Raw genomic sequence first — 139,504 nt, 5'->3', positions numbered from 1 at the left:
GTTTATATTGAGAATGACAAATTCCTATTTTTCTAAATAGTCCCATTCAAATGAACAAAATTTTATTACAGTCTAGTCTTTCACATAATGAAAAATGTTTCAAATAAAATTGTGAAGTCCACTAATTTTACATGGAATACAATTTCAATAAAAATGTGGGGTCATTACTTGTTTAATTCGCGTTATTTTATTCGTTAAAGACCAACTAATTCGGCCGTCGGTCCGGCCCGTGACAAAATTCTTCCTCTGTTGACTTGCTGCTAGAGGAATTATTACATTGTAGTAAACTTTAATACTGCTAAGAAGAATGGTATGATAGAAATCACCTCACAATGGGCTTAGCATAAAATTTTGGAGGGTCAAAATTCGAAACTTCCGAGTCCCAACTCGTGCCTGCGTCAATCTAGTGGACTTCTTACTACAATGTAATAATTTTACATTGTAATCCAATGTAATAATTCTACATAGAATTAGTAATTCAATCTTGTGTTATTCCACGAATCAAACGGACCTGTAATGGATTAGTTTTGCTTAACTTACAACGGAATTAGACATTTATTACATTGCAAATGCCTGTTCTCGATATCATTTTCCAAATTTTTAGGTCATTGTGGGAATGCTAATGACATCACGGAGCAAAGGCTATTTGTTCTCTATTTCAAGGGAATATTTAAATGGTTGATATTTGGACTATTGTCACATTTAGCATCATTCCCATTTTATCAAGCATCTCTTCTTACCGTTTTATCATTGGTTGGAACTTTGATACCTTTCCTGCCTGATTTAGGTAATTTTGCCTTCGCTGTAATCCTGAATTGACTTCAATCTGTTGAAAAAATTTTAAATTCCTGACATGGCCTTGTCTCTTAAGAATACGGCAAGACACCATGTTGTTTAAAGGTTAAATTGAATTTATCCGTATTTGATAGAGGGAGTTACATTAGTCAGCTACTCCTAATGGTGGATTAAACTGTCATGAGAAAAGTCTTGCCCTCTCTGTCTTGAGTCAATTGCTAGGCATTAAAGATATATACCTACTAGTTGGTAGACCAAAACCAAAGCTTTGTCGCTTGTTCTCGTCATTTTGAAATGAACTAGGTGGCATAAAACGCGCTACACGCGTTGGGATAAACAGAAAATATGCCCACTTAGACATATGGATTCATGGAACAAAAATGTTTGTCAGTTAATAATTTGTGTACACAGCTAAATATAAATATACATGAATAAGTAGGAGTGGAAAATAGGAATTGGTGAATTCTTCTTTTATCGTACTCTATTGCTTGTTTAGAATGAGAATAAAGTTCAGCATTTTTCATGAAGCGTGTAAGCATATGATGTGGTGATTAGAATATATTATACTTCATAAGACAAAAGAAGAAGTAATGCTGAGGTATAGAACTACTTTAGCTGGAACTTGCGTAATTCTTCTTTTATCTCACTCCATTCTTCTTTTATCTTACTGTGTTGCTTGTTTAGACTGAGAATAAAGTTCAACATTTTTCATGAAGTGGAGAAACATATTATGTGATGATCAGAATATATAATGTACTTCATAGGACAAAAAAAGAAGTAATGTTGAGTTATAGAGCTGCTTTAGCTGGAAGTTGAGTAATTCTTCTTTTATCTCACTCCATTACTTGTTTAGCATGAGAATCAAGTTTGCTATTTTCCATTTTAGTGTAGAAGCATAGAGTGTGACCATATGTATATATTATGCTTCATATGACAAAAAAGGAAAATACTAAACTAAATAAGGAGGCATCTTCATTATACACGGCAATATTGATCCAATTGTGATTATAGTAACTTGAAAAAAAAATGATTAGGTTCTCATGTTTAGTTGACTATGAGTTAACCGAGCTCAGCAGTCAAATTAAAATGCTATGGATACAGTCTTTGCATTCCTTTTCGATTGAACAAAATAATAATACAAGAGTTCTCAGATTGTGAAATAAAAAGGAATATCTCGATGATGCGAAGAGTGTGGTCAACAACCATGCTGTATCAATTTTAATGGAAAATCCTACCCACTCGTAAGAATTATTGCCAGGCTCTTCTCATTAATTCTTGACAAGCTGGCCTGCTCATGCATGTTGTCTACAGATATTAAAAGAAGGCATAAACATTAGTGATTGATTATCAGTATGGTGACCAAGGAAGGCATGTTCCCAAGTGGCAGCTATTATCTTGAGACTTGAGCAACCAGTTTAGTTCTTGATAGCATAGTCAAAGAGAGCATCCATGTCATCAAAATATTTGACTGTGGAGTGCAGAAAGGCATAGAAGCATAGCTCAAATTTCCATTTGCTCGGAAGAAAAGCGTGTTATTCGCACTGCAAGAATAAAAGGGGGGAAAAGCAAAGCTCAACAACGCTGCTCATGGCAAAATATCCAAAAACTTATTCCTACTTTTTAACATCTCTTATGACTAATCCAAAAGAAAATCAAACAAAACACCAGAAAAGACAAAACATCAAAAAGCAGCAAACAATCACAGCCAGATATTTAGCATCAAGAAAAGAACAAAGCATACAAGGAAAAAAGATGAAAAAAATTAGCATTAACACCATTGGATAGCTCAAAAGCATTAGTAAAGCAAGGATCCAAGAAACACATAATGGAGTAGGAGGGAAAGGCAATTCTCTAAGATTCCAACTCCGTAAAAAATTACCAACCATCGAACAAGCGAAAAATGTAGGTAAAGCAAAGCAGCAAACAACTGCAACCTTGAATTTTGGGCGATGGTACAATTTAAGAATTCAAGAGGGCTAACAAGAGTCAGTCAAGCCAATTTAGCCTACATACCGCTTTAGAACGCTGATGGCTTCTATTCTACCCAACATGCCAACTACCCCATCATATTTCCCAGAATATGGTATTGCATCAGTATGAGAACCTGTTGAAACTAAAACTGGAGCAAGCTCAGTTTTGGAACCAGTCCTACAAAAAACCAACTGATGATTTGGGTTAAGTACATGTATAACAAGCAGAAGAGAATGAACAATGGATTATTACAAATGAATTTTTCAATCAGATTAAATTTTTCCTACATTAACATCCAACGTCATTCTGCGAAATTGAGAATAATTCTTCTTAAACCACCACTTCACCCTATAAATATGAAGTTTGGAGTTGATGATGCTTAAAGTTCAAAATTTGGAACTTAACATCAACAATGTAATTTCAATTATACAACTTTTGAAGGGATTTCATCTTTTATTGCTTGAAATATTCTCAGTGCCAATTATTCGTTATTATGGACCATAATTCACCAAATATCTCTCAGATAATCTTTTTAAATAGTTCAAAAGTATTCAATCACTTTTCAAATTTTCAGTACCTTCTCTTTAAAAAAAATTGCACAAAGAAAACAAATGTTTATTTCAATGTTAAAAATGGCAAAACTATGCATCACTTCCAGAGAATTAGACCTCTTAAATATCCTCAAGGCCATTTATAACCTGGCAATAGATAGAGAATGTAAAGCCAAATTGCTATGCACCATGAACCAATTTTTTTTTTTGAATCGGTGAACCAAATTTTTAAGGCAGTCAGCTGCATATATGACCTTATCAGCAATTACAACTTCGTCTGAAATTTCTAATTTGATTCCAAGTTTTGCAGTTATTGTCACTTTCCCCTTAATACAAGGGAAAAAAAAGAGAAAAGAAGAAATTAGTGCATATGCCATATGGACACTAAATAAGAAATAACAAACCACTGTACAACCACAAATTGCCACGTCTCAAGAAAATCTACAAGGAACAGATACATCCATAAAGCTTCAGAAACAGAGTAACAGGGAAACAAAGTAATAGGGAGACAAGTAGTTAGTTTGTATTACCTTCAGGGTGATGCCAGATCCAAACCACCATCACCCCTCATCTTCAGGCTATCTAGTTCAACAATACTGGGAATAGACTTGATACGACTTAAGAAGTTGCCTACCTAAAAAAGTGAAAAAACAATTAGCAATATAAACAATTCAACCTGTGGAGAAAGATAGGGAAGGCTTAAAATCTCAACCTTCTTAAATTCAGGTCCTAATTCAATAGTTGGGTTAGTTGGATTTTTCCTAGCCTCGTTGCAGACCACATAGCCGTCATCAGACAAAGTGTACAGGTCGAATTGTAAAGGTTAAATGCATGAATAAATAGCAATTCATATAGTATTCAAAACAGAATTCAATAGCATGATCAAAGAACTGATTGAGGGGTGGGGGTGAAAGTAAATAATTTTACTTCTTACCTTTGGTTGTTGGTAGAGAGGAGACTGAATGTGAAATGCCATATTGATAAACCTAAATGGAAAGAAATGGAAAATAAAGATGTTTAAAATGAATATCAAGAGATAAGGTTAATGTACCCTTATTGTAGCGCCAGCAGCAGTTTCAAGTTGAAGAACTTTCACCCCATCTAACCTTTGGATTTGGAATAATCTCCATCTTCAATGCACTTTCTTGTACAAGTCTTTCGATTGCTTTCAAGTTCACCCATCTGTATGATAGCAGAAATATATCATTCCATTGCATTTTCCATGAAGGAAGCATTGCCCACAGTGCTTGAAGCAAATAATATTTCAGCTTCAAATGAGAAGCATAACACTTACAAGTTGTTGGGATTGAAAATTTTGAACTTCTCTATCGACTTGAATTCATTCACCTATAAAAAAAGAGGAGCAGCATAATCCTTTAATATCAAAATGATGCCTATGAAATTGTGTAACCCAAGAAAAAGATGTTACATCAAGAATGGGCTAATTCTAGATACCCTTGTTTAGTTGCCTAAATAGATCGATGGATCTAACTCCACATTAAGTAAACAACCATACTGATTAACCTAACTGGTTGTATGTAACATGCTTATACCCCTACATACATCAATCCTGGGACCTTCTTATGTAGAAATAGTTATTTAAAGAGACAATGTTTAAATTGTACAAGATTGCATGCAGTATGCCAATAGTTAAAAGCATTTCGCTAAAAGGTAAAGAAACCAGAAGAAATTGAATCTCACATGTTCATCAAGAACTTGAGCTATTTCTAGGAGCTGCAACAGAAGATAGAAAATGAATTAATAGCAACTATTAAGCATGAAAATAGAAAACATTCCAGTGCATCATTGAATATATCCATCTATCTCATGGCATGGTTTAAACCATTTAGCAAAATACAGGTAAGAAAAATGCCATGTAAACAATATAGTATGTTTATCAATCTTGTCAAAATTTTACAAATATACCAAGTTTGAGTAGCTATTCCAATTTTCTCATAAGTACAATTTTTAAATGTTCAAGTATGTATTAACCTACAAAAGAATGAATATGGCAGGTAATTGTCCCTTTTTATCTTTTGTATATTATACCTACCGATTTTAGTTTGGAGTGGCCAAGAACTTTCATCAAATCCCTGAGAAAGCACTTTCTGCAGCCGAACCCTAATAGATTAACAATAATAGGAAAAAAATAATAAATCATCTAAAAGTATAGAACAAAATGCAAATACTCAAACTAATACAATGAATAGAATACAGGGAAAACAAAAAGCAGAAAGTTAAAGAATACATTATTACTTTCAATTGCCAATAAAATCATCATAGGTAATGGTATTGCTGTTCCAAATAGCAACAGTGACCTTCCTTAGCCCTTCAATCAAGGAGAAGACAAATTTCTCTTCAAAAGTAGGGTTTTTCCACTGTCTACATGAGTAATTAAGTAGCAGTAGAATAGAATAGTTAGGCAACAAAATGGAGAGTTTTCTTACAAGCTCGAATATTAGTAGTAATTGAAAAAACAATCAAACAGAGATAAAAAGAGGAAATAATAAGAATTACATACCTGTGTGGGTACGGGTACGGAATTTAGTGCTGAAACTCCAGAAAAATGTAAGGATCTTGTCTTGAAATCCACTCCGTATCCTTCAATTTGCTGTAGTCTACAACGGCAAAGGTTCATTCCAGATTCCCGAAAGAATTCGTCAGAAATACCAACAATGTTCAAAAGAGAACAGGAACTGGTAAACAAAAAAGGAGAAGAATGATTACTAGTGATCTCCAGGGGTTGACCTTGAATTCCAGAAATCGACATGGACACTATTATGGAAGAGTACCAATTTCATCAGAATAAAGAAGGTAGTACCTTAAAAAGGGAAAAAAACAGAGCAAACAGCGGAAGATGCTTCTGCGCTTCCAACTCTATCTTAGACGGAGAATAAGAGTCCAGAAATTAAAAATCAATCCAGTCGCAACCTAAAAAAAGTGAAAAAAAATTCAATGCAATGAAGGTTTTAACACAAAACCAAGAGAAAGAGAAAAAAAATGAGAGATCGAATGTTTTGGAGAAGAGAAAACAAAGTAGAAGAGACGGAGCTTCTGAGAATAAAGGTAAGGCGAAGAGAGAAGGGGAGAAGAGAAAGCGGCGGCAGCGGAGGAAATTTAAGAAAACCTTAGAGAGGAAGTATATGCAGACGTCTGGCGCATCGCGTGGAAAAAAAAAAGGCTGGTGACTCACAAGTGCGGCACGTGAGAGGACAACGAAAACCATCCAAGTCGTAAGAGCTCTTCGGCTCTTATACTATATATGTTGATAACAATTTTTTCTTGGCAAACCATTATGATTATGAGTAAACAAGTATGCACTTCATCGCTGATGGAATTTCATTTTGTGCATAAATGAAGGATTGCATGCTTTCTAACAAGTGGAATTTAATTCCACCGAGCTATTTAGGGCATTTAGGGAGGAAGAGCATGCCAAGAAGGAGATGTGTGTCACTGTTGAATGGGTTCCTGAACATCTGTTGGCAACCTACGGATTCGAAAAGTTTGCTACTAAGTAGCGAGGGAGATCTGCTCCCTTTGTTGCCACTAGTGACACAGGTTGTGTTGCTGCTTCTCCGTCTTCTTCGCCAGCTGTTGTGCCAAAGTACAACAAGGAGGGAAAGAAGAAAAAGAAAGGGAAGAAAAAAAAAGACTGTTGTTGTTAATGAAGGAGAGGCAACCGTTATTGATGGAGAGCCCCTTTCTGGAGAGAAACCTTCTCCTTCTCCCCCCGCAATGCCAAAGAACAAGGGAAAAGCGAAGAAGAAAAAGCAAAAAGACCTCTATGCTGTTGATGATGCCCATTTTCCTGGAGCTTCACCTCATTCCTTTGCTACTCCTGGTGGCGAATCCGAGACTGTGGCATAGAAAACAAGGAAGATGAGAAAGCCAAAGGGTGATGTCTGGAAGGTGACGAGGGTAAGGAAAGGGCATCTAACAAGTGAAAAAGCAATCTACGCACATGGGAAAGAAGAGAGGATCCTGTGGTGAAAAAAGTGTGATTGTGTCAAGACCCCAAGTTTAGAGAAAGGAATTTATATACACTCTTACTAACTCAACTAACTAACTCTTACAACTTACAATTGTTTCTGCAACTTTCTAACAAATTTTTTAACTAATTTTTTAAAAATTTGATCACACCCCTAGACCTGAGCAACTTTGATTTTATTTCAACTTTGGTTTTACCTGCGCAAATGGCACATAAGGATTTCATGTAAACTTGACCTCAATAAATATAGTGAAACTATAGTAAAAATGATCTTAACAAAGTCTCGAGTATACTCACTAACCGTGTTATTCCACATTAGCAAAGTTCTACTTAATCTCTCTCATTTATTATTTTCTTCTAGACCCATTAATATCCCTCATTTATTCCTTCCAAAACCCACTATTACAAATACTCTTGTCGTATACCAAAATTTTGTTAAATTAGAAATCAATAATTCTTGTGACATGAAATAAAAAAAATGCATCTAAAGTAAATTGTGCTTACATATTTGACCATTTGTAATTTGCATATTTTTTTATCACAGGGAATAATTTACTATCTAACACACATCACCGGGCAACTTGAGGTTAGGCCTAAAAAAAAAAAAAGTCACTTCAACATTGTCATTAGTGCATTCAAATGCCATAAAAAAAATTGATCTAGGCCAAAACTTTTTTCCTCTACTCTATCTTCTTTACTTCCCTCTTTTTTCCTCTCTCTTCCCTGACTTCCTTCATCATCTATCCTACTTTCTTCTTCTCCTTAAGTGCTCCATAAGATATAAAAAATTTTTACTGTCACAACCAGGCTACCATCTTAACCACCACAAACACCCATCACACCTATAAAAAATTAGTTAACTATGCTGGATTAAGTTTTAACAACTTTTACTTAACCTTTATGAAATTGAAGAATTTTGGTATAAAATCCTTAATCCTTTTATTGCCCTCCCCTTTCCCTCCCTTTCTCTCCCTCTTTTTAAAATCTTTGATTCAATACTATATATTGCCCCCCTTCCTTCACTATTGCCTTATAAAAAAAATTCAATATCTACTCTTATGAAGACTCATAAAGTATTTATATTTAACACTGATGAGTCGTGCCCCATTCATATATTCTTGGCTCTACACCAAAGGTAAAATTCTCTGTTTGAATTCATTAATTTTTCAAATATTATAAAATTTTTTAAAAAGTACTCTGCCAATCTCACCAAAGCCGAAGATCGTGTGACTAGATTAACACAACGTGTCTATAGTTAAGACTCTCTACCCCTTTTGAGACCCTATCAATTTCACTAGTTAGATGCAGATGATTCCTATATTAACTTCAATAGTCCAACATAAAGACGAAGTATTTTCATTTTAAAGTTCAAATCTCTGTCTTAAATCAAATTTTGGTTAAAATTTTCAGTCATGTAGTATAATGAAAGACAAAAGATATACATGTCCAATGAGTAATACATGTTAAAAGATTATCATCTCTTACACTTCGCTGCGATCTTTGCCTACGAATGTATGAAGTCAGGCAAAGGAAAGTATATAATGTCATTTGGGCTAAATCATTTTGGTCACGATCATTTTTACTAGTCGCTGTCAGTTGAACATTTTTTGATTTAGAGTTTTGTTGCAAATTAGGGTTCGTGCTGTTGTGGATGTATGAAGTCAAGCAAAGGAAAGTATTTAATGTCATTTGGGTTAAATCATTTTGGTCGCTATCATTTTTACTAGTCGCTGTCAGTTGAACATTTTTTGATTTCAAGTTTTGTTGCAAATTAGGGTTTGTGCTGTGAGTGTGACCAAATGTTTGCATTATTGCACCTGCGGTACAACCTATCACTAGAAAAAATAGAGACGGCCAGGAGAAAATTGGAAGACATTGAATAAAAAACAAGAAAGTTGTTGATGTCTGTGCCTAACTACAGGTGTTATTGCCTAATGAATGATGAGGGGCAACGTTCTGCTGTTGTACTACCTAGCCAAGTGGCTAGGTAGGTCTTGCATCTGCTCACTTGGATCCACTGTTCGAAGTCCGTTAACAAAACTTGTCCGAGATGCATTCAAGGAGCGTTTCGGAAGGAGGTTAAGCACTTCGGGTTTGTACTCAACATGGCGTAATAGAAATAGTCAAGTTACTGCTCATACTATTAAGCGAATCTCTTGGCCTATTGCTACTTACTATCCATGTGAGGGGAAGGTAAACTCCTCTTATGAGGTTTTATTTTTATTTGCTTTTTTGGTGGTTTGAAAGAGTTTTGATGCAGTGTGTTTTTTGTGTTTTAGGTGGATACAGACAGTGAATCAGAAGAGGTGGATGCAGAGGAGAATCAGATCGAGTTATGGCCATAGGATGAGTAAACCTACAAGTGCATGCTTGGATTGACGAACAAGTGTGTTGCTGTTTTGATAGGTTGCATTTTTGTCATTAATTCTATAATTATTTTCCTCTTCTATTATTCTAAATATTGTATTAATTGATAGATTCTACTTATATTTGGTATTTGGTACTAATTTTAGGAAGGTGGAGTAAAAAGAGATAAAAAATGTGATTTTTCAAGAGTTTCCCAATTCAAAAGGAGTCTACGTGAATTATTGGCGGAATATTAGGAGGAAGTCTATCTGGTTTCAAAAAGCTAAAAATTAGGAAAATGATAGGATGGCCAGCCCGGGCATCAGCTTTTCTTTATGCTTTTTCTAGCCGAAAATAGAGGAGGAAATTCCTTCAATTTTGGAGTGGAATCAACGTGAAAAAGGAATTGCACTTTCCTAAGTCTTTGATTTTTGTTTTGGTTTCTAAAAGACAATTAGGGAGAAACCAACAAGGCTAGCCGCTGATGTTGACTATTGGCTTTTGGCTTTTTACTTTTGAAAAACACAATTGGAGAGAAAAACGAGGCTCTCTCGTATGTCACGGATTGGAGACAATTGTAAGTTTCGAATAGCTTGTTCTCCATCAATGGAGAACTAGCTTCTTAATTCTAGTCAAGGGGGCAACTGATGAATTGGTTCGGCAATTACTGTGAGATCTAAACCGCTTTTAATTATTTCTTTTATTTATTGGTATTTATATATTTTCTACTTTTAACCGTTATAGCTCGTGTGTATGATTGATTAGTGCGCAATAATTAATTATTTATATAGGCTATTTTGCTAGTTAGGGGTAATTGAATCTGTAATTGTTCGAATATCCCTATCTCAGTAGCAACTGGTGTATTTGGGTTTATGTCAGGGAAACGTATGATCTAACTTAAACAAACCCTCGAAGCGTGTTTATTAGTTAGGATTGAGCCTTTCTAATTATTAATGCAATCTAGAAATTAAATCCTACGGTCGTACTTGGGGTTGTTTTTGGGTTAGAAAAATAGTTAACGGTCGTACCTTAACTATCGAGAAATTAAGGGTTGGTTGTTTATCGCATGTATGACAACTATAACCAATCTATTAATAATTGTTGGAATTATTTGGGAATCAATGATCAGGACCTAAACCATTTCTGAAGTGTACCCTTAGCTAGAGCTCTCTTAATTATTTCTTTTAATTAATTATTTTCTGTAGTTAAATTATTTAGTTAGCTTTTAATTCTAAAACCCCCTATTTGTTTTGACCTGAAAGGAAATAAATTTCTCACCAGTCCCTGAGGAGACGACCCTGCTTACCACTTTCTGCTAGTTAGTGAATTTAGTCAGATAATTAATTCGGGTATATCGGATTAAACAAACTCTTCGGGAACAGGGTGAATCAAGTAACCCATTGCACACCTAAGGTCCCTGCTCCAGTACTAGAATTGATTATTGACTGCTTTGAGTGGTAGTTAGGTTTTATTTATTATTATTGCACAGGTTCGGTACCTGTCATGTTTTTTCTGTTTTACATCCTTACAATGCATGTATTGCAGTAGTAGAATAAGCAAACGTATTGCAGTTTTTTCTGTTGACTCGTAGGCATCTGTGCAGCTATCTTGGAGCACCTACATGTGTTTTTCTTTTATTTTTGTTGTTTGAAACAGGGTTGAAACACAACAGAGTTTGATGCTTTTAGTGCCTTTGTTCTGAGTGGTATACTTGATATCATCCCTATTTGTTTTGTTGGGGATTTGTTTTTTGGGAGATGAATAAGGTACTCTTCAAACGGGATTTTTGGTAGATTGTGCGGTACTTTATTAGGACTTCTTGGTTTCTTTTGGTCCAAACTTTGCAGGGATAAATCATACTTATGGTACACTTTTTTCAAAGAAATTTTCATTCGTCCATGTCTCACCATGCAACTCCATTGTCTAGATTCAAGGCTAATTTAGCTAGCTACTAAGCTAGGGTATTCCCAGTTCTACCACTTGAAATATCTTCTACTATGTCTTCTTTACTTCCTTCTTTTTTCCCCCCTCTTCTCTCACTTCCTTCGTCATCTATCCTACTTTCTTCTTCCCCTTAAGTGCTCTATAAGATATAAAAAAATTTTACTGACACAACCAGGTTACCATCTTAACCACCACAAACACCCATCACACCTATACAAAAAATTAGTTAACTATGTTGGATTAAGTTTTTACAACTTCTACTTAACCTCTATGAAATTGAAGAATTTTGGTATAAAATTCTTAATCCTTTTATTGCCCTCCCTCTCTCTCCCTCTTTTTAAAATATTTGATTCAATACTATATATTGCCCCCCTTCCTTCACTATTGTCTTATAAAAAAAAATTCAAAGTCTACTCTTTTGAAGACTCATAAAGTATTCATATTTAACACTGATGAGTCATGCCCCATCCATAGATTCTTGGCTTTACACCAAAGGTAAAATTCTCTGTTTGGATTCATTAGTTTTTCAAATATTATAAACATTTTTAAAAAGTACTCTAAAAAGTAGTCTAAAATTTTGTTTTAATGTTTAAAAAATATTTCAAAATATATTCTAAAAACTCTTCTACTCTTAAATATCCCAAAATATTTTCTTAAAAAAACCCAAAATATACTCTAAAAATTTTGTTACAGTAAAATTTTTCAAAACACTCCCAAAAAACAACTAATCCAAACGGAGCCCATTTGCATGAGATAAAAGAAGGAAAAGAACTTTTGGTTTTGTGATGGATTTTTAGTTGATTTTTTGTAGAATCAAATGACTGGGATCGAGGGTCTTAAAAGTGCACAGGGATAGGTAGCAAACGAAATTAGGGGTTTTCATGATTGGAAGAGAAATTTGATTCGATCCGCTTGATGCCACTATTCACATTCCATTTGACCCACATTTGATCCTGAGGATTCAGTATCTGGCAAAATTGGATCAGATTTCTCTGGGCTTTCGGATCTTCAATTGTTTTTGGCACACCCCTATCTTCAGCATGTGTTTTCTGTGATTAATTCTCCCATTGCAGATTTGCGTGAGAGATGGGACTGGTTGAATTTACATGATTTTCGTTACCGGGAGGATGGAGGATATGGATTCATAGAGTTGCTTTTCCGTTTTTCTTTTATTTTATTTGGTCTTTTATAGCACAAAAAATAAGTATGAGATTTGATACTACTTAGCTGACATCAAGCACTTCTTTTTGAAATTAAAAAGAAAATACTATGGCACTGGGAGGGAAAGGAAAGAACCCTCCATTGTTTTGGTCAACTTTGTGCCAATCTCACCGAAGCCGAAGATCGTGTGACTAGATTAACACAATGTGTCTATAGTTAAGACTCTCTACCCCTTTTGAGACCCAATCGATTTTACTAGTTAGATGCAGATGGTTCCTGTATTAACGTCAATAGTCCAGCATAAAGACGAAGTATTTTCATTTTAAAGTTCAAGTCTCTATCCTAAATCGAATTTTGGTCAAAATTTTTAGTCATGTAGTATAATGAAAGACAGAAGGTATACATGTCCAATGAGTAATGCATGTTAAAAGATTATCATATCGAGTGAGACAACATTCACTAACTATTCTATTTAGAATTTCTAAATAAAGATAGGCAAGGTGACATACATGAAGGCTTTTAGTAGTATTATGAATATTGAACTCAAGACATATTTATCTGTTCTGTGCAAGGTTTAAAACCCAGAGAGTGAGACCGTTCATTGAATCGGAAAAGTCACTAGGCCACGGATCACTAGTTCAACCATTGGACTGATCGTTTTTGACCCTTGACGTCATAAATAAATAAAAAATAAATTATATATTGCTAATTTTATCATATCTGCAATTTGCACATCCCATTATAAAGGTTTAGACACATTATCATAAGTATAGTCCTTTTGCTAATAAGTTTATAATAAAATAAACTAAAAGAAAAGCGAAGATACAAAGCAAAATAAAAGAAAAACAAAGAAAAAAAGAACTATAATTATACCAATATGACAAGTTTGACACCAAGAAAATAAGAATCTTACTTAAGAAAATTAGTAAACTACAAAGTAAAACAAAAAAAAAAATCATAGATTAGAAAATCAAACCTACACATATTGTTTAGGCACAAAATTGAACTTTATTGAAGGAATTTGAGAGATTAATGATGAGATGATGAAGAGAGGGATGATTAGGAAGAGAAGAAATTGAAGAAAATTAGGTGAAAAATCAAAAATAAAAGAAATGAAGAAAATTGGAGTCTTGATCTTGACTTGAGTCGACTATAGGTTGCAACTATCCAATTATCAATAAAGATATGTGTATCATAAAACATTGGATGGTAAAGATATGTGCATCAATAAAACTTTTGACTTGAGTCGACTATAGGTTGCAGCTATCTAATTAATACTACGTATCACAAAACATTGGACGGTAAAGATATGCGTGTCAATAAACTTTTTTTAAATTTTTTTGTGTATCAATAAAACATTGGATGGTGCTAGTTACAAAAGAGGACAGCCGTGTTAATATCTACCTGTGTACTCTCATCTAGCCACAGGGGAAAGCTTGAATTCCATCTAACGTGAGAAATTAGTTGCAGAGTCATTAGAGCAAGATTATGAGCTTATCTATTCCCTGTCCTATATACAAAAGAGAAGGTACAGTGAACAAATATCTCACTCAACATTAATATCCTCTAGAAGAGTCGCTATGGTGGGGACTTCCTAATTCGTTACTTATACTTTGTCTATGATATTTTTGTAGTGTGATTAAATCTCAATCTGTTGCCATCCTGCCTCCTTAGCCATGATTAGGGCCATCCTTATAGCGTCAGCTTCCTCTACTATTGCATAACCTTTCTTTTGTTTTTGTATCTCCCAAGCTCTGTGACCACTCTTCTAGTCTAATTCCTTGCTACAATGCTCAATCCTGTTCTGATCATATTTGGTGAGATAGCTGCATTTGTATTGATCTGATTGTCCCTTCAAGTGGAGGAGTCCACCGTCGTCATGGCGAATTTGCTTTATCCGGTATCAAGCGGGAGCTACGAGCAAAACCACTCACTTTGAGCCTTTTCTATGACTGATCTATATAGTCCGTTGCCATTAAACTGATACTCATTTCTTGACTTCCGGATTTGCCATGGTATGCTGGCTGTTAAGGTAATATGATCTTGTCCTTGCTGTCTGGCATTTCACCGAAAATCATCCCTCTCACCATCTCCAATAGTTACCTCTTAACTCCCCCAGTCTATCCTACATTGAAATTGAGATTGAAAACTGTTCGGACATATGACGTGTAAATTGGAATTGTGAAAAAACTAAACATTGGCAATTAATCATGATTCACCCGGGAGTAAATTGAAAAATTAAAGAATAACTAGTGAGTGATGTTGAATTCGTCATTTGGGACACTGCTGGACACAATATGAAAATACATCGACTTCTTTACGGGTCGAAAGCAATGGTCAATAAAAATTTATCAAAGTTTCCACTCTCATCATTTCACGTAATGGCACTCCTGTACTTGAATACTACTACCATATCAATCCGGTCAGCTCCTGAAGAGAGTGATTGATTGTCTGCTCCAGCTTAATGTGCACTAGAATAATGGTGAAGACCACGGGCAAGGCTTGATGATTTTGACCCCCCCCCCCCCCAATTATATTATATTATATTATTCGTAACGTTAACGGAATAGGTAGCAAAAAGTAGACAAATCATACCTTAGACTTGAAGGCCATCCCGCATCCGGGACGGGACCTCCGCAGAAACAAAAGAAGGAATATGACTTACTTGACCGCTGAGGCAGGCAGATTACATTTAACTAGCTGTTTAAAACGTACTATCACTTAATCAAAGTCTATTATTATTAACTGTCTGGTCAAAGTCAAACAGAAAAAACCAGGAATAAAAGTTCAAAAAGAGTCTTCAAGAACCACGTAGACACAAACTAATCCCAATTAAAACATAGTTAATTAGTACCATACAGACGGGCCAATTGGATTACAAGGCTATGGTCTGCGGGTCTCCAGTCTCGGGTTGATAATAAATTCCCATAGAATAATACGAAACCATGAATCAGGATATTTGATGATGCTGCTACAACTATAGCTATACTGTGGATCTGATCATTTGTCCCTGTCCTTCTAGAAGAATTTGTAGCCCAGATTTGGTAGTGCCCCTGTCCTTCTAGAGATTTGGTAGTGTCCCTGTCCTTCCTTTTTCCCTTGGCAGAATCACACGCCACTTTCTCTTGTCTATAAAGAGTAGCAATACCCCACTTCTACAAACAACAACGTTGTGACGGTCCAGTTCCCTGCATAATCATTCATCATCCATCCTCCTCAACATCTCTCCACCTTCTAGAAAGGCTTCAACTTTATTCTGCCTTTCACTTTTCCTTTTTTTCTTTTTTTTCTTTCAATCTGCGTCAAAAAAAATTAACAAACTCCACTTTCCACCATTTATAAAAGCCGTTCTCTGCTTTCCAAATCCTACAACAACCATATTATCATCAAGCAAAACAAAAAATATGGAGCTTCTTCCGGGTCTTCCAGATGATGTCGGACTCGAATGTCTTGTACGTGTCCCCTACAATCATTTCTCCTCTGTTGCATCCGTGTGTAAGAGTTGGAAGCTTCAGATTCAGCAGCCTGAGTTTATGCGCCGAAGGAAAGCCGCGGGCTTTACAAGCACAGTCATTGTCATGGCCCAAGCGCATTTCGACCCGACCCCAAAATCCGGATCCGTGAAGCTGCCCGCCACCCCGGTTTACAGGCTCACCCTTTGTGAACCCGAAAACGGTTACTGGACTGAGCTTCCACCGGTGCCCGGATACACCGAGGGGTTGCCTATGTTTTGCCAGCTTGTCGGGGTGGGGTTGAACTTGGTGGTCATGGGCGGGTGGAACCCAGATACATGGGAGGTTTCTAACGCTGTTTTTGTCTATAGTTTTTCTACTGCTTCGTGGCGGCGGGGGGCTGACATGCCAGGTTGCCGGAGATCATTCTTTGCATGTGCGTCGGATCTTAAGCGGACGGTGTTTGTCGCCGGCGGGCACGACGATGAAAAGAATGCATTGAGCTCAGCTCTAGCGTATGACGTGGCAAAGGATAAGTGGGTACAATTGCCTGACATGGCAATGGAACGTGATGAGTCAAAGGGAGCTTTCCAAGGTGGCAAGTTCCATGTCATTGGTGGCTACCATACAAACATGCAAGGTAGATTCACAACAAGTGCAGAATCGTTTGATCTTTCTACTTGGCAATGGGATCCAGTCCAAAATGACTTCTTGGATATTGCCACGTGTCCCCGGACCTGTGTTGGTGGCGCCGGAGATGGGAGATTGCTTATGTGTCGAGATGCTGACGTGGCAATTCTTCAGAATTCCAAATGGCAAGCTGTGACTCAGCTTCCGGCTGACATAAGGAACGTATCGTATGTGACAGCGTGGCAGGGGAATCTACTTTTGATAGGCTCTCCTAGATTCAGTGAGCCCCACAAGATTTACATGTTGGACTTGAAGAGTTACAAGTGGACAAAGGTTGAGACACGAGACGGTTTCTCTGGCCATGTCCAGTCAGGCTGCTGTCTACAAATGTGAGGGATTTGGGGCAGGGACGGTCATCAGTATGACCGTCCCTGCACGGTTCATGGTCCAGATTGGACCTCAAAAAAATGTGCGGCTCAGATAACAAGTGATAACTCGATTTCCGCGCCAAGTGTGGAGCCCACCACTATCTGTTGTGAAAATACAACCTGTGGAAAAAAAGTTACACGGTGAACAAAAGAAGTTACGCGCTGTTGATGAAGAGGAAATTTGTCGAGTCCGAATGTGAGCATTTGCTAGTGATGATTAGTGTTGCTTGCAGAAGAGATGACTGTATATATGCTATAAAGAGATTTTTGTTTCTACTAGCACCCAAGTTTTGTTTAGTACAGCACCTTAAGTCTTCCCTAAGAACAAAAAGTTGTGCATATTTGATGGTTCTCTCCAAGATCAGGCATTAATCGTATTCTCTAGATGTTTGAACTTTGAAGCCTCAGATAAGCTGAATAGGCAGCCCCGAGCAGCGGGTAGCCAAATTGCATCATGTAGCCGCTAAGATACCTGCTGCAAACCTTCCTCTAATCCTCTGGAGATGATGCAAATTTTCCTTTGGATCATTTGAAACCAAAATCTACTGAAAAGACACCTCAAATGAGAGATAAAAATGGAAAGTGAGTAAATACACTTCGATGGTTTTTCCATGTGCCATTTGGAGGTAAAGATTTATCTCATGGCATTAACCATATAACATCACTTGAATGGCTTGATTTACTCGTCAATCCGTTTTTGAATTGATCCCAAAAGCACCTCGCAGGAATGGATGATAATACAATCATTACAATAAATCGTTTGTGGGGCTACAGATTTCCTGTGTAAGATTCTATATGCCTAATGGTCAAAAAAATGAAGATAAACTCTAGCGTGTGCTATTTTATCCTCATGCAGCTGTAGAGGACCTCTCCAAATTTCTTGAACAGGTGTTTCTTCAAGTACATTTTTTCCACTTTCTTTCTTCCTTCTGTTCCCATTTGCTTTCTTGCCGATGGATTCTCAAGCAAGTACTGAATATCTTTGGCGAGAACTTGAGCCCCTGGACGCCCCAAAGGATGGAGAAGACCAGTTACGTTGTGTTCAACAAGCTCCTTTGTGCCTCCAGAATCAGTGCCCAGCACCTGTAACACAAGATGAAGTCAGTACTTGAAAGTAATTGTCAAATTCATTTTCACCGGCATGAACATTTTCTTGATTCTTTCTTTAATTCTCCTAGTCACTTTCAAAGGATGCCCAGCGATTTGTTCCTGATAAAAGGTTTCTTATACTTAACTATCACCCCCTTGATCCCCAAGGAAGCAGGGATAGAAAGGTTACTTGCTTTAAAGCCAATAAATAAGTCACAGCCATGCAAATGGTCTTTCTATGTGCTAAATATTTTTAATTGCTTATGTTCATATCTACTTGCCAACGCATTTGACATTACCATATAACATGTTTCAATCGAAATCCCAACCTGAGAAAACTCACACATATTCCATTGGCAGGTAAGATTTGATTGCATAAGTAAGAAACTAGAAGCATGTATAATCGATCATCATTTCGTTCCATTTCTATAATTGTGCGCTTGACTGCAGTGTTTCAAACATCCAAGTACTCGAAGAGTGAAAATAGCAATTCAATGGAGGCACGGAAAGAAAAATTCTGTGTTCATACCGGAAGACCAAATGCCATTGCTTCAACAGTTACTCTTCCAAAAGTTTCTCCAAGTCCCTGCATACATTTACACAAGGTCAAATTTTAAGATAAACATGAGACCACCTTCAAGTTAAAACTGTGAACAGACTAAATTATAATTGCATCTCTTTCACAAGGACAATTTCACTAGGAGGACGCATGCAGAAAAGAGACATTCACATTATTGTTACTACAAGGACTGTAACAATTATCTGAATGTTATTCACTCAGAAAAATTAAGGAAAGACAAAACTAGGCAATTGAAACCTTTAAGGGAAATGGAGGAGTAGAAGAATATCTATCATGCTAATTAAAGCAGCATAGTAATACCATAAGTGCTTTCTAGACCAGATTTATTCCCAAAAAAACACAACATCTTCAAATTTTTAAAGGTGATAATGGCCCAATAAAAACATTTTTGGAAACTTCAGCTGAATTTTATCTAGGTATGAGAAACATTTCAAAAATAAATAAGGGGTAGACAGTTGTACAAAGAAATGGTTGAGGCCCATAAACCGGTCCAAACATGGACATAATCGTATACGGATTCCAGATGGGCAGTGAATCTAAGTTCACTTAAGAATTTTGGAGTAGAAAACAAATCAATCAATCACCATAATGGAAGAAACTTGGATTAAATTACTTGACTATACACAGAAACTTCAGTTGGGTTTGCATGCAAACTGGACTAAAGTGATCTATGAAGATGATTACCTGGGCATTCATCACATATACATCTGCTGCAGCATAGAGAGATGCCACACGCGTGGTTGCTGGAGTCCATAGTATTGATTTAGATAAGTTCGTGTGATGAGATAGAAATTCGAGAAGTGTTTTAACATAAGTCACTTTATTGCTCTTGGATCCTACTGAACCAATAAGAATCTTGAGCCTCTGTTTCTGCTTTGTTTCACCATTAGCCAACAGTTTCCTCAGACTGTAATCACCATAAAGTGTTGTGGCATAATGTGAAGGATGAGTGTTCTCTCTTGATCTAAACTTTGCCGAGTATCCCTCAGAATGGAATAACTCAGATGAGGATTCTCCAATTTTGAGCCCCTCTTGAAGAAGAGCCCTTGCATGATAATTTCGACCTCTCTTAACTGAACCTTTGATTGTGGAACTGTTCACAGCCATGCCTTGTTCAACCACCTTGTGTGCTGATTCAAGAAGCAAGAATTGACCTTTTCCAGGGTTAATACTACTTAAAGACACCACAAGCATGTCATCATCTGTCAATCCCATCTCCTTTCTTACTGAACTTCTCAATAGCTGCCTCTTTTCCAGCATCTTCTCAGTGCTAAATGCTGGAGTATTGAGTGAGCAAGAAATGCCAGCCACAAAAGCCAGTTCATCATTAACAGAAAGGGGGATGAGTTCAGGCGGAGACTTTAACTTGATCTTTTCTTCCTCACACCAGGCTAGCCACTGTTTAGACTGCAACTCTGACAGGAAAATAAGCCTTTTCACATGGTTGAGGGCAAGCTTTGCACGATCAAAGTACTCCCGCCTGTTTTCCATGATCCACCAAGCAATTTGACTGGCACCAAGGACAGTATGTTCTCTGTATTTTTCTGCAATTACGGTAACAATCATCAATTGTAATCTGCACCAGAAAAAGAAACAAGAGAACGTGTACTTCTGGGAAGGGGGAAAAATAAGATACATTTTCAGCTTTTTAGACGGTTAGAAAAGGTAAAGAAAGGACATAACTTTGTTCAGAAATAAAATACAGGAAGGAAGATGAAAAGGGAAAGAGACATCGCATTAGTTTTGCTTTCCCTCCAATTTTTCTCCTTGCATTTCCTTTGAGATCCCATGAGCTAAACCGCCTAAGAGTTGCATCAGTATTAGACAGTTAGGAAAAAAAATCTTATGCTAAATCATACTGAAAGGTGATACTGCCCATTTCTAGCAAGTTAAATTTATTTAAGTTTACTTCCAAGTGTTTTGCTATTAAGAATCCACTTGGTAGTTATGCAAATTGCAAGTAAAAATGATAAACACAGAGAAAACCATAGAGATGCAAAACATATCTAAATGAAGCAGAAAGGTTATTAAACAAGTTGTACAAGAACAAACAAGTGGACTTAAGAAGTATGGACTCGTAGCATTCATATATAACCAACATAGCAGGAATAGTGCTCACCGATCCATGATGCAGAAACTGCCGACCCTGCAATGATGAGATCAGCTTTCATGGCAGTTTTGAAGCTAAGATCCAATTTGTCCTCGAGCACTTTGATCTTCCTTCTAGCAAGCTCTGGCATCAATCCACCCCTCTTGCTAAGAACAACCACAGAAACTGTGGCCCCACAGCTCAAAAGCTCTGTTGCCAACTCCATCATTGCAAGTGGAGCTCCAGTCATCGAAAGCTCATGGAATATCAAAACAAACTTTCTAGACCAAACTAGACGTGCAAACTGACCCTTTCTGTTGCAGGTTCCTAACCGCTTTTCGGGAGTCCATTCCAGGATACCGTCTTCTATTGAGCCAAATGGACCCACTATCAGGCCATAAGTAGAATTTAGCATAGGAATTTCCACTTCCTGCACATCAACTTCAGATTCTTGGACCTCTACAACTTCTTTCTGCTTAACTCGGGACTTGTTACGTGAACCACGTCTTGATCTCTTTCTGCTCTTCTTCAAAGATACACTCTTACGACTTGGATTAGCATTCCCACTTTTGGCCATAATTGCATCTGAAATTCTCGAAAGGGACTGGTTTTTAGATAGCACAGCCTTAGAATCAAGATAATCATCAGTTTCAATCAGATCTCGGCGATCCTTTGGCTTGACCTCAGTCTTTTCATTCTGTGGTTTGAGTTCATTTATTTCATCGGTCCCATTGCCACCAAACATCCCTTCCTTGTTGTCCCCATGAGCCCACCTAGACTGAATATAAAATCCACCGTAGGTCCAAAGGGTGATCAAAAGCAGCCAAAGCACTATCCTGTTGTTTCTGAAATATAGACTACTAATTCCACCTCTACGTGGAGTACGCCCAGAGCCAACTCTCCTAAATGAAGGGGAACCTCTTGGAGTTGATTTTCCAGATAACGTAGATTTCAAGCCACCTGGTCTCAACGACCACAATCTACCATTGCTTTCCTCCATCACTCAAATTGTAGTCCACAAGCAACCCCAGTCCTTGTTAAACATCACTTCTACAGAATCAATCCATCAAATCCGACAAATTATACAGTAAGCAAATCCAGGATCAGCAGTCATCCCTTCAACCACTTAGCTTCTTAAATCTACCATAGAAAGTGACGCAGAGTCTTTTAGTTCCAGTCTATAAACTCAAACTACGCATCATAGATTACCTTCCTTCGTATCTCATACTGAAGTAGAAATATAAAACATTTAAAACTTCAAGTCCACGAATTATAAGAGTTTATTCCCACTGCATCCAATGGGAAGTTACCGAAATTGTCAAATCCTAAATTAGGACGGTTGCAAGGGCAGCACTGACAAGGAAAAGTCAAGCAGTAGAATTGTTCGACTTTCTACTTGAATAAATGGTAAAAAAAAAACAGGGGTAAAGAAAGTGAAATAACTGAATTCAAGCCCTAGGAATTACCGTAATTCAAATTATATAAGAATTGAAGCGAGAAACGCTAGCTGGAAGTTGAGATTCAAATCCCCAACTTCTAAGTCAAAAGCAAGCGAGCGAGCGAGCGAGCGAGCTAGGAAGTGATCTACTTCACTTGGAACCTGAAAATGCGGAATTTGTATCAACAGCATGCCATTCTTCCCTCTCGGTAACTAGAAATATAATTGTGCAGCTTCAATCTTAAAAAAAATTAAATAAGTTCCAGTAATTAACAAAAAGCAAATTCGAGATCTTACTTAGAATTTTCACAGAGGAACTGAAAGAATGCGGAGTTCGAAACAGGTACCGACATACATTGCTCATCGGTCACGAAGCTTTCCAGAAAGAGAGAATGAACCGAGATAGGAATGAATTAGGGAAACCAAAAAAAAAAATTTTATCAGTAAATGCTGTGAGTTGAGTAGTGACAAGAAGTAAGCTAAGACATGAGGAGAAGTTTGAGGGCGGAGAGAGAAGCTTGGGGGAAGGAGAAAGATGGCACGTGATCTGCTAATTATAGCAGTGCTTAACCGGTTAATTGTACTTTTATCAAGTTTTAGCTTCCCATTGAACTTTCATTTCAATTACTACTAACTTAAATTGGGATTGGGTTAAACTAACGAATGATGCAACTCTAGAAAAAAGAAATATTGGGGATTTTCATGTATTTTTATGTTGTGAATTCATTTTGTCTCTCCAAGAAATTTACATAAAAAAAATATACAACCAAAAAATAAATAACTAAAATTAAGGTTTCGAAAATTAGAAATTCTGAATTTTAATTTTTCATTTTTACTCTCTTCTTGCTTCTTAAATTCCATCTATCCACCACCTCCTGTTGGTATTTAAAAAAAAAAAAAAAAAAAGATAGCTTCTTGATTGAAGCATTGACTATTTTGATAAAAAAAAAAAAAAGGAGGAAGAAGAATTGCGTGTTAGTCCCATTAACTTACGAAGCTTTGCTTATCATCGGTTTTAATTTATTTCGTGATAAGTGACAGTACTACATTGCTCATGGGAAAGGCTAAACCTTATCAGCTGAAATATAAAAATGATTTCTCCCATGTCAATATGAGAGATTCTCATATTGCATTTAATCATTGCGATTGTTAAGTGTTAACAAGTCTCATCTGCAGCAAACGTCATCTTATTTGTTGGGAATTGGTGACCAGCCCATATTATATTAGCTTATTATATTACGTCCACCACCGGCGTATTTAATTACGCCCACTATTCCTACGGAAAGTCATCCGATTATATGGCATATCGATAAGGGAGAACTGCACAAGTAGTCCCTTACATATTGCAAATGTGAAAATTTAGTTCCTCAGATCGAAATTGATCAATTTTAGTTCTTAGCAAATAAAAAAGGATCAATTTAAGTCCCTTTTCACTTTTCCAACTGATTTTTACGCGGCAATATCTCACGCGCACACTACGTGGCCAACTTTTCAAGGGTAAAAATGCCAAATCACTTATTTGTTGATCAAAACCAAAATGTAAAGGACGAATACTTCTCAAAAAAAATCTCCATTTTGGTACTAACTCACCGTTCCATCTCCGTTCCTCTCAACCCAAAAAGAAATTTAATTATCACTATCCAGCAGTGGACTGATTTTGATGAAAAGGAGCGTTGGTGATTGAAGCGAAGAAGAAACAAGGGTACCAGAGTGATGGACGAAGAAAACATTCAGTGGATCCCAAATTACAGTATGTATTTCTAAACCCTAAACTGTAAAATTTATGAAATGATGTCAGATATTATGTGAATAGTTTAAATACAGTTGCAATAAGCATGATTTGTGCAGTTAAGAAGTTTTATTATATTGATTAGGGTTGTTGGTGGTCAATTTTATGTATTAAATTATTGTAAGTACATGTGGTCCCTTGTATTGTATTGTGTTGTCGCTTTACATAGATGGGCGGTTGGTCCCAAAACAATTTTTTTGTTTTTAACTGTCTCCTAAATGGTTGGCAGATGGTATGAATCGATTTTCTATTAGGGTCTACTATGAAGGTGAATTCACTAAGTTGCCGAACAAAGAATATCGTGGGGGTAGTGTAAAAACTGTTGACTATTGCAATCCTGACAGATGGTCTATATGTACACTTGATAGGGTTGCAGAAAAACTAGGTTATCCTGAGTTTAGTGTAATATACTATTATTTAATACCCGGAAAGAACATGGAGGATGAGTTAGTGTATGTGTTATGTGAAGATGTTGCTCAAGATTTGGTTAGAGACGGAGTGAAATATGGTTTGGTTAATGTATACTTTGTGCACTTAAGAACCTACTCCATAAGTGAATGTGAAGTTGGACCATGTAAATCAAAAGAGGGGACTGATCCTAAGGAAAATCAACAGGGTGGTAAGATGCATGAAGAATCTTCTGATGTAGAAGAAATAGTGATGACTAATATTCCTGTAACTCAATCTGAAAATGAGGGTGAAAAGGATAGCATAGGTGCTGGTGAGTTAGGAGCTAATAAACACATAGAGGAAACAGCTATAAGAGAGGAGAATTTAGATGAAATGCTTTCAGAAGTTGACATTAGAGTTGCTGATAAAAGAGATAATGCAGCAAATATATGAGGGCCTGATTAGAATTTTAGAAAAGAACAAGATGGGACAGACTCAGAAGTACAGAATGCAGGAAAAAATGCACCTTCTACTAGCAAATCACTAAAAGAGAAATCATTAAAAAAAAATCCTCAACAAATAAAAAGCAGGCTAAAAAAATTGAGAGAAAGAAGAAGAGTGAGAACGAGACACATGTTGATGAAGATGAGGAACCTGGTGATGGTGACAAATTCATTGACAGTGACTATGAGTTTAATGATGAAGAAGACATAGTAAAATCTGTTAAAGACAACAAAGCTGAATGGGAGAAAATTATCAAAAATTGCAAATCAAATAAGAGTACAAATGAGAGAACATGTCAAGTGGAGGGTGCTGAGATGGAAGAAGATGCTACTGACTCAGAAGAAGAAGATCAGCTAAGAAAAAGAGCTAAATTTCCAAAATTTAACCCTGAAACTGATATGGTCGATCCCAAATTTGACGTTGGGCAGATTTTTACTTGTAAGCAATTGTTCATAAAGGCATGCAAGAGTCATGGAGTGGTTCACGGAAGAAAGATAAAGTTTAGTAAAAATGATGGCAGAAGAGCTACGGCTTATTACAAGGAATGCAGCTGGAAAGTTTCTACAGCTGTTATGCTAGACAAAAAGACTTTTCAAATCAAGAGCATGCAAGGTGAACACAGTTGTAGGAGGACATTTGACCACGGACTAGCAAACTCAACTTTTCTGGTTGATAGATACAAAAAGGAGCTGGCTGCTATGGCTGACATGAAGGTAAGTACACTCACAGATAAAGCGAAGACTGATGTTAATGTCAACATCTCTAGGTGACAAGCTTATAGAACCAAGTAAAAGGAAGAGAGTTTAGTTAATGGTGAACATGAAACCCAATACAACAAACTAAGAAACTATTGTAGGGAAGTAAAGAGGGCTAATCCTGGCTCAAATGTTTTAATGACCACTGTTGAAGATGATGAGGGAGAAGATAGGTTTGAAAGGTTGTATATTTGTCTTAATGCATGCAAGACAGGCTTTTTAAGTGGTTGTAGGCCTGTTGTCGGGTTAAATGGCTGCCATCTTAGAGGGTCCCACAAAGGTGTGGTGCTTACAGCTGTAGGAATTGACCCCAATGATCAGTTGTACCCCATTGCCTATACTGTGGTAGAAATAGAAAATAATCTGACTTGGAAATGATTCGTGGATGAAATGCTGAATGACCTCCAAATAAAAGATGAAAATCATTGGACAATTATTATTGATAAACAAAAGATATGTTAGTGTATTTTTCTGGGGTTTTTTTAAGCTGAGTTTGCTAGTTTTAATTTGATGATCTGTTTTCACCTTTTTATTTGTTGAAGGGACTGATTCAAGCTATTCAAGAGTTGATTCCAGATGTGGGGCATAGGATGTGTGTGAGACACATGTACAATAACTTTAACAAGCTGCATGGTGGCTTGGCATTAAAGGAGAGAATTTGGGCACTTGCAAGAGCTCCTTACAAAAAATCTGTTCAAGGCTTTGATGGAAGCTTTGAAAGTAGTTGATGAGGGTGCATTTCAATGGTTGTTTGACAACACAACACCGCAGCAATGGTCTAGAGCTTACTTCAGAACCTCCCATAAATGTGACATTTTATTGAATAATCTTTGTGAGAGTTTCAACTCCAGCATTTTAGAAGCAAGGGAGAGGCATATACTAGGTATGTTGGAAACAATACGACATTATTTAATGGTTAGAATGGAGAATAAGAGGGAGTGGATGAAGAATTATACAGGAAAGATATGTCCCAAAATTTTTAAAAAGTTGGAAAAGGTAAAAACTGCTTCTAGTGCATGCATAGCTACACCTTCAGAGGATTGGAATTATGAGGTGAGATGTATGTATAGGGATAGGTACACTGTGAATTTGGCTAGCAGAACTTGTAGAAGGTGGGAACTAAATGACATTTCTTGTGCTCATGCAATGAGTGCCATTGCTTTGACAAAGGAGTCTCCCAAGAACTTTATTCATGAATGCTACTTAAAAGAGACCTATATGAGGGCATATGGGCCTATAATATATCCTCTCAATGGTGAGCATTTGTGGAAAGATTTGAAACACGGGCCTGTTTTGCCACCTGAAACCATCAAGCTTCCTGGCCAGCCAAAAAAGGTAAGAAGGAGAGAACCAGATGAGCCACCAGCTGCAACAACTTCTTGAGGACAAACAAAGAGACTGTCTAGAGTTGGTCTAATGGATTATAAGTGCAGAAAGTGTAAACAGAAGGGCCACAATAGTAGGAAGTGTCCAAGCAGTCATGATCAAGGGAATATCCAGCAACAAGCTACTGTGGTTACAAGTAGCTTTCAGCCACAACAGCAGACTCCTAACACTGTGAATCCTGGTGCAAACAAGCAGTCCCAATCTCAGCAGTCCCAACCTCAGCAGTCCCAACCAGATTACCGGCCTCAAAATGCTACTCCTATTGCAAAGAAGCAGTCCAATTTCACACCTGAAGCAGTTTTTGGTGCAAGTGGCATGAAGACTGATACAAGTGACCAAGTCTTATTTGATCTCATCAGTCAAATCCCAGGTCAACTTACAACAAGCCAACCACCTACTCCAACATCGACAACAAAGAATGCAACATCTCCAGTTCATGTTTCTCTATTTGTTCATACTAATAATAGCATGTTGACTTTTTTCTATACTATTATTTACTTGAATTTCTGGTTGCCAATTGTCAGAGTAAGAAAATCAAGTACAGATGTGATGTATGTCGGAGATTTGGACACACTCGAAGTAATTGTGATTCAACATTGGCCTCTCTCTATAGGAGACACCCATGGGAACCACCTGGATTGGCTGTAAGTATTGTCTACTACATGCATAATCTAAAGAAGAATGCAAAGATATATACTTCTAAGACTGCAAAAATTTCTATTGACTGTAAGTAATGACCTCCTCATTGTTTTGATTGTATCAGAGGCCTAAGAAGACTACAAAGATATCTACTTCTAAAAGTGCTGCAAAGAAGGCTAAAAAGGCCTAGATGACTATGGCATGTTATTGCAAAGAGGGATACTTCTGAAAGTGCTACAAATGGATTATTTTTCGCCTTTTTGTCTTTCATTTTATTTCGGCGGACCTTTTTTTGGAGTAATGGAATTGACTTCTTAGTTCATTGCATTTTTTTTTATAAGAGGCGTATTGTAATAAATGTATTTGGCTTGGTTATGTGCTATTTTTTCATTGTAATGGAATGCATGCTCTTCTTATTTTTGAAGGGACTGATTATTGATTCTCGTTTTACTCTTTCTTCGCTTATAATATCGTCATTATCATCTTCATTGTCTTTCAAGTTAGACTTTTATTCCATCTTATGCTGTAAGCTCATATTTAAGAAAAAATCACAATATACCAGAGAGAACTTAAGCTTCATAATTGCATTCCAACTCCCATTTATACAATCAACAGGGCCACTAAACGTAACCCAACCTAAATACAGCAAATAAAAGCCACCCAGTTCCCAGTTCACCACCTGCACCAACAAATGCCAGTTACAACTCAATTTTTGCTCAACAAATTCTGTACTACGAAAACAAACGCCACAAACAACAACAATTTCATCATTTTCTCCTTGCATCTTGTTTCTTCCAACTTTACCTCCAACTCTCTTAATCTCTTCGTCAATCTTCTTGTGTATCTCACTAATTTATCGCACCTCTCGCAACTGTCTGTATCATACCACTTGAAATAACCACAGCTGTCATCACCATTATGCTGTTCAAAATTACCTCTTCAAATTTCACATTTTCTAAAAGAAAAAAGAAACAGGAATCAGGGACACTTACTTCGTAGTAAGCGCAACCATAGAACCTCTTTCCTGAATTTTCAGCTGTCCACGACGTCTTCACCCTAGCTGGTACATCGAAATTACAAGTTGGTGGTTCTGCCATGGAGATGAAGCTTTGCTTTTGGGTTTGATTGAAATGAAGAAAAAAAAGAATTTTGGGAAGTATTTGTCCTTTACATTTTATTTTTGGTCAACAGATAAGTTGTTTAGCATTTTTACCCTTGAAAAATTAGCCACGTGATGTGTGCATGAGATATTCCGGACAAAAATCAGTCTGAAAAGTGAAAAAGGACTCAAATTGATCCTTTTTTATTTGCTAAGGACTAAAATTGATCCTTTTCGATCTGAAGGACTAAATTTTCACATTTGCAATATGTGAGGGATTACTTGTGCAGTTCTCCCTACCGATGAATGAAACCACCGTTTCAGAGATTTCCGAAGGATGATGCAGGGTTTGCGAAAACTTGCTTTTAATCAAAGTGAGAAGTTCCTCCTCCTTCCCAGTTCAGCCTTGTGGGATCGATTTTTGATAGAACCCACTAAGCTTCGCATGGAATCCCTTGCCAACCAAACTTAAATTTCTTCACTGGTTAGTTTGTACATTGTTCAAAGGTAACAAAGAAGTACCCACCAAAGCAATCAAGTAGAAAAATGGTTCAAACAATGGCTCACAATCCATAGCCTGGAATTGCAGGGCATGACAATGACAATGACAACGACAATAGCTCGAGGCAGCTGGATATTCCTAAATAAGATCATCCAGAAAAACAATTCAAAACAACCAGACGCACCCTACACATGAATTAAACGTCAACACCCAACTATATCCAGTTTCAAAAACAACTATAAAATGTGATATTATTGAAAATTTTGCTGACGAGGTTGAACAAAGTAATATAGCCACCAAGTCCTTGTAAGCAAAACTAATATTACAAAACATTATAGCAAATACAATTTTTTTTCTCACTTTATAAGAATCCATTCACCAAATGTACCCTCGCACCATCAGTAAATTTCTCAAAAATTACGACAACTAATCATAAAATGAACCAAAAAAGACAACCACAACCATCCAATAGAAGAACAAAAAACCTTAGTCTCACGAGGCAAACAGCTGCTGCACAACAATATCTTGTTCTTTTCCATAAATTTTTTTCAAGAAGCCAGATACACTTCTCACACGCTTCATGATAAAAACCAAGCCAAAAGAACCTGACATTGAAAAAGGAGGAATGTCATTTTTATCTATAATCTTTCAATTTCAAATATCAACATAAAGCATGGGAACCCTCTGGCTCTTACCGCCTATTAGAATATTGAACTACCACCCGTCAAGCTGTGTTGTTTTTCTTTGAATAAAGCAGCATAAGGAGGGTGTTTGTCACATAATACCTGGAAACACCAAAAAGGGAACAAAAAGAACAAATGATCAAAGACTCGACTCAATAGATGATATGCTGAATATTGACAATCCACAGTGGCAATAAAATCATACAGAAATCTAACAAGATTGGTGAAATGACAAGACAGAATTCTAATAGGCATTAACTATAGATCACTTATCCTTGGCTTTTCAATCAAAAGAGCTAAATGGTGCAGGATTTCAGCAACAAACTCAGGACAAATCTCTAGCAAAGAGTAAGATATGCAATCTCAAAAGCATATATCAGTGCAGAAGATAAGAACCTCCAGTCTGTACTGATTGATGTCCAAATTCCAAATATAGCATTACAGGTCACAAAATAGTTAATCCCGTTACCGCTACTGTCCTTGGGTGCAAAACAGATGCAAAGAAATATTGCAACATCTTCCAGTATTTCAATGTAAAATGCTTTTTCAACAAAAAAGCTTTACAGAACATGTCTCTTTGATTTCAAGACAAAAACAATCATTACCCAATCAGTCCATACATGTCCACACAAGTTAAACCTTATTAGAGAGTATACACTCAGAATACTCAAGTGATCAGCTAATAACATTCTATGGATCCTCCCTCCCCCCCTCACCACCTGCGTAATATACCCACCAAATAAATCAATTTGTCAAATGCAACAGTATAAGACAGAGAGACCAGAAATCCAACCCTGAGAAATTTAACGTGTATCGCAAACCAGAGTATAAAGCACATGATTACCAATAAGCACACTAACAAAAGTTAAAAATTCCATTACCAACCTAAAGTACTTCAGAGTACAATGGCAGCCCAAAGTGCACCAGATCAACAACTGGAGACAACAGAGGGCGTGGAAGGAGGCCTGCAGCACCATAAGTAGTACTCAAATTTTGCTACACCCACAAATGAAATATTTTGCTTGGGAAAATGTACAACTTGATAGCTTATTTAAACTAGGTCCACCTATCTAGTAACTTCACTGGTTAAATTTCATCTCTGAGTATCTGCACAGACGAAGAAACAAAATAAATAAATAAATAAGTTTACTACAATAGACTGGTTTGATCAACATTTATCCACTTATGCAGAATTCAGCTGGGGGTGGGGGTGGGAATGGTTTAGTTCCTAAATGACACCGAGAGAGAGAGAGAGAGAGAGAGTAGTGGAAAGGAGAAGAAGATAGCCTAGCAGAAAGGGTCACACAAGAGCTAAAAGTTATCAGAAAAATTTGCAACTATCAACACCAAACACGAATAAGGCAAATGATCAGATATACCTGATGGGCTTCTTTTGTTGCTGTACAAAATCATCATTTGAGACCTCTGAAAATGGAAGAGAATGAATGAGCTATGATGAGAAATCATAAGATTGTCCCTGACAAAATATAGTCACAAACCCCGCAGGCAATAAAAAAGCAGCAATTGTATCTTACCAGGCCTCTGTGAGGGATTCCATTCGTTATTGGGCTTGTCAGCATTATTTTCTTTGCTGCAATTGAATAGTAAGAATCAGGTTAACCAAAAAAAAAAAAAAAAAAAAAGTAAAACCTGTATCAAGCACTGAATACCAAGAAAAAATCAGGATTTACTGTCATCTATTTACTGAAAGAAATCAGCTAAAAAGTAAAAAGTTAATAGGCCACCGAAGCATTGATAAGATCATTTACAAAGCATAAAATATCACAAACTACCAGGAAAAAGTACGTCCACAGGTCGTAATTCAACTAAAGAAAGCTGGATAGCCTACTGACACATCTCAAATAACAGACAAGAAGGATGCTACACTGGTAATAGCATTTTGACCAATCTCAATAAGGTCAAAAACATATTTGCACTAACAAACAAAATACACTACAGTGATAAACTGTAAAGTCGATGGATGAAGCCAATAATATCACAAAAACAGCATATTCAAGAATAATCTTAACGTATTATCATGAGGTGAAGACAGCTGTGCATATACAATTGAAAAAAGATGAATATCTGGTTACTCTACTGACATTGAAGCAGCAGCCGGTGAAGATGCCTGTCCAGATGGGCGTGCATGATAAGAGCCATCCATAGCAAGATATGGCGAGCAATAAGAAGCACCCAAAGCTCCGGCAGCACCAGCCAAAACAGGTAGCCTGAGAACAATGGAAAAATTGTCAGCCTTATTATTTTAGAAACCTAACTGAAAATTCACACACAATGCAACGTTTTTAGGAAAGAAACCAAGGAATCAGATTACACGAACAAAACAAGCTTGAAATTCTACTTCAAATGCTAATCAGAAGTTCATTGCAGAGGTCCATACAACAGAAAAGAAAGATATTGCCATCCTGAAGAACACTAGTGGTAGTCTATTGAACTACAACGGACAATGGGACTTGTAGTTGTGTGTCGCAAATGAAAATCTTTGTCCCAACAAAAACCAAACTAGCTCTTCTAACCTTTATTGCTCTGTTCCAACCCCTGGTTACAGTGGCATGGGGGCCATCCTAAAGAGGTGGGTCTACAAATACCTCAGTACCCATATCCAATCCATCTTGTTGTCATCACAATGATACATCATCATCTCCATTATTGCTTGATCTTTAGAGAATCAATCCTTACAAGTCCTATCTGCCACTATAAACAACTAACACCATCTGAAAGGCTAATTGCTTCAAAGCATCCTACCTTCTACCTTCCCAAAAACCACAGTGCCCAGAGTCCAAATATCATCTTTTCAAGGGAAAAAATAAAACACAACTCTTTCCTGACTAGATTCTGCACTGCTTCCAAGCCAATTTCTAATACTAAATTCCAAAAACAGACAGGACCAATGATTTTCAATACAGACTACAATTTGAGAGTATCTAACTCTTGATGGTTTCTTTCAGATAACCATCCAAAGGCTAAAGTCAAGATGAAAAATTTAGAGAGGAAGCAATTAACGGAGAAAGGAAAAGAAGGCTAAACTTTTTTCATTTCAAAGGAAGCATTACAAGATTACCTAGGGGGGATTGTAGCTCTGACCATATTCTTCCATTCACTAATTGTTTAGAACAACTGTAATCACTTCCAAGTCACCTGTTCAAAGCTTTATTTAACAAACACTTTGTGCCCCCGGTGACCATTCAAGTGTTTGGTCAGAACTGCTCCAACCAAAATAATTAATTCATCTCATAACTCTCCCTATTGCATTAAACGCTCACTGAATTATAGAGGTTTCAATACTAATCTTGCAAAATAATTTTCAAGCTGTTAACAAGGAAGTGAAACTCTCCTTTTTTATCTCACAATAAGGCTAGCTTTGTAATCAAGATTGCACTAGTATAAAGTCAATAGGTTAACACCAGAATCAGCATAGTATCCACAAGCATAGTCCTAATTCATATGTCAATTGCTGGTCATAAGTAGTGTGCAGGAAATTGATTCCCGTTTCGAAATCAAATAGACGAAAAAATAGAAAATCATACTCAATATGTTGGAACTTAGAAGCCAAAAGAACACACATTCAAATCTCTGAGATTTTTAGTAGGAAAATTAATACTCAGATGAAAACGTTGAGAAAAATGATTACCAAGTCATCTCAGAATTCCCTAAACCACCAATTTGGGGTTGGGCAACATATCCCGGGAAGGCCATGCCAACAGCAGGAACTCCAATACCACCTGGACGCTGGCCCCCAAATTGCATAACTGCATTTTCCATTAACCAGAAGCATTTTAGACAACAAGCTGAATTTAAAAAATTGTATAAATCTCATCAAAAGCAAAAAGTAGAACATTCTGATCAAGTAGATAAAATAAAATGAAATACGGAAAATTATTGCTAAAGATCTCCAAAACCATTGCAAGTCTACCAAAAAGAAGGCCAACTCAGTTCAGTTCACCAAGTAGATAGACTCAAAACTATTACATGGCAAGAAGGCAGGGAAATTTTGATCTCCAGGACCACTTCCTAGGTTGCCAGAAGCCCCAATAACTTGAGCTCCACCATACAAAAAGGATCCCCGTCCACTACCCTGAACACTGCCTTTTCCTTTTGCCATCAATGCAGCCTTAGACTTGTTTGATTCTGAAAGAGGTTCTGTCTCTGCTGATTCAAAAGAGCTTTTGTTAATAACTGCTTTTGGAGAAGAATCTTGAGATCCACCTCCTGGATTCTGAGCCAACTGCTGACCAGAAGTTTGCAGAGATGGTTGTCCTCGGTTTTGAACAGGATTCCGCTGAGTAGTAGTATGGACCTGGGACGGGGGAGAGATTCTATTGCCCTGGCTATTTGGCCCTGTTGATTGGTAGGTCACTTGGGGCAAGTTATTTATTCCTCTACCTTGAGCCCTCAGCTGCGGAGACTGACTAGAACTCATTGATGAGGATCCTGGTGGAAACTGCAAAGTGGTTGAAGATTTCCCAGCAACTGTGGCAATTGAATCATTGATGTAAAGTTTATCCATGCCAATAGAATCAACTACACTCTTTCCTCGTTGGACTGCACTGGATTGTGCTGTAGAAAAATTTTCATCCACAACAGGATGGATCCGACGGTTATTTGTCCCAGGTTGTAAATCCCTCTTCTGCGTTACAGCAATCTCTTTAGAGCTAGAGGTAGAGGCAGAGGGATAAAATGGAGGTGAAGCTGAATTCAAACTTGAGGCAAAAACATGTTTTTTAGCAGGAGCTACTTCAGATTCCACATTTGATGCAGGTGCAGATACTCTCCCAGCATTAGCATTCAATGGTTTCTCAGCTATCTTTCCAGACCTATAAACAGAAAAGGAAAAAATCTGTTCCTCAATATGCTGAAACAAGAAGAAGAAACTAACTACTAAAAAAAAAAAAATAGAGATCCCAAAATACAGCTACTCACTGTTGGTTAAGGGCAGGACGCACTTCGTCGTTGCTCTTAAAAGATGGCTGATACCTTCTAGGTCCTCGTCCCCTCACACTTTTCAGCGCATTATTCTGATTGTTATTCTTATTTTGATTGCTATTAGTGTTATATGCCCTTGGCCTGCTTCCTCTTACATATCCGCCCCGTTCTGCACCTCGTTTCCTACCTCGACCTCGATATCTCCCTCTTGAATTCCTCCGACCCTGAAAAAGTATAATACAATGTGTATCAAACCGACAGAAAAACTAACAGCAAAAATAAACCCGATAGAAATTTAAGCCAAATTCACAGTAAAATATGATGAAGAACCGCCAAAAAAAAACCACTCACCTCATCAAAATGCCTTTCCTGCATAGTCAACTCCTCAAACTTGTCATGACCCCATTTCTTGTCATCCTTTGATTCCCACAATTTTCTACCACCAAAAGTCCGCCTAAAGAAGCAAAAGCAGAAATTACAAAATCAATTAGTTTCACAAAAGTACTTGCATTCATATGCCAAATAAAACCATAACAAAAGAATTCAAATTGTGTAACCGAGAGTGCATTTATGTTTCTACGCAAATACAAGTGTTTCAAGGAGACAGATTAAGTGTGTGTGCACGCATGTGTGTATTTGTTTGTGTTTGTTGGGGGGAGGGGAGCATAAAAAAAGTCCACAGAGCATTTAAAGTGTCATACTATTTGCACAAAACATTAAAAGAGCTCAACATATAGATCTCATCAACCACTTAAAACAGGAAACACAATATCCAGTTCTGTCATAGTTATGGCATACATCCATTATGTGCATGTCTCTAAATTATTTCCAAGGTTCATAATACTCATGCAAGAGTGAAGTGCCAAAAAGATAAAAAAAAAAAAAAAAAAGTACTTAAGATGTAAGTTAAAGTTCAGAAGAATGAACCATAGTATATTTGGATATAGGATACACAAGAACTTACTTGATCAACTATCTTAAATGGCCTGTCAGTAAACACTGTTTCCTAGCACCTTGAGCAAATACGCAGTTCATGAAAAGAAGCAAAGCAAGAGAATAACACGTATGCACCACAGCTAGCCTTAGTCCTAGCTATCTTAGTTTTGGATAAATCTTCGTGAACCTGCCTGCCCATAAATTTTTCATGGTTGACCAAACACATTCAACATTGAAGAAGGTCACAACATTTAACTGCTTAATATGTTCTACTATTATATTATGACCATGTTTGGTTGTCCATGACAGTTAATACAAAGGCTAAAAAGTTAATGAAAGAAAAGCAGCACCTAAGAGACTAGGTCAATGTTGAAAGCCCATAACTTGGCACTTCTGAGTTTCTGGGTTGCTTCAGCGAATAAACAGAGATTGGGTACTAACAATAATTACCGAACAGCGTCCTAAAATTTCTGGGCCACTTTCACTAGAATCAGTGATTAAAGGGAAAAAGAATACACACACACACACCAAAAAAAGGGGGGGAATATGAAGACTGCCACAGCATCATATCCGAATTACATTTCCTAATGAAGATAAAAGAATACAGCTCAAATTACTCCACATTCTCAAGCAAAGTAACAACGAATTAAGAAACAAAAATGCTTCAAGATGCAGCAAAACCACAATTCCTACCGGGCGGTTAATTTTCCCTAAATATGTTTGTCCATGTAAATTTGCATATATTGCACCGAGACCAAACAGAATGCCCCTTGAATTGAACTAAATGTCATTCACGCGCAGAAATATTTCATCTGATTTCACAAACCAGATTTCAACGCTAATTAAATCAATCAAAATCAAAACAAATACTGCAGCAATCCAACTAATTAGATATACCATCAGCATTGGTACCTGTTTCTTCCACCAGCATTGTCGCGAAACCTGTCATCATGCATATAAAAAGCCCCAGCAGTAGGTACAGCATATGGCTCGATCTCTTTCTTCTCCCCCTCGTCCCCTATCTCTTCCCCCATCTCTTCCCCCTGCTGATTCTCGTTTGCACCGTCTTCAAAATGACCATCGTCAATGGATCCTTGTAGCCCTTCAATTGACTTGGGTCCCACTCTGTCCTCACGGCTTTCTTTTCGTCCGTCCACCTGCGCCTCAGCCTCCTTCCCCACCGCCTCAACTTCTCCAATTTCACCCCTTCTCTCTTCCACATACACCTCATCCTCCTCCGCGTAGTCTTCCTCGTCAATTAATTCATCCTCTTCCTCCTCGCCATAGTCCTCCTCCTCCTCCTCTTCGTCCTCGTATTCTGCCGCAGCCCCTTGACCGTCCGACTCAACGTCGGAGTCAACGATTCTCCTACGCGGCTTAAAGGCCTCTCCCCTCTCGCTATCCTCCCCATCTCCACCCTCTTCCTCCTCATCATCGCTCGCCTCCCTCCTCCGCATCTTCAACGACAGCTTCGTCTCCTCCGGATCGCTCTCGTACTCCACCTCTTCTTCTTTCGCTGCCTCTGCCATCTCTTCAAATACTCAGGAAAAAAAATAGTCCTAACTCCTCACTCAAAATCCAGAACAATGCAATCCAACGAAAAAGTTCAAACCCTCCTCGAACAATTAAAGCTCAATAAAATCGAATTAAGTTAAAAATTAGGGTTCTCTGGGGGTAAAATCTTGGGAATTGGAGGGTGGGGGTTAGGTCAGGGTGCGGAAAACCCTAGAAATTTTTTTCCCCTCTATTTGGGAGGAAAATAATGGAAAGAAAAGAAAAGGAATATTGGATTTATTTCTAATATTGTTTTGGATTTTCTTTTTATAGGAGGTGTTGTCGTCAATGGCAGCAATCCGAGAATAGTTGGGGAGTAAACGAGAGAAGGAAAAAAAGGAGAGTAGGTGATGACGTTTCGATTTCCAACTTAATTCGATTTCTAACTCACATGGGTGCGTGTGAGCGTGGATTTCTCTATCCTTTTGCCTATTAACAAACGGTGATGGTGTCCGAATCGAACACAGCCTTGCGAGGTAGTAAAAAATTTTCTTAGTATTTTCACTATTTCTACACGTATAGTGTTAGTGTTTGGCAGATAAGTTTTTTGTCAAATTTATCTGTTACAAGTTTTTTAAATTTAACTATAATAATCTCAAGAAACTTTTCAAAATTTTTAAACTATACACTTCAAAATATTCAAAAAAAAAAAACACTTCAAAAAAATTTTTAAAAACTTCTACAATAAGTTACAATAAACTCACTTGCCAAACAGGACCTTGGTGTTTGAATAAAAACTTATTAATATATTTGAATGGTATATTATTTGCAAAAATTTATTTGATTGAGTCATATAAATATTTTTCAATCACTTTTTTTTTTCAATCACATCTTCACGTCATATACATCATGTCGAAAAAATGTTATAATATTTTTTAAAAAAATTTATCCCAAACAATTTCATATCCAAACTCACTCCAAGTTAATCCTCTCACTACCCACTAGAGCCTGTATATATTTTATTCATTGCATTAAAATAATCTATTCAAATTACACAAGCAATGGACTAAGCGTTATTTCATCACATTTTGTTGTTAGATTTATGAATTTTGTTAATTTTCAAGATTATTTGAGTCAAATGCGTGAAAAATCATATAATTTCAAAGGAAAAAGAATGGAATGAGGAAAATTATTAGGGAATCAAGTAGGCAACTCAAAGCGAAAAATAATTTAGTGATCAAAAAGCATACAAATTGAAGTTTTAGTGCTCAAAAGGCTTTTTTTTATTGCTTAAACTTGAGTAATTTGATTCCTTCTTATGTAAATTTTTGTTATTAAAGTCCAGCTCAAAATATTAATGAATGTCAAACGCTAGCAAATACTGAACCGAGGTGTCTAAAAGATTAGATATAAAAATGTGATTGAAAATATATGGCAAAAGAATATTTCAAAAAAAATTTCTACAAAAAAATCACAATCCAAACAAGCTCTTAGCATTTTGCAACTCAAGCCCACTGAAGTTTCATCACTTTGTTTAAGAAATGAGTGGCTGGTTCTTTGACGAGGGAATCCGTTCATCACGGGCCTCTATCAGTTCCCATCCTAACCATAACAAAAGCTAGTTAAGACGGATTATAGTTCGGATATAACTATGCACCTTATGGACTAAATTTTGGACTTGGCCCAGTTTTTTGGAAAATACTTGGCCCAACAATTAAGGTGAAATATTACGAGCAAAGGCGAAAGCGGCACCCTGATTTTCCTTTAGTTACTTCAGCCTGAACCGAGATTAAGCAAAACTTTGATGATTTGCAATTCAATGCTAGAAGCTTTCACGAATTTATTACATGTACATTAGCACAATACCTTCCCCTCTTATCCCTCCTTTCGATCAAATTTTCAGGGCCAAATATGTATTCAAGAAGGCCTCTAGTTTTTTATGTGGAGTACTAAAGATGGTTTATTCATCTCACATTCTTATTAACATTATAATTTCAATTAAATGTTCACGCTTGCTCCTAATCCTGTATCTGAACTTTTGACTATATTATTATACCATTTTTTACGGTCCAAATCACAGGCCAGCATGGAAGGCACTTCTAGTACTACCAACTGCTAGCATGAGCATTTTCTTTTGTCCTTTGTCTCGGAAAGCTAAGAGCACCCGTGAAAAGAAAATTTATGCCTAAGATTTTTCAGAGACGATAAACCTAATTTATTCTACACTAAGGGGAAGGGGGCGGATCTAAGCAGGCCCAGAAATAATTGGAGAGGACTGAATCACCACCGGACCAGACGGGTGCACAGCACACCCGTCTGAATTATTTTGGAAACAAGCCACTTTTTTTTTTTTTTTTTATCGAAACGATAGATGTCCTATAACCTAATCTAGGCTAGTCTAAGGGGAAGGGGAGGGGGTTCGATGTGAGTACAGACTCCATCGATGAAGGTCAATTAAGACCGCCACAAAGTGTGGCAAATTTGTGGGAGGCAGGGATTGAACCCCTGACCTCCGGCATCACCTTTAATGGTGATGACCACCGGACCAAATGGCCAGTGGCGAAACAAGCCACTTAAATGTGACATTTTTTATAGGAGGCAAGGTTCACCAACTAGGTGGTGGCCACTGAGCCAATGGCCCAAGAGATAAGGTAATAATGCACAAATTTTGGCATATGCATCACTACAAAGACACTGCAGCCCATTGTGTGGTCGTTAAGTTCCAGTTTTCTTTTTAAAAAAATAATAATAAAGTGAAAAATGGTCATCCACTTGTGCTGCTGTTGCTGAATCTGTGGGACTAATCAGTTCTCTCCTGCAAAGAAATTTGGAAGCACATCAAAGTGAAGCCTCCTGATCCATCGCTAGCTCACTCCTCCCAAGGCTAATTTCTAAACATTCATCAATGAAATGTTAATGTTATCAAAATTAGTCTTTGACAATTTTGGTTTATGTGGGCTAGTAATATGAGTTTCTTAACAGTAGTGAATTTTCAAATTGATACCATTATTTCTATTGTTACGCATTTCCACATCAGAATCTTCTATATGAATTAAGTTAATGTGAACTTTTTCTTTGACATAGTTACAGCAAAAACTAGGACAGGAAAAATGCTTACCAAGTTTGTAATAACTGGAAGTGGTTTTGGTTTCCATGTCAGAACTCTAATTTGAGCGAGCGCCAAGTGCCTGTCCATTTGGATTTCAGCAGTCCATGGAGACAAGGACAAGAAACATTCACATGTTGATCTTAAATGACTAAATTATTATTTATCGAGGGGATTTGTTTAGGAAATATACAATCCCGCCGTATGGTAAAGAGAACTCGTGGTATCGTGACCTCAAACTAGAAGCAGCTTGCAGTACTGACAATGTTTCAAAAGGGGAAATTCCTTGTCACGGTACTAATGAAACGGGTTCATGCATGGAGCAGTATGGACGCACGGGCTATATAAACCCCCATTCAGATTTCAGACACCACCCGAGCTGCAATAGATGTAGAGTTGAACAGAATTCTATAGGCCAAAGATATCTTTTTTGAACAGTGAGAAAATGGAGGCCAGGAAGAAGAGGGCACTTGTTGTGATGGTTGTGGTTCTGGGGTTGCTTGTGGGGCAGTCTGCTGCTTCTTTCAAGGACTGCTATGCCAAATGCTTTATTTTCTGCATGATTGAGCCGTCTCAGACTCTTTGTTCCTGCTCCACCCACTGCTTGAAAGATTGCATCTTTCCGGAATCCCAGAATGATCTTCGTGAGGATCAAAAAGATAACGTCAACTTCTGCAAGCTTGGCTGTGCCGTCTCCATTTGCTCAAGCATAAGCTCAAAAGGCAAACCAAGTAAGTTATGTATTTCTCTATTTCTCACACACACACATTCATGCACAGATTATTTATAGCTCTGATTCTTGTTTATTCTTTTAGATGGAGATAAAATGGATGACTGCGTCGGTTCCTGCTCGAAGACTTGCACCAAGAGTTGGTCATTACCTTAGCTTAATCTTGCAGCCTTTAATATCTACCTTATTGGGGTCATAACTCATAAGTCGTCACTCATTACTACCATTAGAACTTCTCTCTCTCTCTCTCTCTTCTATCATATTGGGATTATTCTCCTCGAATTTACACCAGGGACGCTTACGTAATTAGTAGATTAGGAACTAGTTTCTTTCTCTCTGTAATCATGCAATTTATGAGCTTGGCCTTTTATTGTCCGAAAGTCAAGTTTAAAGGAGATAGTCTGAAAGGTTCAGCAGGTTTTTCAATTGTTAGATTCTTATGATTTTTTTTCCCTTGAAAAAAGAGGAGGGGGGAGGGGGGGGGGTAGCACTTGCAAGCTTACCTTACCATCCGGTGACCATGAATTTGGTCATAACCAGAAGCCGGCGTACACGTAAATGCTTTGTGTAAAAGAGTGTGAAAGCACAAAATTTACACCGGCGGACCCAAAAAGGCAAATACAACATAGAATCAAAATTTATTAATATGTTTGAAGGGAAAGTGGCCAATTTCGTTTCTAAATTTTTTTCTAGAATCGATTTAATCCCTAATTTTTATTTTTGACCAATTTAATACATAAACTTACTTTTGGATCCAATTAAGTTCCTTTGCGGTGGTGCCACCACCAAAAAGCAATTGGATTTCTAATTTAACAGTTAATTAAGGATATTTTGGAAACTTCAGGTATGAATTGTAATTAAACTGAGTACATTAAAAAAATTAATAGTATTTTAGGTATTTTTAAAATTTAAAACTTTTTAAAGGTGTTTTTAAAATTTTTAATTAACTTCTTAACCATTCCCCTACCTCACCTCTCCTTGCCACTGTTGCCGCCGCCACCACCACCGCCTCTCCTCCGTTCGTCTCCTCTGTCGACTACTTTCCTTAGTCACTCCCTTTCCCATTGACGCACGCCATTCCCCTTTCCTCTACACCCTTGCCCTTCACTATCCCTTCTGCAACCTCTTCACAACCCCTTCACCAGCATTCCTCTCCCAACCCTCTCACCCCTCTCTCTTTCCCCACACCCCGTTTCCTTCTCCAGTGAAATCTAATCAAATCTGCGACCAAATCTCACTTTTTTATATGTTCTCGTGTAAGAGTTACTCAAGAATATTCACCTCACATCATCCATTCCAACAATTGAAAAGGCATTCAATAAATTCAAAATGCATTCCAACAACTGATAGATACCTCCTTTCTACTAGCTACCAGTTCCATCGGGTCTTACAACAGCACAAGCAATTTGCTTTGAAATGCATTTGACAAATTCGAAACATCTTCAGCAAATTTGTAGAAAAACTAAGATGATTTTCAAAAGTTGTTAAACTATTAATATGAAAGCAGAGGGTGGACATCAGCAAAAGGGCGGACTGATGATTATGACAGTGCACCAATTGTAGCTAACAAATGCTCCAGCAACGATTGCGCAAATGGTTGGGACTTCTTTTCTCCATCAGCCATAATGGTAGCAGATGTGATAAAATTTGCATATTTATGCTATTTTTACTTGAGCTAGAAAGCATTTGCAGGTTTCCTCTTCAATTTTCTCAATTATAATGTAAACTCAAAGATTGGGAAAAGAGGGTAGGGAAAGAGAGGTGGAAGAAGAAGGGTGGGAGAAGAAGGAGGTGGGTGGCTGGTGATGGATGTTTGCAGTGGAGAGAGGGGATAATCCAAAGTTTCCAAAATATCCTTATTTAATTGTTTAATTAGAAGTCAATTTGCTTTTAGGTGGTAGTGCCGCCTAGAAGATTTTAATTGGATCCGAAAATAAGTTTATGTATTAAATTGGTCAAAAATAAAAGTTAGAGACTAAATCGATTCTAGAAAAATGTTTAGGGACGAAATTGGCCATTTTTCTTATGTTTGAATATTATATTATTGGAAAAATCGTCCAAAACGTCTATCACAATTTATAAAATAATTTTTTTCGTCCCTCACTTTTCAAAGTGTAATTTTATGTCTCTTACATATTCACATCGATCAAATTTAGTCCCTAACTAGGTTTCCGATCATTTTTTGGCCGGAATCCATCATGTGCAAGGCACGTGATCATTTTTGTAGGGTAAATTTGTCAAATTATATTTTACATAATCTGATCTACAGTCCTCCACATTTTATAAAATAATTTTTTTCATCCCTCACATTTTATAAAATGATTTTTTTCATCCCTCACATTTCACAAAATGAATTTCTCCATCCCTCACATTTCAAAAAATGAATTTTTCATTTCTCACTAATTATGCGTGTGAATACATTTTTTTTAAACACATATATATGTCTATTTGATTTTGCTTAATAATAATAGCATAAACACATGTATGTAATTGGGCCCAACTTGTGGGCTATCTTCTCTTTTTGTATGATTATGACTAATATTTACCAATAGAACCTTAATTTGCATATTCTTATTGTATTTTGACCGAAAATAGCTTTATTAGCCAACTTGACAATGAATGCAAGATTTTTTTACTAGCTAATACTAGATGAAATCAAATGATCACGTATAATATATGATATTCGTATTGTTAAGTGAAATCAAATAGACACATACACATATTTATGCTATTTGTATTATTAAGCAAAATCAAATAGACGTATACATGTGTTTAAACAAAATGTATTCACACACTTTTTTTTTTTTTAGGGTTTCCCTCACACACATAATTAGTGAGGGATGGAAATATTCATTTTTTGAAATGTGAGGGATGGAAAAATTCATTTTGTGAAATGTGAGAGATGAAAAAATCATTTTATAAAATATGAGGGAAGAAAATTTTGTTTTATAAAATGTGGAGGACTATAGATTAGATTATGTAAAATATAATTTGACAAATTTACCCTTTAAAAATGATCGCGTGCCTTGCACGTGGTGGATTCCGGCCAAAAAATGATCGGAAACCTAGTTGGGGACTAAATTTGACCGATGTGAATATGTAAGGGACATAAAATTACACTTTTAAAAGTGAGGGACGAAAAAAGTCATTTTACAAAATGTGAGGGACGTTTTGGACGATTTTCCCTATATTATTTGCAAAAATTTATTTGATTGTGTCATATGTACGCTTTTAGCTATCTTTCTGTTTTTTAATCACATTTTCATATTTCATGTATCATATTAAAAAAATGTTATATATTTTTTTATAATTATCCCAAATAATTTCATATCCAAACACGCTCCTAGTTAATCATCTAACCATCCAGATTGTGTACAATTTTAGTCATTGCATGAAATCATCTATTCAAATTACATAAACAATATACCAAGGGTTATTTCATCATAATTTGTTGTTAGATTTATTAATTTTGTTAATTTCAATATCATTTGAGTCAATGCATGAAAATTCACATAATTTTAAAGCAAAAAGAATGAAATGAGAAAAATTATTAGGGAATCAATCATAAGAAGAGGAAATCAAAAGAAAACGAAACAAAGGTAAATAATAACAAAGTATGTAAACAATATAATAAAGTTTTCTTAAATCTCGATGATAGTCCTAAAATTAATGCCTTAAAGAAATCATAAAACTAACAGCAAAGCGAAAACCAAAGGACAAAAGTTGACAGAATAAGAACGAGTACACCCGTGAGTAGGCAACTTAAAGCAAAAAATAATTTAACGATCAAAAAACATACAAATTGAATAGTTTTGGTGCTCAAAAAGGCTTTTTTTTGCCCAATTTTCTATGATTAATGTTGTATTACGAATTACAAATAGCTTCCCCCTAACCCCCCCATCAAAATTCGAGTTAAACTATGTAATTTGATTGCTTGTTATGTAAATTTTGTAATTTACTTGTATTAAAGTCCATCACTCCAACTCAATATATTAATGAAATGTCAAACTGGAGTGCATATTGAACAAAAGTGTAAGTTTAGATATAAAAATGTGATTGGAATATACGTTAAAAGAATATGTCAAAAACTGTTCTACAAAAAATTGAACAGGCTTTTAGCATCTTGTAACTCAAGCCCATTGAAGTTTCATCAAGAAAAGTTGAAATAATATTCCACAATTAGGCCATTTAACAAAATTTCTCCTCAATGATCAATATCAGTTAGAACTATGAATTTTGAAGCCTCACAAATTTTTATTCTCGAGTGCAATTCGCATGCAAGTTTGAAACCTTTTAACACTCAATATGAAGCATCCAAGCTTGGACACCTTCAAGCAATTGTGTTTCTCACCTTCTTTAAGCAATTGTGTTTCTTCTTCCCTTTCCCCTTGTTCTTTGGCGTAGCAGGGAGAAAGGGAAGGAGGATGAGACGTCTCCCTTGTATCAACAACAGCTGTCTTTTTTTTTTTTCTCTTCTTCTGCTTTCCCTTTCCCTTTCCCTTGTTCTTTGGCATAGCAGGTGAAAGAGAAGGAGGTGTCTCTCCATCAAAGAGAGGAGAGGAAGGAGGTGTCTTTGTTGTTGGAATAATTGTGAATGAAATAGAAATGAGACTTGTTAGAACAAAAATTCAAAAAACTTGAACGTCTGTTGGAAGCTAAAAGTTTTTGGCATTTTCTATCCATTGAAGGGGTTTAATAGTGTCTTTCAATGTCTACAATTGTCCATAAATCTGTGAACTAGTGAGTAAATACCTTGGGACCCTTGGGCTGTCTTTTCACTATAAAAATGAAAAGTCTCTAATACATAAACTAACTAGGACTTTGATCCTTTTCTTGTAAGAGAAAGCTTGACATTTGTTATCAAGTTGTAAGAGAAATCTTGATATTTGTTATCAAGTTTCTCCAAAATCTTGTTGTATCTCAGGGGTAATTTGCCATAACTCTATAGCAAATACTATGCGTGATAGGGGCAAACAACACTTTAAGATAGTGTCAAACATGCCTGAAGATCATCATCTTCATCCCCATTTTCTAAATGAGATTTGTATAATACAAATTTCTGCACTCTTGTATGCTTGTGTATCAATTACACCATCAACAACACATATGTCACCATCAACAACATCTATGTCACCATAGGTAAGGGTAACAAGGAGAGTAGAGCCCCTCATCCCTGCCTAGCAATAACCTTGCATCGTTCGAATCTGTCTGCTGGCCACTTTGCTTAAGAACCTTTTCAACAGCTACAGACGTCACCTTCTTGACTTACTTTTCACACCTAAAAGCCCTAAAGAAGTTAGTAGAATAAAATTCGAGACCATCATCAATGCGAGCCTTCAAAAATGTCCGTTCAAACTCCGCCTCCAGTTTCCCACCCATATTCTATCGAACTAAAGTCCATGGCAAAACTCCATCTCTAGTTTCTCACCCACATTCTATCGAACTGATGTCATGGCAAAAGTAACCTCCCGTCCAAGCCACATTACACCATACTTTACTTTATGAGCGTCAAATAACAGGGATGCGAGATGGTTCTGTACTGTTTTATTCCATTGTCATTACACTTGGGAATTTAAACTTGCAAACTTTTATCAGTTTTTACCATAATAGAAGCAAAACAGAATCAGAATTAGAAGTAGAACTAGTGATAAAAAATAGTAAAAATAGAAAGAGAAACATAATAAAATTGGTAAAAAAAATCACAGTAAGTGATTGATCAAAGTATATTACAAGAAATTATACCTGTCATTTTCCCATACTCAAAATGATGGAAATGGACGAAGATCGAATGCAGATGAACTGAATAGATGAGTAGTGAGTGAGAGAGAAGTCGGTGGCGAAGAAAGTGCGATAGCTGCTAAATTCGCAAGTTTCAAATACAATTACCACTAATAATGATCACAACTAGCTAATCGTCTCTGCTGATACTTGGGATATTACAGATATACTAGCATTACAACCCGTACCATGCACGGATTTACATTTAATGTAATAATAATAGTAAATAAATTATTTATATTAGTTATATGAAAAAAGGTTAAAAAATTAAAAGGGTGCTATTTTAGTATCTAATTATATTGTATTTATGTCCCTTACTTAAAACCTTGATGTACATTAAAAAATATAAACAAATGTCACAAAAATATCTAAAGAAATATAAAAAAACACACCAAGCAAAAATTGTTATCCCTCCTTTCCATGTTCTCTTTTTTTTGCGCAATTTTCTGTTAACATTTCCCTATTTTTCATTATCTTCTTTTTCACATTTCTAACCCAAACGTCCCATATCTCTCCAATTTCTCTCTCTCTCGCAAACTCTACTTTTCCTTCTCTCTACCTTGCTTCTATCAAATTATGTAATTTCTTGCCTAATTTCGCAATTTATTTACCTCCTATCAGCTTACTCTTTTCACCCATATATAGTTGTAAATAATGGCTAATTTTACAACTTGTTCTTCAACAAATGAGTATTGATTATGCAATTTTATTAACTTCAAACATGTAACCCAATTAAACTCATTAATTAGTGGCTATTAAATGGATATATTGGAACTTCCTATTTGGACCTAATTAAATTAGATATAGATTCAAATTCATTAGTAAGTAAATTTAAATCACTACAAGTTCAATAATTATATTCTACTTTTTGCAAAGGCATATTTAACGTTGTTTTCCTAATCTTTAATTTTTATTAACTTTTATCCTATTTCCTCTCTCCCTTTCATAAAAGTTTTAATTAATTCATTAAGTGTTAATTGATTTCTTGCATTCATACCTAAATTATTTTGAGATTCTTGTGGAATGATAAAATTGAAACTCCTTATGATCACCACTATTGGTTCTTCTGTATGACTTTTTTTTTTATTTTTTAGGTAAAAATTTATTTACTAATGCAATGTATTCTTATTTTTGTTGATTACAATGATATCTTATTTTGTTGCTCAAAGAATATAGGAGAAGAAATAAATAAAATTTTTTAGTAGATTGTAAATGGTAATATAACCAAAATCATGTAAAACTATATCTATTTAACCCACATAAATCACCCATTTTGATAGTTTCAACCCAATGCATAACTACAGCTTGTTTGACTTTATCCTTCCCAACCTTATACTTCAATCTTTCTATTCTTTTTATTATTTAGGATTTATTACCTCACTTTTCAATTTTTTTTTTCAAATAAAGAGTTAGAATTATAGTCGTTAATAAAAATTAATTGGGTATAACTTTAGTGAAATTCTACTATTTTTTGTGACGATCACCCAAGATAATTATTTAAACCAATATTTATTTTAAAATTTTTTATAAAAACTTCAAAAAACAACCATCTAAATGCCCCTTTTATTAATTTAAAATTCATATAAAATTTGATTTTATATGCACATTTTGATGTACGTGTTACATGTAAAATTATCCAGATGAAGTTGTATGCGCGTCAAAAATTATCTAGATGATACTGTATGTCAGAATGTTTATTTATTAGTTGGAATAATCGTCTAATAGGATAAGTCTAACCCTTAAAAAATTAATTTAGTTGCAATAGGTAAAATGGTTAAACAATAGTTATAATTGGACATGTTATCTGAAAATTCGATAAATCTATGTATATACCTGGAAGCAAATTACTAAAAACGTTACTATATAAATGATTAAAAAAGGGACTCATCACATTATTCCTCAGATTTCCCAAATCAATCTTTATTAATCAAGGAATAAAATGGGCAAAAGTGATAAAGTTGTAAATGGGGTGGATGATTTTAGACTTATTTTATATACACTATCAGTGTATATAAGATTAATCATTGATTTTAATATGGGACTAATCAAATTATTCAAATTTATTTTCTTTACTTATGGAAGGAAAAAGGGGTTAAAGTTTGAAAATAAACTATAAACGATTTATTAAGCACTCATTTCAAGTGGAAAAGAAAGTTTTAAATTTTAAATTTGAATTGTCATAGGATTAATTGTAAATCACTATTTCAAAGTTTTTAATTGAATTTATATATTAAAATAAATGAAAATTCTAGAAAAAAAAAAGTATAGGAGATTCGAAAGTTATCTAGAAGGAGACCTCCACTAAAACCTCCCCTACAATACATATAAATATGATCCCGTTTGGCAAGTGAGTTTTTTTGGTGTATGTCTAAATTTTTACTATAACTTAGTGTAGAAGTTGTCGAAAATTTTTTTGAAGTGTATAGTTTAAAAATTTTGAAAAATTTTTGGACATGTGAATATTGAATGGTTGTGCGGCCAGGTAGGGAGAGGTGGCCGGAACATGTGACTCGCAAAGTTTATTTGAAATTATATATTCTTTATATTTTAATCTTGACTATTAGATTAAGGTCTCATCTACACTAAAATAGACTCAAATTCAACCCATGGTTATTTCTCGGCAGCAGATCATTTTGATTTTTTTTCCCTTGGCTAATAAAGACTACTACATGACAAGCAAAATGGGCTGGGACATGAAATCTATAGCAAAAGTAGTTTCCTCTTCAATTTCGTGCAGTGGTATGCCTTAATGCATTGTGACAGCAGAAACATAAAAGAATCTGCCACCCATCATCCTCGTTCGACCAAATTCCAAAAATTGAAAGAACCTGAACATTATAATATCATGTATGACCGCAACAAAGTGAACACCCAGCGTTTTAAGCTCCTCGGAAGAGGTCACGCAACACCAACTACTTCCACATTTCTCGGCAGAACAGAGAAAAAATACCACCAGATAATTAACTTGCAATGCCATAAGATTATGCAGGTTGACGCAACTCTAACGATACATCCATCTTTAATATTCTCATCTCCAGAACCATACAATAACCAAAAGTCAGGACTCGCTAAAGTACAAGCCAGAGAGCTCTTACAAAGGGCTACAAGAGAAACAGCCATCAAATGTATATGAAATGTCTCCAAACATGCACTATGGATAGAAAACCTCTCTAACCAATTTACTCTTCCATTTGGTCTTTTGCTCCCTCGGATTTTTGACCAAAATCTAAAAAGGAAAGAAATTATGCTTCTGGAGGTAGGATTGTGAGCAAGCATCAGCATTATCCATCAGATGCCTTGGGAGAATTTTCTGGGGTCTTCAAAGTAACTGGGTTCTTGGCTTTATGTTCTATGACACAAGCTCGAAACTCATCAACTATGGAAGCATCCTTAAACCTCAAAGCAAAAGTAGAAAGACCATCTTTTCCATCACCTATGCTATTCACACAGGCAAAAGTGACGCCCTTCTTTTCCATATCAGTCAGCTTCATGTCAGGATAAAGACTAGCATTCAGAATCAGCCGGTAATTCCCTCGTGTTCTCATAACAAGTCTGGCTTTTGCTGTCCCACTTGTTGGAACATTTACTTTGAGCTCCCCCTTCCCCCGCTCCTTCCAGGATCCACCAAGATACTCAAAAAGCACTGAATCAGCTACAAAAACAGGCTTCTCATTCTCTTCCCCTGTCTCCACAGGAACCTCCTGCATGGAAGAGAATCCACTTCCCTCGCTCTTAGTGATAGTGGAAGCCCCTGACGAACCAAAGAGAGAAGAACTTCCATTATTAGAAAGGCCAAATCCAAAAGAAGGCGAGTCAACTTTTGATCCAAAAAGAGAACCAGAACCAGAACCAGAACCAGAACCAAGTGATCCAAAGGAGAAAGTGGAACTGGAAAACCCAGTTCCAGAAAGGCCAGTGAAAGCATTTCGGCTGCTTGAAAGCTGCTGAAAGGAGCTGAAAGATGCAGCTTCTCCACTCTTGTCAACACTTGCATTGTCATCATCCTTTCTATCCTCATTGTCGCATTCCTTGACTTCAGCATTTTCCTTGTCATCCTTCTCAATGTTGTTTTCACTGCTCGTTACTTTCCCAGCCTTGTCATCTGCAACTTCAAGTTTGTTTGGCCCCTCTTCATTATAATTGTTCTCCTTCTCTCCAATAGTTCCTGTGTCTGGTTCATTGACTCTACTCTCTAATTCATTCTCGTTCTCATCAGATTTATTATCTATTTCCTCGCTTCCGACAGTTTTTACCTCATTATCAGCAACACTTTTTCCACTGTCAGCTTCAGCAGTGAAATGAGCCGTAGTAGCACCAGAATTTGGAGGAACCAAGCGGATTCCAGCAAAAGGGTTAGAAGATGGGGCTGAAGGAGTTGTTGATGACTGATTACGACGAACTTTAACAATTCTTCTACCTGCCAGCACCTCTTCACTCGCCCTCTTGAAGGTTCCCATCTCTTGTTCAGATGACCCCTCCTCATCATCATCAAGACCAGGGTTATCTCGAGATAGTTCTCTTCCAGCAGCCCTCTTTTTCGAGGGTTGAACATTGCTTTCTGCATCCCCCATCGAAAAATATAGTAAAAAGTATGACGTTACTGGCTGTTTTGTCAGGAAAGTGACTTTTCTGCACCCAAAAAAAGATAGAACTAGAACATTGAAGTATAAAGTACAAAATCCAAGAATATATAATAACAAATACTAAAATGTACACATGTTTCTAAGAATAAAAGGATTTTAAAAAACAAGACATACTGGAATACTAAAATTACGGTGGTAAAAAGGTGACAATGAAGGAAACTTAACCATAATCTCATCTAGTCAAAATTGCAAGGCAAACAAGGTATAATACTGACATACAAGAGTTTCCAAAAACAAAATTAATGTGATGCTTCTACCTCGACAGTTCTTAATTGTCTAATATGTCATAGTATTTCAATACCATTAAATTTGGCTTGGATATTAGAAATTTCGCACCTCAGGTGAATTTCTATTTGACCTGATTTAACAACTGAAACATCATACAAATACTTCAGATGACATTTCGGTGCCATCCAAAGATATATGACTACAGAAATAAGGTGCAAAAGATTCTATATTAAAAAAAACTCGTGCTTAAAACTTATTGACACCTTTAGACTTTGTCATTAAAACAAACTCAGCAAACAATTATGCCAATGAATCAAATAATAACTAGATTTGGCAGGAACCCTTTAAGTCCAATAAGCAATGAGAAGCCACCGAGATGCAAGGAAAATAAGGGTCTGTATGAAAATAAGGATCTGTATGACCTTGTAAAAGAGGAGGATCATACAACTCTATTAACCCTAATTTAGAAAATAAATCCTAAAACACGCAAAGCAATTCATTTTAGTATATCATATACTAAAAATAAAGAAAAACGATATGGATAAAACAAGAAAACATTGAAATACAACCTGGCCTTTTCTAAGCAAAGAAATAACAAAATTACAACAGAATAACGGTATCAAAAGAACAAGAAGAAAACAATAAAATTAATGCCCATAGTCCAACAAGCGGTGGGAAAGCGGTAATTACCACCACTGGAGACAGGAACCACGCGAAGCACTAAAATCTTAGAAAGCCAAATAAACACGCAAACTCCAGCCAATGAATGAAAGCAAAAAAATCACCAGCGACAAAAAATAATTCAAAAAACAGCTGTGTCAATTGCCCAAAAAGAAAGAAAATGAGTTGATCACATCCATTCTCCTCCTTTCTCACTCTTATATCGAACTAGTATAAAAACCCTTCTGATTGAACCAATTCTAACCTAGGGTGTATGAGCATTTTTAGGTCAATACCGGCATTGGAATACAAAAATTGACATCTGAAAATTAAGATAAAATTTAGCAGGATATTAACCACTCTGACATCCTATAACGCATTAGTCAGCTTACAAACCAGTATAATTTTAGCAACAAAGAGGAGAATTCAAACTTTTCCTTCTGCATACGTGGAAAGAAAAGGAAATCACAGATCAACTTATTTTTGAAGCATAATCCCCGAAAAAAGAAAATCATACAAGAATATGAACACACATCCATATCCGCCAAGAAAATTCCAGCTGAAACTTTGAAACAAATCTTGTCATTCAAGAATGAAAAGAACCAAAAAAGATAAACAAGTGAAAATTCAACTCTTTATTCTTAAGAGCAGCTAGACGCTACCATCAACCCAAAGCCCCTTATCGGAAACTTTTAAAGAAAAGGCCACCCCAAAAAGCAGCGAACTAATCCAATTAAGTTCCTGAATTAAATTCAAGAATGCGCCGAAAAATATAAAATACACGCTCATAACGTTCATTTATGCACACCAGCAAAGGATGCATATAACCAATAATTCAAAGTTGTACAACATAAAAACTAAAAGGGGAAAATTAAATGCTGAAAAGCGAAAATATCATGGATATAGGTGAGAGTGAAGGAGTTAAACCGAAACCTAAGAGGTAGCGTTGAAGGTGTTATGTTCGACTTCGTCGGAGGTTGGATTTGGGGGGCTCTCCCCGCTTCTCTTCTATCTCTGTGAGCTCGAGGGCATATAAAACCCTAGGTCCAGGTGCCTATTTTTCAACCAAAATTCCAGAATAAAAGAAAGTGCCCTTCCTTCTTCTTATCTTTCTTTGATGGGCATCGGGCTCCGCTGCCTTTATATTTTTTCCCCTTCTTTCTTTACTTCAAGAATGTAGTACTAAATTAGTAAGTTGTATGCGTTTCTGTAAACTAGAGCTCTTTTTTTGAGTTAAATACAATAAATCGAGAAGTAAATAAAGAGGACGAGACTATTTTATTCTTTATATTTTTATTTTCCATAATGAAAGAAAGACTAATAATGTTTTTTTATTATTTTGATAAAATATAAGAAGAAACACTAATTGTTGAAAGGATTTTTAACAAGGTTGGAATCGGAACCGGATTTCGGTTCTATTCCATTTTAGGGAATTATAACCGGTCTCTTTACTTATGAATTTTTTTTTTTGTTTAAATTTTCGGTCAAATTATTGTTCAATTTGGTGGAGTTTCTGGTCGAAAATGGAACCGTCATCATGCCTAATCCTAAGAGCTTTCCTTTTAACCGCTAGGCCAACTCTTTGCTGGTCACGTTAAAATGTGATGAACATTAATCAATACCGGAGTAAAGGACTGATTTTACTCAAAGAACAAATAATTGAAAAATTGTACTACAATTTACTTCACAATTATGGTGTCAAAATGTAATGCACATTAACCTAATAGTAGAGCAAATAAGTGATTTAAGTCGAAGAACAAATGATTGATTGCCATTTGAATTGACTTCACAAGAAATTACTATTTGGAATGTTATTTTTAGAAGTTTTTGTAGAAAAATGTACTGTAGTGATTTGATGTATGCAAGATAAAAAAGTGATTGACAAATATATTTACGAAAAACGTAAAAATTTTTCTACGAAAACTAACAATCCAAACAAAGTCAAAGAACAAATTATTGATTGTCATTTGAATTGATTTCACAAGAAATTAAATATTCTCTCAACTGAGTTAGCTAGCTCAGTTGGCTGCCTGTGTTTTCTTTCTAGAATTTTCTAGAATTTGATCAAGGTTATTTAGTTTATTTTGAATATCTCAATAAATTAGATAAATCCATCCCCTTTTTTCTCTAGAATTTTCTAGAGCACGGTCAAAGATTATTTAGCTTCTTTTGAACATCTCAATAAGTTAGATAGATCTATCCCCTTTTCCTTTTCCCCAACGTAAAAAGAAAAACTTGTGTGTACTCTGTAAAACTTGGCAAATAACTCGACGGTTTTGCAAACGTGTCATAACAGTTTACCCCAAAAAAAAAAAGAAAAATCAAGAGACCGTATTTTATATTTCAAATTACAAAACCCGTTCACATACCAAAATTCCAGAACTTTCGATATTGGCATTCATCTTCGAGCGTATATCTTCGATGATTAGTTCCTACCATTGCAGATTTATGTGCGAGAGAAATCGGAATCGAGAGGCTGTAGAATAGGGATCTGTAAAGTTGCTTTTCCTTCTTTAATTTCTTTCTTTATGTTATTCTTCTGTTTTGAGAACATGCATGAAAATATGAATCTGACAATTTTTAGCAGAAGTCACGCATTCCTTTCTGAAATAAAAAAGAAACTACAAAAAGAAAAAAAAATCTCCATTAATTTGTCTTCTGACATTGAAATTCGCAATAACGTGCGTGCTTTAGCCGAATCCTCTCTCGCGCTACATGCCTTTGCATATTGTCCGTTAAACAGTCACAAAGAGAAAGGAAAGATGAAAAGAAAATTGCCGCGGGTTCAAGATGCTGTTGACGGCCAGCGGCAACTGGGAAGCGGGGGAAAGAAGAAGTGGTGGGGTTAACTTGTTCAAAATCCTTCTTTGAAACGTCACGGCGTCACAAAAATGGATCCTACGTTGATATCAGTAAACAAATTCAACGGATGCGGAAAATGGTGGGGTTTTTAATCATCATATTTGGAGCCTTTCCATTGGTCAACAACCAAGACCAAAATATTTCTCGTATAGATACACTCATAGGATTCCACTGTGTAACATCCAGATAGAGAAAACTATCAAGCGCAATCCAACCAATTACTGATACGTTTACATTCACAATGGCACATAAGAATTTCATGAAAAAATTGGCCTAAACGAGTGTAGTAAAACTATAGAACACTAAACAACTAACTGGAGCTTGGAACACTGTCTACGGTATGTGCCCTGACAAAATTCATTGTGCTTGAAAAATCACACCACCAGCAAAAAAGACACCCAGTCCCTTTGTCTCCTCTTTCAGATACGCCATAGAAAACCTGAAAAAGAAGACTAGCACAATTGTAATTCTGCAACAAAAACGAGAGAGAGTCCATTTCATCAGACACGCCAACCCCAAAGGAAAATTACAATTGATATAATCTTGAAGAGCATGCAACAAGAATTTCTACAATACAAAAAACTCAACCAGATAAAACAGGTAAATCTCCTCTGAAATGAAATCCCAACATGAAGAAAGATAACGTAGTAGTGAAATTCTGATCCAGGTCCAACTGGAGATTCTCTGAAAGCTACCAGTTCAAAAACTGCACAGTTATTAATATCAAGTCACGCGGCAGCACAAAAGTTTGTAATAAAAATGTTAACAACATTAATAGTTTGTTCCGGGGAAGCAGAATAGGAATTTCAACTATCTATTCTTGCCCAATTGCGCTTCATTCACTACAAGATTTGGTCATCTCATGATATTTCTGCATGAAAGCTCAAACTACGGTTCTCCAGTCTATAGGAGCTCTGCCTTGTTTGATCAGGAAACTAGGCAACTTTTGCATACATAAAAGAATGTAAAAACGGCAACTTTTACATCCATAAAAGTATGTAAATGAGCAGATAGCCCAAAAACTTTAGAAAAACATGGATTAACAAAATTCATATTACGCATGAAATGAGCTCTCACCTCAAGGAAATTGAATTCAGCAGGAACCAGGTGTCTTGACTGGAACTAATGACATGGTGTAAGCACTGCCAGTCAGGAAAAGAGGAAAAAAGAGAAGAAAAAGAAAGCATAATTAGAACCTTATGTTTCATACCTCACACCTTAACCAAGAAGTGTATAGCAATTAAAATTCAAAACTAAGAATCTTGAAAGCTGATCAGGATAAGTCACTGTCCACTACATTACAGATACAGTCAGCACTATAAGAAACATACTTGAAAGAAATAATGACAAAAAACAAACCATAAGCAACAACTTAATCCATTGCTGAGGTTCGACGCAGACACGTTCATTAAATGAAATGCAAATATAAGATCAAGAAAATCAGTGTGCTAAATTGAGCCCTCCCTTAGCAAGAAACTAAAATAAATTAATTACAAGTTTTAAATGTATAAAGTAACAAGTAGAACCATAATTCAACCTTTTACCACAAAAACGACAGTGAAACAACAATGAAACAAAAGGCCAACTACAAAATTTGGATTCAAGCACAACTGAAAGATCTCAATTAATCACCAGCAACAAAACTAGGATTTTCACAATGGCCCAACCAATTGCTTTTAGGCTGACGGTTTTCCTTCATGATTCGTACCCCACTCTTCGTCAGCCTCGTTTCCGTTAACGAGTACTGCACCGTCTGTAGAGTCTGCATCAACCACCACAGCCTCTTCGTGAACCTCTTCTTGACCACCTTCTTGCCTCTCATCTTGTGCATCACCTATGTCCTCCTGCAACTCATCTCCATTTTGTTCCTAAACAGTACCATGAATACAATTCCAGAAACTTAGCACCAAATAGAAATAGAGGTGAATATGCAGTCATTTAGCACTATACTCAGCAGTTTACATGATCAAGTTACTAGTAATAACAGGAAAATCAATTGATTAAATAAGCTCTTGCAAGGTATACCAGTGTGTCCATCCCGAGGGAAATATGGAAAGCTTACTTGAGAAAGATATCAAATAAACATAGAGATATGGATTTGTAAATGCTAACTATACCTCATAATCCAAGGCTCCATTTTCAAGTGGTGGCTCGTCATCCATTTGCATGTTTCTAAAAGCCTCCACTAGACTGATGGTCGATCTATCCGCATAGTTCAAATATTCAATTGCTGGAGGATGATTACCCCTATAAAATAATGAAAGACAGTGAGAGTTATTCGACAATTACTTAGCATTATAATTTCTTCATATGTCTAGAGCTCCGAAAGTTCATCCACCATTCCAAAGCATAACTGAAAATGAAAGTATGCTTGAGAAGCCCATGTTCCAAGAAGGCAGGGCTACATGAGAATAAGTAATAATTTAGAATAAGGCATATAGTACAACTCTCAGATAAATTTCATCCATTTAGACCATCATCTGCACACACAGACAGGTTTTTCCACAAAAGTTTAAATCACTACAGAAACAAATTCATAATAGGACAACAATAGGTGAGTACAATGTCACCTTGTTTCAGCAACTTTGCCCTCAACAGCAAGTGCAACTTGCCAGTCATCAAACATATTTGGATATTCTTCAGGATCAGCCAAAGACTCTGAAGCTTTTTGATTAACCTGCAGGCATAATTGAATTGATTTAACTGACACAAACAAGGAAGAATATCGTTAACTGATACAAAAAAGGAAGAGCATTCAGCAAAACTAATTCACCATTTTTAGCTTGATATCCAACAAAATTCAGTTGACATTTATTTTTCTGAATATATAAAACAGCATTGGTAAGAAACAAAATTAGCTTGCAGCAAAAAACATTTCAGAATCAGGAAAATCAGAAAACGGGGATAAAGTTAACAATTTGAAAAATGGCATCACTCAACTCAACCTCCTATTTATATTTTCAGCTTTAACTGTGCACTTGTTCACCTTTTATTTCACTTTTTTTTCCAACTAAAACCAATTATTTAATCCTTGTTTGCACTTACAAAAGTCAAACGTCAAAAAATGAGAAAATCGTGAACATTTTTGCAAATCCAGCAAAACAAAGTTAAATTTCTACTATAAAATTAAGGATTAATCTTGTATGCATTGACAATATATACACTTTCACCCTTGGATGCATGCCACCTAATTTCAATTTGAATTTGAATATCATTTTTTGCATATGTGGCATGCATCTAACGGTGATAGTATATGCACTATCAGTGCATACAAGATAAACTCTAAAAGTAAATTTATTCCCTTACACAACTTTTCACAGAAAGAAATAAATCCTGCCCACTTGAACTCATAGCAAATCTACATTCTGCCATAATTTTGGCAGCACATGGAGCAAGTTACTTTAAAGATTCCACATTGACCTCCAAGCTCTAAAATAGAGATCATGAGAAGCCTTTTAATGTCCGTATAATTCAGCTTAAAAAGCTCACAACCATATACAGTTAGAAACAAGCACCAAAAAACAAGTAGATCTAACCTTATTCAAGTCTCTTCTCCAGATTGCTACTATTTCAGACACCTTACTTGGAAGATAAGATCTAGCCATCAGTGCAGCCTCAGGTATCCGGTTGCTTCACCCCAAAAAACAAAGGTTAAGTCAACAAGTTTTCCCAAAAAAATCCATTAGTAAAATCGGCAAAATATGAAAATAATTACCTTTCAATCAACAGCTGTAGGCACTCTTCCAACTTTCCCAGCATAAACAGACAAAGGAAAGCAACATTATTCTTCCCATGCTCTTTTGCGCTAGATGCAAGTTTTGATATGCCCTCAGCATCTCCCAAAGAAGAATACAACAGTAACAAACCACTCAAATCATTTGCCTGCTTCAAGCATTCCTCTGCCATCTCTAACTGCAAAATGGAGGAAAAATGCATCAATACAAGAATTGTTGAGAAGACAAAAAGTAGAACCTATTTGACTAAATTGTAAGAGGGGAAAAAGCGCAACTGGAGGGGCTGGGTTTCGCATAGCAACCACTAAAACAAGACAGAAAACTTATTTGGACATTCAGAACCTTTAACCTCCTCCTTGAGCATTTGACAATAAACCTTATTGACAAAGGATTATGAAAGAACAACATATGACCAAATCATTGCCGTCATTTACTCAGATGGAACCACATCACACTCATCCATCTCCAAGACTGTTCCCTAATCTAAGTGTGAGAAATATGACCAAAACATTGCTGCCAATGATTGAGAAAAACTATACAGTCAGCACGTCAAATCAACAATGCTGTTTCCCAAGTGCAAGGAATTTTCAGTTCAAGCTCTGTACAAATCAACAAGTAAAAGTACCATTCCAGTGGACATAGCTAGTTCTCCCAACTGCTTCCATTTTGATTCACTCTGTGCTACAGTGGCAATTTCCTGAACAAAGAAACAGCATAATGAACTCTGTTATAGGACATCATATTTTGAAGAAGCAAAAAGAAACACACACAGCCTGAGAATGCTTGCGTAAAAAAGAACAAAGCTTAATTCCTGTTCAGATAGGTCAGCAGTTAATACCTGTGCGATCTCTAGTTTACCAAGCTGTATGGCTAGCTCAAATCTGTAATCAGGGTCAGTAGCAACTTCCAGGGCATCCTCTACCATTCCTCGTGATTCAAGGAAACGCGCCACACTAGCAATAAATTGATTTTCAAATTGGGATCAACAAATATCAAATCCTTAATTTCATATTCAGATAGAGCAGAAATATCTATGAAAGTTAACCATCCAACACATTGAGATGCATTCCATCTTCACTAACAGATAGATTATGAATTGGCATCAAGCAGGCACTTATTGCCGGCTTCCAAGCATGCACACATCAAATGCGACTTGAGATGCACCTCAATGCACAAGGCAATTAAGATAGCAAGAAAACAAGTCAAAAGGCAGTATACAAAGTGAAAGGAGAAAGCACCACCATGCCACACAAACATCTGCTCATATGCAATATCGAAATTCACTCAGCCACCAGTCTAAAATGGCAAAGACATACTATACACCTCAAATCATATGTGCTACAATCAAACTCCAAATTCAAATGCAACATGAAATTCAATTCCCACTGCAAAATATTTTTGCAAAAGGAAATAATAGGCACCAAAATTGCTGGATGCCAAACTAAAACTCAGTTTTAATTTTTCAAGGAAAAGGCAGGATGTAAGATGTAAGGCGAAGGTGGAAATCAATCACTTACGGCTACAAGCATGAACAAATTTGTCCATGTTTACACAATCAGTTGCAAACATGTAAGATTGCAAACACAACACTGCCAATTTCATAGACTAGTAAACCAGAACTTGAAGATCATATAACTGTCTGACCAACAAAACTGCATCTATAAGTTTTATCAGTAATCAGACAGCAAGATGAAACTCACTCCACCAAAGACAGTACACCTACCTGTTATGATGCTCCTTGGGGATGGATGGTAGGACCTCATTAGCCCTTTCTATGTCGCCACGCATAACGAGTGTCTTGTATTCAATCAAGCTCAGGAGCAAAGTGTATCCCATCACACTGCAACAAAAGTAAACAGGAAAGGCTAACAAACAAAATGACAGAATGACCTCATTGCCTCCAAGGACTCGTAGAAGCCTACTCACTTGAATTCTTTGTCAATGAGGTACACTCTACTCTGGTTAGCTAGATATCCAAGCAAGTACATCGGTCGGTCTAAATGAAACATAGTGGTAACCTAGAAAAATCACATAGATCATAAGGAATTAGTCTTTAAGAAAAGAATCTTGAAGCATTTAGGTTGTTAGGATAAATTGGGATGCATACCTCACCACCAACACAATAATTTAGCCTCCAAGAAGAGTTATTGTAGATAAAGCAATCACCCACCCAAATTCCAGTCCTGACTCTTTCATTTATTTCATATAAAAGCTCAAAGGCATCTTCAACACCTTGTTCATCTACTGATTTTCCATTATCAAGATGTGCAGAAACTACATCACGCTGTAACATTTGAATCAAGATTCCATCACTCTAAAAGCGATACCAAGAAAAGAACTTTCCCAAGTATATAGAAAGCATAGGTGAATTAAATGCCTTACATTATATTTGAGTATATAGAAAGAAGTATCACTAGCTATGGCCACTAAATCACCGCTATCAGCCCAGTAGAGATTCTGGAAAAGGTTAAAGTGACAAAAATAAGCAAATCAGGTAATGCTGATACAACAGTAACATGAAAAGATGATTCAAGGCGAGCATCCCTTACTTTAACATTAACATCAATACGTCGAATCAACCTACAGTCAGCCCAATCATAGAAACAAATGAAATCATTTGAGCACATTGACAGTAGAGAACCACCAAATATGCGCTCAGCAGAAAATGTAGGCCGAATGCTTTTCTTCTCCTGTAAGAGGTCACCTTACTTTCGTCACTATCAGAAAAGTCACTTCAAAATCATAACAAAGTACTACTGGAGGGACAAAAAATAGAGATGCATGAAGAGATAAAAATGAGTTTGAGCTAGATGTGCAACCTATCCCATCAAAAGCAATAGAAAGAGAGATTTAGAGTTTCACAAAAAGGTTTTAAAGCACCAAGCAGATGTTTAAAATGAAATAAAACAGGATAAACTTGCCACCACACAAGAAGCTTGACATAGAAAGCTGTAAGTAATACAATTTGATGTGGTTCCAATTTTTTTTTTGAAGGACCATATACCCAAAAGGAAGATAAGAAAATACAGACCTGGAAATTTTTACTAAAGATTTTTATCTTTGATGTACTTTCCCTAACAGCATATTCCCCATCTGATGACCACACAAACTCCAATGCTGAACCAAATGACCTATTTCTCCATGCCAACGCAGTATAGATGATGTATTCACCATCACCACAGACAACGACAAACCTCCCATTTGGATTGTGCTTTAAGTTCTGCAATACAAACACACAAAGGATATGCAAGTGAAAAAAAAAGCAACAGAGCAGCTAAAACAGAATTAATATCTTGGATAATTATAGAACAGATTTGACAAATACCTTTGAAAAGAAGCAATAATTAAATTGAAGGGGATTGAGTCAAAAGTCAACTTGAAAGGAAACATCATTTTTGTTCATTTGTCAGCTTTAAACAGAAGTAGACACTGACCACTCCAATGACTATCACTTTAACACATAAACCAACCAAAAAGAGTATAGAAAAAGATTGCCACCCCAATCACTACATGTGGCAAATGATACCAACTAAAAATATAAGATTTCTGAAAAAGGAGACCAACTTACTTGTGGGTAAAGATCACAAGTACCCAACTCTTTGACGGCTAAAGGCAACCTCTCTCCATCAGTAACCTGAAGGAACAAAGTGAATAATTAACTCCAGTACCTTTGAACAATAAAAATTTTCCAGTATTATATTTGATTGAGCATCAGAGAAAGAACAGCAAGTCATACCTCAAAATCGGCTCCCACACTCTTGATGTTGACAGTCTGAATCTCATTATGCTTAGCCCATATGATTTTACCACTGTTGTCCATACTGGCAACAGGAACCTCACGGCCTATTTTCACCATGATTGTTCCTTCATCGTAACCAATTACAACCCTGTGAAGAAACTTTTAAATTAATAAAGATGTTACGAAATAAAGACTCATAAACATCAAATGCAGCTACGAACATTATCCTCTCATCGAAATTTGCGTCTCTCCCAAATTAAAAATTTCTTATTCAACTCAAAGAAACCTTGTTTCCACTTATTTTACAATGAGATAAAAGGATTGACAAAGTTGTGTAGACACTCCCATCTACAACAAGGTCAAAAATAAAAAATTAAGATGCTGACAAGGAGCAAGTCAAAAATTGATACACCAAAAAGCACATTAGAAGCATGAGCCTTTTCCAGTAAACCTCTTGCATGCAAAAAAGGTATCACATAAGCAACCAATACTGAAAATTAGAGAACATACCGCCTGGAACCTTTCATGTAGCCTACAGCCCATACTCGTTCAAGACCATAGTTCAAAGTGTTCTCAAGTCTGCAAAAAATTGCAAATAAATTAAGATATACCCATAATGGACAACAAAAATGTAGATTCATATTTATCTGACTTTAAAAAAATCTGAAAAAGGAGATGGGGAAAGGCCATAAACCATGGCTAGAAGTATCCAATTGGATTTTGAAAGAGCCAAAGTATCCACAAGCAAGTAGAATAAATTGACAATCAGGCTGTTATTCAACATCCCCGGTTACAAGAGATATAGTAGTTCTAAATGGTTCTTTTTGACAAATTATACTTTCAAAAACATTTTGGCAAAACTTTTTAAAGCAAGGTACAAATGTGGTCTTCTCATGCCTAAAAAATATGCATTCTGCCATTCTCAGTTCTCATATTTGAAGAAATGGATTTACACCTTCAGTTCCAAGTCATAATGAGGGACAGAAAATGGCAAAGAATGTTAGTAGAATACTGCAGAGCTGTTTGTCATTCAGAAGCCAAAGCACATTAAGACCAGAAAACATAGAATGTTTTAATTACCTATAGGTGGTTGCATGCCATATGCGGACAGTACCATCCTCTGAACCAGTGATTATAATAGGAAGTTCAGGATGAAAACACACAGCTGAAACATTGTGTGTGTGGCCTTCAAGCGTCTGGACACAACTTTTGGTCTGATAATCCCACACCTGATATGATTAAGACAAACAAAAACGACTTCAGGTAAAAACTCTATATATATTCAGCAGATCCTTGGTATAAGGGGACATGAAAAACAAACCTTAGCAGTGTGATCATCAGAACCAGTGATTAGATAAGGTTTATCGCCACCAGTAAAATAATCAACGCAATTTACTCCTTTAAGATGTGCATCCAAGGTGAAATTTGGGTCCGGAGAGCCAAGGTTCCAAATCTAAATGAAAAAATCATGTGTAACTTAATGCTGCTAAAGACAATAGAGTAACTACTTAAGCCAGGCAATCATTTACAGGGCAGTCACATCTCCTACCTTTATAGTGCGATCGAGAGAAGCACTTGCAAAAGTGTTTGTGTCTTTTGGATTAAATGTCACTTGCATCACATAATGGGAATGGCCCTCAAAAATCTGAGTGCACACCCAACCTTTCTCCCAGTCCCAAAGTTTGATAAGCATGTCATCAGATGATGACAGCACGTAAGGAAGAGTAGGATGGACAGCCACACATCTAATGTAATCTGTATGTGCCTCAAACACTTTGACCTTATCCATTGTATTGTAGTTGTACACACGAATAAACATGTCATCAGCGCCAGCAACTACCCACTGCTTACGTGCTACAAACTTGGCTGACCTTACTGCAGCACAGTCATTTGAACATTAGATAACATCTTCCTCATTGAAATGAATAAACAGAACAAAAACAGAGTTTGCAATTAAGCAAAAAACATATACTACTTGTGCACCTGGTAGTTCAGTGACCTCAAAGGATTTCGCCATTGTCTGCAGTAACAAAATATGTCATTCAGCAAAGCTAACAATGGATGAGAAGTTTTAGACAATAAGATGATAATACTACGGGAACTGACCATAAAAAAAAACAATATAGATAGCAAAACCTAAGTATGTAACAAAAGACCTCTAATCAATTTTGCAAATTAACTAGGCATACCAACAAGACACTTTAGCAAAAAATTAGTGCATTTTGACTCTTATAGTACTTAAGCTAACACTTCTGACAAAAAGTATGAATGGAAGGCCTGATTATCCTTCATATATAGCATTTATGAGAAAGGAAGGCAAGATATACACATTATAGACATCAAACTCCCTCCAAGCCACATGTATAACAAGGCTACTGTCATAATGGCTATCCTCAAGAACTATCCATTTTCAACACCACATGCATAGTAGTATTAAAAGTTAGTTATCATCTCTTCACCAAAGTCACTCATGGTACATGGATCAATCAGAACACTAATTGCTAGTTATGCAAATAATTTATTTATAAGGACTTCTAAACTAGAGAAATATGGGGAAAAATATTTCCTGGCTCTTCAAACAAGTTACTTCCATGGAAATAAATATCTGAGAAAAGGATATAGGGGGATAGGTGAAAAAATAAAGACAGATTCACAAATTTTTTCATTTAACTTGACGCAAAGGTATAGAAGAAACAAAAGATGATTTCATCTAACTGGAAATATGTTCTATAAGCAAGTCAATATGTTAAATTACCTAAAATGAACAATTTTACTCGAACACCACCCAAAAAACACAAAAATAACTGTACACGTAGTCTGACATAAGGCATAAAACTAGCCATCTATGTCAAAACCACCTTTAAGGCTCAATCCATTTGAAGCTTCATTAGAAATTCAATTAAACTTATATGAGTTTTCTTAACTCAAGATTGTCAAGGAAACATGCAAAAAAATCAAACACCATTTTGTTTGGGAGAAGGCACAAGTCCAATCACAGAAAATTCCTATGAATTCATAGTTTCTGCTTGTTCAGTCCAACCATAAATTATAAGAATACAACAGTGATTCACACCCAAAATTCCAACTGTCAATAGTTATCATGCATCCAACATCCTGAAACCCCATCACATGTTGGCATGCATAATATTTTGCTTATTATTGCTCTGCAATATTCATTCAATCCATTTTCCAGAAAATTAATTTACAGTTTAAATGGTAAAATGAAAATGAAATCCTGAAAACCTTTTAGCCACCATAATCTCCTAAAGAAAAGAAACTCAGCACTTCATATCCTAACATCATTCAAAAAGTATGCTTGTTATGTAATATGAAATACTAAAAACTGAGATACATGTTATACATGAAGCACAACCTTGGAGCATTAAAAAAATAGTTATTATGGACTTTGAAATACGAGAAACTGAAATACATGTCATACAAGAAAATTACTCTGAGATGGAATAGGAACTCTAATGGAATAGGAACTCAAAACACATTAAATCTTCCCCTAGAAATTATTATCATGAAGTGGTGATTCTAATATGGTAGGTGAAAGATTCTCAAGCCGAAAAGCTGAAGAAAATCCAGTGTACAAAATCCACTAGGAAATAAATCTTAGGTTAATCATACCCACCCACCCCAAGGACAGCCGAATCTTGAAGTTCCAACTTGTCGGCTCCCATATTACCCATCACAGATAATAGTAGATGCACAAAAAAGAATATGATAATAACCCGACTGACACAGAAGTTTGCTTCTCTATAAGACACAACCTGCCCTTCGGTTTGCTTCAATATAAGACCGAAATACTTCCTTTAGACGCACTAGTCCATCATGTGTCAAAATTTCAATCCAAAGACATAGCAGAGCTAAAGTAGGAGATTTTCAGCAAGCCCCAAAGTAACAGGAGAACAGCATTTGGCATGTGAAATACTACCCATTTAACCTCGTCCAAAAAGTTTAACTAAAAGATTATATCATAACAGATGCACCGTTTACATTTTGAATACATTTACATTTACCTGGATCCAGGATCATGCCAATTTTCATGGTATTAACCAAATGAAAACTCCAAATTTTGAATAACAACTAACAGAGAACTACTATACTAAAACTCGAATAGCAGTATAAATCCTAACAATAGGCTAAACTTTTCGTACCTGGGTCTGGTAATTCCATATGCAAACGGTCCCTGAATACAAACTTGCCAAAATCCTATGACACAAGAAAAAAAAAGGAATGAGAGAAGAAGAAAAGGATATCATCTCAACCAAGATGCTAGAGCAGCAGATTACAATCGACACGTATCCAATTCATTGCAGAAGATTTGAAATGAGCAAAGAAAAACGAATTTGAGAAATTGAACTTTGACAAGGTTGATAGTTACCATGGCTCTGTAGGATGTAGATCCACGGATTTTACTCTTTCTGATCTTTGAGCAAGCTTCCTCTGATCCAGCAATTCACAAAATTAAACAAATCAATAAAACTTCAAACAATATCCGAACACCGCCCGAATAAACCAGCCAACAACAATTATCAGCTCTCCAACAAACAATTCCCCTTCGCGCAGCTACGCAAATGGGTAAACAGTATAACAAACAGAGAATTCAACAATACCTTGATTTCCAGTCTGAGAGGCTGATGCGCCACCATTCAAACAGAAACGAAAAAAAAAATACCGTATTAGTAAATGCCGTAATAACAGATCTCAAATCGTAACCGAATTACAAATCCAGCAGCCTACTCATCAACGGAAATCACCAAATTCGAATTACAAGAATGAATTATCCAGATCTAAGTGGAAAACAGCTTACCATTGTCACTGATCGAAAATGGAAACCGTACGAGGAGATTCGTAAACCCTAGAGATCCGATTGAGATCCAATTTGAAGTGTTAGTGAAGTGAAGAGAGAGAGAGAGAGAGATCAAGAGAGAGCAAGAGGGAAAATGGGGAATTTTTTTTGGGGGAAGAATGAATAAAAAGAGGTATTGCACAGGTAACGGCGCCACCCCTCTCCGTTTATTTGTGTAACGACGAGATGGGAATTTGTTTTGAGTAGTGCTGCTACTTATGTAGGATGTCGAATTTCATCGATTTGGATTTGTTGATGATGCCTTTGGAACTAAGGAATTAATTTTCAACAAGTTTTGACGCCTTCTTCGTTGCTATGTCATTTGATGTGTTTCTAACCGTCGATCAAGGGAATGTGCTATTTTCGACGGTGGAGATTGAGTCTCAAGGATTTTAAATTGGACTGGTTTATGCTTGAATCACCACCCCAATAGAGATTGAGCACATGATTGACTTTTCTCCATTTTTTCCTTTTTTTTTTTGTCAAATGTCAACTTGTAACTTTTCTCCATTTTTTCTGATCGGAAAAATACCGAAGAAAGTAAAGGTTGTGTTTGGATTGCATTTTTCGTCATTTTTCATGGAAAAATTACTGTAACGATTTGATATATGTGAGGGAAAAAGGTGAGAGGGAAATGTGATCACGGAAAATGACAATATTTTCCGACGGAAACAAACAATCCAAGCATGGCCAAAGTGTGTTTGGATAGTAAATTATTTGAAATAATTTTATGAAAAAAATATCGTAACATTTTTTTTTTATATAATATATATACGATAAAAAGATAATTAAAAAATATATTGATACAAGTAAGTGACTATATATAAATAAAGTAAAAATAATGTGTAATCAAAAACATACAATTGGATAGCAGGGCCAAGGACCCTTGAAGTTTGAACCATGTTTTTTGCATGAATTGTTTTTGCACAATTTAATCTTCAATATTTTGCCTTTTCCGAGTTTTATTTCAAAAGTAATTTACACAAATAGACAAGCTAAAAGAGTTCACGCGTGATTGTTGTACTTCTGATACTACTACATAGGTAATTATTGAAGTGGCAAGAACTACAACGAATTGTATGAGATATCTATAGTAGCTTTTTGTCCCTTTTTTTTTAAATTAATGAATGGTAATGAAGATTCCCAACTAAATATTTCTTAATAAACAACAAAAAATGGTGCTTGAAAACATGCACCGGATCTATTGAGTTTTTGGGCCTGTTTGGAACCTAAATTTTTTAGGAGTTTGTCTAAAACTTTATTGTAGTACACTGTAGAAGTTTTTGAAAAAATTTTGTAGAAGTTTTTGTAAGGTGAAAAACTTTTTTGTAGAAGTTTTCGAAATATTACTGTAGACGTTTTTTGGATTATTTTTAGAGGTATTTTTAAAACATATTTTTGAGTATTTTATAATTTATAATTTTTATATTTTTAAACATTTATACATTTATAATACATTTATAAATATTTAGAAATAAATATATTTATATATTTATATAAAAATATATAAATGTATTATATTATATATAATACGTAATATACATATATTTATAAATATATAAATGTATAATTAATATAAATGTATAAATTATAAATGAATATTATATAAATGTATAAATTATAATTTATAAATGTATATGATGATTATGTATAAATGTATTAATATAATTAATATAAATGTATAAATGTATTAATATTATGTTTAAATGTATAATTAATATTGTTTATAATTTATAATTTTTATTGTTTAAATATTTATATGCATTTATAATACATTTATAATACATTTATAAATAAATATATTTATATAAAAATATATAAATGTATTAGATTATATATAATACATAATATACATATATTTATAAATGTATAAATGTATAATTAATATAAATGTATATATTATAAATGAATATTATATAAATGTATAAATTATAATTTATAAATATATATGATGATTATGTATAACTGTATTAATATAATTAAAATAAATGTATTAATGTATTAATATTATGTATAAATGTATAATTAATATTGTTTATAAATTATAATTTTTATTGTTTAAATATTTATATATATTTATGCATTTATAATACATTTATAAATAAATATAGTTATATAGTTATATAAAAATATTTAAATGTATTATATTATATATAATACATAATATAAATATATTTACAAATGTAATAATTGTATATTATTATAAATGAATATTATATAAATATATAAATTAATATATTATAAATAAATGTATTTATATAAAAATATATAAATGTATTATATTATATATAATACATAATATACATATATTTATAAATGTATAAATGTATAATTAATATAAATGTATATATTATAAATGAATATTATATAAATGTATAAATTATAATTTATAAATATATATGATGATTATGTATAACTGTATTAATATAATTAATATAAATGTATAAATGTATTAATATTATGTATAAATGTATAATTAATATTGTTTATAAATTATAATTTTTATTGTTTAAATATTTATATATATTTATGCATTTATAATACATTTATAAATAAATATAGTTATATAGTTATATAAAAATATATAAATGTATTATATTATATATAATACATAATATAAATATATTTACAAATGTAATAATTGTATATTATTATAAATGAATATTATATAAATATATAAATGAATATATTATAAATATATAAATATATAATATTATGTATAAATGTATTAATATAATTAATATAAATGTATAAATGTATTAGTATTATGTATAAATGTATAATTAATATTGTGTGTTAATATTATGTATAAATGTATTATATTATACATAATACATAATATAATTGTATATAAATATACATAAATATATATACATAAATGTGTAATATATATAATATGTATTATATATATTAAATATATAATGTATAATATTTATATAAATGTATAATTACATATTTATATTAATATTAATTTATATGGTATATAATATTTATATAAATATATAAATATATATTTTTAAATAAAATAAAATATTTATAATATGTTTAAATAAATATATAATATATATAATAAATTTTTGAGGGTGAGGACTCAAAAATTCAAAAAAAAATTTTGAGGTTACTCGGCGGCGCCGGAATAGGTGACCGGCGCTGGGAGAGGCGGTGTCTGGTGTGGTGGGTTGGGTGAGGGAGGAAGAAAAGTTTTTGAGAAATTTTTTGTGTATAGATTTTTGAAGTGTGTAGGTAAAAAACTTTGAAAAGTTTTTTGGGGTTCCTGTAGCAAAAGTTGTTAAAAAACTAGTAGCTAAAAAACTTGGTAAAAAACTAGGGTGCCAAACAGGCCCTTTATTTGAATGTGGAAGACATGTCAGAGTTTTAAAGAACTATAATATTTGTTGATTTTTTTAATTATAAGTAAATTCCTTCTCTGTGTTATATCTGTGACATGTTTTGATAGTTTGTTCCAATGAAACAATCTTGTTATAAACACGGTTAATTTGCTGTCCAACTAAGCATTACAAATTTACAACTATTTATTTAGGTAGGACGAACATAATTGTAGTCAAAACAGAGTTATTTTTTTCCCATTTTCTTCAAGAACAATATAAATCTATTAACAAATTCAAGAAAAAGCGTGTTATTACTTATTTTATTAAAAAAAAATAATTTCGGTGAGTTCATCTCCTAGTACCATGATAGGGTAAGACATTTCCTAAAATCACGAGTTGTTTATAGAGATTTCTACAAATTGCTCGTCAATACAATTTTCACTCCAAAGGGGAATAACACGTTATTGCTCCAATACTCTACTTCTACCACTTTGTTAAGCAATTCTAGCTAAATATGAAACGAGCTTCTCAAATCTCGCATGGCTTGGCAGCTGGACTGATCTGAATTGAACTCCAGCCCTGGATCCTTGCTGTATTGTTTAGTTTCAAAAGTCGGCCCACCCTGCAACAATTTCACCCCTTGTTAGATGAGGTTTCGCAATGAATTAGTGTTGATTCTGATGGGCCCTGAAGCTGGATTTGTGTAATTAAAAGTTAAAATTAAGCCAGAAGTAACTTAACCCAGATCACTCTCCAGCGTTTAACCGTTTCGGCTACCTTGACTTATTTATGATGGGCATCATTTAGTGGAATCAAAATTTTTTTTTTTGAAGAGCTTATTCGTAGTGCACCCAATGGGCATGAATGAAGTAGGCCCAATGTAATGGGCCAAGATCATTGCTCATTCCCTACACACTGGTGAATCTCCTTATAGAACCTAGTCCAACAACGTGGTCCAGAACCAAGAATCAAGTCGAGACACAGGGCGTTTGCTTGACACTTTCGATGAACTTCGAGTAAGCAAAACCATGGGCCTGTTTGGAAGCCAGGTTTTTGGACAAGTTTTTTACCTACTAGTTTTTTAACAACGTTTGCTACAGGAATCCCAAAAAACTTCTCAAAGTTTTTTACCTACACACTTAAAATATCCAAAACAAAAAAAAAAAAAAAAAATCCCTTCCCCTTCTCTTCTTCTTCTTCCTCTCTCACCCCAACCCACCACCACCTTCGTCGCCAGCCACCACCTCCGCCGCCGGTTCCGGCGCCGATCACCTCTTCCGGTGCTGGTCTTTTTTTTTTTTTTGCCCTTTTTCCCTCTCCCCCTCTTCCTCCCCTGCCATCCTCCCATCTGTCTTATTTTTTCTCTCTGCGTCTCCCCCACTTCTCCCCCACCACCCTTCCCCTTCCCCTCTGGTCGATCTGGTCGCTAGACCATATCGCACGGGGGAGGGTGAGGGTGGCAGGGGAAGGGGAGGAGGGGGGAGAAGGAAAATTGCCCAAAAAAAAAAATTTCATTTCGTTGCTTCATCTGCCGGCAAGAGCAAGGAGAGGAGACAGGAGAAGAGGGAGAGGGAAAATGTGAAAAAAAGAAAGGGGCAGAAGGAAGGTGAGAAGTGGGAAGGGGAAGGGGAACAGGGGAGGGGGAAGGGGCAGAGAGGGTGGTTGGGGAGAGAAGGAAGGGGCAGAGGGGGTGGCGGGGAGAGGGGAGGAAATGGATGGTAGGCATAGGGGGTGGCGATGGAGGGAGTGGGAGGGATGGCGGCCCAAGGGGGGTGGCGGGTAGAGGGGGGAGGAACGGGGAAGGGAGTGGGAGGGGGGTGGCGGGGTGGAAATGGGTGGCGGGGGAAGGAGAGGGAGGGGGGGAGAGGAGAAAAGAAAAAAAAAAAAGAAGAGAGGTGGTGCTGGCGGAGGTGCTGGAGGTGGGAGGCAGAGGTAACGGGGAAGGAGGAGGGGGAAGGAAGAAGAAAAAAAAGAAGAGAGGAAAGAAAAGAAAAAGGAAAGAAAGAAAAAGAAAATGAAAGAGAGAGAAAAAAGAAGAAGGAGAAAGGGGGAGGGGGAAGGAAGAAGAAGAAGAAGAAGAGAGGAAAGAAAAGAAAAAGGAAAGAAAGAGAAAGAAAAAAAGAAAGAAAAAGAGAAAAAAAAAAGGAAAAGGAAAAAAAAAAATTCACCTTACAAAAACTTCTACAAAATTTTTCACATTACAAAAACTTTTATAAAAAAGTTTTTCACCTTACAAAAATTTTTCGAAAACTTCTACAGTGCACTACAGTAAAATTTTAGATAAACTCCCCAAAAACTCAGATCCAAACAGGCCGCATATTGCTTATAAAATATAAATCTTAGAAGCCTAAATTGATGGAAATGTTGTGACAATTTGTGGCAATTGTCGTACAATCTCTACGAAATCCTTAATTTGTGGCATTTGTCCAACAATCTCTACGAAATCATTAATTCGTAGTTACATGTATTAATCTTTCCACAAATCGTCCCTTTGGGTAAGTCATGCACATTAGTTTTTGCTTATAGTTATAGCTTTATTTTGTTACAAAAAAAAAATATATTAACAGGCAGACTTGTGAAAGGTTTAAAAGTAATAGTGCATCATTGTAAATATTGACCCGTAGTCGAGTTGCGGGGAGAAACTTGCAAATTATTGGAAGCATCATACCCTAATAATGACGGGATAAAATCTACCTTGACTGAAAAATTATTGGAACTAGTGATAAGTGCACGCTCAGATGCGTGTGTAATCTAGAATAATCACTTTTTATATGGAAGAATTTAGTACAAAATTTTCAAATCAAAAAATCAAATTTCGTCTTGTAAAAGTTTTTTGAATAGAATTTTAATTAATTTGGTGGTTACAATGTTTGTAAGTGGTTACGAGTGAATTAGTTGTAGCTATATCGGTCGGTAACATAGGTAATGCGTATAATTAAGTGATTGTAAGAGTTACAAAAAAAAAAAAAAAAAGTCATTGTGATAGTAAAGTTAAAATTTTTTAAAATTACAAAAGAAAAAAAAAAAGTTCACACCAAAGCCAAAGCCAGTGCTCTCTTTTTTATATATAGTATAGATTTTGTTTGAGACCAAAGAAGATTTATTGAAGGGAATCAATTGCGTTTTGGAGACATAGCTACCTTCAGGGATCGGAGGATGTACATTCATTTCAATCGTAAGCAGAGAATGGCCTCTCCGCGAAATCTCTTCCGGATGATCGATCGATCTACTTGCTTTAAAAATCGCAATGAATTTTCCGGTAATTAAATAGTCTTTACCTGATATAAATAACAGGTTATTAAAGCAGTTTCCTGGATTCTAAAGCTTTTACTTAAACCATTATACATATTCCATCACGATCACGAGTAGTTATAAAACATTTCCCGTAATCCGCATTAATGTCTTGCTGCAGCACATCTTGAAGAATATCCTTTGGAATCAGATAGTTAAGAAAGCATAAAGGAAGAGCAGATATCACAAAAGAGAAGATTAAAGAATCATGTCTGCAATATATCAGCTTACCAACTGATCATTAAACAGACAGACACCAGGATTGAACTAAATTTGCACTTTCTTCCTGATAAACAAAGCAAACACAGACAAGAGAAACTTGCGGCTTTCCAATCTTCCCACTAAAAGTCCTGATTCAACGGCACAAACGGAGCCAGCCCACTACTCCTAAAAAGCAACCATTGCAGTCGACGACCTCAATCTTGCTCTTCCGTTGAATTTGCTCCTTCCGGAAAAGGAATACCAATATCACCTTCCATGTGGTACCATTTCGATTCTGATGGTAAAACTAGCGAAGGATAATGATTAGAACTCGAACCCGCATTCTGTGATGTACGTAATAAACCAAGCCAACAGCAACCCTTTTTCCAGCGCATGGTAGCCACCAACTGAGTTCAAAATCGCCAAACTGGATATCCACTATTCACTACTCCCAAGTCTGAGCTAAATGCGGTGACCTATGCATTAGGCAACAGGCATAATGCTTTGCACTCTTGGGCATTTTTGAGTACTACCATCAACTCAAATTACCATAAGGAAATGTTGGGATCGTAATGATTAATTCTTTGAAGTGGATATGTGCTGATCACCAATGCACATTATACCATATTGACAGTTTCAATCACTTAAACAAATTCTTTCGGCATTCCCTTTACACAATAACTTGTGTTGAAGGCAAAGATTATGAGGGTAATGGGGCCTCAAGCAGTCGAGGCCTCGTCCAAATCTTCGCACTTTGATACACTCCAATCAGGGTTAGAGTGTTTGGTGGAGAATTATTTAGAATGATGGTGTATTAATTTTTGTGATGTGATATACGTGTTATAAAAAAAAGTAATTAAACAGGTAAAAAAGATTAATTTGAAAACGCGTTTCTAATGCAATCAAATTAACATGCACAACTAAAAAACGCATTTGTTTTTGCGACCAAAGTCGACCGAAGCTGAGAAAGGAGAGGGGAATCGTTCTGACCTGGGTTGACTTCATGGTGAAGACTGAAATATATATATAGATATATATATTCAAAGTGACAGCTTAATAATGAGTCAAGTAACTACATGATAACTTGTTTGAAGCTACATGGCACCCTCTTTTAAAACTTTTATGCAGCACTAACATGAATAGAATGGTATATTCCAAGAATAAACCTGTCCACTGACTAACTGCAAACCCCACATGACTAGCTAGCTTAGTCTTTGAGCCACCTAATTAATCGAGTTCATTAGTAACCTAGCTTGGTTGAAACTTGAAAGTAAGTTTTTAGTTTCTGGTCTGCCCTCTTCATTCTACGCTTATCCCGTAGAATGATAAAATTTGTTGTTTTGCTTAATATATATATTGTAGAAAAGATGAAGCAAATCAGAAATAGCGATTCAGTTTATATAATTTTTTTTTATTGCATCTACTAGTATACTAATATAATTCGCTATACATGGAATTCGAAGGGTTCATCAACTCTTGCGTCGTTGCACTATTAATTTGTCGAGTCAACAGAAAGAAACTCAAATTTCTGCTAGACTAATTTCTCTACGCAGGCAGTTTTTAACACTCTACTAACCTTCGAACTTCGTCCAAAGGCGTTGAAACAACTAGTGGAAATACAAGGAGGTTCTTCTACTCTAGAGTCTAGAGGGAAGGGGGAAGATCATACACCTCTGAGTTGCCTGAATTCTGTAATTTTCCTTTAATTTTCCAGCACAATTCTGTCCATATATTCCATGTGCAAGCAGCTGTTGTCGTATAGTTTCCCTTCAAGTATAAACATCAAATCCCTTCACCACCCACGCCCCCCCTCCTCTCTCTCTATCGACAAAAAAAAAACCAAAAAAAAAAAAAGAAAAAAGCAAACCCATCCAAGTAAAGAACAAAAGGAGAATATTCCTCCATCAAATATGTTGAGAAGTGGTGTCTCATACAAATCCTGCATTTTAATCTGGTCCATTCTTTGTGGGTACTAAATTACGATGATAAATATTTTGCAGAGTCCTGCTTCTACTGGCAGGAGTCAGAGCATCCACTATTCGCCGCATATATGAGATATCGCATATTTCGTCCTCCTCCTATGTGTTCTTGGACTTTCTAAGCAACCGAACGAAAAGAAAAAGGAAGCAAGACGGAACATGAAGAAGAGGATTGTTTGGCAGTGAACTGTTGTAGACAAGTGACGACTCGCCATTGATTCATCTTGAGAGAGAGAGAGAGAGAGGAGGAGAATCATCGACTTTGCCCCGTCAAATTGACTTTTGACTGTCATTTGAAAGATCGATTCTCCACTAGCACTGCAGATTGGAAAAGATAAATAGTCTTTGGACGACAATGGCAAACAATCTTTATTATTCATTACCAAACGATCATATCTGCTCGTTATCTCAAGCCAATTACTTCATATGTCGTTGTCCGTAGATCGGTCAACTTAATTAACTCTGCATTTTATTTTTGCAGGTCTATGTTTGACAGATTTTTCAATGTTGATGCTCGTTTTCGAGCCTCCTCGTCTTTGTCCTTTATTCTTTTTTTTTTTTTTTTTTGCCGATACGATAGCAAGTCATATTTAACTGTGACAAATTGGTGGGTGACAAGGTACCAAGTCTTAATATATTAGTGATGGTCACCAACCTTTGATTCTTTTTTGTCCTTTATTCAATGTTGACATATTTACTTTTAGAGTAAATGTCACCGATTGTCACTAAATTATTTAGGATTCTGTTTTTTGGCTATTAATTCTTCCTATTTACCCAAAATCGTCATTCAACTAATTAGAACTTATATTTTGTCATAAAAAATATTTATTTCATAGTTGAGTGTCTAAAAATTAAAATTTTTATTAGTTGGGTGACAAAATATATAAATAATTTTTTTGTCAAGTAAATGACTATTTTGGTTAAACAAAAAGGTTCGTTAATCAAATTAGGAAATTTCAGATAGTTTAGTGGCTAACTTTGCGATTCTCTCTTTATTCTATTGACAACGGACACAAACACAGTACGGCAAAAGCAAAAGTTTGGAAAGGGAGTGAATTGGAACGATCGGTTTACGAGGCTGGTACTTTATTACTTTCCACGGTTTAGGAAGGCAAAAAAAAAAAGGGACTTGAGAAATGAGAATCTTATAGGTTATGAGGAAAAAAAAAAGTCTATTACTTTTGAGCGGTATCGATTGCTTTGTTCATTTTGACAAGCTAGGAGGCAAAATTCCCTCAATTGGAAGGTTTGGCTTCATTTGGGAGTGAATGATTTGAATAGAAAAGAAGGGAAAAGAAGAGAAAAACTAATTTTCCTTTGTTTGATAGTTTTAAGTAGAAAAGAAAAGAAAGGAAATGGGAGGATGAATAGTGACAAAAATGTTTCCTCCCAAATTGGAAAGAAATGGAGAGAAAGTTTGGAAAAAACTTGTTAATTTTTCTAAAATGTCTATTTTGTCCTTAAAAATGCCTTGGACAAATATTTAATGACTTCCATATCCAAAATCATTCCATTAATTCTCAAAACTCCCAAACAACATAACAATCTCTTCTCTTTTCTTCTCTTCTCTCATAACTTAAGCTTTCCCTTCTTTTCTTTTCTATCCTAAACTCCCAAACTAAGCCAAAACCAAAGGACACTAGAACCCTTATTTGGATAGTAGTTTTTTTAAGGAAATTTTTTTTTAATATTTTTTATGAATATATTTTTTAATATTTTTTTACTTCATATATGTCAAATTAGTACAATACATTTTTTTACAAAAATTTCAAAAAATAGCAATCCAAATGCGCCCTAATATTTTTCCTATGCAATTTAATTCATTAATGATTAAAATTGCCATAAAGGATAACAGTGGATTGGTTCCGCTTAGCGGCAAGATATAAATACCCTAAACAGTAAATAGGGTGACTCGTCTATAGTGGCAAATAACAAATAAACCTACAGGCTGGTGGTTATTTTAACGACGTACCTCTTACCTCTTTTTGGTCCTACCATGATTTCATGCTGTCGCTTCCAGTTCGTATTCTTTACGCTCATAATTACCATATCAGGACTTGCATTCCAGTGTTTACTACAGGATTTGCAGTGCATTTCCTAATTTATAAACCAGTTGCTATGAGGAAAACTGCAGGCCACCGAATTGAGGTTACCAAGATTGATGACGATTTAATGGGTCAACTTGTAATACTACTTCTATTCTCGTCCTTTAATCACGAACAGAAAAACTAGTAATTAAGGGGGGCCGAGTAGGTCATTGAAAAAAGTTATAGTAGAGTATTTTTTAATTTTATTTTGAACACTTTGGACTTCTCGTACCTCTTCAACGGGGAAATGTTATTGGTATTTATTAAAAGTCTCAAGTACCCCATTCGTTTCTCATCTTTACCATAATAAAACTTGTGTAGGTAGTTAACTTGGCGTTAGCTTTGTTTGCTTTCAAATTTACCCTTATCTATATTATTTACTAACTCTTATCTCTATTATCCATTTCTATAATCCATTAATCTAGCAACCCTTATCTCTATTATCAATTGACACATAAATCTTACTCAATCAAAACTACCTCTCCCCAATTCTCCTCTGTTATCAATAGACATACAAATCCTGTTCAATCAAAATTACCTTTCTCCAATTCTCACGTTCTTCCTTACCAAGTTTTTTTTTTTTACTTTTAATTGTACATATTTTTATATAATACACTTTTTATCACATATTATATAAAAATAATATTATTCATTTGCATTATTTTTGTGATTCTTTCAATTACAAATATTTTTTGACAAGTTGCACACGCATCAAGCGTGCTTCGATAGCTAGTGCTTATAAAAGGAGGATTTTTTTTTTTTTTTTTTGTCAGCAACGATACATTTGTTTAACCTACTCTATCCTAATCTAGGGGAGGAGAAGTCTAAGGAGGCTGTAGTAGGGACTAGCGGGTATACAGACCCAACTAGACCAAAGGAGTGCTATGGCACAACCCTTAAATTTTTTTCGCTGCAGGTGAGGTTCGAACCCTCACCTACAGCCCAAGGATTGATTGCTAATAAATTTTCCCTTCAACGTAGTCCATCACCACATCCAAATCCCCCCTCCCCAAAAAAAAAAAGCACCGTAAAATGTAATTTAACACGAGAGCCAAGACTTTAACCCCCGAAAGGAGCAAGAAGGTAAAAAGGACGCAAGCTCATGCAAATTTGTGTCCCATTTCAGTTCACCTTAGCCACTATAAAAAGGCAGAGATGGCACCGAAACGAATACCAACAACAACTGCTTTCTTGCAGAAAACCCACCCCCTCTTTTCCCGTAACTTCAAAGTTCAAACCAAACCACCCAGCCGGCGTCTATCCTTTCAACATTCTGGTCATTGGGCGGTTATTCTGTCTAACTATCTGGGAAATTGATGGGTATAAACTCTAACAGAGTTGAACACTGTTCAGACCACCATGCATGCCATGATGAACATGAAACCGCTGTAACAATTTCATCCACAGATGTAAATGTAATGCCTTCCCTGGAAGTCCACAGAGTTTGCTTACCACCCCACAAAACCACTCTTGAGAAACTTGTGCATAAGCTTTCTGAGGCATTTTTCCCTGATGATCCACTTCATAAGTTCAAGAACCAAACTTGGTTTAACAAGTTGGTTTTGGGGCTTCAATTCTTCTTCCCCATTTTCCAGTGGGCTCCTAATTACAACTTCAGGCTTTTGAGGTCTGATTTCATCTCTGGACTCACTATTGCAAGCCTGGCAATCCCACAGGTATAGAACAAACATTATGAACTATTCAGTTTTTTCAATCTAATTACATGCAGACAGACAAATAGATAAAGTAATTTGAACTAATTGTTGGATGTGTGAAGTTTACAGTTATGGATATTAGGTTTCTTGTTTAAAGTTTTTGGTTCGACTTCCACCAATGCGTAAATTCCAGTCTAAGATGTTTATTTAGTAAGATTTTCTTACTTGCACTACATTTGCTCAGAAGATCCATTAAGAATGACTTTCATGTTTTTTTTTTGTAAGTCATTATGTTTTATTTATCCTCCTCTGCAGTCATTATCCTTTTCTTTTCTTTTCTTTTTTTTTTTGGGGTAAGAGCAGAACAAATGAGGCTATACAACAACTAAGCTTTAGTTGTCTTACTTTGCAGGGAATTAGTTATGCCAAGCTTGCCAATTTGCCTCCAATAATAGGCCTTTGTAAGTCTCAACGCTATTCCTCATTCTACAATTTTTAGCTATTTTAAAAATTATTTAATGCATAATTATGATTTTTTTTTGTGGCAGATTCAAGCTTTGTGCCACCTTTGATATATTCAGTTCTGGGGAGTTCTAGGCATCTGGCAGTTGGCCCTGTCTCAATAGCTTCTCTTGTTATGGGCACGATGCTAAACGAGGCCGTTTCTTATACGGATGAACCAACACTTTATCTTCAGTTGGCTTTCACTGCAACCTTTTTTGCCGGAATATTTCAAGCTTCTTTGGGACTGTTAAGGTACTCCATTTCTTTTCCTTTAATGCAGAAAAGGGTAGTTATCTTTTTCATCTGTTCCGTTCTGTTATGATCCTCCTCCTTTATTACCTCAACCCATGATAATTGTATGTAATTCTATCCGTCAAGTAATGAAGCAGTACGCTACCCATTCCAAATTTAGAGTATTACACTTCTGGTTCGGAGTTTCAACATTTTTAGTAATTACAAAAGAAAGTGAAGTTTATATTGTCTTTTCTTTGGATAGAAGAAGGAAATAGAGATTTGAACCACCTCTTTTACCAACGTGGTGGAGCTTTGCCAGGGCCTTCGAGTGATATTCTCTTTTCTATGATACACTATAATATGACTTGTATTTTGGGATGTTAACGTGATCTCAACTATAAGATGATGACTCATGGATGAGCTATTGGTTTTTTCAAAAACAAAAATAAGCAACTTGAGCTGGTTAAGGGGGGAAAAAGAGATAGGAAGAAACGAGCAAAAAATAATAAAAAAGAGAGTAATTATTGGCCTTAATGCATTTCACATTGGGGAATATCTTTCCTGAAAGATGTTTCCAAAAAACATTTGTTTAGAATTGGCACTATGAAAAGCTACTCCAGCGTTGTACAAGAGACTTGTAAAATAATTGTCAGTGGTGGAATTTAGCTGACTTTTAACTGTCTGTAAGAAGGTAGTAGCATTAGATTCTAAAGAGAATGTCCATTTTACCAGTGCTTGTCTCTTTCAGATGTTGGTTTTGAACGACAGTCAAATTTGATACAAAAAGGGCATGATTTATTGCAATTTGCCAATAAATAAGTAATTATGATGCCTTCATGTCTCTGTTCAATGCTAATGGAGTATCTTGGACTATGCAATTCATAGGTTAGGACTTATCATAGATTTCCTCTCAAAGGCAACGCTTGTTGGATTCATGGCTGGTGCAGCAGTCATTGTGTCTTTGCAACAATTGAAGGGGCTTCTGGGGATAGTCCATTTCACCAGCAAGATGCAGATAGTTCCTGTATTAGCATCTGTAGTCCAGCACAAACACGAGGTATTTTCAGTTCAAAGTTCAAATCTCTGTCCTAAATCGAATCTTAGTAGAAATTTTCAGTCATATAGGACAACTAAAGAGAAAAGATCATAAGAAAAAAAATAAAGAGAAAAGATACACATGTCCAATGAGTAAATGCATGTTAAAAGATTATCGTATTGAATGAGCCAACATTCACTAAACTGTGCTATTGAGAATTTCTAAATAAGGAGAGGCAAGGTGACATATATGAAGGCTCTTAGTAGTATTATGAATATTGAATTCACACATATTTTGTTTAGTGAATTTAGTCTGGTATACCTTCATCTCTATGCTTATTGTCAATGCAGTGGTCTTGGCAAACGATAGTATTGGGCGTCAGCTTCCTTATCCTCTTGTTGACCACAAGGAACATTGTAAGTATCTCTGCAACTGTGCTGTATATGTCCTTTTCATGCCCTATTCTTTCATTACTGATAGTTCTCTGCGATTTTTGTTTGATGCAGAGCTTGAGAAAACCAAAACTTTTCTGGATTTCTGCAGCATGCCCATTAGCTTCAGTTATTCTTTCAACCATTCTAGTAGTTTTGTTCAAGTCAAAACTTGGTGGAGTTCAAACGGTAAGAAATGTTTCTGCTCCAAATTCAGGCATGCCTGTAAATTTTCTACGGGGATAGACTGCAATTTAAACCTTATCTTTGTCTGCAGATAGGACATTTGACAAAGGGTTTGAATCCACCATCATCAAACATGTTACAGTTTCGTGGCCCTTTTCTGGCTATTGCCATCAAAACTGGCATTGTAACAGGAATTTTATCTCTCACCGTAAGTTGTTAGCAAACAATCTGTGTGTATCGGACAAATAGATCTGTTTGTTGTCTGAAACATTTTCAATCAATTGATTTTCTTCTGATACAGGAAGGAATTGCAGTGGGAAGGACATTTGCAGCGTTGAAGAACTACCAAGTTGATGGCAACAAAGAAATGATGGCCATTGGTTTCATGAACATGGCTGGTTCTTGTTCATCGTGTTATGTTACCACAGGTAATTAATATCTTTTCTAGATTTTCTTGTTCAATTCGTGTGTAAGACATAGAAATGTAACTGTCATTTGAGCTAATTGAAATTTTCAGGGTCATTTTCCCGTTCTGCTGTAAATTATAATGCTGGAGCACAAACCGTGGTTTCAAATGTAATAATGGCAGCTGCAGTGCTGGTCACTTTGCTGTTTCTCATGCCATTGTTCTACTATACTCCCAGCGTCATCCTCGGAGCTATTATCATTACTGCAGTGATTGGCTTAATTGATTATCAGGCAGCATATAAACTGTGGAAAGTTGACAAACTCGATTTTCTGGCTTGCTTATGTTCCTTTCTCGGAGTTCTCTTCATCTCCGTACCTCTCGGTCTCGCGATTGCTGTAAGTTTGTCATCCGTCTTAAATGAATTCGGTCAGATGTTTCAACATAGTGTTGGGTGATGAAACCTTTTGCTGCACAATACTTAAAATGTGTCCGAATTTTGGTCATGGTCAGGTTGGGGTTTCGGTGTTCAAGATTCTTTTGCATGTCACCAGGCCAAATACCACTGTTTTGGGGAATATTCCTGGCACTCAAATTTATCAAAACATAAACAGATACAGAGAAGCTTTGAGAGTTCCCTCTTTCCTTATCCTTGCTGTGGAGGCTCCTTTCTACTTTGTTAATGCAACTTACCTACAAGAGAGGTTAGTTGAACCCACTGTACCATATATCGTATGTACGCGCACACAGAATTTGAAATACGACAGGCAGCGATGAGCACCGCCGAGCAGCCACAGGCTTCGTTCTAGATTTTGGCTACATTTCATTCCAAGTCACAGATTAGAAGTGTATGAATCTGTAAATCTATGAATCACTGATTGAAGCAATAACGATTGCAGAATCTTAAGATGGGTTCGGGAAGAGGAAGAGCGAATACAGGCCAACAATGAAAGCACGTTGAAATGTATAATTCTGGATATGACAGGTTAGTCCTGAAAACATGTTCTCTAGACACTCATTCGTGCTTGAACATGCAGTAACCTGCATATTCATAACTCATGTTCCATTAAGTTGTGAAGGCAATTTCCCTGCATTGCTTTTGCTGCCTTGCACTAGCTCTGTGGTAGATTTAACCTTATCAAAAACTATTGCAATTTGACTTCTGCAGCCGTGACGGCGATAGATACGAGTGGTATCGACACAATTTGTGAAGTCAGAAAAGCTCTAGAGAATCGATCACTTAAAGTAAGCCTCCACTTGATGAAAGTATTTTACTGTCCACAAATGAACTTATATTAGTTTTGATGCAATTCATCTTTTGACAAATTGAAGAGTTCCATGAGTTGTTTCTCCTGTACTCCATGATCTTACCCGCCAATCTGATCTGGTAACTTTGCAGCTTGTGCTGGCTAATCCCGTTGGAAGTGTGATGGAAAAGTTGCACCAGTCGAATATCTTGGACTCTTTCGGGTTAGATGGACTGTATCTAACGGTTGGAGAAGCCGTGGCTGACATATCATCTTCTTGGAAGCCCTAAAAATAGTTCTAAAAGTTCCCGTTTTAATCCGGTGTTGTATCATTAGTCTTGAGATGAGCTGATATTTTACAGCTGCGAGAAGTATAAAATAATCAAGCTGCTTATCACAATTAGTGAGAGAGTTCTTCTACCGAGAAGAGATTTTGAAAGAGTTATTTATTCTCCTCAGAAATTTTAGAAAAACTCCTCTTGGCTTCTGTAAAGTAGATGTTTTCAACAACCATATCAAATTATCAAAAGAATCCTCTTTTTATTCTGAAGTATAGCATCAAAAAGCCACAATCCACCCTTGTTTTCTACTTTTCCAGAAGGAAATGCCAAGGAATGGCCAAAAATGGTCACGAGACGCATCTCTGAAACCTTTGACAACTGGTTCAACACCTTTCAAGGAAAACTAAATGCAACAATGCCTGAATATTGGTGACTCGTGAGTTTTGCAAATTTTGGTTAACATTAATGTTCCTGCAATTGCTTTGCCTCTACATGTTAAGGGATCGGCGTCAATTCATTTTCATAACCATCAACATGGATAATTGAACGGCCGAGTTGGCCACGCTAGCAAGCAAGAATAATGAAAATCACAAATCCAGATTATAGCCATTTAAGACAGTTTAAGAAATGACTGGGCAGATGCCGCACCGATTGATGGCCTTGGCAATCACAGGACCAAATGCTGGAGGTGATTAAGGGTGAGGCAAGAATTGGGCCATTTTGAATTTCAAAAGATGGGATTGAGTTGTGCGTGTCACTTCGAACAAACGGCAAATTTTGTTACAATTAATCATACTGTTAGATTCTATCAATCTGACAACCACAGAGAAAATCCATACTGCATATGACATGAGGCATCCCCAACTCTGTTAACATGATTAGGCAAAAGCAAAAGGATGGGGAATAACAAATTAATGCCATTCCTTGAGATCAAGACATTTTCCAGTTCCCACTCACAAAAGAAAAAGGAGTATTATAAGAAAAAGTAGGAAGCAATGCCACAAATATGAATTACTACAAAATTGTGGTCCAAGATTAAAGCACCTAACTTGAGCGTTGGGCATATATGGCAACAATACATCAATAAACAAAATAATTCTCCCTAGTATTGCAGCGCATCAAGTCCAACAAAAATCCCAAAAGGGTAACAAGCTAAAAATTCAGATGACTCCATGCTTAAGATATAAGTCCGAACTATCTCACATGTAATTTCATAGTTAAAAGGAACTACTGGCAAAGCATGATGCAGTTTGCAGATCATATAATAACACGAAGACATCGAGCAACTACAGCAACTGACCAGGAATACAAGACTTGAGAATAACCCACCAAAATTGGCTTGCAATCATTCAGATAACATCAAAATATAAAATGCAAAAAATGAGAGACAATCTGGGTACTAATAATAGCTTATGCAAGCAATTTTGCCCCTAAAGTACAATCATCTCTTGTAAAGTAAACCTAAATTGTACATACAAAGTTCTGTGACGGTTCTTGCTTGCCGAACATTTGAACACTCTTTCATGGTTCTAGACTTCAGTCTGCAGAATAAAATTTCATGAGACTTTAATATATATCCCAACCAGCATATCACATGTCTTCTCAATCAGTGCTGTATCCAAGAACACGTGCAAAGTGAATGAGCTACCATCAACACTATTGGCTTGGAAAAAATTCTCCTGTTAATTTTCTTGTCAATCAGACATCTGCATGGATTAATGAAAAGGCTCAGATGAAAAGTAGCAAGATAAAGGGCTACCATCTTATGATTAGCACTAGCTACATAACACAAATAAGGAAATACTTATTTTAATCTAATGCTCAAACTTTTAGTTTGCATGAATATGAACATGCAAAAACCGCAGGGAAGCACAGCATATTGGGGTTTAAGAAATAGTATCTATTCCAACAAAGGTGGACATTTCTACTCAGAATGATGAGATCCTAAGATAAATCAGAAAATGTTGAGCAGCATTCCCCATGCTTATAGATAAAACATGGTGAAATGCAGAGGATAAGCATGTATCATTTAATAAAGCAATTTACCTATACAAAGTTCACACACCAGTACTGAAAGCTATTAAGTAGAATCTGCAGTAGTAATATTATCTGAAGCACACCCTCTTCTGTTACTAGGTCGTTCTCTTCCCTAGTAAGCAACTATGGTTTTTTGTGGAACCCTACTACAAGGTGAAGAAAGGAGAACCAAAGCTCCACTAGCTTAATTTCTCATTGTCTTACCATTGTCTTCTCTGACGTCTTCTTATATTAGAATTAAAGAAAGGATACTCATGCCTATTCCAGTTCATAAATTATTGAGATAAACACTTTTTTCTTAATAAAACAATAACAAAAACTGGCCATTGAAGTTGATCCAGTGTTTCATGAAAGGACAAAACATATTGAAGTTGATTGTCATTTCATTCGAGAGAAATTACTTGATGGAGTCATCAAGACATCTCATGTACCGTCTGCAGATCAATTGGCTGATTTGTTTACCAAGAGTTTAGGGGGCTCTAGGGTGAAATACCTTTGTAACAAGTTGGGTGCTTATGATATATATGCTCCAACTTGAGGGGGAGTGTTAGGAGAATATTAGTATTCTTGTAGATAATATATTAGTAAGGGTATTCTTGTAAATAGTCGGTTAGGTTTGTACTCCTATAAATACTAGTTGGTCACTCATAATACAGTGACTAGATGTTTTCCTCCCAAGATACCTGTTGACAAATCCAGAACATGAACAATGATGCAAAGATCATAGTAACTTGGGAAGTATCTTGCTAGGAGCATTTACATCAAAATTACTAGAAACTACAGTGTGCAATGCCAAGAACATTGTGCTATTTTGGGGGAGAAGTATGCTAACTCAACCAGAAAAGCTCCAAACTATATAAATGATAAATGTCTTAGTAAATCTCCCAAAATTCTTACAAGCTACCTCTGACCATGTGCCAGTGCAAATGGCAAATCAAAGCATATAAGCAGTTCAATTTGAATTTCCCGTTGACTGTCAGATATGGAAATGCTATTGACTACCATGAAAAATAGGATAGCAGATGCCTTCTTGGATGAATTGAAGAAATAAAGGTCAATTGATGACGTTTTCACACCCAGAAAAAAAAAAGCTAGATTTTTTGTTTTTGAAAAATCACATAGGCAAGAGTATGAGCGATTCAGCTCAACCGGCAGACTAATGCATAAGACCAAAAAAAAAAAAGCACCAAACCAGTAAAGGAGATCAATGATGTTAAGACAGAAAAGAACAAGAAGTAATCAAACGAATAAAACAGTTAGATGGAATCGGCACCAACAAGATATGTTAAGGAGATTATAACATCTAACTTTCTTTTGAAGCACTTTCTTGGAGAAGTAAACAAGCCGGAGCAAGAAGACTTACTTGAACGGTATCTTGTAATGGGAATTTCACGCAATTCACGTCTTATGCACAAATATTCACCCAACAATGCCATCACTGCAAGTCCAGTGACATTAACAACCCACCAAGTTATCGAGGAAGGCCAACCTCCATATATGATACATATAAAAATATGGATAATGTAAAGGGTGGCTGAGAAATCCAGGCACTTCTTTGCCCTCTCAACCAGATAAACTAAGAATCCAGCTCTGTTCCAAACAACAATGAAGACTACACTAGTTAAATTGTTTACAGTTCATGAAAGCTCTAGTAATAAAATTCTCAGACAAACACAAATATTCTGTTTCTTCTTCTTTCAGATGTCAAGCAATAATACATGCAGTATAAAACAGAAAATAAACATTTCAAAAAGGCCATAATATAAATAAAATTTTACTTAAAATTCCAACATGCAAAGTCAATGCCCCTTTGAGCCTCCAACATCACCACCTCTTTGGGCGCAAATGAAAATCGCCTGTCACTAAAAAATTGGAAAGATCACTGTGCAAACTAACTAATCTCTCTAGAATATTCTCAGCTCTCAAGTCTCATATCTCGTTTTGTTAACCAAGGTATCACTTTTCTCAGTAAAGGAAGCATTAAGAATATCCAGAGACGTTCCAATGATTATGATTAAGCTACACTGCCCAGAATGAAGTGGGCACAAGGTTTGTTTATTAGTTCCGTCCAAACCCCCAGTAGTGCATGGAATTATAGATCCAAATTCCATAAACAGGTAAATTAGATATTAAAAAAGACTTTCTTGTCTTTTTTCACAAAATTCTTGCTTGTCTTGCAATTAGACCTCTGAAAAGCTATTCTTTGCAAAGGCCAGCTAAGTAAATGAGTAATCATTTGAGGTTTACCAAAACCATGGCAAAGTAAGACTACCTCATTACGAATTTGACTGAATTAAGCATGTGAAAAATAAGTCACTCAAGGAAAGCCGACAAAAAAAAAGCCAGATTATGTCACAGAATCGTTTTTTTTTTTTTAACAAGTAACACGCATAACCAGTTATTTCTTAAAAAAAAAAACACGCATTACCAGTAAATCTCGATAGGAGAACAAATTAGTCAAAACTGAGAGCTGAAATTAAACATAATTTGGAAATCGGATCCCTTAAAAAATTAAACAAACAACTCTCACACTCCTAAGAAATTTCAGAATATTCAGACTCAAACGAGAAAACTAAACTGACTTGCAATTCAAAAACAACTCAAGCACAATAATATTTACGTAAATTGAGTTTTACAAAAACAAAAGCTTACCCAGCAAGCGAGCTAAGAATAAATGAAGCAATGACGCACCAACCGGTGACCGTGGAAGCGGTGACAGTGGCGTAATCAAAGAAATATACCAAACTCATCCGCGAAACTCTAGTTCCGACCAGAATTGCCAGAAAAAGCCCTAGAGTTAGGTAGTATAAGCATTGGAGGCACACAATTTGGGCAACGATCAGCCATGGATCCCACACCACCGCACCATAGAACATGACTCTGAGACGATGACGAGTCACAAGAATTCCTTTTTCACCCAACAAAATCAATAAAAGCTTTCCGAAATAGCTCGCTTTATTCGGTGTCAAATGTGAAAAACGACCCTAATCTTGGGGGGTCGAAAAAATAATTTTAGAGTAAATCAATGAAAATTGAAAGGCTTTGAGCCATCTGATTTACCGATATGACTGAGATTCCATTGATTTTAACAGCAAAAACTTAGAAGAAAGAAAGAAAAAATGGAAAGAGAGCGAGGGGAGAAGAAAGATTAGTGTTTGGAGTGATGAGTCCGATGACTGCTGCCGAGAGGGCCGATTGGATATCCTGATGCTTAATTACTAAATTGCCATTTGTCTTTTCTAAAGAAAAATGGAAAATTGGGAAAATGGAAAAAAGAAAGAGTAAATTTTATATACACTGTAAAATTCAACATTTATACATGTATCTAATGACGATAATGCATACATTGATAGCGTAGATAAAATTAATCCAAAAAGAAATCACTTTCCCTCAAGGGATAAAAAAAATAAATATAAAAAATGAACAAAATGTGATTTGTAAATTCAATGAAGTGGCTATTGGACTTCTTGTCTTAAAATTTTGTTGTTCCATCACAAGCACATTGTGTTAAAGGTTTAAAACAAAAGCGTTAACAAATATTTCTACTATTGTTGGGGTTCAAAATTACATAAGTTGTTTTTTTGTTGGATGATGTATAATTTTTTTTTATTTTGAATCATATTTTTATCTTGATCTAATTTTTAGTTTACGATTAAATAATTAATTCATTTTTGAAAATTTTAAAATAAGAAAATCTATTCAAAAAAACACTTTTTTTTTTTGGCCTTTTCCATTACATTCTCAAACGAAACAGGTAAATATATTCATGTCGATTTCATGTTCACAGGTGCCAATTGTCATGGATTTCATGTCCATAAGTACCTATCTTATGGTTGATTTGTGCCACTCGCTCATCTGACCGCATAGCGCAGTGGATTAGCGCGTTTGACTTCGGATCAAAAGGTCGTGGGTTCGACTCCCACTGTGGTCGCTAGAAAATCAGACTCCTTTAGTGTTTTGATACTCCAAATCCAAAATCATGTTTGCCTTTCACCGGCACTCCGGCCGATTTCAGTAGTCAATATAACCGCGTGTTATCTCTCAGTATATATTATATGTTTTTCCACATAATTCTATAATATGCAGCAAGGCAACTCAAAAGTTAGCTAAATTCATACTTAACTATTTACTAATCACGAGGAACATACACTAACTTGACCTTTCCATTTCCAACACGTTTCACAGCAAGAAGAAGACGTATCAAGAAAGTAGGGCACAGCCTTGATAATACAACTCAATATAAGCTTTCCCTACAAGAGAACATCCGAATGAATGTTCCAAAATTTACATACCAAATGATTACATTCTATAATTTCAATTAGGTGCAGCTCGTGTCAAGGACAGGAAAATGAATAGAACAGGAAACAAAAGGCTATGACTCATCTTTCTGTCGACTCATCTTTCTGTCGAACAGCCTTTCTCCTCCTGGCAACTCTCTTCACAGGAGCGGCAGCTTTAGCTCCCACTTCAACAGTTTGCTGATGCTGGTCATTCACATTAGTTTTCGAGGAATTTATGCGACTCCTTAGCCGCAGTATTTCACCCTTTGCAGCAGCCAATTCCTCTTCTAGTTTCTTTGCTCTCTTTTCCGAACTCTCCCTTTCCTGCCCTAGTTGCCTTATAAGGCTATGTGCATCATCCATGTTTTCTCGTGCTTCTTGAGAAACTTGTTTTTGCTCGCCAAGGTATTTATAGAGTGCATCTTTCTCATCTTCGAGGCTGGAAATCTGACTGTTAGCAAGCTCTAGCTCCCTTGAAAGTATTAGCGCATTCTGATTAATCTCATTCAGTGATCTTGTAGCTTCTTCCAGATTCCTCTCGAGTGATTTCCGGGCTTCACTCTCTTTAGAGACTCTAGTGTCTAAAGCTTTCAACTCTTTGTTCAAAGAAGCAACAATTGCTTTTTCTTCATTTAGATCGTTAGCTGCACTTTCTGCTTTCTTGTAGACGTCAACTAGTTCCTTTTGAAGCTCATCACGTGTTTGTACAACAGCAGCGAGTTCATTAGACACATTTAGAATCTCTTCAGTTTTTTCCTTCAGGAGCTCCTTCACAGATGTTAGCTCACCAGCTAAAACCTCGGCATCTCTCCTTGCTTCTTCAGCTTTCTTCTGTAAGGTCTCCTTAGTTTCAGCAAAGTCTGCCCTAACCTTAGAAACTTCAACTTCAAGCTCCAAGCACAATTCTCTTGCTAGCTGAAGTTGACTTGCCAATCCAGAAGCTTCGTTCCTTGATTTTTCTAAATTTACAAGTGTGATTTGGAGCTCTTGCTCCAAACTCTCCAACTTATTCAGTTCTACGTCCAACGTATTCCTCAAATCATCTCTTTCTTTTGATAAACCAGCAATTTGAAGTTTGCTTCTGCTTACTTCACTTGAGGTAGACTCAAGCTGCTCCTCCAATTGCTGAAGTTTAAGGTCTTGCTTTTCCAAGAGTTTGGCATCTTCAGCTGCCTTCTTCATTGATGAAGACTTCAAGTCATTGTACTCCCCTTTTATTGCATCAAACTTTCTCTTAGATTCCTCTTTCTCAGCAATCAACATACCTACTTGCACATTCAGATCATCCACTGCAGCAGTTTTCAGTTCCAGCTCATTTTCATTTTTCAGTAGCTTATCCTTCAGTTCTTCATTCTCTGAGTTCAAGCCTGCAAACTGATCCTGCAATTGTTGATAGATAGAGTTGAGTTTTTCCAACTCCAATTCTTTCTTAGCAAGTGCAGAGCTAAGACTTTGAATAGTATCATCTTTATCCTTGATCTCTCCACTAAGAAAGTTTGTCTTTTCTTGCAGGACTCCAAGAGATTCCAGCTTCTCCGTTAACTTTTCTTGTATTTCTTTTTTATCTTCCCGAGCCTTCACAAGGTCAGTTTGAAGACCATCAATTGTTGCTTTGAGCTCTCCAATCACTTTTCTTTCTTTTTGCAGCTCCTGTCCTAGGCCTACTACAGTATCATTTGCTGATTTCAACTTGCTAACCAAAGATCGCTGCTCTTCATGGAATTTTGTAACTTGCTGATTTCGACTTTCCTTCTCATTCATCAAATCTGACCGAAATTTCTTCTCCATTGAAACAATGGCAGCTTCTTTCTCCTTCAGTTTTGTTCTCATCTGCAAATAGAAGCATTTGAGTTCAATGACGAGGGCCCAAGAAACTCTTTTTTAGAAACCAACTAAATAAAATCTCCAAAACTTTGTATTTCAAGTCACAGTAATCAGGTAAAACCAAGATAACAGGTAAATATAGCCACTGTTTAAGCATCCTAGGCTAGATCGAAAATAAGGGCTTTAGTAATCATTTTGAGGTTGCCAGCTGAGGTGCCTGTTAAGTGGTGAACTAGAAAAACATGCTTTGACCACATGAACACTCATTTTAGAATTAAAGATGTTTAACAGGAAGAGAGGAAAAGAATGTGAAGTTCTAGTACATCAAGTAAAAATCAGTATCTAGACAATTACAACGCGTATATATTCCAGGGCATCTAGTGAAGCTGCTCCATGCAGAGAAAGTGAACACTTTTTAGCTATTATAGATAACCCTAAATGTCAAAGTTCATATGCCTCGTGCAGGAAGGTTGTAAGCCCTGACATTCAGAGTTTAGTATGTTTAAGCTCATTTTCAATACTTACAGATTCAATGGCAGCCTCAGAAGTTGCCTTCTCCTTTAGGGACAGCATATATAGAGCACCAAGCACACCAGAACCCAAAATTCCAAGTCCACTGAGAAGTGAAACAAAGGGGTTGTGTGATGCATCTCCTTGATGTTTTTGCTGACAAAAGATAATATTCACCTCAAAACATCCAATTGCTTTAAAAATGTCGAAGCATAAAAATTAAAGAGATTTACTGATTTAAAAACCTTCTTCAGCCAGATGTCTGAATTATCATACCTCAGCTCTGCGGTCCTGTTCCACAGATTTTAGGTCAGAACCATCTGAAAAAGGAAAACAAAAAATAGGAAATATGGTGATTTTAGGAAAGGATTAAAGATCTCTAGACAGCAATTGAGGCTGTAAAGTCACAGTTTGAATGAGGGCTAACAGTGGGCCTACATTTAAAAATATGTCATTTATAAAAGCCTATGATGTGTCCTGCTGAGAACAAATGCAAATTTGCTTTCTTTCAAGAGTAGGCCAAGACCATTCAAGCTATTATTACTTGCTGAAAAGAACAAGTTGACGGAAGTGTCATATACTGTTATATGGTAACATTTAAGTAATTCTCTGGACAAAATTTAAACTCCATAACTCCATAACTTTAGTGGTCTGTTAATAGTGAAGCAAAAAGTTCATTTACTAGAAGTGGCCCTATTGTGATATTCAGTGCCTAAAGACAAGGAAAATCATCCACAAAAGCTAATGTAATATCGAAAGATAACTGAGGTAACCATATTTTAGAACTTATGTGGCAGAAGACACATAGGGTTTGAATTTCACATTTTGCTCTTTATCAGTTGAGTTTTCTAGTTCTGGTTCACTTTTATAATAAAACTTCAGCCTATTCTCAGCATTTGCCCTATTTTTTCAGCATTCAGAATTAGCCCATTGTGATCAATAGCTTGCTAAGATCAAGCTGAATCAGTAACCTATATATGCTGGAGTGGAGTCTTTTGCCTAAAGAATATGACATTGTTCCATCATTTGCATGGTCAAAATCAGAATTACACAGAATGCTCATACAAGCCAATGGAATACATTATTTACATTTTATAGCATGTGCTGTACAAGCTGAACTAAGTTTTAGGCTTGACCGTCTAAGGGATGAGGCACCATGGGTAAAACTAGCAACTCTAACCCTGCTCCAAGAAGGTTACTTTGTCAATTTTCTTTTAAACACTTTACCATTCTGCTGATTTCTGACGAGGTCTCTCAAAGTTTTTTACATTCCTTCCAAAGCTCCAAAAGTTATAGTAAAAGCCCAACATGGTTCAAAATGCTGATTTCGCAATTAAAGGGGGAAAAAAACTCTGTAAGGTGAAGTTTGAGCATTTTGAAAAGCAGAAATACCACCTGCAAGACAAGACAATCATTTAAGAAGCTCCTTCTATTTAGGAAGAAGTTAGTGATGGCTTCTTAACCTCAGAGCTTTTTCTTTTGTTATAACAAAAGAAAACACAGAAAGCAAGAATCCCAAGAAGAGAAAAAAGAAGAAAACTACCCCATATTCTCTATCATAACCAAGCTAGCAAGTCATTCTCAGCCCCTTGACCATCAAATCATGCCAACCAAATATCCCCTTGACCATTTTATCACCCCCTTGAGACTCGTTTTAGGAACTGTAGCGCACCTCCAAAGAAATTATAAGCCTCTGGAGCTGCTCTACATTTAGCGAGTAATGTTGGTTTCTTCCACTTCTTCTTGAGAAAAGTACATTCTTGGTTTCATAACATAGACTCCGGATAAAAATAAGGTTGGAGCTCAATTTCAATGAAGATGTGATTTCAGCAATGTATTACTAGTCTGATATTTTTGTCCAAATTTATCCTTCCAAAATTCTTCAATCATCTCAGCAAACAAGGTAACTATAAGTTTTTTTTTTTTTTGGGTTTTTTTTGGGTTTTGGCTCTTCAATAAACATATATCAGAGTTGATATAAATTCCAATAGTACCTCAACAAAGGACTCAATAAGGTAGGAACTACAGAATCACAATCAAGAAAAGGCAGATATTGTTAACTAAGTCAAATGAATAACAGTCTTCAGATAGACTTCGACGCTCAGTAGTAAATGCGAGAAACCAAATTCATCACGCAAATTAACTTCTCATAAAACATTTTTAGAACAAGGAAGACTTCATCACTTCAAAATTCAAGATTATTAAAACACAACAAACTAGTGCTAATAACAAAAACAAGGTAAATGATGCTGAGGAAAAGTTTTAACTCTTAAAAGCACTTACCTTGGGGCCAGCTTTCAAAAGCCTTGGCAGTCAATTTGAGAACGGGAATAACTGAAAAACCCACAAAAAGAACGAACCTTCTTGCACCTGAGCTCCTTTCATTTCCAGTTTCTTGGCTCATGCAAGCAGAAATTCTTGTTCTCTTCCTTCTGTTTTGCCCCATTTTCAAAGGTGAAAACAAGCAACTTGAGTGAGAGAAGGAAGAAGAAGAAGATGATGATGATGATGAAGAGGGGATCAACAAGATAGAACGGTGGATCGGAGAATGCAAAAGGCAACAACTTCCCCTCAGAAAACCCATTGGTGAAAATCTGTCCTCTTTTTCTTGCTTTTAAGATGAGTGCTAAGCACCCGCAAGGCAGAATCTTGATTCTGGCTACATTTTATCCCTATTATTCCTGGTTCATTCGTAAAGATGGAAGGTCGGGTCGGGCTCTACAGCTTCCGAGTCGGGTTCCAACAGAAAAATGACAGTTGGTTGCAAGTACAGTTTTATTGTCACGTGCATCAAAAAATGAGCCACATCCATGCCAATCAAGAAATGAAGTCAATGGACAATAAATCAAAGACTACTAGATTTTCATATCATTTCTTGTGACTCGACTCTAATTGCAATTTACAGACAGATAGGTGCTTAGATTTTGAATCTAAATGTTTTTTTGCTCTATTGATGGATTAGTTCATTAAAAATGGAGTAAAACATCTTAGATTTACCATTAATATATATATATATATATATAGTTCATTAAAATTAGACATAGAGGAGCTCTTAGGGACTTACTAGTGAACTCTATTAATTCCTAGACCTGATAAATATAGGAGCAGGCATAAATAAAAATAAGAACAAAACTCACAGTAGATGCTTTCAAGTTTAAACTACATTTTTTGTGTTTTCATGAGCATATGCAATTCATAATAGTGTAACATTTTACTTGAATTTCTCTCTTTGTTCAGAACAAAAAAGTTCAATTCATGAGAGAACAAATTAAGCGAAGAATGCTCCATTGTCGTAAACTAAAAGCGAAGAAATTTACTACGTACTTCTATTACGTATCATTCATTACAAAGAATTTGATAGTTGGAACCATTGAATTTTCTCCATTACGTTGGAAGATTAATTTCAGTGTGAGAAAATAAAACTTAACGTAATAAATACAAACAATTATAACTATTAAAATCCAAAAAAAAAAAAAGCTATCAAAATCTATTATGTGTTAATATTGTTTTTTTTTTTTTTGTATTTATTAGGAAAGAAAATCACGACCTTTTCTAGATATATTCGTCATACTTACTTAGAAAACTAATATGATGGATTCAAGGAGAAATAGATGGCATTACATAAATTAATGTCCATTGCAACATTAATAATATTCAGAGACACGAAGTCCATTACAATACGGACAATATCCAACGACCCTAAATGGCAGGCTCTATTGACAATTTTACATTGGTTCCTGCAAGCCATGGAAATCATCACGCAATAGCTAGCCCATCTTATTTATTCATGTTCGAGGATTTAAATCATCCGATGAAAAAGATGCCTTTCCCCTTGCCCTTGTTCTTGTCCTTGCCTGAAGCGACTTCACTTTCTTTTACTGCTTTGGCCCTGTTAGCCTGCTTAATCTTAGCCCTTTGAAGCATCAGGGCCAGCTCCTGAATTGCTTCTAATTCCAAGTCTTTTATGGCGCTCGACTGGCGGCATTCTTCGCTGCAAAACCATGCATCGCCCCTACAAATCATGTTAAACAGGCATTAAAATACTCAAACCCCTTTTTTGGTGTTGTGTTTTTTTTTGGGAAGGGGGGGGGGGGGAATTGGGTGTTGGGGGTTCTATATATTTGGTCTTTGATATACACCTGTACAAGTAGACATTACTCTTGGGCACAAGTACTTTGCAGCATTCCATGCAATACCTTAAGAAGTTCACCTGAAGTTTTGCATTTTTGGTCCAGGACGCATTTGGATTAGCTTTCAGTGGTGGAGGTGGTGGAGGAGGAGGAGGAGCAACAGAACTAAAGTCCTCCATAGCCTTTTGGTCTTTGCTCGGCGGCTTGAAAACAATCAACGTAGTATGAATTGGTGGAAATTTAAGGATGCAGTCATTAAACCAGTGAGTTACTTTATGGACTGGAATTTTAACTTCCAGTCGACTATAGCATTCTGAATCCTGGATGTCTTTTAGCCTTAGCACACCTGCAGATTTATGAACAGTGCAAAATGTTAGTGGGCGAAAACATGCATTGCCCTCAGGGTTTATGATAGCATGGCCTTTTATTTCAGAACTAGGCGCAGATTCTGGTCTGGAAAACAGATCATAATCGGAAAAGACACTTTGTGGTGGTGCTGATGACTGTTCCCAGCTTCTGAGTGCAAACACACAAGGGGATTCATGACGAAATTTTAAGCCTTGGCTGGTACCAAACTGGATTGGGCCCTGACCATTTTTGGATGTAGGGTTTTTCAAGGGTTTATCATCAGGATTTGATGCTTCAGGGATTTCATCACCACTTTTCTCAGAAGTTGTTTTCGTTTCGATGGGTAAGGAAACACCTGACGGTCTCTCATAATGTTGAAGCCGGTAGCTGAGAATAATATGCTTGTTCTGGAATGGTCGGACCTCCTTGTCAGCTAGTAAACTCAGGAAGCCTGGTTTTCCCATCTTCTTATTTCCTAGTGCAGCTTTCTGCTTCTGAAATGGAATTTTTGGTGGATGATCAGAAGACTTCAGAGCAGATGGAGGTGTACCAGAGGAAAAGCTGTTGCCTGAATCACTGGCCAAGGAGGCCAGAGACTCCAGTGAACTTCCAGAACCAATTGAGCAAATTTCTGACAGATCAGAAGATGAGCTCCTCCGAATCATCTGGTTCTGCAGCATAGCAGCTGCTTTAGTAGAAATATGCTGCTTTTGGTTCTTCCGGAAGTTTTGAACTCTTGAATAATTCATGTCTGCACGGAAACCTTTGGTTCTTGAAAGATGGCTGCCTGCATGAGATTAATCGGAAAGAATTGGGAGAATTGATAAACAACCGTGAGTAAAGAGACAAAATGGCAAAATAGGAAAAAGGATCTCCATTCCTTAATTTAAAAATTAACAGGATATATCAAATCAAAGTTTAAGGGAAGAACAGAAGTTTATGAGCAATACCGATTTCGAAAGCTGAAACAAGTAGATGGAGGAAAGAACACATCTTTCTATGAGGGGAAAAGGGAGAAAATGAAGATGAATCTAAAAAAATACCCAAAGACAACATGCATGCGTGTGATTGAATCCAGAAAATTCAGGTGAATCAAAAGGGCATGAAACATTTGGGGTTTTCTCCAGATAAATGTATAAATAGAACTCCTGGATAGTCGCCTTAAAGCTTCGTGGATGTGATTCATTCCACAAGAGCTTATGCAGTTATAGATTTAGAATGCAGGAAATGATAAGAAATTGGTAAATATATAACTTGCACGCTGCCAAATTTCACTCTCTCTCCTTCTTACCTCTCTTCAAACAAGCCCTTATCTTGCTGCTGGCTGGTATACTTAAATTTGCATGCCCCAAATTAATTGCAGTACCAATTAATAAAAGCTCATCATTGAGTAGTGCAAAGCTACTGAAAGATGCAGGCCAATTTATAGCAGAACCACCGTCAAGATGATGATCTATGCTCCCCTTCCACGCGTCACATGTCTTAACACGTATCCCCCATTGATATTGTCTTCATGCATCGGTAATAATTGGAATTGTTTCCTGTGGGGGCAGCATTGCTTGCTTGGATTAGACCCTAATCCGCATCTTAAACCTCTGATCCTCCCACTCCAGCCGAGGATCACATGATCGGTGTGTTTGCATATGCATGTAATATGACAGTAAAGTTAAAAAGAATGGGACTTGAACAGCGCTTTTTTCCTGGGCTGGCTGCTTAAGGCCAAAATAACTGACTCAGAAGCCGGGGATGGATTTCTGCAACCGGCCATAAAACGTTTCCCTTGTTTTGTTCTTTTCCTTGCCACGGTAACAATTTCAATATCTCGCCATTAATGCAGGTTAAAGCTGAGCACTGACTTATTTGGTACCAGGAATGAAATGGACATGGATTTCTTCGTACCCGGCAAAGATTTTCTGCCACAATTATTTCCTTGTATTCCACAAGGATTTTCTGCCGTTTGTGCCAGTTACTAGGAGTATTTTATTCCCCTGTCTTCATTTCTTCCAACATAAACTAACTAATTATCAGAAAACATGCTTGTTGTGGATGGAGACTATATATACATGTTTTAAGCCAGATTTAACTATTGTCCAAGATAATAATGTAATAATTGCAAATCCAACTTCATTAATGCATCCATGTACAAGTTCAACTTAATTAGCAGATTGTAATTTGCTTTGGAGAAATCCTTGATGAAAATTAATTCTTCAGGCTGTGATATTGTTGACTAAAATTATCGATCTACTTAATAATGAAAGCCAATGACGCCTCCTCGTCTAATCAATCATAGAACAATTACTACTAGGTTTCATAATAAGGAACTTTTGTTATCTTTTGTTCAACATGGTTTCTTAACGAAATACTAAATTCAATTTCCAAAGTTGGTTTAAGCGAAGAAATCCAATAAATGGTCATAGCACTTCTGTTAATTTACTACCACGTCTTTGCTTACTTGTTTAAGGCTTTATGAGACGCTAAAAACTCCAGTAGTCCAACCACTGTTAATTGGCACCTAAAACACTGACTAGTATTAAAGATACACTATTCAACACTGGAGATTAAACTTATGCATAAAGGAGTCTTATGCAGATTTTTTAACCTTCTGATTTCTGAATGTCATCACTAAAGTGTCGAATAAATAATACTTTGAGTGCCAAAAAATAACTATTATATAATTTTATGTAACGTATTATCCCAAAAAAATAGTTCACAGATAAGTACATGGAAGAATTTGCTATAACAAATCAGACCCATTCAATTGCAATATACCTAAAAAGTAATTATATTCAATATTTTGTTAAGTTCATGGAAAATCAATTATTCTTGTGAGATGCATTGGTAATTAAGTCAAAGATGTAATCCTTTTTTAATCAACAATTATTTCTATCGAATGTCAACAAGTATAATTATGCGGTCGAAAAGCGACATTTTAATTATCTTTATCCCTGGATATAAATTAAATTGTCCTATACTTTTAACTACTAATGGTACAATTTTGAGCCTTTTAAATTAGACTTTTTTTACCAACTAATATGTACTTGTATCATATCTATATCGGCTAATTTTGTCATTATCATTTTCAAAATTAACAAATGGTATGATAATCTAAAGATTCTATTAATTTGATTTTTTCCATTATTTACATCATACCTATTCTTAATTGCTAAGCAAAATTAACTATATCAACCTTTTTAACATGTTTTACTAACCAATTCTTCCAGTTATGAATTTTCTAAAGTTGGTTTACATAATTTTCAATAAAATTTCTCATATAGCTTGAAATTCAATGTGCTTTATGATACTTATTGCAATGCTTATTTGACATACAATTTAAAACTGCCAACATTATAATTGATATGACTCATATATAAAATAATTACGCAACTATAGTCATTCAAAATTGCAAAGAAATTAATGTTATACTTCAAGGTTCTCCAAATCTTATATGTTAAATATGTCACACTCAATGGCGGAGTTAGGACCCACGGTTGGGGGGGGGGGTAATTGCTACAATTAAGGCAAAATTTTTTGTTGAAAAATTTTAATAACCAATATGATCCTTGTGTGAATTTTGAAAAAATTATATAGTGTTTTACAACAACAACAACTAGATAAAAAAAATTTTTACTATAGATAACAAAATTTTTTACATTTATTTTTATGTACCAAAAGTTTTGAAATTTACTTTTTTTTCCTAAATTTTTAACTAGTACTTGGCTTTATTTCAAACATGCCATCATTTATAAACTATGTGATAATTATAGACATCAAGAACTTAGGAAGGCAAACTTAGGGGGCAAAGTAAAGGAAAATAGAAAATTTTAGAATTTTTATGGGGGTACAATTATAAGACAATTGAAAATTAAAAATTTTGTCAAGCTAACTTTAAAAATTCTTCGAAGTTGAGGGGGGAAGGGGATAATTACCCACCCTTACTTGAACGTGGCGAGTCACTCGCAAATAGTGAAGAATTTAAGGGAGAAAAAAAAATACACTCAAATGCGTTTTCTCTATTATTGAGAAATGACTTATGGTAAAAAAGAAAGGGAAAGCGTATGGTTATGTTGATGCCATTTTTCACCTGATTTGTACTCTTTCTAAGCGGAATAAACTTCAATGCTTCTTATTTTTACTTCTCAATACGAGGATGGTCGACCCGGCTCGGTTTAACCAAGCCGAGCTTCCTTTTCTGCCCATAGTTTCTGATAATGGACATCTCGGTCCGGTTGTGCCGGGTTGATTCCTTCGTCTCGTAGGGGACCCCTATCGATTCTGGTCACCTCGGCTACACCTCGTTTATGGAGGACCGAGGTGACTCCTACGTCTACTATTGTCCCAGAATAGCGCTGTGACTGACGTGATAACAGAGGTCTAGTCAAAGGCCCTGACACTTGCAGGACAGACAAGACATCTGATGAGACCTATCCCCTGCACAGACCTATCAAATCAAGCGGATATTCTCAGTCCCCATCAGATCTTAGGAACTTGAATCCCACCATCTTTCCCTCCAAGTTGTCTCATATAAATATCAGAGCCTGCCACTCAGAAGGAACCAACTAAATATTCTGTAAGAATCACTCCTAATAGCTCCTTCCATTTTGATTCCTATCCGAACTAACTAGACCGTCGGAGGGAAACCGGGGGACACAGCCCCGCCTCTGATAATTTGAGCAGGCTATTTCTATAGAGCCGTGCCCCACTACAGGAGAATACCCTAACCGCTCAGCACAGCTCGTTAAACTAAAATTCACCTCTTCACAATACATATAAATTTAAGAGAGACCATCAATTATTTGGTAGAAAATGGGAATCTAACTTCAAAATCAAAACTTTTAGATTTTAGTAGGGTTCATTTGTTTGGTGCTCTAAAGGCGCACCATAAGAAATGAGTTTCATGTTGCTACCTTTTTTGCTTGAGGGTGAATTTCTTATATAGTAAATTCCAAGCATTAATAGTAAATTTATCTTTCTTTTTTTAAATTTGCTTATCATATGCCTTTGGGCACTAAGTAGGAAAAACCTTAAAAGTATACTGATTCAATTCGGAAACAATAGTTCTAGTTTAGCTTTTAATTGTCTCCTACAGACAAAAAAAAAGATCACTATTTTGGAGTAAGGATTCAAATTATAGTGAAAATTACACATTACGTGGAGCTTTCAGTTAAGGCAAATAATTATAAATATGAATGCTATTGCAAATTAGTAATGGTAGTGGTTACACTCTCACTCCTGCTTTTTTACTAACTATTTGATAATGTAAATACTAAATGGGCCCAAAATGTTGTACAATCAAAAGGAAAACGTACTTCTTTTATAGTAAAAAAAAATCCTAATTGTTCCTCAAAAGAAAATTTTTACACATTTAAAATCCAGCTACTTAGCAAAAATTGCTCATGAACCTGAGTTAGTAAACTGGAGCTTTTATCTTGCCACCATTTTGAAAAGAATTAATTTTCTATATACTAATAGTATATAAACTTTCATCATTGAATGTATAATATATAATTTAAATTTGAATTTGAAACTCAAATTTTATATATATATTATACATCCAACTGTAATAGTATATCCAGTACCACTGTATAAGATTTATTACTCTTCTGAAAATTCAATTTTGTCTCCAATTAGCACTTACGCAACTCAACAGGGAACCCCAAGCACGTGGGCATTATTTGGGCCGTCCCTTCCTTCTTTCGTTAGCCGTGGCCCACTTCACGTGGACCCAAGGTAGTTTGGACATTGGATCACTGCAACCAGAGAGAAACAAAACGCATCCGGCGCATTTTAGCAGCTTCTACTTTATATCCGATATTGATTTCCTTCCATGGTCAGATGCGCACTCTTGATACTTTCTCTCATCATTCTTGCATCTCCATCTATCCCCCTCCAAACCCTTAAATTCCTCATAAAAAACAAGAAAATTTAGGCAACCCCATGTGAAATTTGCATCGCTGGCTGCTGCCTAAAAGCCTCAGGATCACAAAAGTTTTCTTGAGAAAAAAAATAAATTTTTTTTTGGTAGAATTTTTCATCAGGGCTTTCAGTCATGTAGTGTCTGTCGGTCTTCGGTGCTTGGTTCTGCTGAAAGTTTGAAACTTTAAGGTATTTCTGGCTTAACTTTGTCTTATTTGAGATAAGGCTCTCATGTTTCCTGTTTTTTTTTCTTTTTTTATTGTAATTTATTCTGGTTGGAAAAAAGACAAATTTAAGTTATTGTTTGTTTTCAGAGCAGATTTTGAGATTTTATGATATTTTTCTCTTGAATTTCATTGTGGATTTTTTTCCCTTTTAATTGCAATATGATCTTTGTTGGGCTAAATTTAGAAATTTGAACTTTTAATTAGTTGGGAGGGATGATTGTTGGATTTGAGGGTAAAAATTTCCATTTTTTCCCACAATAAGTAGTAGTGGAATTAAATGTTGGTAATCGTTGGTGGTACGTTCTAGGACATTTAGTTGCAGATCATTTCTGCTATTGTGATATCAATGATATATAATAGGAAACTTGAACTTTTGCCTTTTCATTTTAGGAGTATAATCTTGTCAAGTTAAGGTGGGAATCAGGATTGCTTGGTAAAGTCTTTATTGGTTCCTTGATCCCGTGTGTGCTAAAATGGATGACACTGAGGATGATGCTAGATACCCACCAAATACTTATGGTATGAGTCAGGGTTATGGCTCGTCTAATCGCCAAAAGCTTCCTGTTCGAAATGCTGGTCAGAATGTGATTAATCGATATGTTGAGGATGACGATGTTGATGATGAAGAGGAAGAGGTTGAGGATGAAGAAGAAGATGATGACAATGAAGAAAATGGGGTTCAACGAGTAGAGAGAGATGAATTTGATGATGACAATGAGGATGATGACGATGATGATTATGGTGATATGCAGAGGCACCCCAAGAAGAGGAAGCTTAAGAGCTTGTTGTCGAGTTATGAGTTTGCACCTCGAGTCCCAGCAACATCAGCAGCACCTGTTCCTGTGCCGAAGCCATCATTTGGAGGCCGAAACGCAGTTGCTGATTGGAGTGAGCATGAAACATTCATTTTACTGGATGCTTGGGGTGACAAGTTTCTCCAGCATGGGAGGAAGAGTCTTCGGTCTGAGGAGTGGCAAGAAGTTGCAGAGAAGGTTTCCCAGCAGTCGAAAATTGATAGGACAGACACTCAATGCCGAAACCGTTTGGATACACTGAAGAAGAAGTACAAAAAGGAGAAGGCAAAATTGGGAGAGACTGTGAATTTTGTGAGTAAATGGGTCTATTTTCAGAAAATGGATATGTTGCTGTCATCGCCTCCTCAGCAAGCTGGCCTTTCATGTGGAGTGGACTCGGGGGAGTATGTTTTCATGAACCCTGGGGAGTATCTCAACCGTTCAAATGGACTGGACGAGATGAGGGATAGCCCAGGAATTTCTGAGTCAGCTGAGGCTGAGGAGGATGATTCTGAGGGCCTGCCACCCAAGAGAACGAAGACTGTGAGGGACAGAGGGAATGGAGCTTCCTTTAAGTTACTTGCAGATTCCATTGAGAAATTTAGTGAGATATATGAAAAGATTGAAAACAGTAAGAGGCAGCAGATACTGGAACTCGAGAAGATGAGAATGGACTTCCATAGAGAATTGGAATTACAAAAGAGGCAGATCCTGGAGAGAGCTCAGGCAGAGATTGCTAAAATTCGACAAGGTGATGATGAAGACAATGATGTGTCTGCTGAGAATATCAGTAGGTGAACTATGTAGCTGAGATGTTCTTGAGATACATCGCTTCATGATTGCCTGATTGCCTGGCTTTGTTGTACAATTTCAACGGCACCACGCCCGCTTGTTCATTTCTTTGCTAGGCAATAAATTGGTCGGTCGATTACTGTATTTTAGATGTTAAAGAGGTTGGTAGAAATAAAATTCAAAGATCATCTTCAATTCTATGTTCATCCTCCCACTGTTATGGTACTTTTTCTGCTTCTAGCTGATTTCATTAGTTGTGTCAAATGTTTCTTGTTCAGGGTTCACGGTTTTGGTTGAACCACCCTTATGGGGACTGTTCCGGTTGTGGTCACAACTGCGCTCGCGGTAGAGTTGCCCTTATGGTTATAAAATCATCAATATTAGAAAAATTAGACACTGAAATTAGAATAAGGTTCTAAGAAAGGCAATGAATGTAGAAGAAACATATCAAAGTCTCGTATTATTGATTTGTATTACATTTTTTTTAGAAAAAAAAAAAACATACATAATTTTCTTGAACATAAATTTTTGAACCTGATGTCCTTTATACTTGATAATGAATTCAACAAAATCATAAAAGGAAAACCTGGTTAATGTGTAATGCTTGTCATGGTTCGGATAGGAACAGAACTGGTGACATTTGTTCCGGTTTCATATTTTCAAGAACTTAAACAAAAGTATTGTCACGGAATAACCTGACAAAAATATAGCATCTAGGCAGGGCTTGACAGGGAGATCGTCAGCCATACTGCCAACTAATATGATGGAGTATCTGGCAAACAGAATGTCGGTAAACAGCAGCAAGAAGATGTCATTTGAAAACGTTACCACCAAAGCATCCAGTATCCAAAGTACAGATTATGGACAAATATTTCATCAGCATTAATTTCTATAAAAAACAAATCACAAGAGCTTAGCAGACAAAGATTATGGACAAAGGATCATCCAAGTATGTCGTCCAAGATCCTAGCAACAGATTCCATAGTCCAGCCACCAGCAGATAAAGAGAAAGCCGGGATAATCACTTGCAGACTCATCTCCAACTCTAAACCATTGACAGAGTTGCCAGTTGGCACAAGCAATGTAAACAAAAATTTCACCTTCAGGCTTCATGCCAGTTGCTGCCTGAGCACGTCTAGCAGACACTTGGGTAAGAAATTTGAGAAGCAATTAATTGTATCTGTACAGTAACATGTCCAAGCAAGGCTGATTGACCACACCATAAAAAAAGTTGGCATTTCTCATCCATGGAAGCCCTTAACAGTATCGTAATTCCCATAGATCACTTTATTATATGTCGAACTTACCTCCCAAGCATGCATGGTAAGATCTTAGGAGGAGGTGCAACACACTGCAGAGATTGACTCTATGCACTGGCACCTGATAGAGTTCTGCAAGCTGAATTTTCAAATGAAAACAGAAAATGCCACATCACGTCCTCTAAAAACGGGACAATAGCAATTCCATATCTCATGATTAACATAAAATGGTGAACATAAAGTAAGTACCTGCAACTAGCCATATAACATTTATTGCACATGAAAAGTTCCACAAAATTCTGTAACACGACTTTTCGCATCACTTATACTAAGCAAAAGCATATATTTCCTAAAAGCATGATTGATGAGTGAGAAATACACCACTCAATTACCTAAAGAGAAGTATATACCAGATCATTCTAAAAAGTGGAATGAACGCGATCTTCATCGATCTTTCCGACTGCTTCAAGTATTGAAGAGTATGTTATATGATCATATTCAAAGCCTTTCACTTGCATCTCCTTCATCAACCTAGCAGCCTCCTCAAACATACCAGCACGGCTTAGAGAACCAAGAATGGTATTGTAGGAGACTGCATCCGGCTTTATCTTCGAACTTTTCATCCTTGTGAACATCTCGATTGCTCTTTCTGGGCCACCAGTCTTTGCCAAGCCATTCAGGATTATATTGTAGGAATTTATGTCTGGATTGCAACCATTTTCCTCCATTGTTCGAAGCAAGGAAAGAGTTTCATCTAGCATGCCAGCCTTTACCATCCCTGACATGAGGGCATTATAAGAATACACATCAGGACTGCACCCAACTTTATTCATCTCATTGAAAAGATCCATTGCCTTTGGCAAATGTCCACATTTGCCAAAGTGCTTGATCATCACAGCATATACTCTCGAACTCAAGGATCCAGAATTCTCCTTTAGTTCTTGGAACAACTCATTCGCAGCTTCATACCGTTTTGCTTTTCCAAGACTGTTGATCAAGCTGCAGTAGGCGGCTGGACATGGGGGAAAACCTTTCTCATCCATCTCCTCTAGCAGCAACAGAGCTTTCTCCACTCTATTTGTCTTGCAAAATCCATCAATGAGAATTGAATAAGTAAAGGAGCTAGGAGCCACTCCACTCGCCTTCATTTGCTCGAACCATGATGAAATTTCAGATACCGGGGCTTTAGATTGAAACAATGATTTAAGAATAGTATTATATGTCACCACATTTGGTGTACACTTCAAAGATCCCATTTTTTCAAATACGCTCAAAGCATCAGCCAAGCGTCCTACCTTGCCAAGCAAATTTATGACATTGTTTATGAGCACAACGTCTAGTTCACAGCCTTCCTTTAACACATTAAGAAATACAGAGTAAGCTTCTTCAACCCTACCAGCTCTACCAAGCCCCTTTATTAACTCGGTGTAAGTATAAACAGTTGGCGCACAACCAGTCTCCTTCATCTCCTGGACTAATCTTAAGGCCTTTTCAACTTTTCCCAATTTGAAATAAGTCCCCAGTACAGTCGTATATATCTTTGAATTGGGATGTAAACCATTCTCCCTCATTTCATCAAACAACCTAATAGCAGAATCATCACGACCTAATTTACTAAATGCTGATATCAGCACACTGTATGTTACAGTATCAGGCAAACAGTTGCCTTCATTACACATCTCACTGTAAAGTTCATAAACTTTCTCATGGTGCCCTTGTTGCATAAGCATCATGATCATAGAATTATAAGTGCTTGCAGTAGGATTGCACTTGCGAGCTTTAACCTGGTAAAAGACAGTAAGGGCTTTGTTGACCATCTTAGCTCTGCCCAAAGTTCTCACTATTTCAGACAGATCAACAGGGCTGATTACACAAGGACCTCGAACCATTTCTTGTATGGTCTTCCACATTTCGCCAACCCTGCCAGCTTCCTCAAGACAATGAATGAGAGCAAGGTAAGTGGTGGAGTCATGCTCAAAATTCCTTCTCTTGCCAACCCACTTGAAAAACTGCATCTTAACATTGATCTCCACATCAATGTTCAGTACCTCACGAACTAATCGATGATCCACTCTAAGCTGTAGCACCTCAAGAGCCTTTTCTGCATCAGAACCCCATTTGAATATTTTCAAAATCCTTATAAACCTTTCATCCAATGTCCTCTTAGACCTGCTCTTTCTAATGGCTGGTCGGCTCACAGCAAAATTTGGCGCTTCATCTTTAGGAGTTGCAAGCTGAAACATCCTTACAATATCATTTTCTGCGAGAACACCAAGTAACATTACGTGTCACGACTTTGTAAAATTGGATTGAATAGAAACCAGAAATCAAACAATTAGACAACCCACGTCAAAAATATGGGACAGAAGCAGAATCAAGATATTTAAGCATATAAAAACCAGGATACTGAAAATGCACTCCACCTGTTTGCTTAAATCTCTGTCTGAGAGAAGGGTAGGTAGATATAGCCCGTCTTGAGCAAAAGGATGAGGCTGCTGCCATTTTCGCTGAACCCCTAAGAGCCAAGGCAATTACTGTTACGTTACTGTACTACTGTCAATCCATTTGCTCCCCAGTTCCTGTGCCATACTGCCATGGACTTTGGTGGAGTATCAAAGTTGGGTTGAAACGGCAAGTTCCCACATCATAATTACAGTAAAATGAAAGTATACTATGACTTGCCAACGCAAAATTGCTAGTGCCTAGTACTACATATGCTTTCGCTCTCAAGAGCCAAGACTATCGAAGCTAAGAAGCCCACTCTACAACCGTCATCCAGGAAACGGGGAAGGAGGAGTTTGTTCCTCGCACCAGGAAAAAGACAGCAACACATTTCTCTTGGGTGAAGTCGTGAAGAGATACCCTCACATAAAAAGATTTTTAGTAAGCGTCAACATATTCACCGTCATACAAAGAATTTGGATTGGTTTTGGGGTATGGATCCTGAACTGGAAATGGTCACTTACATCCAATGCTTAAATAGTTCAAATGCAATTCATATCTTATTCACAGCCAAGAAGAAGACTTCGGCCAGTGCATTCAGTCTAATGCACGAGAATCGGTTCTTCAAGCAGTATCCTTGCAATATTCATAAAATAGATATGGGCATTTTCTTATAATTAACTCTAACTCAAACGTTCATTCCGTCCTTTTTCTTTTGTAGCCGCTAGATAGGCTCATTAAAAGTGCTTCCTTCATTTTAGAACCAAAAATTAATTTTCGGGTAAGTTCTAGAACCTTAAAAATTAACGAGTACTTGTAACAGCATTGAATTACAGGCACAGCACATAGTTCTGTAGCTCCGGGTTGCAACTCCAGTGAAAGGCATTCGACTGCAGCCCCGTAAAACCCAGCATCAAATCAAAGCATGCGAAGCTCAAATTCTGAGCAACGTCGGGAAAAGTTAGAAACGCTGTGCTTCCTGCACACGAGCAAAGACGATACTGCAAATCTCTGCTTCGACAGCAATACGTTTAAAAGAAAAACCGATTTTCGGTGCGGCAGGATCCACGATCAAGTTTGATGCTCCAGTATGTGATCTTTTCAAGAGCACAAGAGAATTCAGTCAAAATTGCCATAGATGGCACCTCGCAAGCTCACGGAAACAATCTTCAATGCCCAATAACAACAAAACAACATGCACTTCTCGAGAAAAAGGGTTCCCCAAGTCACTTTTGTAAATCGAAATAATTGTGAAACAAACCGAAAATTTTTTGAGCTTCTCTTACAAACCCTGCCCAATAAAGGGATTACAGAGACTGGAGGCACCCCCTAATAATGATAATATGTTGCGTCATACCGTCCGTCTCAAGGATGGCACAACATAATTCGAATCACCTCACCGGTAAAACTAATTAAACACTTGATCGTAACCACAAAAGACCCGTCAAAAAGCTCAGCGTGTATACGTCAAAAGGTACAAAAGGGACCAAGCTTTAGCCAGCATAAAATATTTAAAGACCAGTGTCCCCAAGATTATGCAGCCCCAGGTGCTGTATCAGATTTGTCTGTTTCCATTGGCTCCGTAGATTCTGGTGGTACTTCATTACCAGCTCCAGCACCATCATTGGCATGGCTATTTTGGCCGGAGTGTGGATTGGGACTCTCACCACCTTGAGGTTGCGCCTGAGTTCCTTGGGATGGTGGTGGTGTTGTTGCAGTTTCAGGAGCTGGCTTGGCTGGCTTTGGTTTTGTCATTATAGGCCTGCAAGACCTGCAAATTCCTCAACATATGTCAGCACAAGATAACGAAGTACACACGAAACAAGGCAGAAGTGCATGTCGAGAAGTAAATCACAGGATGCACCTCTCAGTATCTAGAGCACTGCCAAGTGAAAAAATAATCAGTAACCCATGCTCCACAGGATGAAATTCACAAATAAAGAGAATATCTTAAGAACACAAATCCTGGAAATCAATATGCAGTGAGAATTGCATGTGATACCCAAGAAAAGAAAGGACAAGGAAAAGACTACTCCAAAGGATCAGTGTCTGATGGCTAATACTGATGAACGACAACAGTGCACCAGAAAACAAGCGCTTGTTCTCTAAAATTGATACCTGTCTAGTGCTTCAGCTTTCCTTCTGATATCAGCTGACAGGAGAACAGGATTAGCATACTTGGGAAGCGCATCCTGCTGTTGCTTTTTCTCTCTCAACCAAGCCTCTGCTTCCACACATTCATTTAAGACCTAAAAGCACAAAAGAATGGACTTAGAAAATAAAAACCCAACAATTGTGAGGGAGACACCGATTTACATGATGATAAATACCCACCTTCTGCTTTTCTGAAATATCGATGTGATCAAACTTAGGATCATTTGACATTGCTGCTTCTCTATAACTACCGATGCAATAAATAAATTGATCAATCACAGAGCCTCTCTCCATAAATTCCTTGTAACGCTCCTCAATTGGGTCACCTTGCTGCAAGGTAAAACATGTCATCGGACTAACATCAACTACAATGCCAAGAAAGACATAACAAGTGATCGGATAAAGCTTTGCCAACCTTCTTGAGTTCCTCAAGCTTTGCTATATAAACACCTTTTGTTTCATCTTCCCCATCTTCATACAACCAATCTTCTGTCTCCTGAAGTTTAGCAGCAAACTGCCCTCTCTCCGGGTCCATGACAAACTCGTGATATCTGTCGTTGAGCTAGAGAAACAAACAAATTTATGAGTTCAAAACCTCTTATATAACAAAACCAACTCATACAACTGTTACACTACCTTATTCCTCATGTCATAAACATAGGACTCAACAGCATTCTTCTTGTCCTTTGTTTCTTCCATAACACGATCTTGCAAAGCCATTTCAAACTCCTTTTCCACGGCTTTCTGCACATCTGCAGCCGCCAGTCCTCCATACACCAGTTCTGAGACAGGTATATTGGTCTTCCTCACCTTTTTCTTAGGAGCTTCAGCCTGCAGGAGGTAATTAACAGCAACTGATGTCAGATAAAAATTTCAGTGTGGAAGATATAGGAAAGAACAGCTAGAAATCTTAAATGTCACTTGAGAACAAATCACGATCTGCTTACACGTGGGGCAAAAAAAAAACTTACCTTTGAATCTGTCTCCATTTGGACAGGTTTATCCCCGGAGTCTGGAACGCCATTTTCAGCTCCAGGAGCTTCAGCCGCACCTTTAGTATCTTGCATATTTACATCAGTTTCGGTGGAACTAGGTGGAGCAGCATCAGATGGAACCTCATCTGTTTCCATCTTAGCTGTTTCTTTTGCAGGCTCTTTAGTAACAGGAACTTCCACTTCCTCCTCTTCTAAAAGCTGGAAAAAAAATTCACAGGCAAAAATATTTATTTTTACCATTATCCCTGCAACAAGTCGAAGTAGAAGATAAATAAGGACAAAAAAGCTTGCTCTGAGAACTTACAGTTGCTGACTCAACAGAAACAATTCCATGCAAATTCAAGCGTACTTTGACCTTCAATTTTGCTCGCTCTCCCTTTGTTGCTTGGAATGGTCCAATCTGTGAGGTAAACACCATACAACGTACAGAGTTCAATTCCTACTCATGCCCCTTAAAAAAATTGAACTCAGTGTGTATCACAAATCAATTACCGTGTAAGTGCTAATCTTTGCTGGTGCCTGCAACTCACTAACATCAGCATAATGAACATCTACTGTGAAAGTGCCAGATCTATAGAACGTCAAAGCCTTCACACTAGGTATTGGATTCCCCTTGGGGAAAACAATGGTGCTTTGCTGATTATCTGCAGCTCCGTTCTGGGCGTCTGGGGCAGAACCTTTCCAAGACAAGGCAATTGCGAAAGGAAAGCTCTCGTTCACCTATAAGCCACAAGGATAAAGCTGTCACAGTCTTAATATTGCAACTCTTTACCAACATAAAATCTACACATTACAAGTCATGACAAGTTATTAGATGTTACAGCTCATAATTTCATTAAGTCTTGACCAAAGATATTCTATGTCCAATTATATCGAAGAACATGTACCTCGAGAAAAAAAGTTGGGAGAAAGGGATAAATTAATTTAACTATTCCACCAAGCAAACTATAAAAGGTCTGTCACGTTGAAACAATAAAAGGCCGGCAAAATCAACTAAAGATGTAACGGCTATACCTGGAATTCTCGCACTTTAAATGTTGGACTAAGTATGGCACATTGCAGGGCTGCGCCTTTGGCAACACACTCGCTCGCATTCATTGTACGCCTAGGCTCCTTTCCAAAGAAATCTGTCAAGATCTTAATCATTGCAGGGACTCGAGAGCCTGAACCAACTACCTCGACCGCATGAATGCTCTCAACTCCTAGCCCAGCTTCTGCAAGAGCCATCTCCAATGGCTTCTTCACACGTTCCAAAATTGGTATACTTATTTGTTCAAACTCCTCTCTCTTGATGAAACCCCTGACATCCTTCTCGTCCATCAGGCACTCAATATTCAAAGGTGCCTCTGGATTTGCACTTAGCATCTTTTTCAACTTCTCACAAGCAGCACGAAGCCGAAGGCAAGCCCTAGCATTCTGGAAGACATCAATCTTGTACTCATCCTTGAATTTTGCAGCAAAATGCTGGAAGAGGACTTCATCAAAGTCCCGGCCACCAAGACATCTGTCAAATGAGTGGGCCAATATCTTTAACTGGCCTTTTTTGAAGCCAGCAATGCACACCTGCATACTTGCATGCCCAATGTCAACAAAAGCAACATTCAACTGGTCGTTCTCAGGTAAGTCCGTCTTGTAAATACCATAAGCCAAAGCAGTAGCAGTAGTCTCATGAATAAGGCGAAGTGGATGCAAACCAGCAATAGTAGCAGCATCCACCACAGCTCTTCTCTGGAGGTCAGTAAAATAGACAGGTATCCCAATACAGCAATCAACAACTGCCGCATTCAAGTTCTTCTGAGCTATGCTTTTCAGATCAGAAAAGACCATTCCCAATACTTGAGTGGGTGTAAATGTCCTCAATTCGCCCAAATACCTTGCATGGATTAGAGGAAATCCATCAGGACCTTCAGTTACAGTAAAGGGCAAAGCCTTAAGATCACGTTGCAGTTCAGGATCAGAAAATGGGCGTCCAATCAACCGTTTTATTTGGGAAATTGTGTTCTTGGGATTCATCATACTCGACGCAGCCCCTGCTGTCCCAAGGAAACGCTGCTTATCTCCAAAGCACACAACAGCAGGGGTTTCGCGCTTCGATTCATCATTCAAAACAACATCAATCCCTCTTTGTCTTGCAACTGCAACAACACCACTCTCGTTGCCAAAATCAAACCCAACCACGCTCATCCTTGATGGTAGTATAAGTTCGCCACAAGCAAAAACTCAGCTTCAAACAAAGGTAGATTGAACCCTGAAGAAATAAAAACACAATATTAAGATCTAATCCCTTCTCTGCATCTAAAAATATCTTAATCATCACAACATGTAAACAATGTCGAGACTAAAAACCTTATAACGAACAGAGCAACTGCACAGGCAGTTAACATTATGATCAGAATTTAAAAATAGCATCCACAGTACTTGGCGATCCCAAAAGACTCCAGTCTTTTCTTCTCCAATATTTTGACGATCGATCTTCTCATTTTGTGTTACAAGAACAAGTAAATTCAAACCAATAGCATGCACCACTAGACTAGTAATTAAACACAACTCCAAATCTCATATTCCATTGGATATATACCTCTCCCTTGCCTACTTTTACTTTTGCTTTGGGTTTTTGCCTTTTGGGTACCCTATAGTAGAATTTACACCCTAATACCCAACAGAATATGCCGTCCGACACAAGCTACAACAACACAGACAGCACTAGTCGCCAGATTTGCGTATCCTACGAGCCTATACCACGAAATTACCACTACCACACACTCAAAACATATTATTCACAAATTCAATGCAACATAAACCAACACAACCGCACAAAAAATGTATAAAATCAACGAAATTTCGACGTAAGTTGAACATAAATCTCCGATTCATAAACTGCACTACCTGCCGTAACAAAATTACTCTTAAAAATTGTTGAATCAGCTTAGCAAACTAATCCTCAAAACAACCGATTCAACAGCCAAAAATATGGAAATAAAAAGCAATTCAAGACAAATGCAACAGATCTGACATATATTTCGATGGATAAAACGTTTGGGCCAGGGATTCGTAGGCTATAAACCTTTATTAGTACGATGTACTAAGCTGTCGCGACGATCGAATGGACCGCGGCGCAGGAGAACAATGAAGTGGCTTCTAGAATTCTCTTCCGAAGAGTTAGGCGCCCTCTCGCTATAAACAACAATAAATAGAGAAAAATGCAATAAAGGAAAGAACAAAACGGATTGGCTGAGATGTGTCTAACTATCTATATATGAATGGGGGTTTTTAAGAGGGAGACGATTCTGGGGTTTGTGTGGAAATTTCGAGCTTATATGAGAATAACAATAAGGAATTGGGTTTTTTTTTTCCCCTTTACCCCTCAACCTTTTTGTTGTGTGTTTTTCGGGAGCTGGTCAGCGGTCCAGATTAGTCTAGGCCTCCTGCTCTTCTTCTAGAAACATCTTTCACTGTAGGAATTGATCTCACTTGTAAATTCCTCTTTTTCTGGACTGTGAAGTACGCCGGGCCTAACCAATCATGTGTCCCGGTCCAACTGAATGAAAATAGCGAAGCAGCCCAACCTCTGGCCTTTTTGGATGTTGAGTTTTTTTTGTTGTTTATATAAAATTTTACTATAACTTATTGTAGAAATTGTAAACAAAATATTTGTAGAGAAAGGTTTTTTGGAAGAAATTAAAATTTTTTTTATTTCTTTCCTTTTCTTTTTTCTTTCCTCTTTTCTCCTTCCTTCTTGTTATCGTCATTGCTCTAGTCGCCACTATTTTCACCGGTCTTAACGTCGTCGTCAGTTCCTCTCTCTCTCACTTCCCTCCTCAAATCCCCCCTCAAATCCCCCCTCTCCATTACACTAGATCTGGTCGGATCGCATGACCAAAGGGAAGGGGAGGATAAGGGAGAGGGAGTGACTGGGGAAGGAGAAAGATGAAGGGCAAGAGAATATGAAGAGGAGGAAGGGAAGAGAGAGAGAAAAAGAGATGAATAGGAAAAGGTGGGGAAGGGAGAGAGAAAGGGAAAAAACTAGAGCAGCACCTATCAGCAGCGATAGTGATGGCGGTGGATTGAGGTGGGGAAAGGAAGAAAAAGAAGAAAATAAGGAAGAATTTTTTTTTTTTTTGTGTTTTTAGATAGTTTGAGGTGTGTGATAACGACAGTCGTGGTGGTGGGTTGGGTAAAAGAAAAAGAAGAAGAAAAGAATTTTTTTTAAAAAAAAATACATGCTTTTGAGTATTTTAAGGTACGTATTTAAAAATTTTGGTATTTTAATTCGTTAAAATATATGTTGGGTGAGGGATAATTTGGGTAGTTGGAAGGGAAGGAGTATCGGTGAGAAATCTTGAATTTGAATCTTTCTACTTACACTAAAATTTTGAAAAAAAAATGCCAAAAAATTGACCATTCAAGACAATTTTGCCACTTTTGACAATAAAAGAACAAGGGGGTGTTATTCTATTCCTAATAATTAATTTTGATAACATCCAATTTGTAACTATTTGTATTATCTTGCACAGTAACGAGGGCTTTAATTATGATAGTGTTTGATTCGTGACTATTTGTATCAGCTCACACGGTAATCAGTGCTTAGAGAAAGCTCTGACCTTCAGCACGAAGAAATCCTCTTTTTGAAATGTATGGCTTTCTCTTTGATTAGAGGCTGTAAAACCGTTGTCAAAAGAAGACTTGATAGGATTAACTCATTTTAGGAGTTATAAGCATTATTTGGATTCTTCATTTTTTGAAATACAATTTTTTTATTTACAATTCTACAGTAACATAGAAACAAAAGCAACTTTAAAAATGGAAGAGAGGAAGTATAAGTGAGAAATCTTAAATTCGAGTCTTTCTACTTACACTAAAACATTGAAGAAAAAAATTGCCAAAAAACTGACCATTCAAGATAAATTTTGCCACTTTTGACAATAAAATAACAAAAGGGTGTTATTCTATTCATAATAATTAATTTTGATAGCATCCAATTTGTAACTATTTGTATTATCTCGCGCAGTAATCAGGGCTTTAATTTTGATAGTGTTTGATTCGTAACTATTTGTATTAGCTCACACGGTAATAAAGTGCTTTAGAGAAAGCTCCGACCTTTAGCACAAGGAAATCCTCTTTTTGAAATGTATGGCTTTCTCTTTAATTATAGGTTGTAAAACCGTTGTCAAAAGAGGACTTGATAGGATAACTCATCATAGGAGTCATAAGCACTATTTGGATTCTTCATTTTTTGAAATACAAGTTTTTTATTTACAATGCTACAGTAATATAGAAACAAAAAAACTTTAAAAATATCACATCTATACAATATATCAAAAATAATTCCAAATATACAAAAAAAATTTAAAAAATAAAATCTACGCAATTTTCTTATTCCATCTACCACTAACATCGACTGCCGCCGCCGCAGCCATCATCTCCTTTCTCCTCCTCCCTTTCTTTCTCTCTATATTCTTGCTCCTTCTTTCTCTTCCCTCTCTTTCCTCCTCCCCTCCCTTTTCTCTCCCATTTTCCGTCACATCCACCTTCCCCACCTCTCTCCATTCCCTTCCCCCAGATCTGGTTGCAACCAGATGCCTTGATTTGGTCAAGACCAAATTGAGGAAGCGGAGGGAGAAGGGAAAGGTGGGACGTGGTGGAAAAGGGGAAGAGGAGGATGAAGAATGAGGAAGAGGAAGAAATAGAGGGAGGGGGGAAGAGAGAGGAAGTGGTGTTGGTGGGTGGTAGTTTTAATTTTTTAAAAATACTCTAAAAATTTTTAAACTATAAAAATACTCCAAAATACATCTCAAAAACACCATCAAAAGTATCACCAAAAGCATTTATAGTAAAAGTTTTTTATATACATTGTTACATAAAATATTTCAAAAATACCCATAGAAACAATTATTCCAAACGGAATATAATTGGGTTTCAAAATCCTTCTTTCTTGCTCTCCAAAAAAAAAAAAAAACTAAGCCCTTTGTCTTGTGGAATTTTTTCCGCACGCTGCTATACTACCTTTATTATTATTATTATTATTTTAAAATTAGGTTTACCTTGATCACAAGTTGATCCCATGACAAGAAGTATAAAACAATTTCGTTTGATTAGAGTTGTAAACGAATCGAATCGCTCGTGAACAGTTCGGGTCAAAACTCGACTTGAACTCGAGTTAGTCAAATCGAACTTGAACTTGATTTCGAGTTCAAAATATTAAGTTCGTTAGCTGCTCGCAAGCTCGAGTAAATATATATATATTTTTTAGTTTTATTTTAATAGTGAAGTTACATATATATTCATAATATTTTATTATTTATTAACAAAAAATTATTATTTTATTTATTTTTTAAAAATAAAATAAATTATTTTTTCCTATTTTTTCCAGCTTGAACTCAAGTTCGACTCAACTAAAATTTGAGTAGAGCTCGAATTTGAGCTTGATAAAATAAAGTCGAGACTCGGCTCGATTAGTATAAAATTCGACTCGATTCGACTCGTTTGCAACCCTACGTTCGATGCACTAGTGATTTCTTTCTCACCTGAAGCACTTAGACTTCCATGTTGTTTAAAAAAGAAAAACGTCCATGTTGTTGTCCTAGATCACAATTACGTATATCGAAAAGAGGAAGTGTACTCATCTATTTCCTCTCACAGGTTAGGAAATAAACTCAGTAAAGCATCAACGAGAAACGGCTTGCTTGCAATAAACTCATAAGCTACTGGGTTTCCAACTCTTTGCGCTATGCGGCTCTCACGTGTGGATGGATGCATACACAAATGACATTTAATTTTTTTTGTTTCGGTAAGAAAATTAAAGAATTCCTTTATTCAGTTCTTAAAATGGCAATTAGGTTTTTAATAGATTAAATGCGTAATAATTCTATCACATGATTTGCAACTAAAGAAATAAAATAACAGCTGACTAGTTTAGAAAATGCTGAAATACTGTAGTGTGCCCTATGATTTAATTCGATTAAAATTCAAGGATATTTAAAATTGAACTTAATGCTTTTCTGAAGTTATACATAAAGAACAAAACGACAAATACTGTGATGAATTAAAAAAAAAAGGAAACTTCGAGATACTTATATGGGAGACAAACTTTGATTTGTCAAGAGTCGGAGCAAGAACATCATCATGATAATTTCCACACCCACTTTGTTGGGTTCTTAGGCTAACTTGACTTGCCTAGGCATGGATGCTGGGGAATATATCTAATAGGAGTAGTTAGCCTTTTTTTTCTTCTTTTTTTAATGCTTTATTTTTCTTTGCTTTCCACTCTTTCTTGTATCTTTTCTATCTCTAATTATCTAGATTCAAAATTCAAATTGTGAAATTGGCAGTGCGTAGAATTTTGATGATATCTAAAGAGTTGGGCCATAGGAAAATAGGCCCAAAAAGCACTTATAATCCAAACGAGATGGTTTTCAATTTGCGTTTGATCTGTTAACAGTAAAGCTTAACATTTTCGTGGGCTTATTGAAACCCGACCCAGAGCTTCACAACAGCCTGCAAGAATGGCGGGAAATTCTCAGTGTAGAAATTGTTTCCTAGGGTTTATTATCATCCTCTCTGAAAAATTCTTCTGATCAGAGATTAGTCCATACAAGGAGAAGATGCCAACATACAACTTAAGAGGGATCAATGTGGACTTTCCATACGAGGCATACGATTGCCAGCTCGTTTACATGGAAAAAGTCATTCAAGCTCTTCAAACTGTACGCTCGTTCTTCATGATTTTATTCATGTTTTTATTGAATTTTATTATGAAAAATTTTGCAATTATTCATAACATGTTGTGCTAAATAACTGCATTCATCGTGTAGTAGCTGTTGACAATTTTCATTTTCATTTCCAAAATCTGGACAGCTGGTTTACTTTTAAATTTTTTAAAAAAAGTCTTTTTCGTTATGGAATTTTGGATTCTTTTTGTTGTATTTTCATTTTCTAATATTTTAGCTCGGGAGGGGTGGGAAGGGATATGGGAATGGTGATGGTGAGAACCGAATACTTATTCTAAGTCGAGGGGGGGGAGAGAAAATCCTTAAAGCTGGTTCATCTTCTATTATAATTAAAACAGATAGTCATTTGCGTAAAATTTGCACGACCATGTTCTGCCAATTTATTCAATTAATGTTACTTTTTCAATAAATATCACATTTTTATTTTACAGATGTAACTTGTAGGTGGTGTTACAAGAATGGGAAACTCAATTCTCTTATTTTTTAAAAAATTTTGGACCTTAAAATTACGATTAACATGTTTTTATAAGTCATCCTGCATTGAATGATATTAAATTTCGTTCACGACCCATTTTTGACAAGCAGAAATCTAATGCACTGCTAGAGAGCCCAACTGGAACTGGGAAGACCTTGTGTCTTCTCTGTGCTACATTGGCATGGAGAAAGAGCCTGGGTGGTTTCTCTAGAGGTAGAAGTGAAAGAAGTAGTCAACTTAGCAGTCAGGATCCAGATGAATCATCCAGGGAATCACAATCTTCAAAGTTGCCTACTATCATTTACACATCACGCACCCATAGCCAACTTCGTCAAGTAATTCAAGAGTTGAAAAGTACCAATTACAGGTATAGATTGCTATGATCACTTTATTAAATACCTTTATTATAACTATAGAATCTGTGCTTATCAAATATTTGAACTTAGGCTATCATTTTCTAATTGGCAATGTATACTTATTTGATCGGAATGGTAGTAGAGTTGAAGAAGGCTTATCCCTACATGCATCTAAACTCCTATTACTTAACTAGTTTAGATGTGGAAGTTTGGGAAAAAAGATTGACATTAATAGGTTGTCAGATAGATGTTATGAAAGTGATGAGTTGTTAAAGGTGATTGCTTCACTACTCTTCTGACTTGCTTTCTTTGTTGTCCTTATAAAATTGCAACTTCTGCATCCAATCAAGTGGTCTAAAATTGTGCTGCAGGCCCAAAATGGTAGTTTTAGGATCTCGGGAGCAATTATGCATTCACGAAAAAGTTCGTTCACTTCATGGTAAAGCACAGACAAATGCTTGCCATGCCCTATGTAAAAAGCGCAAGAAGCATTATTGTGCCCATTTCTCTCGTGTTTCAGGTAATAATTTAAATTTCAAGTTTGGCATAGCAAAAGCTTTTGATCATATATCCATCGCTTTGAAGAGAATAGGATATGCAGCTCTCAGTTTTTGTAATCTTTTCTCTGCACTCTTTACCTTGTAGAAAATGGTAAAAATGAAATAAAGCAAAAGAAAATGAAGATTTTACTTTTTTGTTAAACATATCGAACTTTATTATGTTATTTCTTTCCAGAATTCTTGAGGAGTAATCCTGGTCTAGGCGACGAACCTGTTGATATAGAAGACTTGGTCAATATTGGACGAAGTTGTGGACCGTAAATTCCTTGCTCATATTTCATTTAATGTGTAAGTTAACACAGTTAACTTTCTAATAATTCTTTGACTTAATTTTTAGGTGTCCTTATTATCTGTCAAGAGAGCTTCACAAGGTTGTTGACATCTTATTTACGCCTTACAACTATCTTATTGATCGTGGCTACAGAAAAACTTTGAACATTGAGTGGCAAAATAGTGTATTGATCTTTGATGAAGCACACAACTTGGTATATTTTATCCTTCATCCTTATGTTCTACGCTATCACTTTTCACCTTTTTCTATCATTTTGGTCATCTATTATGAAGTTTAAAGGATGTCAGCGACTATAGCTTTGTATAGTGTGAAATAAGATGCCTTAGCACACATTTTATTGATGATGAACTGGAATCTTAGACACAAAACATCGTGCATTTCTCGTGAAATGTAGGAAGGATTGTGTGCTGATGCTGCCTCTTTTGATCTGCCCTCAAGCCTTCTGTCTGCTTGCATTTCTGAGGCAAAAAGTTGTGTGGACCTTTCAATTTCTCGGAGGGATAAGTCAAATGATAAATCTTGCAAACCAGATAATTTTGCTATTCTAAGAGGTATGAAGGAGTTATTGGAACTGCCTGAGACAATAAATTGGTGCATATGACAAATGTTATTGTGTTTACCCAGCATATGTGCCAGGCTGTCAGTTACTATTCAAAATTTATCTGGCTTGGCTAATTTGATATGTGTTTATTCCTGGTCCAAAGGTGACCTTTATTATTAGAGTTCATTTTCCTGAAGTAGTTGTTGGTTCATTTCACTTGTTTCCTTTGATTTTCTGCAGCACTTCTTCTGAAGCTTGAGAAGAGAATTGCTGAAGTGCCTATAGATTCCAAAGAATTGGGGTTCACAAAACCTGGGCCCTACATCTATGAGCTGCTTGCTGATCTAAATGTCACGACAAAAACTGCCACCATGTTGATTGATATAATCGATGAAGCAGTACTACTTCTTGAGGAAGGTACCCCAGCCATTGACTTTGTTCGTGCTTAAAGAACTAATGCTACATGGCAATGGTACCTGGTGCATGATATCTTAATTATTATCCTTCTATTGTGTTCTGTTATCTGATAATAGAGATAAAACATTACAGTACTTGGAGCACTGATGGCGTTTTGGTTCATCTCCTGGCATTATGTTCTTATTTTCTTTTTAGTAAGAAATGTCTTTTCTTTGGTTAGATGCAAATATCTCTGACGATGGAGGCCAGAAGACAAAAGGGACTGTCTGCAGATTAGAAAGCATGGGGGATATATTTAAATTAATATTGAGAGACAATTATAGTCATGCTAACAACTATCGTGTAAGTCCAGATCAATTCCTCTTCAATTGCAGCATATTTAGGTTAAGTTTTTTCTTTCTTCTACACTATTGCTTCAACTGCGTTGTTTACTGGCTGCTTGGATATATTGCTAGTTGTTTGACAAGAACTCTTTCATTCTCGTCCAGGTTCATGTTCAGGAAGTCGAAGGAAGTACATTAGATGCCTTTAAAGGTAAACATTTGAATCTCGTTTTATATTTGGAGGATTACTTCAATTTTGCTCTTATTATGTTCCCTGGTATTGGCTTTTTGTTGGTAATGATCAAACACTTCACTCCAAGATGTTTTAAAATTTTGAAGAATTTTGCTCAATCAATTATTTAATGATCAGATTCCACTATTCAATCATAAAGCAGCTTATTCAATTTTAATAGCTTCAGAGACCCACCAATTTAGAATTTGAAGTTCTGGCTCTAGCAGGTCTTTGTACGGGAGAGAAACTTGTGAGATTTGTACAAACTATAGATACCATGTTCTTTTTCCAGTAGTAACTTTCTTAGATGAATCTTGGTTTAGCAAATCACTAATAGCTTTCCGTTAAATTGCTAAAAAAGTAATGGCAAGTAGTATCTGTTTGAAACGCTAATGCAGGTAGGATGATAAAAAAACACAATAGTGTACCACTTTTGAATAATATTCAGGACCTTTCCTCTCGTCTTTTGCTGAATATAAGGTTTCTGGTTAAGTGTGCATTCTTGTAAAGCTCAACAGTTGCTGCTAAGGTTTTTTATGTTCTAATTATAGTGAAAGATTTTACTCGTGCTAAAATTTGCATTTTGCAGATGACACCTTTTACTTTTATGTATTATATTATCTAATTGACAAGGATGAGGGTGCACATCTCATCTTTTGAATTGCTGATCATTTGTAGGTGCTTAGTTGAACTTGGCTGTTGTTCCATTATCCCAGCCATAACCAAAATCTTGAGTGCAACTGTTATTAGGGGTACATTAAGGAACAAACTTCTTAGAAAGCAGAAGTTTATTCCTGAATCCATACTCACCTCTGTGGTGCTAAGCTATTGGTGGGAAGGTCTATGCCTTTGTTACAGATATATGATGGTGCATTTCGTACTTGAGATATTTATTGATTAAAATTTTTGAAATATTGAGTTATGTATTGATTAAAGATTTTGAAATATTCTTTGTGCATAAACATAGTACAGTCTCACAGATGCACAAAAGTGCATACATAAGCACTTATGTACACATTTATGCCAAGAATATTTGGCTGGTATACCATTTGTAGTATACAACCATTCATCTCCCAAACCAAGGAATGCCTTTCAGAAAATAATATCTGCTCTTATTCTATTTTGTTTACTTTATCTACACAAGCAATTTAAGTCTGCAGATGCATATGTATGTCAGAAATTTATAGGCTGAAGAGCAATCAGTTTCAGGATAAGCTGGCAATATATTTATACACCCTTGAGAATTCCAAATATTCACTCTTGCCAATCAGTGTTTCTGTGTTTTGCTATGGATTTGATGCCACAGGCAAGACCTCAAGAATTCTTAGTTGGTGGTGTTTCAATCCGGGAATTGCAATGGAAGAATTCTCCAGATTTGGTGTTAGATCTATAGTTTTGACATCTGGCACATTATCGCCCATGGATTCATTTGCTGAAGAATTGAAACTGTAAGCAAATTGTTTTCATATAATCTTGATTCTTGAATTATTTCTGAAAAAACACCACTGTTAATAATGTAGGGAATTTCCCATTCGTTTGGAGAATCCTCATGTTATAACAGAAAATCAGATATGGGCAGGAGTTGTGCCAGCCGGTCCATCTGGTTATGCTTTTAACTCTTCTTATAGGAGTCGTGATTCGTTAGAATACAAACAAGAGCTTGGCAATGCCATTGGTATGTATATATTTGAATAAGGCATCATGTAAAACTATTGAAAAACTCAGACTTCTAAAAACATAACTTTGTAATGCTTCTGGAGAGCATCAAGTTCAAAAATACTTGTAAAGACAACTCGAAGTCAATTTCCTCTATCATAATTAGATTTTTTATAGCAACTAAATGTTATTAAACATGGTCATTTAACAAAGTTCTTATTTTCTGAAACTTACCTTATAGTCAATTTTGCTCGAATTGTGCCCAATGGACTTCTCGTGTTTTTCCCATCTTACTACCTTTTGGACCAATGCATTGGGTGCTGGAAGACAATGGTACGTAGTCTAGCTTGTGGGATGAAAATACTTTTATTTTGCTTTTATCTTTTTTTTTTGACATACTATGTTTATCATTTCTGCAGGGTCATACAAATTTATCAAATTCTAGTACAATATGGGAGAGAATCTGCAAACATAAGCTTCCCGTTGTTGAACCTAGACAATCATCTCTTTTTCCAATGTCGATAGAAGTAAATACATCAAGTTGATATGAGTCTACCTTTACTCTTCTATATTTAAGCCTTATGTTAGATCTTTCAGCTGCATTGTCTTTTGGACAGGACTATATGACCAAGCTGAAAGATAAATCAGCTTCTGGGGCTGTATTTTTTGCAGTTTGTCGTGGAAAGGTATCGTTTCTCCTCCACTAAAAAAAAGCTTCTTCAGATACAATGCAGATTTTATGCCATCTACATGGAATTTTAGTTTGATTAATTTTATCTGTAGCAAGGGAATTGAAATGAATTTTGTACCTTGGAAAATTGAATCAATAAAAAATATCATTGGAAGCAACTTTCTTGATGATCAGAATTTCGTTAACTGATATAACCTAGGTAAAAGTTTAGTCATGATTAATCTGCAAGTTGAGGAAATTATGAATTCTTTTTATCTTCTATGGCGTGGCCAATATGCCGGCAAGTTTATGTGTTAGGTCCAGCTGAATTCTGAAAGAAGTCTGTTCCTCTGCAACAAAACTCACAGCATTATATGCTGCAAATTTATAGGTCCCTTGCTGCATTTTTATTCACACAGGGGAAGACTGTTGCATGATGCTTCCCTTGTTGTTGGGTTTTGGATCTATTAGATACACTATCTTGGTTCTGCGTTTTCATTATCACCCACTGCACATCTTTCCTGAAGTTATTTGATTCCATATCTCAGTACTGAAGATGCATGGTTGTTTAATATTTATTATACATCTATGTGGCTATATTGTAGACCTTCCATATTATGGTTCTTGCTCGACCACTTTATGTTTTTTATGTCTTAGGTCAGTGAAGGGCTGGATTTTGCTGACCATGCTGGAAGAGCTGTGGTCATCACCGGCATACCATTTGCAACAAGGACTGATCCTAAGGTTTGTCTATGGCTTCTCTTCTCCTTGAAATTCATTTCTCTGGGCCAACTGTAGATGGCCAAAAGAACTTTCATTCTAAGATCTTGTTTGCTATTCTATCCTTGTTTAACTCAGTGCAAGTACTCTATTGCTGGAGTATTGTACTTTAGCTGGCAATCTTCTGTTTAACTTTCTGAATTTCTACTGTTGAATCTTGTAGTTGCCAATGTTATTCGACCTGTGTCCATGTGTTTTGATACTGAGCTGATTTCAACTGTTTGCTTTTTCTTCATCTTCTTATTGTTCCACGGAAAAGCTTTAGGACCATATGTCACAATAGAAGTGAAATTCACCACATTTGAGGAAATCTCAATGGGTGGATTGATTAAACCTCAAATGTATTGGATTAATGGCCCAGGAAACAAAATAAAGGAAAGAAGAGATAGAAACTAATGGAAATAGAAGAGATAAGTATTCAGTTGATTCTCAATTTGTCAATATATGTTGAGGAATAATTACAATCTATGAACCTCAAATTTTGTTCTATGCTTGTTGGCAAAAGGTGCACATCCTGTATAAAACAGAGACGTGGCTTGCCTGTTAAATTCTCTTATCAGATCTTACCTTTGAAATTTTGATTGGTCAAACATTCTTCTGCAGATATACGGAGTAATTTGTAGCCTAGTTAGTATTGTTTCATGTTTTGCATGCTCTCTTTCCATCTCCCATTCAATTGGTTATCTACATATTTGTTGGATTAGCAAATTTTCCTGCTATATGTTGAACATAGTTATGTTGGATGATATGGCACAGGTTCGTCTAAAACGCGAGTATTTGGATGAGCATGCCCAGTTGCAACAATTAGGACAAAAGGTAGTTTGATAATTCAGGAGAAGTTATAAATTTTTCATAATGCAATTACATTACCTTTTGTTGCTTTAGATCTTATAATGTAATATAATGCTAAACTTAGAATTCACAGGCTCTGACTGGAGAAGAATGGTACAGCCAACAAGCATCTCGGGCTGTAAATCAGGCAGTTGGTCGTGTCATACGTCATCGGCATGATTATGGAGCAATTATATTTTGCGATGAAAGGTTTGTATACCACAGACCTGTTGCTTAACTTACACAAGATTATTATCATAACTTGGAGTTGATATGAAATCTGTTGTAGCATGATTAGTATAGAGAAGCCAAGCCATTCATTTGCCTATTAGAGTGTATAATATGTGGAGTATTTAATTTGATTATTTTATTGGTCATGTTTGATGTTTTATTCCAGTACTTCTTTTCTGCACTATAAGTAGAATTATAAATATCACCTTGGAGATGATAGTCTGTCAGCTGAAAATTACATCACTGGATCTGTTGAAGCTTGTGGAAAGTGTTACTTGTGTAATTTGAATAGGTTCTGGTATGAAATTTTGTACATTTTTCAGTGCAAATACCTATATCGAGACCCAGACATTAAAAAAAATGTTAATTAAGACCCTGTATGCTTTATGCGTGTAGAAATCTAAGGCAAAATGGAGAGTCTGGCTCAAATATGGCAGGGCAAAAGGAATAATCCGAGTAACATTGTTGAGATTGATGTCTATCATGTTACTGGCTGTTGAGAAACTTGACAGTTTCTGTTTTTCACCCCTATGCACTTGTACAATTGGTAATGTTTTAAAACATCTTATGCTTTTGAATTTAATCCACGACTCAATATACAGGTTCTCAAATTCAAATCGTCAATCCCAAATGTCACTTTGGATGCAGCCTCATGTCAAAGTGCGATTTGCTTTCTTTGCAATCTTTCCTGTTGTTCTTTTCAGGTTTTCTTAATTTTCCAGCTTCTTATTTTCAAATGATAACATGCTTGCGGATGCCCTCCTTGCAGTGTTACTCTAAATTCGGGGATGTAGTCTTTACATTGACTCGTTTTTTCCGCGATGGAGGAATTTGTGGTCCTACAAAGCTAGAATTGACCCGAAACAGCTGTCAAGGTAGAGGTTCTTTGTGTTGTATATTGGATTATGTTTTCGTATAAAAGCACAAGCTGTTAAAGGGTAGCATTATCCCCCCTTCCCCTTCCCTTTATGTTCAGCTGGTTTTCACTGTTTTGTTTAGAAGAAACTTTTGATAGGTGGATTTTTCTTTCGCAGGAAATGTGGAAAGCTCTCAGCCTTTGGACAAACTTCATTCTGACAAGCTTCTGGTATATTACAATAATTCATACTTGTTTTGGGTTCATGTCCACGTAGGACTTCAACAATGATTTTCTGTTTTTCTTCTTTTCTCCCTTGTTCACTAGACCACAGATACAAGTTGCACTGTGGTTTCAGTATCATCTCCAAAGAAACGAGGCACAAGTCTTAGCCATCTGACAGAAGTAGTTCCTGCTAATCGTTCATCTTTGACGTCACACAAGCTAAATATTGGCTTAAAACTTTCCAGTAATGCAAATCTGTTAAGCCATTTGAGCACAAACATGCAATGTAGCTTTAAAGACGCCGTTGGTTCTACCAATTACGATTTGTCAGGCACAAAAAGTGGTCAATGCATTGCACCTTGTTCTCTGAAGAAACCTAGATTAGTAATCACAGGACATGAACAGACTGAAAGTTTTGAGAAGTCTGATGAGCCTTCCTGCTCCAGAGAAAACAGTCATGCGACAAGTTATTCGACTGGTTTTTTGAAAAATGAGAAATTACAGTGGTTTAATGATAGAAGCAAGCAAAATGCGCAAGATAGCAGAAGGCTGCTTGAAAGTGAGGTGAAAGTGAAAATCATGACTAGCACGTCTATTGATCCAAAAGATAAGGAAAAGAACTCTGCCTCTACAGCGTCTAATGATGGAGAGAGAAAAGGATCAGCTTTTCTGATCCAGGTAACGTACTTGAATCCTTTTTTTCACTTTCTTCCCGTTCTTCCCACAGCAGTAACACCCAAGTGGAGTTCTAGATGAAGGACCATCATCATCATCATTCTAGCTGTTATTTGTTTTCTTGGCCATTTATTTATCTACCTGGAACACTGTACCTTACAGGTCCAAGAAAAGCTTACAGACGCAGAATACAAGGAATTTGTCAGCTTTATGAAGGCACTGAAGTCTAAAGCAATGAAAATTGGGCATGTTTTGGAATCCATTGCGAGGTTATTTTCTCTTCCAGATAGGCTTCCTCTTTTACACGGGTATGGTTTTCAGCAACTTTTAAAGAACAATGACTAGCAGTTGTAGTTGTCTTTTTTTCTTTTCCTTTTTTTTAAGCCCTTATCCTTGTTCTTTAGTTTGGCTTTTTATAAGTTGGGACATCAGAAGTCTGCGTAAATGAAATGCTTCACCTACAGCAATCTTGTAACGTAACAAAATACCTTGCTATTTGTGGAATCTGTGTGGGATTATAAACCAAACTCAACACTAAGATTTTTTTTCTCTTAACAGTCTGAGGGCAACTACATATTAACTTCCATCTGTCTTGAATTTCTCTGCAGTTCTGCATATTCTGGTTATTTACATTACAACAGCTTCATTTGTGGGAATTGTTTTCTGTACTTATTTTATTCAGATAATGACATCACAATAGGGAGTTTCTTGCTTCTTGTTTTGGATGCTTCCAATAATTTTGACCTTTTTCTTTCTTTGGAATTAATGATGATGGCAATGAGAACTTGCTTATCCATGTGTTTTTCCGGTCAACCGTACCGTGCAGAGTAAAGTTGGTTGAAGAACTTGTAATTCGATTAGTTCATAAACGAGAACAAATGAGCAGGATCAGTTAATAGACGAGCTTTTGCTTTTCATTTAACATTTCTGTGTTTAGGTATTTTGCATACTACCCAATGGAGTATCACATGTCTCATACGGCTTTTGCTCTAATTGTTTACAGATTCAAAGATTACATTCCCGCAAAGTACCATTCCATGTATGATCACCATGTGCAGGCTAATCAGAATGTTGCTGGTCTTTGAGGCGAGGGACACTTTGCTTGCATGCCTTGGGAAGTAGATAACTCTCTTTGCCATGTAGTACATACTGTCCTGTAACGTTTTACTAAAGCAATGTAGAAAATTTTGCCCCATCATCAAAAACTTTGCTTGTCCCTGTAGCCTGCGGAAGTTTCTACCATTACTTCTAGTCAGACAAAGAGGAACCACAGAAAGGGTAAAGGTCTACGTTTTTGCCATGGAACTTGCTGTAACTGGAATTTCTCGAGTAAAATTTCAATTTGTTAGTTTACCAGTTACAATTTAACTGTTCGCTTTAGTTTAATTGTTTTCCTTCCACTCTACCTGTCTAAGAAAGAAGGATCACTAGTGAATGCAAAAAACGAAATAGATGACGACTGATGAGATCGTGAGAGAGTAGGACTCTGGTGTAGAATTTGCTCAAAGTATCTAACAAACCAACACAAACATACTACTAATTAACAAAACACATTTTACACAACTGACGATGACAACGTTTTTTTCTTTACTGAAATCTGTGACTAACTTTTTTTTTTTTTTTTTTTTCCTGACGTTACGTCTCTTGTTTAATTGGGTTCATTATTCTTCCTCCTCCTACCGCTATCGGATCAAGCACTCCTCGGCTTTGCAGGGGCTCCGCCCGAATTTTCACGTAAAACTACGATCAGGTCCACAAATGCTCTGAGGATGAACCTGTATGATTTCTTATCATTTAAGTTCAAGTAGCAAAACAAGAGCTCTTCCATGAATTCCCAATCAATTTTCCCGTTGTGATGCAATCTTGCGTCAATCATTTCATGCATGGACTTCTTGAAATCATCATGAGGGCTGACGGAATATTTCAAAACCGTAATAAAATCTTCAGGGTTTAGCACTTTGTTCACGTCTCCCTCTCCACCGTCATCATCGTCACTCGCCGTTGTTGTTGAATCATTGATTCCGCCTTTGTTGACTGAGTTGGTGGTGCTGGTGGTGGAGGTGGAGGTAGAGCTGGTGCCTATAACCTGGAGCGTGGTGCTTCTTGTCGAGCTCGTCCTAGCCTCCTCTATCAGTGAACCCGATGAGCTAGCCCGGGCGACGAAAAACCTATGAGAACCACAAAGATTAATCTCTGGTGGATCCTCGAACTTTGGCGAATCTAACAGTGCTCCGCTGGGTTTTTCTTCATTTTCGCCTTCATGGCTTCTCTCGATCCCTATGCTGTCCTCTTCACCTTCTTCCTTCTTGTACAAGGACTTGAAATTCTCCAGGAGGAAACGATCTATGTCAGATAGCGTTGCTGCACCGTCAGAAGCGTCTTCTTTTTCTTTGTTGTCATCAAAGGCAAAAGACGGTGTCTTGGGGTGTTTGCAACCACGCAAAATCCAACTAGTAGTAGAGGAAGAAAGAGCTCTTGATGTGGATGGAGACTGAACTTGGGGGGCGGGTTTCTTCTTCTTTGAGAGGTATTCCTGGAGAGATTTTTGAAGTTGGTTCGGCATTCTCTACCTGTATCCTTTGCGTCCAGTTCTTGTAACCTGCCAGGCTATTCGGTAAAATGAACATACGGAAGAGGATGTGGCTTTATACTTGGACGAGGCAAACCAAACTCGGGATGTAACGCACGGCTTAAAAGATTGAGGTTTAAAGGATTTGTTTTGCTACGTAACTACAGCATTAATACGGACACTTCAATTGAATAAGGGAATTTACTGCAACTCGGTATTTGTATGGGGAATTAAGTAATTTTTAATTTGAATTTAAATTTCAAATTTTACACATACACACTCATTCAAATTCATTAGTGTTAGCATCTAAACTGTCAATTGCAAAAAAATTAATCTGTAAAGTATTGAATCTCTGTTCGTAAACATTTATTTTTACTTTATTTGTTTATTCGTCACGAAATAAGTGAATACGTATTCTATTACAGTTACACGTCAATTCAAAAAAAATCTATTAATTAAAGGAATGGATGAATTGGATGATATCTCTCAGTATAAATGACACTTTTCGAGTTTAAAATCTACCACTTACACTAAATAAACGAAAATGAAAGTCTGCCAACCAAGACCATGAAAAGAATTGTATTGCTGCGTTTGTGAAAGATGCGTGCGTGCATATATTATACTGTTCTACTCCACCAATTTCTTTGTTTGTGGAAGATGCGTGCGTGCATATATTGGTCTACTTCACCATTTTCTTTTCTTTTTTTTTAATAAGTTGAGTAGGCTCTTGCCACTGCCCAAAAAAAAAAAAAAAAAAAAAAAAAAAAAAGGAGCTTATGTTTCAAAAGCTTGGCCATTATTTGACTAATAACTCTATAAAAAAAAAAAAAATCATGTGAAAAAGAGTGCAAAGTGCACCACGGTAGAAACGGTGTCGTGGTGCAAGAATGACGAGAAATGCATGGTGTCAAAGAAATGTTGACCGTTGACAATTACAACTTCCTCCGCTTTTGTTCCGTGAACCTGAAGGCTGGAAGGGCCATAGAATAGAGCCGGTGCAGTGATCCACAAAAACAGAGATGGAGAAGGAAGAAAGGAGGAGGAGGATAGTGGAGAGGGGGTCTCAGAGACTCGCACTTATCACTGGTAGCATTCAAAACCTGGAATCACTGCCCTTATCTCCATCTCCCAAGACCCATCATGACATTTCGCATAGAAGAATTCATTCAGCCCCAGCAGTTGCTGTCCATGCCAGTAATGGCCTCTCCCTTTCTCAGGATCAAGGACATTATCCATCTCCAAAGCAATCCCATTTGAGTGGTACATTCTCATTCTCATTTTCTTGTCATATAGTTTCCCTTAGAAAATTTTCAGCCATATTATCTTGTCGCAAAAGAGACATAAACATCCTTAGTTAGTGCTGTATCTGTGCCTGTAAAATTAGAAAATCTTCTTGTCCTTCCTCGAATCATATTCATCCACACAGACCATTAGACATCCTATCACCAATTACTTAGTAATGTGATATCGAGAGTAAATGCTGGCTCGAGTGGCAAAATATTAAGGTTCCTGGCTTTGCCGCATCCCATTCCCTTTCCTCTTGGGATATTAGAACTACATACTTAAAAACAGTTTTGAAGCAAATAATATTGTGATACAGAATTGAAGATGGTAATGAGACATTTTTACTTGAAACCTTCCTTTTAATTGTTGTGTTTTTTGCCTGACGGCTTAATTTGTTATTTGTGGCACGAATGAACGTGTAATATGGGTGCTGAAAGAATTGGTTGCAACATTAAGAAGCGAAATTCTATAATGTGCTGTCATTCAAAAACCCTTCTCATCTCATGAATGCCCATCCTAGTTAGCCATAAGCATCAGCTTTGAATCATTGATCAGGTATATTCTTGTTTGTATTGCCTCTGAATCGAATGGCCAATACTGCAATGACTGTCGCTGTATTTGCAGTTCACACATTAGTTATATGGAATGTCAGCCTTAATTATAAACTTCTAATCCCACAACTACTTGATAGAATTGATATCGTCTTTCAAATTATTTACCTTGCAAAAAATTAGCTGTATTTTGTTCACAAAGACTAGTTATATCGTCTGAAAGGCAAACATTCAACTCATCCACGCGCGGCTGCTTAGCAGTCATCTTCTAAAAGTTAATTTGTTTTTTAGGTGAAGCTGATTCACTTGGTTTACCATTGAAACACAACCTGAGTTATGGAGTTAGTAAAGATGATGGACTTCAGAACAGAACGAAAGCATTCAACCATCAGAATGATCACGCAAATACAGAAGAAATGCAAGACTCAGAAGCCACATTTAGAAATGAAGCAGAACTCTCAGCTGTTAATACAAGAGTGACTAAAGCATCAGATGATCACGCAAAGATGTTCATGAGAGAGTCAAGGGGTGGAACTCTTCTTAATTTTTTCACTCCCAAAGAAATAAATTCCAGCATCATATCTTCAGAGGATACGCGAGTATTCTGTTCCATCATGATAGCTCTGCTTGTAGTCATCGCTTATGCTAATCTTCCTCACCACATTGTAAAATCAAAGAGCCTGATCGCCTCAAGACCTCTTTACGTGCTTCTGTTAACTGATGTGATGATAGTGATTCTACGAATATCCTCCGCAAAGCAGAGAGGCTCTGGAGAAATGGACGTGCAAAAGAAAGCAGCAAAAATTTTGGAAAGTGATAGACATAATATCCACTGGGATGAAGCCATTAAGGTCCTGGAATGGGGTCTGGTGCTGTATCAAACTGTCCGTGCAATTTTCATAGACTGCAGTTTCTACATAGTCATTGTCATCTGTGGCTTTTCTTTCATGTAGCTAGCTCGAAGCAATTATATATGATGGCCGCTGTGCTTAGCTCTATTATCAATTTTCTCATATCCCGAAAGTTAAACAGAATTTGTGAATCTGCTTCAGTTGAATCTCATCATCAGTGTCTGTATGAAGCAGTTAGTCTACCTTATTTTCAGGGTAACTTTTTGTGCATCTCCTGCAGAGCCTACAGTTGCCCCTCATTCAGGTGAGCCAGCCAGCCACTAAGTGGATTCTGGAATAGGTTCAGTAGGGGAGAGATTTCTTGCACCTCTGATGTCCAACGTACGGTCTTTTAGATCAAAATGCATGCATTATTTGTGCATCTAACGTTCGAGAGAGGGGAGTCAAGATGCAAGATCCTTCACTGAATGCCATAATTGTGGTAGGTACGAAGTCTTTTATTTTTTTTTTCTTTTCTTTCTAAATCATGGTTTAGAAATCAGATTCATGGCCGTGAGTTTGCCTGCTTGCCTGCCTTGATAAGCTGCAGCTCTTAAATTGGAAAAGGGCGTTCAGTATAGTTGTTGAGTACTCGTTTTCTATTGAATGTATTCTGGGACCAACTTGGAAGAATAGGCAGAAAGGCTTCCCTCTCTGAAAACAAAGGGTGTGCCCCATCAATTTCATTTTGTAATATTGGTGGTCACGCTCGATTGCTACATTTTTCCTCTTCTTCTTGGTTTACAAACCAAAGAATTTTTTTTTTCCAAAAAAAAAATAAGAAAGCAAGAAAGAAAGGCAACTGTTAAATCATCATTTGTATGTCAAGTTATAATCTAAAATCTCTTCAAAGGGTGATATTATGATTTTCTACAGTTTTGTGAAAATGTGGCTATGTGTGGCTTCTAATATGAAATACGATAAGAAAGTTAATTAGATGAGTAGTAATGCTTGACTGCCCTAATTTTTTCAATTCCAGTAATAGACTTTTGTTGATTAATTAAACCTAATCCCAGATTGAACTCCAAAAGCCGACAACGCTTGAAACCAACTCAGGGAATTAATCAACTCTTGAAGCTTGACTGCCCTGATTAAGTAGTAACAAGTAGCTATTTGTTTATCTATCATATCTGGATCCTGATTACCAAGAACATGGTCCATAGTAGTGCTTAGCTATTACAGATGCAATTATAGTTTTTTGTTTTTTTACCCCCAAATAAAGAAATTTCAAGATTACGCGAATCAGATATAGAAAACATGCCCCAAATTATTATTATTATTTTTTTTTAAAAAAAGTTCGGCCTGCCTCCGTCCAAGAACCATTATTATTAGGAGGAAAATCACTCCCCTACCCTGTGTACAGGACAGATAGTGCCAAGCCCATAGGGGACACTAGTTTGACACTTTAGAAAACAGGATCAGCTGAATTTTCTCGATCCCTTGTTGCCGGTGTCTTTGACTTCACATTGATTTAACGAGTTACTTTATTCTGTGTTCATCTTGCGTAGGAGTGGCTAGGATGAAGCTTTGAGATAAAGTGCTTCGAAATTCAACCCTTTTCTCTGGATTGGCTGTGTGTATGTATGAAGCTTTAAAGATTAATGATGGTTGACAAACAGGGAAAAATAATTGTAGCATCGATCGATTAGAAAGGTAGAAAAACAATTTCAGGCCTGACTCCCCAACTTCCTGCAAATGGTGAGCAATCAAGTAGATGCTGATTATTTGGACCAATTGTTGTTAAATTTCTGACCAAGATGTTAAATAAAAAAATATTGTGCGTTGTTCATAGTCAAAAGCATCGCCGGAATTCATTCATTCCATCTTGTCTTTGCTCCCTACCTCCTTTATTTATAATGCGACCTACCCCATAAACAAACGCTACTACAAGAAGTAATAATACTATTAATTTTTTTTTTTTGGTCAACAACACATGAGGTATCCGGATCAATCCTTACGGGACTTCGACTAAATTTTACTGCGGTCCGGGAGAGAAGGCCCCACTCCACACCGAACAAGTCAACAACGGGACTCGAACCCTGATCGAAGCAAGGTAGGTTGCCATACCCTAAAGAGGGGGAACGAACCGTCCGAGCTACCTTATAATTGCTTCTCTCAAAAGTTCAATACTACTACTATGAGCACAGAAACATGGGCAAAAGTTTCTGTTTGAATTACCTAACAATTATGTATGATATTAAACAAATATTTATGGGAATATCGTGAAAACTAACTACTGTGCTTGGTGTGATTTACTGACTAATCCTCAATATTCAACGAATTAGCTACGCACTTTGTATCAAGAAGAAAATAAAAAGAAACTACTAGATCATGCAGCTTCCTTTTGCTGCCATTGACGGGCGGCTCGAACTTCAATCTCCAAAAGTCAACACAACGAGGGTGGACTGTGGACTTGAAACATGGAAGGCATCTTCATCACACCAATCAAGAAAGAATACAGGAAACCATAAAAGACGCGATAGCATCAAATGCTAGTCTCTCCTCGTGATGAGTGGGGCTTGCACATCAAGTAGAAATGCTAATTTATGCAGCAAGCAAGGATTGACCTTGCACTTCGTTCACGCTTTCATTCACTTGCATATTGATGACTAATACCCATTCATATTTTTTGCCCTTTGACATTACATTGAAGTTATTAAGACTTGATTTCAATGCATATTAATTTTACACGCACTTGTGAATGGAGAAAATTCTATAATTCAAGCATGTATTAGTGAATATATTTGCAATAACATGATGAATCTGTAACGAACATATATATAAAAGAAATTTCAGTGCTTAAAAGCTTAATCCATCAATTAGTTGCACAAGTCACTTTCTAGCCATAGATCCTCTGCATCATTATTATTCCATAATCCCATCATGTTAGAGAGCGGCATGGGAACAGGAGTGGGTAGAAGAAGAAGATATTCAAAGAACTGTAGGAAGAAAGAATGCCTTGATTCAAGATTGTCAACCTCAAATGAACATCATTACAACTAAACATGGAGTCCAGTGATAGAACATCATCAAGGACTCCTTCACTCCCTTCAAATTTTCAAACATCTAATACATCTTTGTCATCAAAGATCCTTGAAGGAACGGCAAACCGAGCAGAAAATGATCTGGAGATGTCATCAGGATCAGCCCAAGTCAACCCCTGATCGAAGTTTTGAGAATAAGTGTATGGATCATAAGCAAACCTCGTTGAAGTCGAACGGTAGAACGTTCTTTTCTTCTCCTTCTTCATCTTCGTCCACAACTGTCTCCAAATTGGTGCTTTTGATCCGCTGCTTGGTCTTATTATATGGGACACAAATCGATCATAATTTCTGCTGGAAAAACTTCGGCTCCAACAGCAGCAGCACACTTCACCATTGCCCGAGCTGCACCGTGCTCCCATGTCCATGACCACTGTGAATGGTCTCCTCTCTGGACCTCAGGGATTTATGGTTGGTTTGCCTAGGCACGGAGCGTAAATGCAAGGAAGGGGACTATATATAATTGACCAAATGGTGCATCAATATTTTAGCTCTAGTGTGGATGAATATTATATTACTTGGGGTGGTCTATGTGTCATTGCGTAATGTAGTAACATGGTCCAACAAGGAAGTGAGAAATGGGGCATGTGAGATAATCAGAGTAAACTTTCTAGGATTTGGTGGACACATTTAAGATGTTTACCTTATACATCGGTCAGGCGTCATCAAAGTTCATGGATCTCCATTTATCATGCAATTAAACTGAAAAAATAACGATGTACGGATGTTTTAATTCTAGTAGCTAAAGAGGACTGGCTATTGTATTGAAGAGGCTTTATGGGATTGGATTGGATCACTTGATTATCTAAAATCTAAAATAAAAGTGATTGTTAATGCTCTGTCTATCTTCAACCATAGGATTTATGGGGGAAGGGATGAGTTGAGTGTTACGGAGGAGGAAGAGGGGAGAGAGTATAAATGAAATGTTCTGAATTCGAAGCCTTCCACCCACATTTTAAAAGAAAAGATTTATTACCATACATGAATATTAACAGATGGACAACCACAAGGTAAATAGATAAGATAAAAAGAAAGTGATGGCCTTCTTTTGTTCTCCTACTTCCTCTTTTTTTTCTCTCTTGAATTCCACTTTCATAGTTTATTTTTATTGTCAACGAATCTCAAATATTTGCTTAGAGACCCTGATATTGCCCACATTCCGAGTGCTCCTGTACCGAAACGAATGAAAAGTTGATCGCAGGAGGAGATAATATAAAAATGGTGTTTCTATATATATATTCTATCTTGTTGATCGGGAGGACACTGTAAATAATAGCATCACTGTAAATTTAGAGTGATTTTGAGAGTTGATGACATAACTGTATATCGGTACTCTCTATTGTAACCGAGAACCGCATTGGCGTCTATTTTATGACTAAAATTTATGAATAAGATTAAGAAACTAATTCAACTTTTAATTGGGAGATTGGGCTGGCAAAGTAATGAATATATAGTTAAGAGATAGATGTTCATAACTTTTTCTATTTTTTCTTCGGATAAATCAGACTCATTCACTACTGATTCTTCCTTCCATCGAGAAACCCTTCTGATTGTTGAATCCATTGTATTGTTTGTGGTTAGAACCTTCTGTTGGCGCGTCGCCACATCTTCCGATTCCAGGCCAAGTGTTACTACTACTTTTTTACGAGTTCATTTCATGAAGACAACTCCCACAAGATTCTACCAAAATTATAGAGCGTGCGCCCCACTGCCACTGCTGCCGTTGCAATCATCCAAAGCAAAAAGGCTAAGGCCTACGGGAATAGAAAAAGCAATCCCTTTCCGAAAATGTCGTCATATACTAACTAATACTACTGCTGCTCCTTCTGCTACTT

The 139,504-nt window shown here is 36.4% G+C and overlaps 17 protein-coding genes and 1 non-coding gene across 30 annotated transcripts; 7 read left to right on the top strand and 11 right to left on the bottom strand.

Annotated features, from left to right (window-relative positions):
* Window positions 1–3,860: 3,860 nt before the first annotated feature.
* Window positions 3,861–6,002, bottom strand: LOC140005687 (UTP--glucose-1-phosphate uridylyltransferase 2-like). Its single transcript, XM_072046713.1, has 8 exons — window positions 5,839–6,002; window positions 5,574–5,699; window positions 5,371–5,438; window positions 5,019–5,051; window positions 4,612–4,664; window positions 4,424–4,499; window positions 4,030–4,303; window positions 3,861–3,951 (listed from the first exon to the last, which is right to left on the bottom strand). Exons 2-7 carry the CDS (start codon window positions 5,596–5,598, stop codon window positions 4,241–4,243), a joined length of 318 nt encoding a protein of 105 aa, XP_071902814.1. The 5' UTR covers window positions 5,599–5,699; window positions 5,839–6,002; the 3' UTR covers window positions 3,861–3,951; window positions 4,030–4,240.
* Window positions 6,003–15,916: 9,914 nt separating this feature from the next.
* LOC113742200 (F-box/kelch-repeat protein At1g80440) lies at window positions 15,917–18,603 on the top strand. The gene has a single exon (XM_027269964.2). It carries the CDS (start codon window positions 16,161–16,163, stop codon window positions 17,229–17,231), a length of 1,071 nt encoding a protein of 356 aa, XP_027125765.1. The 5' UTR covers window positions 15,917–16,160; the 3' UTR covers window positions 17,232–18,603.
* LOC113742199 (uncharacterized) lies at window positions 17,945–23,031 on the bottom strand. Of its 2 annotated transcripts, none has more exons than XM_027269961.2 (6): window positions 22,760–23,031; window positions 22,491–22,624; window positions 21,055–22,251; window positions 19,620–20,479; window positions 18,885–18,941; window positions 17,945–18,349 (listed from the first exon to the last, which is right to left on the bottom strand). In XM_027269961.2, exons 3-6 carry the CDS (start codon window positions 22,022–22,024, stop codon window positions 18,104–18,106), a joined length of 2,133 nt encoding a protein of 710 aa, XP_027125762.1. In that variant the 5' UTR covers window positions 22,025–22,251; window positions 22,491–22,624; window positions 22,760–23,031; the 3' UTR covers window positions 17,945–18,103. The 2 variants fall into 2 exon arrangements, with proteins under 2 accessions (XP_027125762.1, XP_027125763.1); XM_027269962.2 differs by having other exon boundaries at window positions 21,055–22,164.
* A 6,714-nt stretch (window positions 23,032–29,745) lies between these two features.
* Window positions 29,746–38,038, bottom strand: LOC113742060 (protein MLN51 homolog). Of its 4 annotated transcripts, XR_011813420.1 has the most exons (12): window positions 36,999–38,038; window positions 35,502–35,604; window positions 35,148–35,374; window positions 34,197–35,041; window positions 33,859–33,976; window positions 32,312–32,437; window positions 31,745–31,800; window positions 31,589–31,634; window positions 31,276–31,316; window positions 31,095–31,174; window positions 30,222–30,311; window positions 29,746–30,131 (listed from the first exon to the last, which is right to left on the bottom strand). XR_011813420.1 is itself a non-coding variant. In XM_072047139.1 (10 exons), the coding sequence occupies exons 1-9, from the start codon at window positions 37,613–37,615 to the stop codon at window positions 31,138–31,140; spliced, it is 2,175 nt and encodes a 724-aa protein (XP_071903240.1). In that variant the 5' UTR covers window positions 37,616–37,977; the 3' UTR covers window positions 30,221–30,311; window positions 31,095–31,137. The 4 variants fall into 4 exon arrangements, 1 of the variants encoding a protein (XP_071903240.1); XR_011813418.1 differs by lacking the exon at window positions 31,276–31,316 and having other exon boundaries at window positions 36,999–37,977; XR_011813419.1 differs by having other exon boundaries at window positions 31,095–31,316; window positions 36,999–37,974.
* Window positions 38,039–41,131: 3,093 nt separating this feature from the next.
* On the top strand, window positions 41,132–41,572 carry LOC113741922 (thionin-like protein 2). The gene is made up of 2 exons (XM_027269583.2): window positions 41,132–41,417; window positions 41,502–41,572. Exons 1-2 carry the CDS (start codon window positions 41,132–41,134, stop codon window positions 41,570–41,572), a joined length of 357 nt encoding a protein of 118 aa, XP_027125384.1.
* Window positions 41,573–50,184: 8,612 nt separating this feature from the next.
* LOC113742514 (nuclear pore complex protein NUP50B) lies at window positions 50,185–53,903 on the bottom strand. Its single transcript, XM_027270344.2, has 2 exons — window positions 53,659–53,903; window positions 50,185–51,823 (listed from the first exon to the last, which is right to left on the bottom strand). The coding sequence occupies exon 2, from the start codon at window positions 51,763–51,765 to the stop codon at window positions 50,476–50,478; it is 1,290 nt and encodes a 429-aa protein (XP_027126145.1). The 5' UTR covers window positions 51,766–51,823; window positions 53,659–53,903; the 3' UTR covers window positions 50,185–50,475.
* A 1,799-nt stretch (window positions 53,904–55,702) lies between these two features.
* Window positions 55,703–68,158, bottom strand: LOC113742332 (coatomer subunit beta'-1). Of its 3 annotated transcripts, none has more exons than XR_003460829.2 (26): window positions 67,877–68,158; window positions 67,680–67,700; window positions 67,448–67,509; window positions 67,221–67,275; window positions 65,044–65,080; window positions 64,610–64,935; window positions 64,382–64,513; window positions 64,141–64,289; window positions 63,571–63,639; window positions 63,058–63,208; window positions 62,890–62,955; window positions 62,353–62,541; window positions 61,871–62,011; window positions 61,704–61,778; window positions 61,429–61,605; window positions 61,248–61,339; window positions 61,045–61,161; window positions 60,160–60,274; window positions 59,947–60,018; window positions 59,303–59,499; window positions 59,124–59,217; window positions 58,158–58,264; window positions 57,705–57,834; window positions 57,220–57,455; window positions 56,665–56,729; window positions 55,703–56,026 (listed from the first exon to the last, which is right to left on the bottom strand). XR_003460829.2 is itself a non-coding variant. In XM_027270159.2 (26 exons), the coding sequence occupies exons 1-25, from the start codon at window positions 67,877–67,879 to the stop codon at window positions 56,710–56,712; spliced, it is 2,757 nt and encodes a 918-aa protein (XP_027125960.1). In that variant the 5' UTR covers window positions 67,880–68,158; the 3' UTR covers window positions 55,703–56,026; window positions 56,665–56,709. The 3 variants fall into 3 exon arrangements, 1 of the variants encoding a protein (XP_027125960.1); XR_003460828.2 differs by having other exon boundaries at window positions 57,255–57,455; XM_027270159.2 differs by having other exon boundaries at window positions 57,296–57,455.
* Window positions 68,159–79,982: 11,824 nt separating this feature from the next.
* Window positions 79,983–85,051, top strand: LOC113742333 (probable sulfate transporter 3.4). Its single transcript, XM_027270160.2, has 13 exons — window positions 79,983–80,478; window positions 80,870–80,918; window positions 81,006–81,213; window positions 82,081–82,252; window positions 82,582–82,647; window positions 82,738–82,851; window positions 82,940–83,056; window positions 83,150–83,276; window positions 83,366–83,652; window positions 83,768–83,958; window positions 84,154–84,239; window positions 84,423–84,499; window positions 84,654–85,051. Exons 1-13 carry the CDS (start codon window positions 80,119–80,121, stop codon window positions 84,789–84,791), a joined length of 1,992 nt encoding a protein of 663 aa, XP_027125961.1. The 5' UTR covers window positions 79,983–80,118; the 3' UTR covers window positions 84,792–85,051.
* A 1,027-nt stretch (window positions 85,052–86,078) lies between these two features.
* Window positions 86,079–90,010, bottom strand: LOC113742334 (uncharacterized). Its single transcript, XM_027270161.2, has 3 exons — window positions 89,472–90,010; window positions 88,183–88,409; window positions 86,079–86,488 (listed from the first exon to the last, which is right to left on the bottom strand). The coding sequence occupies exons 1-3, from the start codon at window positions 89,693–89,695 to the stop codon at window positions 86,481–86,483; spliced, it is 459 nt and encodes a 152-aa protein (XP_027125962.1). The 5' UTR covers window positions 89,696–90,010; the 3' UTR covers window positions 86,079–86,480.
* A 666-nt stretch (window positions 90,011–90,676) lies between these two features.
* On the top strand, window positions 90,677–90,750 carry TRNAR-UCG (transfer RNA arginine (anticodon UCG)). Its single transcript has one exon. It is a non-coding gene; the product is annotated as a tRNA-Arg (tRNA).
* Window positions 90,751–90,964: 214 nt separating this feature from the next.
* Window positions 90,965–96,146, bottom strand: LOC113742880 (MAR-binding filament-like protein 1-1). 2 transcript variants are annotated; one of them, XM_027270893.2, is made up of 4 exons: window positions 95,717–96,146; window positions 93,710–93,753; window positions 93,449–93,589; window positions 90,965–92,929 (listed from the first exon to the last, which is right to left on the bottom strand). In XM_027270893.2, exons 1-4 carry the CDS (start codon window positions 96,015–96,017, stop codon window positions 91,199–91,201), a joined length of 2,217 nt encoding a protein of 738 aa, XP_027126694.2. In that variant the 5' UTR covers window positions 96,018–96,146; the 3' UTR covers window positions 90,965–91,198. The 2 variants fall into 2 exon arrangements, with proteins under 2 accessions (XP_027126694.2, XP_071903238.1); XM_072047137.1 differs by lacking the exon at window positions 95,717–96,146 and having other exon boundaries at window positions 93,449–93,539.
* Window positions 96,147–97,029: 883 nt separating this feature from the next.
* Window positions 97,030–99,534, bottom strand: LOC113742442 (uncharacterized). Of its 3 annotated transcripts, none has more exons than XM_072047134.1 (3): window positions 99,203–99,534; window positions 97,573–98,698; window positions 97,030–97,445 (listed from the first exon to the last, which is right to left on the bottom strand). In XM_072047134.1, the coding sequence occupies exons 2-3, from the start codon at window positions 98,658–98,660 to the stop codon at window positions 97,238–97,240; spliced, it is 1,296 nt and encodes a 431-aa protein (XP_071903235.1). In that variant the 5' UTR covers window positions 98,661–98,698; window positions 99,203–99,534; the 3' UTR covers window positions 97,030–97,237. The 3 variants fall into 3 exon arrangements, with proteins under 3 accessions (XP_071903235.1, XP_071903236.1, XP_071903237.1); XM_072047135.1 differs by having other exon boundaries at window positions 97,630–98,698; window positions 99,203–99,533; XM_072047136.1 differs by having other exon boundaries at window positions 97,644–98,698; window positions 99,203–99,532.
* A 4,128-nt stretch (window positions 99,535–103,662) lies between these two features.
* Window positions 103,663–105,843, top strand: LOC113742651 (trihelix transcription factor ENAP1-like). The gene is made up of 2 exons (XM_027270539.2): window positions 103,663–104,013; window positions 104,442–105,843. The coding sequence occupies exon 2, from the start codon at window positions 104,525–104,527 to the stop codon at window positions 105,641–105,643; it is 1,119 nt and encodes a 372-aa protein (XP_027126340.2). The 5' UTR covers window positions 103,663–104,013; window positions 104,442–104,524; the 3' UTR covers window positions 105,644–105,843.
* Window positions 105,844–106,422: 579 nt separating this feature from the next.
* Window positions 106,423–110,400, bottom strand: LOC113741613 (pentatricopeptide repeat-containing protein At3g16010-like). 3 transcript variants are annotated; one of them, XM_072047132.1, is made up of 3 exons: window positions 109,320–110,400; window positions 107,289–109,156; window positions 106,423–107,035 (listed from the first exon to the last, which is right to left on the bottom strand). In XM_072047132.1, the coding sequence occupies exons 1-2, from the start codon at window positions 109,396–109,398 to the stop codon at window positions 107,316–107,318; spliced, it is 1,920 nt and encodes a 639-aa protein (XP_071903233.1). In that variant the 5' UTR covers window positions 109,399–110,400; the 3' UTR covers window positions 106,423–107,035; window positions 107,289–107,315. The 3 variants fall into 3 exon arrangements, with proteins under 3 accessions (XP_071903233.1, XP_071903232.1, XP_071903234.1); XM_072047131.1 differs by having other exon boundaries at window positions 107,307–109,156; XM_072047133.1 differs by having other exon boundaries at window positions 106,423–107,028; window positions 107,307–109,156.
* A 139-nt stretch (window positions 110,401–110,539) lies between these two features.
* On the bottom strand, window positions 110,540–115,997 carry LOC113741558 (heat shock 70 kDa protein 15-like). 2 transcript variants are annotated; one of them, XM_072047129.1, is made up of 10 exons: window positions 115,552–115,997; window positions 113,502–114,735; window positions 112,980–113,207; window positions 112,792–112,887; window positions 112,464–112,685; window positions 112,129–112,323; window positions 111,908–112,054; window positions 111,673–111,822; window positions 111,457–111,587; window positions 110,540–111,109 (listed from the first exon to the last, which is right to left on the bottom strand). In XM_072047129.1, exons 2-10 carry the CDS (start codon window positions 114,669–114,671, stop codon window positions 110,872–110,874), a joined length of 2,577 nt encoding a protein of 858 aa, XP_071903230.1. In that variant the 5' UTR covers window positions 114,672–114,735; window positions 115,552–115,997; the 3' UTR covers window positions 110,540–110,871. The 2 variants fall into 2 exon arrangements, with proteins under 2 accessions (XP_071903230.1, XP_071903231.1); XM_072047130.1 differs by lacking the exon at window positions 115,552–115,997 and adding an exon at window positions 115,374–115,503.
* A 3,615-nt stretch (window positions 115,998–119,612) lies between these two features.
* On the top strand, window positions 119,613–130,682 carry LOC113740243 (regulator of telomere elongation helicase 1 homolog). The gene is made up of 23 exons (XM_072047128.1): window positions 119,613–120,190; window positions 120,800–121,056; window positions 121,417–121,565; window positions 121,781–121,862; window positions 121,943–122,090; window positions 122,292–122,448; window positions 122,679–122,855; window positions 123,076–123,197; window positions 123,344–123,389; window positions 124,717–124,858; window positions 124,931–125,085; window positions 125,308–125,399; window positions 125,486–125,593; window positions 125,684–125,752; window positions 126,394–126,480; window positions 127,273–127,332; window positions 127,442–127,557; window positions 128,181–128,238; window positions 128,348–128,453; window positions 128,613–128,665; window positions 128,762–129,337; window positions 129,497–129,642; window positions 130,338–130,682. The coding sequence occupies exons 1-23, from the start codon at window positions 120,089–120,091 to the stop codon at window positions 130,417–130,419; spliced, it is 3,090 nt and encodes a 1,029-aa protein (XP_071903229.1). The 5' UTR covers window positions 119,613–120,088; the 3' UTR covers window positions 130,420–130,682.
* A 164-nt stretch (window positions 130,683–130,846) lies between these two features.
* Window positions 130,847–132,016, bottom strand: LOC113740244 (transcription repressor OFP14). The gene has a single exon (XM_027267794.2). It carries the CDS (start codon window positions 131,895–131,897, stop codon window positions 131,025–131,027), a length of 873 nt encoding a protein of 290 aa, XP_027123595.2. The 5' UTR covers window positions 131,898–132,016; the 3' UTR covers window positions 130,847–131,024.
* An 895-nt stretch (window positions 132,017–132,911) lies between these two features.
* Window positions 132,912–135,291, top strand: LOC113738459 (uncharacterized). Its single transcript, XM_027265663.2, has 2 exons — window positions 132,912–133,163; window positions 134,030–135,291. Exons 1-2 carry the CDS (start codon window positions 132,923–132,925, stop codon window positions 134,689–134,691), a joined length of 903 nt encoding a protein of 300 aa, XP_027121464.2. The 5' UTR covers window positions 132,912–132,922; the 3' UTR covers window positions 134,692–135,291.
* Window positions 135,292–139,504: the final 4,213 nt, after the last annotated feature.

This window comes from Coffea arabica, chromosome 4e (genome assembly GCF_036785885.1).
Source record: "Coffea arabica cultivar ET-39 chromosome 4e, Coffea Arabica ET-39 HiFi, whole genome shotgun sequence".
Lineage (NCBI taxonomy): Eukaryota > Viridiplantae > Streptophyta > Magnoliopsida > Gentianales > Rubiaceae > Coffea > Coffea arabica.
The sequence above is the reverse complement of the archived record's forward strand: the minus strand, read 5'-3'. Positions and strand labels throughout refer to the sequence as shown.

Coding starts and splice junctions, on each gene's coding strand:
- LOC113742333 (XM_027270160.2), top strand. CDS start 80,119: ATGGGTATAAACTCTAACAGAGTTGAACACTGTTCAGACCACCATGCA. Junction 82,253..82,581: donor TAGTCCAGCACAAACACGAG/GTATTTTCAGTT, acceptor TTGTCAATGCAG/TGGTCTTGGCAAACGATAGT. Junction 83,959..84,153: donor GCAACTTACCTACAAGAGAG/GTTAGTTGAACC, acceptor TAACGATTGCAG/AATCTTAAGATGGGTTCGGG.
- LOC113742200 (XM_027269964.2), top strand. CDS start 16,161: ATGGAGCTTCTTCCGGGTCTTCCAGATGATGTCGGACTCGAATGTCTT.
- LOC140005687 (XM_072046713.1), bottom strand. CDS start 5,598: ATGATGATTTTATTGGCAATTGAAA. Junction 4,665..5,018: donor CTCAAGTTCTTGATGAACAT/GTGAGATTCAAT, acceptor CTTTTTTTATAG/GTGAATGAATTCAAGTCGAT. Junction 4,304..4,423: donor AGATTATTCCAAATCCAAAG/GTTAGATGGGGT, acceptor CTTTCCATTTAG/GTTTATCAATATGGCATTTC.
- LOC113741558 (XM_072047129.1), bottom strand. CDS start 114,671: ATGAGCGTGGTTGGGTTTGATTTTGGCAACGAGAGTGGTGTTGTTGCA. Junction 112,888..112,979: donor CAAAGATTAGCACTTACACG/GTAATTGATTTG, acceptor TTTACCTCACAG/ATTGGACCATTCCAAGCAAC. Junction 112,324..112,463: donor AAATGGAGACAGATTCAAAG/GTAAGTTTTTTT, acceptor TACCTCCTGCAG/GCTGAAGCTCCTAAGAAAAA.
- LOC113742199 (XM_027269961.2), bottom strand. CDS start 22,024: ATGGAGGAAAGCAATGGTAGATTGTGGTCGTTGAGACCAGGTGGCTTG. Junction 20,480..21,054: donor AGTTTCTGCATCATGGATCG/GTGAGCACTATT, acceptor CCGTAATTGCAG/AAAAATACAGAGAACATACT. Junction 18,350..18,884: donor CAATGGCATTTGGTCTTCCG/GTATGAACACAG, acceptor CTTGTGTTACAG/GTGCTGGGCACTGATTCTGG.
- LOC113738459 (XM_027265663.2), top strand. CDS start 132,923: ATGGAGAAGGAAGAAAGGAGGAGGAGGATAGTGGAGAGGGGGTCTCAG. Junction 133,164..134,029: donor AAAGCAATCCCATTTGAGTG/GTACATTCTCAT, acceptor TTTGTTTTTTAG/GTGAAGCTGATTCACTTGGT.
- LOC113742651 (XM_027270539.2), top strand. CDS start 104,525: ATGGATGACACTGAGGATGATGCTAGATACCCACCAAATACTTATGGT.
- LOC113740244 (XM_027267794.2), bottom strand. CDS start 131,897: ATGCCGAACCAACTTCAAAAATCTCTCCAGGAATACCTCTCAAAGAAG.
- LOC113742332 (XM_027270159.2), bottom strand. Junction 61,162..61,247: donor CTCATTGACAAAGAATTCAA/GTGAGTAGGCTT, acceptor CTTTTGTTGCAG/TGTGATGGGATACACTTTGC. Junction 60,019..60,159: donor GTAAACTAGAGATCGCACAG/GTATTAACTGCT, acceptor TTCTTTGTTCAG/GAAATTGCCACTGTAGCACA.
- LOC113742880 (XM_027270893.2), bottom strand. CDS start 96,017: ATGGGTTTTCTGAGGGGAAGTTGTTGCCTTTTGCATTCTCCGATCCAC. Junction 93,590..93,709: donor AACAGGACCGCAGAGCTGAG/GTATGATAATTC, acceptor ATCTTTTGTCAG/CAAAAACATCAAGGAGATGC. Junction 92,930..93,448: donor CTGAGGCTGCCATTGAATCT/GTAAGTATTGAA, acceptor TTCTATTTGCAG/ATGAGAACAAAACTGAAGGA.
- LOC113742334 (XM_027270161.2), bottom strand. CDS start 89,695: ATGTTCTATGGTGCGGTGGTGTGGGATCCATGGCTGATCGTTGCCCAA. Junction 88,410..89,471: donor ATTCTTAGCTCGCTTGCTGG/GTAAGCTTTTGT, acceptor TGTTTGGAACAG/AGCTGGATTCTTAGTTTATC.
- LOC113742514 (XM_027270344.2), bottom strand. CDS start 51,765: ATGGGGGATGCAGAAAGCAATGTTCAACCCTCGAAAAAGAGGGCTGCT.
- LOC113741613 (XM_072047132.1), bottom strand. CDS start 109,398: ATGGCAGCAGCCTCATCCTTTTGCTCAAGACGGGCTATATCTACCTAC. Junction 109,157..109,319: donor ACAGAGATTTAAGCAAACAG/GTGGAGTGCATT, acceptor GTGTTCTCGCAG/AAAATGATATTGTAAGGATG.
- LOC113741922 (XM_027269583.2), top strand. CDS start 41,132: ATGGAGGCCAGGAAGAAGAGGGCACTTGTTGTGATGGTTGTGGTTCTG. Junction 41,418..41,501: donor AAGCTCAAAAGGCAAACCAA/GTAAGTTATGTA, acceptor TTATTCTTTTAG/ATGGAGATAAAATGGATGAC.
- LOC113742442 (XM_072047134.1), bottom strand. CDS start 98,660: ATGAATTATTCAAGAGTTCAAAACTTCCGGAAGAACCAAAAGCAGCAT. Junction 97,446..97,572: donor AGTAATGTCTACTTGTACAG/GTGTATATCAAA, acceptor CATGATTTGTAG/GGGCGATGCATGGTTTTGCA.
- LOC113742060 (XM_072047139.1), bottom strand. CDS start 37,615: ATGGCAGAGGCAGCGAAAGAAGAAGAGGTGGAGTACGAGAGCGATCCG. Junction 33,977..34,196: donor TTTCCCTGCCTTCTTGCCAT/GTAATAGTTTTG, acceptor TGGAAAATGCAG/TTATGCAATTTGGGGGCCAG. Junction 32,438..33,858: donor GGGAATTCTGAGATGACTTG/GTAATCATTTTT, acceptor CATTGTTCTCAG/GCTACCTGTTTTGGCTGGTG.
- LOC113740243 (XM_072047128.1), top strand. CDS start 120,089: ATGCCAACATACAACTTAAGAGGGATCAATGTGGACTTTCCATACGAG. Junction 125,086..125,307: donor AGAGCTTGGCAATGCCATTG/GTATGTATATAT, acceptor CTTACCTTATAG/TCAATTTTGCTCGAATTGTG. Junction 127,333..127,441: donor TGCAACAATTAGGACAAAAG/GTAGTTTGATAA, acceptor TAGAATTCACAG/GCTCTGACTGGAGAAGAATG.